Source organism: Zalophus californianus, chromosome 4 (genome assembly GCF_009762305.2).
Source record: "Zalophus californianus isolate mZalCal1 chromosome 4, mZalCal1.pri.v2, whole genome shotgun sequence".
In the NCBI taxonomy this organism is placed as follows: Eukaryota; Metazoa; Chordata; class Mammalia; order Carnivora; family Otariidae; genus Zalophus; species Zalophus californianus.
The window spans coordinates 157318336-157462514 of record NC_045598.1 but is presented as its reverse complement, the minus strand read 5'-3'; the positions used below and the strand labels follow the sequence as shown (position 1 = coordinate 157462514).

Below are 144179 nucleotides of genomic sequence, written 5' to 3'. Positions count from 1 at the left end.
TAATTTTGAAGGACAATCTTGGGTTCTTTTTCTACTTTATTTCATAGCTACTTTTAATGTTTTATTGCCTAAGTTAAATCAAGTTATAATATAAACTAAGTTATATTTTAAACATTGACATAAAGTTTGTCATAATATACACTATATCTTTTCATTCATTCAGACTTCTTAGCTAATCATTATAAGAAAAAGATAATACATGAAGGCACACTCACTGCAGGGTAAGATAAGGTTCTTTGACCAAACATGCAAGAGAAACCGTAATCTTTTCAAAAGATTTAAGTCCAAATCTTTATTTACTCATACTGAGAATAAAGTTTATGTTGAATCTTAAAAATGACTATCAGATAATGAAAATACCGCATTTGGAAACATTTCAATAACTCCTCACTACTTAATCATATGGCAAAATTACTCCTCCCTCTATAAAAATAAATCCAAGTATTAACTAAAATGACTACTTAGGAAGAGTACATACATGCTCCTTGTGTATAGAGCCTAGAATAATTCACACTGTTTGCCCCTAATCCTCCTACCCCACCTCCAGATAAGCCAAAATTTTCATTCAGGAGGAAATTGTTAAATAAATTAAAAAATGAAGAGCAGATTGTGAGTGATTTGAGGGAAATAAGGTATTATAAACCCGTGGAAAAGTGCATTATAAAATATTACTTCAGAGATATCATTTTGGAATTTGTATCATTGAAAACAAAAATATTTAAAAAAAACAATAGTAGTACAAAGTCTACTTTATAAAAAACATACATCCAAGCTTGTATCTAGTGGCACTTACTAGAAAAATGTAAGGAGAATAATGGCCTCCCAAAGATGTTCACATTCGAATTCCAAGAACATGTAAATGCATATCCTTACATAGCAAAAGGGAGTTTACAGATGTGGTTAAGATGGGAAGATTATCTGGAATATCTGCGTGGGCCCAATCTAATCACATGAGTACTTAAAAGAGAAAAATCTTTCCCTCCTATAGGCAGAGAGAGATGCAATGACAGAAGAAGGGCTAGAAATGGCATCAGGAGAAAGATTCAACACCCCATTGCTGGTTCCAAGATGTAGGAGGCTATGCGCAAGCATCAGAAAGAGGATCTAGGACATTAGAACAGCATCTGGCTGACAGCCATCAGGAAACAGGAATCTAACTCAGTCCTGTAACCTCAAGGAACTGAATTCTTTCAACAATCCAAATGAGCAAGGAAACAGCCTCCCCTCTAGCTTCCAGGAAGAAATGCAGCCAATTCCTGTCATTTTAGTGCAGTGAGACCCATGATAGACTTCTGACCTACAGAACTGTGAGATAATAAATGTGTGTTGTTTCAAGCCTCTAATTTTGTTAGTAGTAGAAAACTAATAGAAAGAATACTATTTAAACCTTGGAAGATCTAGGTCTTACTTTATTAAAGAAAGTAGCAATGTCCTTTCAGGAATTAAAAAATTGAGTGTTCATAAAAGAATTTGCTGATGATAAACTGGACTGATACCCTCTATAGTTATCAATGCTTTTCTCTTCTAGCTATTTACTTATTTAACAAACATTTGTATTTACTATCTGCTAGAAACTCTTCTAAGAGCTTTACAAATGTAAACTCAATTAATCCACATAATAACTTCTGAAGTAGGTATTATATTTTGTCCTCACTGATTTCATGTATTGTTAAAAACATATGCTTGATTGTTAGTTTAATTAATCCATGCACCATAACCAATAGCTCTCCTGTCCAAGAGAGGTAACAATGAAACTTCTTGCAAATGTGTCCACTAAACCCGAAAGATAATCACTTCTTAAGGTATCAGCAGCTATCCACTGTTAGGCAGTGCCAGGCTTAATTATTCATTCAAAAAACATTTATATCCATTCACAATGGACCACCCACTGCAAAGACAATCCCTTCTCTATAATCTATTAGAAAAGAGTTTTAAAGTAAGACAATAACTATAATATAATAAAGTGTAGTTATTAAAAGTGCAAATTCTAGAATACGACTGTTTAGGTTAAAATCCTGGCTCCCTACTGAAAACTTTGAGCATATACTTGAGTCTGCATTTTTTTCATCTATAAAAAGGAGAAAAATAATAACTATCTCATAAGATTGTGTAGGGGCTGAAATCAGATAATGCATATAGAGTGTAGCATACTAATAGCACAATAGGCATCCCGTACATGTTGGCTATTGAGTATTAGTGTTGTAAGAGTTATCACAGAGGTATGCAGTAAGGGTTACGAGAGCACAAAGGAGAGTCATCTAACCCAGTTTTCAGCTGGCTGGAAACCTGAGATGAATATGAGTTAAGAAGTAGTAGGACTGGGGCTCCTGGGTGGCTCAGTGGGTTAAGCGTCTGCCTTTGGCTCAGGTCATTGTCCTGGAGTCCCAGGATCGAGTCCCACATCGGGCTCCCTGCTCAGCAGGGAGTCTGCTTCTCCCTTTGACCCTCCACCCTCTCATGATTTCTCTCTCTCTTTCTCATTCTCTCTCTCTCTCTCTCTCTCAAATAAATAAATAAAAATCTTTAAAAAAAAAAAGTAGTAGGACTTAGGGGCACCTGGGTGACTCAGTCGGTGGAACATGGGACTCTTGATCTCAGGGTTGTGAGTTCAAGCCCCATATTGGGTGTAGAGATTACTTAAAAATAATCTTTTAAAAAAAAGAAAGAACTAGTAGGACTTAGCCAGAGCAAAGTGGGTTGCGCTTTCTAGGCACAGAGACCAGTATATGCTAAACTATAGATGGAAGATTAAAAAAACAATAGGGAACTAACTTCAGTTCAATATAACCAAAACAGGTGGAGTGCTCCCCATGAAAGACTACCAGCATATAAAGACTGATAAAACATCACAAAAGGACTTCTGTGACACACCTAGACATCTAGGCTGTATATAAATGCAGTAGAGAGGCACTGATGAATATTGACAACTTTAAAATAGATTTGTGTATTAGAGTGTTGTAGTATTATGGAAGTTGAGTTAGAGGAGGTGAGCCTGAAAGTGGAGATACCTATTTAGAAACAAATAATTAAGGAAAATATAATAAAGGCATGAAACAGTGAAGCAATAATGAAGATGGAGAGGCGACAGATTTCAAAGATCTTTGGGAGATAATAATGACAGGATTTGGTAACTGATTATATTTGAGAGCTGAGGGAGAAAAAGGAAATTAGAATGATCCCCCCACACACACACACACACACCAAGCTTTATTAACAAATGTTTATTGGCTAACAACTATGTGCCTGGTACTGCCCTGGGCATAAAAAGATGATTAAACTTGGCCCATGACTTCAAAGAAACCAATGATACCAAGGAGAAAGTAGAGATTAGTAACTAGTGTTGCATATCAGAAACATTATAAAATAGTTATATACAGAATGCTATAACAACTGAGAGAAGAGACAGCTAACAAATGTATCAAAGGACTGTATCTCTTCATGGCAATGGAGGTGGGCACAAAACTGCTCACCAGGTAAAGAGTAAGGGCATGTGCATAATCAAAGAATTAAAGGAAAAAAAGAATTAAAGAACATGACATACAGAGGGATTCATTAAAAGATTACTGTGGATATATTGAAGAAAGTAGATTGTGAATACCTCAAGTCATGGTCCATTCACATTCACAATCCCAATAAATTTTTACTGAACCACAGTGTATCCAGCAAACAGATGGCATATCCAAACTGAGTAACTAGTGTTTAATAAAGAGACTATTTTACAAAGGTGTGGGCGGGGTTTAAGGAAACCAACAAGCAGTATGGGGGGCTGGCAACAGTGAAAAGCAATTTCCAGAACCAGAAGAAAGTAGTTATACTAAGAGGGCCAGCAAATGGAACTGTTGTTTTCAGTAGAAAGACACAACCAACTGCAAAGTCCTGCTCTGAAGGAAGCCTGGGAACAAATAATATGACCTCACTGTCCTCCTTTCCCTCCAAACCACAAATATCTCACGACACAGAACCCAACTGAAAGTCAGAACCAAGAGAGCCCACTGGTGCAATCCATAGAGGTCACCCTCCCACTGTATACAGCAAAGTGAGGGAAAAGTCGTGGAGTAGGAGTAGATCTACAAGGGTGAATGAAAAAATAAGTAACACGCAGTAATAAAAGTTCAACGACATTCAACTATATCTCTTTCTGGTCTTATAAAATTCGCTTCCAATTTTATAAACCTTCCTAACCTTTAGTTCGGAAATGGAATTTAACCATTAACCTTCAACCTGCAAAACTTCTAACACGAGACTTCAGTTTATTCTAAAATATATTGGAGGATTGCAAATTTTTCTGTCTCATCATGAAGTCTGTGTCCTATATCTGCTTCCAGAGCAAGTATCTGTTTTATGATTCAGTAGATGTACCTTCTTGCACACTCAATTAACAAATCCCCAGTTGGGGTACAGTCCAGTTGTCACCAAGCAGATAGAACAGACCCTTCCTGGTAAATTCTGTATTCAAGAATCCTATGGCTGAGTTAAGACTTAAGTTAGCTTAGACCAGACAATTGTTAAAGAGAAATCAACCTGTGGTAATAAAGTTCAGTACCATGGAAGTACTTCCGGAGTCGACCAATGGAGATGGGACCTTTAAAGCTTTCCCAAAGTTGTTTTTTGGGGTTTTTTTAATTTATTTAAATTCAATTAGCCAACTTATAGGGCATCGCTAGTTTCAGATTAGTGTTCAACAATCCATCAGTTGAGTACAACACCCAGTGCTCATCACATCACGTGCCCTCCTTAATGCCCATCACCCAATTACCCCACCCACCTCCCCTCTAGCAACCCTCAGTTTGTTTCCTAGAGTTAAGAGTCTCTCATGGTTTTTCTCCCTCTCTGATGACTTCCCATTCTGTTTTCCCTCCCTTCCCCTATGGTCCTCTGCCCTGTTCCTTATGTTCCACATATGAGTGAAATCATATGATAACTGTCTTTCTCTGACTGACTTATTTCACTCAGCATAATACCCTCCAGTTCCATCCATATCGGTGTAAATGGTAAGTACTCATCCTTTCTGATGGCTGAGTAAAGCTTTCCCAGAGTTAAATAAATAACAGATAATAAGGGAACTGATATTACTTAAGATAACCACAGTTAAAGATACACCCCTAAAATCAGTGACTTAACACAGAAATGTATCTCTTATTCATATAAAGTCTAATGCAGCGGTGGGGGGAGAGGGTGGAGGCCGGGGTAGGGAGGTTAAGTCATCAGCCAGAACTTAATCACATGAACCCATTTAGAAACCAAGAAAGCTGGAAAAGGTAGTCCAGGGCTGGGCAGCTGGGCAGCAACAACTCTGTGAAAGAGGAATGTAAATCTTTGATGAAAACCTAGCTATTTCCACTACAAAATTCATTTTTTACAAAAAAAATTGTGCAAATAAAAGCATTAATTCTTTCAGCTTTTAGTCAAAAAGAATTCTGTGTGATGTGATGTATGATGAAACAGATTGTTCATATATGTGCCTGAGAAGTAAACCCTTTACCAAAACCCCCATTATGATTATTCTGTTATCTAGCTATATTGTTTAGTATAAACCTTTTTTCCCAGTTTTAGCATCTCAGAAGCCTAGTTGCAGGATGCATGAAACTGCTGAGTTATTTTCCCCTTACAGCTAAACATAAACTTAGTTGGGGAAAAAAAAAAGCTGCCTAAGTGCATAGTGAGTTCCATCTTCCTCCTGTGCCTGAAAGGGCATTTAACCAGCATCTTTGTTTAGCAGAACCTACCAAATTGTATGTGTGTGTTACATAAGAATGTTAAATGTTTACAATCTATAAACTGTATATAAGTTCTTAACTCTAAATGCCAGATAATATGCTATATGATATGGAAAATACAAATTAGAGCTTTTTGACCTGTATATATAACATAGATATAACACATGTTCATAATACATAAACTGTATAAAAGTTGTCCATTCTTAGCCTAACTTACACTATCTAGTTGCCTACAGTTTTGGTGGGTAACAACAGTTCTAGAGAGAAGTAGGTAAAATAATATTATATCATTCCTCGGTCTATAGACCTGTTCTTAACTTTTCCCTTTCTATAATCCTATTTCTAATCCTATTTCTGAAACTACCCATCACAAAATCCAACAAAACTAATCTCTCTCTCTCATAACACAACACTGTCTGAAATCTGCAATAATTCACTAATATAAAGAGGAACAGAATCTTCACCAACCACAATGTCATTCCATAGCTAATATCTTCCCTATATTTCCCTAAACTACACTCACATTTCCAAAATTCCCTAGGAGGTGATGTAGGAATACATACAAAAAAGGAAATTTGTAGGGCATCTGGGTGGCTCAGTCATTAAGCGTCTGCCTTCAGCTCAGGTCATGATCCCAGGGTCCTGGGATCAATCCCTGCAATGGGCTCCCTGCTGAGCGGGAAGCCTGCTTCTCCCTCTCCCACTCCCTCTGCTTGTGTTCCCTCTCTCGCTGTGTCTCTCTCTGTCAAATAAATAAATAAAATCTTAAAAAAAAAGAGAATTTAAAAGGACAAAATGTCTGACACCCTCTAACAATACCAAAGAGACAACACTCTCACTTGATTAGTCTGACATATTTTTTACTATGGTCATGATGTACTAAAAACACCTTTACTGTGTTTTTTCATGACACTTTATATTTCAATGTGTTCATATGATTATGGTTGGCCTCTGACTGTCTGTCTCTGGGGAGAATTGTTTCTATCCAAAACATTCTGTACATCACTTACCATTCAGCTCTGTTAAGCACATTGGAAATTTACAAACACTTCGAAATTAAAGTAATAATTTTTAAAGCAAAATATTCCTTATATTAAACAAATTAAAATTTCAAAATGACATATCACAATATTCTTCTGATTTCTAGTCAAAACAGATATGTGCTTAATCTGAAAGAAAGAGGAGCTGTAATCATACACAAATACTGTAAGTTTGCTTCGAGCAATATAAGCAAAATTGGATATATGTTTAAAAATTATAGTTGATTTCAAAAATAAGGGCACTACTACCTAAGCAAACCTTTTTCTTTTAGATTACTGAATTTCACCTTGAAAGCAATCAGTACCTAAATGAACACAGTATCTCATTCCCAATGTTTCATTCATTCACCCAACTAATATTTTTGAGTACTACTATGCATAAAGCATTGTGTTAGGTTAAAAGCAGAGACTGAAATGGTGAGCAAGACAGACAGGATGTTTGCTCTCTGGGAGTTTATAATCTAGCAGGGTAGACAGACCATAAAAAAACAAATTGTAAATTTTAATAAGCATAAGTGGGGAAACATTAAAGATGTTGTAGAAAAGAAGAAAGAGAACCTACTTAAGAAAGCGCCAAGAAGGAGCTCTCTAAGGACACAAACTTGAAGCTAAGGTCAGAAAGATGAGAAAGAGGCAGTCATAAAAAGATTGTGTGCATCTGAGAAACAATGCATAGGAGAAGAGCACTCTGAACTGTAATAATTCTTCAGAATCCATTAACATGATAAGATTCTCTGAGTTCTCACATATAATATGAATAAGACAAATAAATAAATACATATTTTTATTAGTAGAGTAAAAAATTGATCCCAGGCAAATCTAAGGACAATCACGGAGTAATCTGCACAAATTAGTTTCCTCACATTCACCCAAGACAATCAGTATCTTGCCGATAACCAATAATTTGGTGTATTATTTTCACTACTACCCCTTAGTTTTCAGACTCTTTAAGAATGGTTTTCACTGAGGAAACTGCTTCCAATTCATCACCTTCCCCGACCTTCTAGATAACTAATGAAGTCACTTAAAAATCTTCAGGTATTCTTCTAACTTCCCAGTAGACAAGGAAGAGAATGTCTCAATTAAAAAAAAAAAAAAGGTAAGATTTCACCCAGGAATGCTATAATAATATTAAGGCCTAGAAACTGTTGTCTATAATCAGTTAATAACAACTATTTGTTGCACACTTACTTATGCCAGGACATTTAGTCTATATTGATCACAACAATCCTTCAAGGTAGGCGTTATTATTCAGATAACAGAGATGAGGAAACACGGGCTCAGAGTGCTTAACAACGTAAGTAAGACCTTACAGTTATTAATTAGTCATATAAGGTTTCAAGTCAAAATCTATCTGATTCCTCACACTTGCCTCCATTACCTCTCTCTTTGTCACACAGTATGATTAGTTCCTTATCAATATATACTGTCAACAAAAAGATATTATTTAATTGTCCTAGTTACTTTAAAATACAGAATATATGTAATTTATTATGTACTATCTCATAAAATGCCAATCAATGTTTTAGAATGCATTTTAAATTCTTAGAAACTATAGGTTTTCAATTTTTGACAATGGCCATGGCTATTTACGTGTACAATAATGATTTTTATTTAGAAGTCTTCATGATTAAATTGCATCTATTATTTGACATGCCTTTTTCTTAAAATTTCATTTAGCTGTAAGAAGACAATATGGTAGTTTTTTAAATATTAGAATGAAGATCATTCTAACTACATCATAAACCCCAAGGCCATAAAAAAGTAATAAATTCAAACACATTTTTTAAAAAATCCTGACCAATAAAAAAAGGTCATAAAACAAATGACAATAAAAAGAGCTTCTACAAATCACTAAAAATGACCAACAGAAAAACAAGACTTTAAACAAATATAAAAGGCTCTCAGCCTCACTGATAAGAAAACTTCAATTAAATCTACAATGGCATATTTTTCACCAAAATATTGGCAAAGATTATCACACACTGAATTGGAAAGGATGTAGGAGTCTCCCTAGTTTATGTCACTTAGGCATACTTATTCTATGAAAGTAAATTTGGCAATATTTATTAAAATTTAAAATACAACTGACCTTTTGACCCAACAATGCATTTCTAGGAATGTATTCCAAAGATATATTCACATACATAGGAAATGATATATGTACAAAGATATTTATCGCAGTGCTGTTTCTAATGGCAAAATAATTAGAATCAACCTAAATATCCAAAAATAGAGTTCTAGTTAAAGAAATTACAGAGTATTCACAAAATGAGATATTATGCAGCCATTAAAATGACTGAGAAAACTATATATTAATGGGTGTGGAACTGATCTCCTAAAGAGTAAACCACAGTACACATTTGTGTTTTTTATATGTACACATATACATCCATATATCTGTGTGCACACACATACACATACATATGTGTGATGTATACACATATCTACTCCTACATAAAGAATATCTCTAGAATGGTATACAATAAACTGGCAAGAGTCGTTGCCTCTAGCTTGGGGAAAAACACAGCTAAGAAATTTTGTACTGTAGGTATATATTATCCATTAAATAAAGAAGCTTATAAATTGACTTTGAAAAATACTCTTAAATTATTTTTAAAAATCTAGAACTGCTCATCTATGTTTTAAATGTAAGTTAAATTGTCACTCTGATCTATCATGAAACTTTTACTCATTGTCTTCCTTTATTTGGGGAGTAAATTATCTCTTTGACATTAACAGAAAATCCAAACTAAGAATAAAAAGATAATTTACACATCAAGAAACATAATTTCTAATTTGATATAAAAAAACCCTCATCTGAAAGACTATAACATGCACTAGTAGAAACTCAATAAATATTTACTGAATGAATACTTTTCTATTGATTTCAGTGGTTTTGCTTTTCTCATGCATTTTTTTCACAATACCACAACAACAACAGCAACAAAACCACTGAAAACTACAAACTTAATAAATTATGCTTTTCTTGCAAAGAAATTATTCTTCATTTTCCCAACAAAATTGTAATCTGCCTCATTAACATTACCACAAGTCATAGCAACATTACTCATTAGGTACCTAATATGTGCAGGTGTTAAAGATGCTGCAAAACAGAAACTTCAAAGAAGAGTACATTTTTATTCTTGCCCTCAAGAAGCTTACAATCTTGAAAGACAAGGCTTAAAAATATTAATAAGTAAAAGAACATTATAGATTTTACCAGTAGATTGAGTTATCAAAACTAAAACTATAAAAGGATTTTCATGTAAGGATAAAAAAGTAATTACTGATCTATAGAGGGATCTACTGAGATATAAAAATGCTTCCAAACTTTTAGTATCTTAATCCCATGTAAAATGAAATTACTTGATGGTGACAGAAGATTTCTTGAGTATGTGGATGTTCAGCAAGGCTTTGAAGAAATTGCTAATAATTAAATATAAATAGTTCTTAATTAATCTCTTCCCAAAGAGAGAGATTACTATAGTAATGGTCTCAATAGTGGTCTCAATCACCTTTGATTGCTCACCTCTCTCATTAAAAACATCTCAGGCATGAACTTCTTAATATGTGCATATTTATTCACAAATTATATGCATCTTAATATTGTCAATCTATATATTAAATATCAGTAAAACTGAATTTCTTTTTCAAATAAAAATAGAAACAGAAATAGAAGTTTTAATATTCTCTTCCTGTACTCCAACATACCATCTTGTGATATACTTTGGTATGCACACCCCATTCTGTACGAATACTTAGTATGAAAATATTTTCATTCAATGGTTTCAGTTTTTCACACATCAAACTTATCTTCTAATATAGTTGTTACAAGCAGCAGACATGAATTTGATTTTCAGTTTCTCTCTGCCCATGACCTTCTCTCAGAATAGATGTTAATATGCAATTAAATGGACATCACTAAAGAAAAACAAAGGATAATGTAGTCTTGACCAGATGAACAGTCCCTAAAACTTAGTGAGAAATAGTAATCATTGAAGAATACTAGTATCATTTTTTCTTACATATAGTATTTATAACTTAATACCCAATATAATATTACTTAATAAATTATAAAATTCTTCAAAACTATCTTTATTATAATTCTATCATAAAGTCTATTCTTTTCCTCATTTTCCTTGCCTCACCTTACTTTATTACAAAAGCCAAAAACATTTTTAAACAACATTTAAAATTAAATGTTTTATGCTTTAACCTCCAAAAAACTTCTTGTTAAAATGAATATAAAAATAGTTCTGAAACCATGTAGGCCACTTTGAGGTATGACTCCTTCCAAGACTATTAGGTAGAAATGCAAATAGATATTTAAAATAAATATGAACAGACTTTTCATCAATGTAATTTCATAGACTGTATGAGTGTATGTTTAGAGAATGTTTTTACCTAAACTGTGCAATTATGAATGCATTAACATTATATGTATTTGCATAGTATGTGGGTTTACATAGAAATGTATGTAATATACCTACGTGAAAAACCCTTTCACAACATTTTCCTAATGGAATATACTGGTCACTCTGAGTAATTCTTAATTTAGTATTCAAAAGTTCATTTACATTTCTATATATCAGAACAAGAGTGAACTAGCCAGTAAATACTATGATTTAGCATACTACAAAGAAATAAAAACACATTGTACATTTAAATATATGGGTCAAAGAAATAAAACTACCTTTTATTTGACATCATTTTGGCACCACTAATTTTACTGCAATTATAGTAAGAAGTATAGATTCATATATCTAAATGTCACACTCTTAAGTTATCAAAAGCTTGGTATTGTCAGTATATATAGTTAAAGCAAAGTGAGTAGAATGCTCAAAAAGCTTTTAAAAGTAATGCTTTATTCCTCCATTAGTTAAAATAAGCTACTTAATCTCTTAACAGTTTTTCATTTCCCAAGGCTACTAATAAATCATATTCCCAAACAAGTCTCCAAACCCAGAAATTAGCTTTGAAAAAGTAATTCTTCTTCATTCCAGTTAATATGTCAGGAACATTTGCTCTCTTAGTGCTTCAATATTTTTTGAGAAATTGTGTTTTTCTCAGATATTTGATACATTTGTTATCACAATTTATAGTATTTTTCATTAAAATATGAAAATATATATGTATAGACAGAAATTTGTTTCTTTATAAGTGTATTAAAGAATACTGAATTGAACCTGTTTTTAAAATTTACATGACTAGAGGTCATGTATTAGTTCCTTCATAGAGGAACTCTACTCTTTCAATTGTGTGTTTCTGTGGAGAATATAGGAAAAGTGTATTTGATAACACCCAGAAGAACCATCCCACCTTTAACATATAAACTGTACAAGTTAATCTCTTAGTAAGTAATTCATTTCAAGTAAAAAGAAAAAAGTTGAGTTGGAAAAACATAAAAAGGTTACGCGTCTTCTGCACAATCTCTTTCATACAGTAACTGAGAAATCAAATGCCCATAAAACATTTAAAAGCAAACCTGTAGAAACAAATCTCTTTGCTAGACTGAAAGGAGTCTCAAAGCTGTATTTCTGTCTGGACAGTTCCCTGGTGCTGAAGTTACACAGCGCTAAACCGATGCCTGGGTGTTGCTTTTACTATCCCACCCTCGTCAAAATCCCGGCCGCCTACGCTATGAACACGAGTACTAGAACTTCGCAAGGTAGGAAGCATCCCAAACTGCAGTAATGGTAGGAAAGGGAGCCTCTTCAGAGTCTCTTCAGGATTAAACAGATTTACTAGTTGCAAACAGAAAGAGCAGCAGAGTGCAGGGTGTTAGAACCCGCCGAGGGGGAGGGGCTGGAAGATGGCGGCGGCCGCACACCCACCCGAGACGTGCCAGAGCTTAGGCCCCTCGCCTGCACCGCCGCCCTCCTGCCCGCAGCGACGGTGGGCAGCTCTGCTCGTCTCCGCGTTGGAGGCAGAGCCGCCCTGCGGAAACGCGGGACGAGACGCCCCGGCTGCGCCCGCATCCCCGGCGGCGCGCCTTCGCCCGGGTCCCGGCCGGGGAGCACCTGTGCACGGCCATATTGGATTCATTGCCCCAGTCACTGCCTCCGCACGGGGGCGGCTGGAAAGGAGAGGGGACGCGCGGAGCCTGGGTTCAGCTTCAGCCCCGTGGGGGCCCTGGAGCCCACCTGGCCCGCGGGGGAAGCCGGAAGGACGCCCGGGAAAATTACAACGTCCAAGGGCTCGCCACCCTCATCTCAACCGGCCTCGGCGCCCTCTCTCCCCGACACACACCCCCGCACTCTGACACCCAGAAAGCAGCCCCGGCGGCCGCCGGCGGCCGCAACCCTGGTGGCCCAGGCGCCGCCGGCTGGAGGGCGGGCGGCGATCCCGGGCGCGCAGGCGGCCGCAGGGCAGCGGCCGTGGGGGCGGAGGGTAGGGAGGGAGGCGGGAAGATGGAGCCGGGTCCTTACTTGAGCACCGACTGCTCCTTCTCCTCTTCTTTCTTCTGCCGATCCATGACGGCCAGGATGATTTTCCTCTCCTCCTCCGTGAGGTGGCTGAGGTCGGGCATCTCGGGCTGCAGGGGCGGCTGAGAAGCCGCCGGGGTGGGAGCCGGGCGGCCCCGCGGCCCGACAGGAGCCGACATGTTTGGTGGAGCTTAACCACCCTAGGGAAGCAGGGAGGCAACTCCACTGGCGGCGGCAGCGGCACCCGCGCGGGCGGCTGGGGCAGCCTCCGGCGCTGGGACAAATACATACAAATCAATGGCCTTCAATCCGAGGCGACAGCCCCCCTCCCCCAAGAAAGAAAGAGCCGGGGCGGGGGGGGAGGGCGAGCTCAGGGGGAGTGAGGGCTGAGGAGTGCGCTCCGGGAAATGTTTCTTCTTCCCGGGGGCGAAGGGCTGGCAAGTGAGCGGTTTGGCAGAGAGGAGCGGGAGGCCGGGCCGGGACGCGGTGTGCGCGGAGCGGCGGGGGAGGGTGGTGGAGTAAGGTGGCGGGGACCGCTAAGGGTGGGGTGACTGGAAGGAGCGGGCGGGAGGGCGGCGCGCCGGCCGGGGCGCGAGTGTGTCCGGCGGGGGCGCGCGCCGCCGCGGAGGGGAAAGGGGTTAGCTGCGAACTGGCCCCCTGGGGGAGTCCCGGGAACTCGCTCCAGGCGCTGGGAGGCAGCGTCCTGCCAGCCGGAGGGGCGCCGAGGCGGGAGCCGAGAGGGTAGGTAAGGAAACAGGGGCTAATTTTCCAGAGAAGCAGCTCAGCTGTCCCGCCGACTGACGCGTCACTGGGCTTCCAGGCGCCGCGGAGGGAGGACCCCTCCAGAAACAACCGCGAAAGGGCCGCGGGGCCGAGGACAGCCGCCGGAGACCGCTCCGGGCTAGAGCGGAGAAGCGAAAGCGAGGAAGGGATGACAAGGACTCGCGGCGGAGATTCCCGGGGCCCATCGGCTGCCAACGCCCGGATCCGAGCGAGCTCCGACGCGTAGCAGGGTCGGGTGCTGGTGTTCCCTCATCACGCGCCTGCCGGCGAACCCTCAGCCGCCGCCGCCCCTTGGGTCCCTGGAGTCGGCGCCGAGGGCCGACTCCCTACGCCGCTGCTGCCGCCGCCGCCAGCGCCTCCTCCGCCCCTCCGCCTCCCGGGCTCCTCCCGCGGGGGCCGCGTCACCTCCCGGCCGCCCAGGCCAGGGCACGGCGAGCACCCCTCCCGAGCGCGACCTGTGGGCTGGGGGCGGGCGGGGAGGGGGGGTGGGGAGCGAGTTTTCGGGGGGGAGGGGTTGGAGAACGAGAGCCTGTGAGGGGGCGCCTGAGAAGTCGAGAGTCGGGGCGAAGAGTGAGCCTTGGTAGATGGGGGCGCCCTGGGGGTCAGGTCGGGCGGTAAAGGAGTGGGAGCCTGGGGGCAGGGGAGGAGATGGGGTGTGACTGGGAAGTGGGGGCACCTATGGTTTTAGAAAGGAGGGAACTGTTCGGAATAAGGGGGAGGATGTCCAGGTGTCGGGCTTGGAGGTGTAAGAGTGAGTGCGTGGAGGGACTCCCGAGGTGTCGTGGGTGGGGTCCTGGAAGGAGGGTCCCCTTGGGTGCCAGGGGTGAGGGGTCTCGCCAGGGTTCCTTAAAAGGAGGGAGAGGGAGCTATGAGCAAGTAGGGAATGCAGGTGATGTCGAGGACCAGGAACCCTGTGCAGGAGGTGGGAGTTGGGGAGGGGAGGATGAGGAAGTTCTGGAAAACTGAAGGCTTTTGGCCAAGAATGCGTGGAGAGGTACTGAGGGGACAACGTGGGAGAGCGCGGAGAAGTGGGGAGATGAGATTGGGGGAGTTAGGGTTTGGGAGAGGTGTGAGGATGAAGAGGAGCCAGGAAGCTGTGAGGGTGCTAGGATAATCCGGAGGGTGAGAATGAGCCTGAGCTTGAGCCAAGGGCTGCGGTCTATTTGGCCCTTCCTGGGGGGGCCTAGTCTAGAGAGAAGAGGCAGAGAAGCGAGGGGATCAAGTTAGCGTCTGCGTCTGTTTTTAGAGGCACAGAGATGGATTCAGTGAAAGATACGGAGAACCAGCTGCGGGAGAATGGCAGTGGCTGCCGCCGCCTTCTCTGAACCCAGCTGAGCGCAGTCTGGACAACCCTCCGGGTGGGGCAGGACTGGGAGCGAGCTGGGAGGGGTGGAGGAGAAGCCCCATGGCCTTGACTGGGGGAGCATCACTGGTGACCATCCTCTTCTGGGCGCTCTCCACAAGAGAGTTGGGGAGTGTGTGTGTGTGTGTGTGTGTGTGTATTATGTGCACACCCCTACCTCACCTTCCACACTTGCAGTGTTTAGTACCAGGCCAGATTATGGTCAGATGAGTAGTGTAAGGCCTTTGGGGATTGTATTATATTTACCTTCTTGGTGTGTAGTAAGCACTCTCCCTCCTGCCTCTGTTCCCCAGGTACCATATGACTAACTCCCAATTTAAGAGAGCTGGGGACAGACAAAGCAGCCCTAGAAGTCTCCTGTGACTTCTAAGCTTAAATGTCTGTGTTTCTTTTCTCCTATGCCTTGTAATTGGGAAGAGGGAAGAAGGAAAAGTTTACTTAAGTGCTGTTTTTTTAACTCCCTTGCTTCAAACCAAAAGAGCATACTCCAAATGATTCCTTTTTCATCTTTTTAGAGCTAAGCAAACTAAAAGAGATCATATGTATCCCAATTTACTACATCAAAAACTAATGATGAAATGTATGATGATTAACATAACATAATAATAAAAAATTTTGTTTTAGTTGAGAGTTAGAGAATTTAATAAATCTCTAAGCCAACCTCATCATCCTGTGGGAAATTGAAGACTTAAAAATCAGCCAGCTAGTAAATGGCAGCACTACAACTAGAACCTAGATATTTTTACTCCAATGTGAAACCATGGTGGTTTTCAACCCTGGCTGCACATTAAAATTATCTGGGTCACTTTTCAAAAATACCACCTGGGTCCAACCCTAGATCAAATGAATCCATCTCTGGGGTTAGGACCCTGGCCTGGTCATGGGTATATTTTGACACTCCCTAAGTGACTAATGTACAACAAAGGTTCAGAATTACACCGTGAGCATCGCAAAATAGAAAACAGGAGGAACTGGGAAGTGGAAAACAAGAACACTTCTTTTAGTTATTTTAGGTTGAGTACGTAAAGGTAAACTTGAAAGTGGTTGTCCAAATTAAACAGTTTTGGTGTTCCTTTTACAGTAGAGCCACATCCTGGACCCTGCACTATTTTCTACCAGTAACATAGCATGCTGGGTGCCAATGGCTGTGTTTCCCTACACCCCCACTGCCTCTCACCTTCCTGGAGACACTGTGAAATACAATGCACAGGAGATGGTATCATTGGGACAGCTGACTTCTTACAGGATTGAAACAGAAGTGAGTGATCTTACTGTGTTTCATTTTTACATTTCTTTACTACAATACATGATTTTCCTATTAAAGGGAATCCTGAGGAAGTATCTTAAAATCATCTCCTACCTTGATTCATGTATCTTTCCAAGATAAAAATGTGTCAGACTATATATCATATGGATAAAATATCACATAGAGGGGCGCCTGGGTGGCTCAGTCATTAAGTGTCTGCCTTCGGCTCAGGTCATGGTCCCAGGGTCCTGGGATCGAGCCCCACATCAGGCCCTCTGCTTGGTGGGAAGCCTGCCTCTCCCTCTCCCACTCCCCCTGCTTGTGTTACCTCTCTCGCTGTGTCTCTGTCAAATAAATAAAATCTTTAAAAAATATATATATCACATAGAATTTTTAATGGGCTACTTTTCAAAGTAATAGGCCCAATTTAATGTAAGATTGCTATGCTCAGAACTAAAAGTACCTTCAAAATACCTCTATCCTTCAAAAGATCTCTATCTTTTGATCTATAGTCTGAATCTTAGAGGCATTTTGTTTTGTTTGTTCTGGTTTCGTATTTACTTAAAATGTTTATCATATCTTACCGTGTCCTATATGGCATATGTTTTGCTTGGGCATGTCCCTCCAATATATGAATTTGAGGTTGAGTTCAAACTGATTGTTCTTCTTAACCTTAGAAGTAACTGACAATCTTCATCATTGAATTCTCAAGGTCCTCTTGATAGGCTACACACCAACTCCAAAATGCAAGTCCTTTCTCCAGTTCCAATAGGGACACAAGTTTGTAAAGCCTGTAAGTCTGTGGACTTTAATTTTTACATGTGAGTAAGAGCTACTTGTAATCTACTGAATAAGTCATATGAGGCATATCTAAACTAAAATCATAAACTAATCACTAGAATTTACTGAGGACTCAGTACTCTGCTAAGATTATCTGGCTCCCTGAAATGCTTGAAATCACTGCAGCTTTCTTACTGTACATGAATGTACGTAGGTGGTTGGTATTTCTGTAGTTTCTCCTAACACATCTCCCTGCTTGTATCCTTGCAGCTCTACAGTCTTTTCTCAACACAGCATGAAGAGCAAGCCTCCTAAAACATTAATCAAATCATATCACTCCACTGGTCAAAATCTTGTGGTGGCTCTCCATATTCAGTAAGTCAAAGTTAAACTCTTTAATTGGCCTACAAGTCCCACATAATCTCTCTGACCTCATCCACTACTTTCTTTCAGGCTTTCCTCTAGCTGTTCCCTCTGCCTAGAACACTCTTCACTGAAGTATTCACTGGCTGACTTCCTCTGCTCCTTCAAACTTTTGCTCAGTTATTCATCCTATTTAATATTCCAGTCTGCCCTGCTGCTCCCTGGTTGCTCCAATCTCCATTACTGTACCCTACTTTTCTTTTTTCCATAGCACTGGCCATTCTCTGACAACTTTTACTCCACGTTCACTAATATCCCAATACTAACGTATATCATTAGTTATCAACTTCCCTCTACTGGAACATAAGCATATGCACAGAGCAAGATTTTTACTCATGTAGCCCAAACACCTAGACAGTACATAGCACATTGTAGGTGTTCCAACAAACACCTGTTGAATGAATTTCTGGAGAGAGAATTTGTCATCATTATTTGTTTAAGTTGGGCAGGAGAAAGGGGAAAAAGCATTCTCAAAAGAGGGAAATGCAGGACAGAGAAGTAAGATCTAAACTTTGTCAAGGTATATAGGTTCCTCTACAGTTCATCTCCTGCCTACCTCTAGGCTTTTCTCCAATCCAACCTACCAACATATTCCCCTCTTCATCCATGACAACCTTCGTGCACTTTACTGAAGGTGTAGTTTCTCATTTCTGTGACTCTCTACTCCCCCTCCCATAACCCTCCTCTCAGTCAGTTATCTTCTTTGTCTTCATATGCTCATCCCTCCCTTTCTCTCTTTCCAACTTTTTAGCCCAGGCTCTCTCAGCACTGCACAGACCTTGCTCACAGATAGCACTTATCACATGGCATTGTAAGCATTTACTTCCTTCCCTGTAGCCTCAACTACACCATGAATTCTTTAAGAGCAAGGAATATGCCTTTCACTCCAGTTTCCCCACGGCCTGCCGAACTGTCTTATATGTTATAGGGGCTCAATAAATATATGCTCGACAATTACATGAGTGGTCACAAAGTAATGAGAAAAATCACTGTTACTAGAGTATGCAGGGAAAGAGGCAGAGAACTGTAGCAAGAGATAAAGCCAAAGACATAGGTTGTACGAAGATTATGCTACAACCTTATATGCTGTGATGAAGAATTTGAACTTGTCCTATAGTCCTTGGACAGGCAGTGTAGGGTTTTTTTAAGCACAGGACTGACATGATCAGCTTTAATTTTGAGGAGAATATCCTGCCTTCAATTCCTCATCCACATCCAAAACAGCTGCTAATCGAGTTACGGAAAGGACACAGATGTGCAGTGGGCTTGGAGACACAGTAGCAGAGTTTTTACCTCCTGTCTCCAGAATTCATTTTTCAGGCCATTTTGCTCAGTAGATTAAAACAGCATGATAATGAGGCCAAGGTCATGGTTTAAATCCCTGGGTGAGTCAGTCAGTGCAGTGGCCACAGCTGACTGTTAATCTTGCCAGTTGTCAAATGACAACATGTTATTTCTTGACCAGGAACTCTGTGGAAGAATGACTGGTTCACCAAAAGTTAATCAGCGTTATTGGAAAAGCAACACAAAGTACTTAGCTGTGGGTATAGGACCAGACTGTCGTTTTAATTAAAAGAACAGTGTTATATTAGGGATAACAAAAGAGCACAGCATCAGAGAAAGAATACATTATTTATTCCTAGAAAAGAAGCTCAAGATTAGTACAGTTTAATTATCAGGATCTGAGGCCAAGAAGTAATGAAAAATTTAGTGGATGTTGGTGTAGCTAAGCTTTATTAATTACTTTTTGTGTATTCAGCCATGTAGGAGGTTATTTCTTAATTATTATGTCATAAAACCCATAGAGTCATTTATATTAAAAGGATCTGGGAAAATCATATTCTAATCATCTTTCATTTATGGCATTATAAAGTTATTTCTATTTTTATTCCCTCCTAGCAGTCAGGGAGCACATCTTTCAAGTGAAAAAGGACAATATTAGAGATTGGGACATAGAGGCATAACTGATGTTACTATTTTCTTAATTATACCTTCATCTTAGTTACAACTCTGACCACTTATCGAAGTAAAAAAACAAGGGAATTTTATGAGATCAGAAATAAATTAAAAATCCCTAATGAACAAATGGATCTAGGCATTAAATAGCAATTAAATAGCAACAGCTGCTAACACCATAAAAGATAATCAGCCAGGCATTATGTGCTTCCTGATGGAAGAACACAGAACACAACAGAACCTGTGAAGTTGTCTTGTAAAAAAAGGAAAAAAAAAACAAAGACACCTGAATTTGAACATCTTCTGGATCCACCTATCAATTACAGGAAACACTGAGAACAAAGGACCATATTAAACTGCACCATGTAATATGTGGAATGAAATTCAGCTTTTTCAGCAAATACATTACAAGGAAAAAATAAAGAGCTGGAGGGAGGATCTATACTTTAAATGAAACCTAAAAGACCTCATCCAAGTACAAGAATTCATGAACCTCATTTGGACCTTGATTTTTAAAAAAAGACTGGAAAAACTTTTGAGAAAACTGGAAATTCGTACAGTAACAAGGTATTTGATAATAATAGGTAATTATTGGTTTTTTAGGTTATTAATAATACTGTGATGATATTAAAAAATAAAGCTCCCTAGTGATACATATTAAAATACCTATGTATGAAATTACTGGATGCGATATCTGAGATTTGCTTCAAAATAATATGGATGGGGGTGTGAAAGGAGCAAAACTAGTCATGGAAGACAGTAAAAAATCCTTCATAATAAAAGTTTTTAGCAAAAGAATAAGAGTCTCTAGCTTCCATTCTGGCTGACTTTCATTAAACTGGAAAATCAACAAACTCAGATAACCTTTTCTCAAGCATTTATTATTTGATACATACCATGTTAGCTGCTTTCACATTTTTTACCACCTTCTCACACCATCCCATGAAGAATTAGTATCACTCCATTTCACAGGTTAGAAAACACCCTGAGAGGTTAATTGATTTGACTGGAGGAAAAGATTGAATTCTAAGGCAAATTTTCAAATTGAGGTCTCCCAGCTCCCTGTCCAATATTAATGCCACTATACACAATTGCTTAATATGGTTATATGCATATATTGCTTCCCTGACTAAAATACGAGTAACCTTTTACTGCAATGTTTAACGTATAATAGACATCATAAAATAGTTATATTTAACCCAAACTGTCATACTTAAAATGGTAAAAAAAAAAAAAAACAATTATAACAGAAATTAATGTTTAGTTAAGGTGACCATATGTTCCAGTTTGCCTGACACTATCCCAGCTTGCCCAGGACAGCCCTTGTGTAATCTGTTGATCAGGGGTAATTACTAATTACAACTCATTTCACTCTCAAAAGTACCCCAGTTTACCCATCAGATTTTGTGGTTGTGCTGCACTTGGTGCAATGTGAACTGGACTCAGATGGACAATATGTAATGGGTATAGAAAATCTATTTCAATTCAAACAGTGTATTCCAAGATAAAGGTCTATGTCATAACCATCATGTATTTACCATACATTCTAGACATTTAATAAATTTGATTGAAAGTTAATGAATTCTCCATTAGAAAAGAGTAAAATCCCTCTGATTAGATTATATTCTCCCCTAGGACAAGATTTTGACTCCTTCTGGAATCCAGAAATAGGAATACCAAGAATACTGAGCCCATCTTCTAATGCAGATTCATGGCAAAAATGGATCAAACAGCCTAGGATTTGTAAGACAAGCATAATAATGGTTATAGATGTCATCCACATAGGCTAAAATACAGTGTGAGAAGATAAAGCCATAACAATCTTCCCAACTGGAAGCAAAGATAATAGTTGTTTATTTGAAAACATGTAGGAAGTGATTGTGGAAGTCTTGGCCAAAATCTAATCACTTAGGAAATAGCCTGCAATCTAAGATTTCCAACAAAATTGTGGCTTTCGGAGACATGGGATGGGTTTATCTTCTGCAACATGAACTGGCTGCTGTATACTTCAAATGTCTCCCTCTGCCTATGAGGATCACTTTAGCCTTATCTAGATGGTGCCTGATCCAAATGCTTTCGTCCATGTCCTTTACTCTGCCAGACACTGAAATTCAAGAAACTGCATCCTAGATCTGACGAAAGGAGAGGAAAGCTTACTATCAGCTTTGTACTGATGGTACTGCATCCCTAATTACTTCACTATCTTTCTGATTAGTGTCATATAACACTAAACTGAAAGGGAGATAGAACAGAGTCCTGTCATTTCCCACAAGGGAAAGGTGAAGAAAAGATTAGCAGAAGAGATCAAGACTAATCCAAGTCTATCAGAGTCTTTACCTGAGTGATAATTTAGTTCATCCAAATACCAGAGAGAGAGTAATAGATTTATCATATGTATTGGCTGGATATTTTATAGGGTACCTCATATATACAGAGAAAATGTCACCATGCCAATAATTTTGGAGAAGTTATTCAACTTTGGGGGCTTTGGTTTTCCTTATAAAATAAAATTCTTCTACCAGGTGATCAGTAAGATTCTTTCTACCTTTCAAATGTAATGATCCTATAAAATACTACCATTATCTAAGACTCCCGAAACATATCACTCAAACAGCAAGCCTGTACCAGGAACTACTGAGAAGAACATAGCTGTTCGTAATTCTAGCATGAGGCGCAAATATTTATAATCCATTGTGGTACATGCTATAAGAGAGGTATCTATATAATTCTGTGGGAGTACAAAGACAGGATATACCCACCTTTCATGAGAAACCATAGAAAATGTTCAGATTTTGGGTGCCTGGGTGGCTCAGTTGGTTAAGCGACTGCCTTCGGCTCAGGTCATGATCCTGGAGTTCCGGGATCGAGTCCCGCATCGGGCTCCCTGCTCGGCAGGGAGTCTGCTTCTCCCTCTGACCCTCTTCCCTCTCCTGCTCTCTGTCTCTCATTCTCTCTCTCTCAAATAAATAAATAAATAAATAAATAAATAAATAAATAAATAAATAAAAATGTTCAGATTTTTTTTGTTTTGTTTTTAAAAATTTTATTTATTTGAGAGAGAGAGAGCATGAGTGGAGAGAGGGGCAGAGAGAGAGGGAGAAGCAAGCTTCCCACTGAGCAGGGAGCCTGATGCAGAACTCGATCCCAGGACCCTGGGATCATGACCTGAGCTGAAGGCAGCTGCTTAACGGACTGAGCCACCCAGGCGCCCCAAAACCATAGAAAATTTTCAAATGGGTTTTGAAAGAAAAGTTATTTAGGCAGAAAAATAAAGATGAATACATGGAATCGCAAATTATTTTGTATGACTTGGAGTGTGGGTTTTAAGAGGTTGGGAAGGGGCGGTTGCTGCAAATGAGGCTGGAAACAGAACCTCTAAGATATGGTAAGGAGTTGGACTTCATCCTGCAACAATGCTTCTCAAACTTGAATGTGCATAAAAATCACCTTTGTAGATTTCATTAAAATGCAGATTCAGATTCACTTAGTTTTGGGTAGAGCCTGAGATCTACATTTCTAGTGAGCTCCAAGTGATGCCTTGTATACCACTGATCCATGGACCACATTTTAAGTGTGAAGTGTATTCTAAAGTAGGAAAGTGATGTGGTACGATTGTTTTTAGGAAAGGTTACTCTATGAACAGAAGCAAGAGTGATGCTAAAGAGAAAAATGAGGAAGCTATTGAAATAATGAAGGTCACATAGAACCTGAACCACGGTAATGGAGATGGAAAGGAGGGGGTGTCTTTAGAATATTTTTAAGATGTAGGATGAATAGGACTTGATGACCAATCAGTTGTGACAGGTGAGGGAGAGAGAAGTCCACACAAGAATCCAGTAGTCTCACTTAATTTGATTTAAAAATAGAAAATCTCATTAAATCAGTATTGAACTACATCCCCAAAATAAGAAAAGACCATAAAAACACACTTGTTTGGCTATAGCCATCTTTGGCTATTGTTCTATTTAACCCTGTAATAGTCTCAGATTGATCTAGAACTATGTTGTGCAACATGTAGCCACTAGCCATAGCCACACTAGCCACATGTGGCTATTTAGATTTAAATCAATTTATTATTACATTAACTAAAATTAAATAACATTAGAAATTCAGTTCTTCAGTTACACTAGTCACATTCCAAGGGCTCAATAGCTATATATGTGGCTAGTGGCTACATATTGCTGAGTACCAGTATAGGACATTTTCACCTTAGAAGAAATTTCTATTCCACAGCATGATAAAGGATCAGTTCAGCATCTGTATTGCAGGGAATCAACATAAAAAGCATCCCAATGTCTTTATATTTTTATTTCTTTTAAAACATATCATTTTGTAAGATGTTTTTAATATTTTTTTTACCCAACAGTCAAGGAATTAAGAAATGGTAACACTTGAAAACCATGTTGAAGGTGAGGAAATCTTGGCAGGCTCAACAACATCATTTTCCTTTGAGAAACAACACCAGTGTTTGGAAATCCCAGAAGATGTCTCAAGATTATAACACCCTTGAGAAAATGAGCTCATTTGTAAGTAAAAGTGCATGAGAATGGTAACAGACACATTCCCCATATGTAAGCAATGGATAAATAAGGCTTCATTGTAAAGCTTCATGCAATTGCCATGAGTAGTTTAAAGATTTATTTATTTATGTGAGAGCATGAGCAGGGGGAGGGGGCAAAGAGAGAGGGAGAGGAAGAATCTCAAGCAGACTCTGTGCTGAGTGTGGAACCTTGAGATCATGACCTGATCCAAAACCAAGAGTCAGATGCTTAACTGATTGAGCCACCCAGGAGCCCCTGCCATGAGTAGTTTAGACAAGAAGGAAAAACTGAGTACAACAGTTTAAAGATGGAGTCTGGCCTACGGCTTTTCCCCATAGCAACAGACAACTTACCAATAAAGAAAGAATGCTTTACTTCAGGATGCTTTCAGTGATGTATAAAGGAAAATTCAACACAAAGTGACAAACAATAAGGACATTTATTGTCTCATTTAACTAGAAAATTCAGAAGTAGATAAATCTGCTTCCAGAATTGGTTGAATCAGCAGTCTAGTTATGTTTTATCAGGGACTTCATTTCATTCTTGATATAGTGTCCATGGTATACACTATAACAATGATTACTTTCACTGACATAATCTGGCTGACAAAAACAGGGCCCTTTCACATCTGAGCTAATCTGCTCCCATATCCATTCAACATAAGTTCTGAACTGCATTGATTGGAGAACTTTTCATTAATCCCTGTGGCCCGGGCAAGCCATGCTCTGATGACGTAGGTCCGACTAACCTGAACCCATCACTGTAGCAAGAGAATGGATTAACTGATAGACTTGGTCCACCCAAACCACGTGGTTGCCACATAATGGGGGAAGAGTGAAATAGGTATTAAAGAAATAACTTACTATGTCAACAGAAAAAGATTGTTTATTGTTCTTTAGTTTTCATTTATATCAACTTAGTTTTTAAGTCTTTACATTTCAAGTGATTTTTTTCATAAGAAAACACACTGAAAGGTGAAAGTGAGTAAATGATGTTGTTTCAGATTCACAGATGAAACTCACATTAGAGAGAGCATAAGGAAGAAAATGGTGCCATGAAGGTAGTAAAGTTTACTTTCTTAGTGCTGCCAGAAAAAGTGGGGGAAGTAGACTCAAAAAGAATTGATGTTATAAGGTTGATTGGGATATATCCAGATTTTACCCTAAAACTATAGATGAGAATCTTTGATAAAATGGAAACAGTACCAAAAGTGAAAAAGAAGGACTCTGGCCACCCCACTGTTAAAATATATACACACAGGAATTAATTACCTTATAAATAGTGTTTCTAATATACAAATGTGTATGGAGTTAATGACCATGATAAGGTACAACCATGTTTTTGCTTATCTTTTCTCCACCACTGGTTGGAGGATTTTTATCCAAATCCAGCAGAAGCATTACAAAAGTTTTTTCAAAGTAACTGAAAGTTTATTCCCCTAAAGTTTTTTTTTTAAGTAACTGAAAGGACCCCCAGATGATGCAGGAGATTAAAAAAATAATAATAATGCCCTCACTTTGTTTTACTCTTACTTTTTTTTTTAAGATTTTATTTATTTGCCAGAGAGAGAGAGAGAGCACAAGCAGGGGGAGTGGCAGGCAGAGGGAGAAGCAGGCTCCCTTGAGCCTGATGCAGGGACCCTGATGCAGGGCTCAATCCCAGGACCCTGCGATCATGACCTGAGCTGAAGTCAGAAGCTTAACTGACTGAGCCACCCAAGCATCCCTGTTTTACTCTTACTTTATGTTTAATGAGAAAATTGTGCTTTCAATGACTACCTCAATGAAACTAATATCTAAAATTGTATCTCTGGGGCGCCTGGGTGGCTCAGTTGGTTAAGCGTCTGCCTTCAGCTCAGGTCATGATCCCAGGAGCCCCCCCATCAGGCTCTCTGCTCAGCTGGGCACCAGCTTCTCCCTTCCCCTCTGCCTGCCTCTCTGCCTACTTTTGCGTGTGCTCGCTCTCGCTCTCTGTGTCAAATAAAATCTTTAAAAAATAAATAAAGGGCGCCTGGGTGGCTCAGTTGGTTAAGCGACTGCCTTCGGCTCAGGTCATGATTCTGGAGTCCCGGGATCGAGTCCCGCATCGGGCTCCCCGCTCAGCGGGGAGTCTGCTTCTCCCTCTGACCCTCTCCCCTCTCATGCTCTATCTCATTCTCTCTCTCAAATAAATAAACAAAATCTTTAAAAAAAATAAAAAATAAAAAAATAAAAATAAATAAAAATAAATAAAATTGTATCTCCAATTTCAGTCCTTCATACTCAACTGTCTGTATAGTATTTATACTTGAGGGTTCCACTACCACCTCAAACTTAATATGCCTAAAACAGAATTTATCCACTACTCCCTTCCTCAACAAAAAAATAAAATTCCTTTTCTGACTGCCACTTTTCTATCACTGGAGTCATCATTTCCCCCCAGATCTTCTGGAGCAGAAATGTCAAAAATATCTGTAATTATTCCTTATGTTTTGCTTACATCTAATCAGCCCCTACATACTATTATTTCTTTATAATATCTCAGAGATATTAAATTCTTCTCACTACCACCACTCTAACTTAGGTTATTATCACATCCCACTCAAATAATTACAGTATTCTAGGTATGTTGTAGAAGAAAAACCACTGGACTTTGAGTCAGTACCACTAGTCAGTCATGTCATCTTAGGTGTCACAATCTCTGAACCCTAAACTTCTCTATGAAATGAGTAGAACTGGACAAGATGATCACTGTGTTCTCTTCAGTTCTAAAACTTTGTGCCAGAACTATTTTCCCTTGCTTCACTCCCTTCTATTTTTCCCTCCAAATCATTCCACACACCACTATGAAGATTAACCTTTTAAAAGCATCACTTTTGGGTGCCTGGGTGGCTCAGCTGGTTAAGTGGCTGCCTTTGGCTCAAGTCATGATCTCAGGGTCCTGGGATTGCGTCCCACATCGGGTTCCCTGCTCAGCGGGGGGCCTGCTTCTCCCTCTGCCTCTGCCACTCCCCCTGCTTGTGCTCTCTCTCTCTCTCTCTCTCTCTCTGTCAAATAAATAAATAAATAATTTAAAAAGCATCACTTTTATTATTACATGAAGGAGGCACACTAAAGCAATAGTTAAGGATATCAGCCCTAACGTCAGAATGCAAGTATTCTAATCTCAGCTCTACCGATTACCAATCATGTTCCTAAGCATGTTCCTCATCTGTCAGACAGGAAAAGAGAGAGCACCTCATTAAAGATTTCAATGATTAAATGAGGTAATACATGTATAAAGCCTGGCACATTGTAAGTGCTCAATAAATATTATTCTGACATTTCCCAATCAAAACTCATTAACTGACCCTGCCTACAAAACAAGTCCAAAATCCACAGCCTGAGTTTTCAACGTTTCCTTACACTTGCCCTGACAATTATGTTCTATAGACGCTTCACCCCAAACATATGAGTCCATTCTCCATCTTCAAGGGGTTTCTGACTTATTTGCATCTCTTCAGTATCACTTATGCCCAGAACACCCCAGCCTCTTTACTTATCTGAAATGTAGCCATCTGAATCAGAAGGCTTTCAGCTGCGTGAAACAAAAGACCAACTTAGACTAGGTTAAATAATAAGGAAATATATTGGTCTAGTTTCAGATTGGCTTGATCCAGTGGCTCTACCTCTGTTTCTTTGTAGTTCTCTTGCCAGTGCCCTCCTCCATATATTTCCTTGGCCCTTAAGCTGACTGACATCTGGAAAAATGGCTGTAATGGTTCCAGGCTTCACCTTGTTGATGGAGGAAGAGAGAGATACTTTCCAGCATTCCAAACAAGATTCCTGAAACTCACCTTGTTTGAGTCATAGCCTCCTCTCCCCCATCCCCTACCCATAGCCCCAACTGAACAATGATGTGACCAGGGGAAATGGAGTGTGCTAATGATTGGATTAAACCAACCACAACTCCTCCCGAAGCTTGATGTAGGATAAGCTTCCTTCAAGTACTTGAGCTTAGAGTAGAGGATATTATCCAAGTTAAAGTCTAGATGATGTTAGTAATGGGAAAGTAGGTAATGAATATTAGTTGCGGAGCCAAGAATGTCCATTCTACCATCCCTAAAGTCCAGTTAAAGACCATCTCTTTGACAATGTCAGTTTCTATGAATACTGCCTGGCCTGCCCTATACTGTGTCTTTTATGCATACATCTCTTGAGATTAAGTAGATTATAAATTAAGTAGATTATAAGTTCCTTGAAGTCAGGGACATTATATTTCTATTCAGTACTGAGCTGCAAACAGCACTCAATGAAGGATAAAATAGTTTTATGGTGGATTCAGTGCTATATATTTGGAAAATGGAACTAGGTGGTTAAAAGGAGTGGCCTGGGTGGAAAAGAGTATCACAGCTCTCAGAACTGCCCTTTGAGAAAAGAAACAAGTTAAGCAATGGATCTCTGGGTTAAAAACAAAAACAAACACAAAAAACCTCAATTTCACTCCCTGAAACAGGAGCCCACGGAATCCCATTTCTCCTTTCAGAATGAGTTTGAAGCCAACATGATTTTATCTTTTTTTAAAGATTTATTTATTTATTTGAAAGAGAGAGAGAGAACTTGAAGGAATGGGCGGGGGGCGGGGGAGTGGAGGAGCAGGGGGAAAGGAAGAGAAAGTCTTTTTTTTTTTTTTTTAGGAAGACAAAGTCTTAATCAGACTGAATGCTGAGCACAGAGCCTGACCTGAGGCTTGATCTCACAACCCTGAGATCACGACCTGAGCCAAAATCAAATGCACCCCTGAGGCACTCCCCTAACATGATTTTATAATAAATAGCTGTGTTTGATGATTATATTTATGCCTCCACCAGTGGCTTTCTCAGGCTTGAAAATCTCAATTTAAGTTTATTTCCTTTGGATCTTCGGTCCTTTGGATCTTTTGAAGTGTTCTCCCTCAAGTGGCATCTGGGAAAACATATTCATTTATTTCATAACTGCTCTTTTGACCTCTTTATTACTTCCCTGACTATTAGAACCCGAGATGCTCTTGCAAACAGGACTTATTGACAGTTTTCATCCTTTGCAAATAGAAGTGATGACAGACCCTCTACTTTATATAAAAATATTTTGCTATTTCTATACAAAATATTTTATTAAAGGAAACTACACATTATGTATTTTACTGAAATGTTATGACTTGAAATTTGGGTATCTAATATGTCTCTAATAATAAAGGCTTCATAATGCAACTGTTGCTTGTAGATTTGCAGCTGGCTGGCATTTTAATTTTGAATTCAAATATGACTGATTTGAAATATTAAGAAAAATTCTCCTTGAATCATTGCACTTCAAAAGAAAGAAAATCCAGCTGTCTAATTATGATGCAATCTTTTTTTATACACTGAGATCATTAGCATTCACCTAATGCTTTTTTCTCTCCATTAAATGTACTCACTAATAATGCTAAATGAAGTGAAGACTCTGTAAAGTTCAACTCACCAGAGCAACATAACAAAGAATAGAGGGAAGAATTTTTAAGGAACAAACTCATTTCTAAAAACAGATTCGATATTAAATAATAAGTATGCAAATAATTACTCATTCTCAAACCTTAAAAAATGTATTCCTAGGTAATGGTTCCAATAATTGTTCTGTCTTTCCCACTGGCCTATGAACTCCTGAAGGCATGTGAAATGCTTTCTTCTTACTATTATTTACCTACCATCTAGCATAGTGCCTGTTATCCCACTGAGTATTTATTGAATTTAATTTAAAACCAATAAGCCCTACTAATGAGCCAACAACTGATAGGCAATGTTTTGACTCTAAAATCTTGACACTTGAAAGAAAAACATGGAAGCATAGCAATATTATTTTCTTTGTTTAAAATGAGAGATTGTTTTTTCCTTTTGGTTTTTATTAACAAGTATTGAAAAAAATTTTAAGATATCTGGTTAGGTGAACTGATGAAACATTACTTCACCTTTCCAAATTCTAGCTCACCTTCATTTTAGTTTTAATCTATCTTTTAATTTAATTGTCCCTCTTTTTTTTTTTGGAAAAAAATGACTAAACTCTTTTCTAACAGAGTATAGAAGGTCATAATTTTTTCCTCCAGGATTGCTCATATTTTTTCCTTCTTCATTTCCTATGTGTTTCTATGAGATTACTCTTCTGTTGTTCCTGTGTATGTGTTACAGTGATACGATTAGGGTCATTTTGTGATGATGAGGCAGAGGATGATGATGATGGTAACCTTTTAGATCACTTCCTCACAGATGCTCAAGAAGGTAGCACAATCTGTTAACCTCAGCCAGAAAGGTTTGGGTAACTCATTGTGTGAAATATAATAATTCCAATAATCTACTATGGATAAATAAGGTATATAGCTCAGGTTAGAAACCTGAACTGCATGAGAAGACCTCAGTTAGTCTGAGACATTTAAACCAGGCTCCTAAACTTTGGTCTAAGGATGAGTCAGTATGTCAGGAAAATAGCTCTTTTGTGATGGTAAATGAGATGCCCTGTCATACAGAGGAAAGAAGATGAAAGGGAAGGAAACCATGCTTGCAGAGTGGATCTAATCCTTTAAGGTTGCTGTATAGTTACAAGTATTTCATAATCAAAACTTACATCTTTTGTGTTTTTTTGTTTTTAATTTGCTATGTTCTGTAATTTTTACTCTATCTTACTATTTGGTGAAGTTTTCAAAATGACCACCTATTTCTTCTGTCCTAAGGAGACGCAAGGAAGAATATGTTGTTCACATTTGGCCAGAGTTTGGTACCCAGCATAATTCAAAGTAGGACACCACAAATCTTCCCAAAGGGAGATGAAAATGGAGGTGAAAGAATTAAGGTCATTTACTTGGCTTCTCCTTCTAGAGATTTTCCTTCCAGTATTTTCAAAGACTGAACTTTGGAAGATTTTGTGTTTTAGCCATTATTAAGAAAAGGGCATTGTTTGTCACATAGCATATAATATTTTTACAAGGTTTATAAGATCATTCTTAAACATGTCAACTCATGTAGTTTCCCTAAAAGAAGGAGGTAGAAAAATAGGAAAATCTCAGCAAAAACAAGACTGAAGATGTGGGGATATCTTTGACTATTACCATCATCATTAATTTAATTATAGATCTTCATGGTACCTGATGATTGCCTTCTACTCTACATGTTGCTATGTTGGGCTGGTACAAAGATAACTCCCTAATGACTTCAAGTATTCAGATAATTGGGAGCATGAGATTTAATGGAGTTGAAATAATACTGAGAAATAAGAAAAAAAGAAGATATAAAGATTAAGTTAGAGGAAAGCTTAGCAGATTTAAAAATAAAAGATAGATAGCGCTGAAATCAAGGGGAATTGTGGGTTGGGTCTTTACAAATATAATGGAGAAAAAAAATGACAGAAGAAATGGTTGGGGAAAACATCTTAATGTTCCTGAATTTGAAGGGAAGAGATTATATCCAGGAGGTACATAAAGAGTGGAGAAATATGGTTCTCATTAGCTTCCATCAATCAATTAACGGTGTTGCCTAGAGCATTTTAATCAGTTCTTCTAGGCTTGTAGTCTAGAGAAAATGAGAGCTACTTTTGACTCTTTCCCATAGTGCATCCCCTATATCAGCACCATTACTAAATCCTTCTATTTTAATCATTTTCTCCACTTTCACCTTTCTTCTTCTCCACTGCCATCGTCCCAGTACAGTTCACCCTACCCAGTCTATCTCATATATGACTATCAGAGGAATATTGCTAATAATTATTTTCATCACATCACTACTCATCCTCTCAAGAATCTACATTACTGGGGCACCTGGCTGGGTGCCGCAGTCCGCTAAGCGCCCGACTTTTGGTTTGAGCCCAGGTCGAGAGTCGGGACCTCAGGGTCTCTCAGGTGAGATGAGCTGGCGACAGACTGTGCGCTCAGTGCAGAGTCTGCTTAAAAGACTCTCTCTGCCTCTGCCCCTCCCCCGCTCAAATAAATAAATCTTTTAAAAAATCTACATTGCCTAGAGTATGAAAGTCAAGTTTCTCCTTGTGAGAAAAAGCTACTCATTTCAGAGAGATGAGAGCCCTCCACAATCCAACTCCACCCTACTTGTATAAAATTTATTTCCTAACACGTACTCTCATTTTAGACAGGAACATCTATCTGGGCACTTCCCTACAATGCCAAGCACATTCTTGCTTCAGTGCTTGTTCAAGAGCCAGTATATTGCTGAAATGACCTTGCTACTTCCCTCTCCTCTCAATTGTCTCATTTCCAAAGTTGAGTTCAAGTCCCACTGCCTGGCTGAGGCCATTTCTAGTTACTCTAGCACCTACAACACGGATGCCCCCTATTTCTGAAATCATTCTGTCCTTAGATTTAGTGCAGAGAAGAACTTTTTTTTAATGTTTTACTAGGAAGATTGTAAGCTACTTGAGGACATGGACCATGTTTTTAATTCTTTTTTTCCTCCAATAGTGTATAAAATGAGCTGAGCCTTTGTATATTCTTAATGGTTTGACTCAGAAAAAGTGAAATGTGAAGATAATTTAAAAGTTTATAAGACATTTGTGTGGTGAAAGTTTTTGCAATTTATATTAAATAGTTTTTTAAAAATAAACTATACTCATAGCAAAAAAAAAAACAAAACAAAACCTTTTTTTCAAAAGTTTTCCTCTTTTTGTCAGCAGCTAACCAGGTGGAGATTTATTAGCACTAAAACCAAAATTGAACAAGTTAGGCTTAAAGTTTACAGACTTTATCTGTGGCAACACTAGAAGATGAGCCATGGTGTTATTTTGGAATATTTGCTCTAAAAGGAACATATTAGTTATACCTCAGGGTGTTAATGGAGGTGGGAATAAAGAAGTGTTCACATTAGTGTTGGAGTGTACATAATAATCAGTTGTAAAGTTAATAAAATTTAGCACCGGAATAAATAAATAAATATAATTATATACATAATCTCTAAAAAACGAAAAAAATAAAAGGCCAGCCACTCTGTAGAGGTTACCATTATTAAGCTCCTTCCAAAATCATGCATGAATTTGCTATGCATATACAATATGTAATTAAGGCAAGTGGGATAATATAATACTCTTCTGCCAATTTGCACTTTTATTTTAAAATATATCTAGGAACCCTTCCCATATGAGTATTGCAGATTTACATCTGCAATGTTTTGCTTAGTTTTCCATTTATATCTGAGCACCATAGTTTACTTAACCAAACCCCTATTGATAGGGAATGAAGTTATTTCCAGTTTTATTGCTATTACAAACAATGCTACAATGAACATCTTTTTTATACATTCTTGTGGATTCATGCAAGCATATCCTAGAAGGGAAATTTGTAGGTCAAATAGTAGATGCATGTTACATTTTTTTAATGATTGTTAAATTCTGTCTTCTAACAAATTTTGCACAAACTCATACTCCCACCAACTATGTAAGAATGTTTCCTGTTTCCCTATGCCCTTACCAGCACTGGATGTTACAACTATTTTAAATCCTTGCCAGTCTAATAGATGAAAAATAGTATCTTCTTACTATTTTAATATTAATTTCTTTAACTGTGAATGACAAATGTTTATTGGCCATTTATGGAGAGTTACTGCAAAATGTCCGTTCCTCTCCTTTTTTATCTTTTACTCACTAATTTATAAAAATTCTTTGTATATGAGGGGCACCTGGGTGGCTCAGTTGGTTAAGCAATCAACTCTTGGTTTTGGCTCAGGTCATGACCTCAGGGTCATGGGATTGAGCCCTGTGTGGGGCTCTGCACTCAGTGGGGAGTCTGCTTGAGATTCTCTCCTTCTCCCTTTCTCTTTGTCCCTCCACCCACTCACATGCTCTCTCTCGCTCTCAAATATATAAACCTTTAAAAAAATTCTTTGATTATGATAGATATGTCTTTTGTCTATCATATATGTTGAGAATATATTTTCCAGTTTGCCTTTTTCCTTTTAAATATTTTTATGGTATATTTTTCTCATATAAATGTTTCAATTATTTTTAAAGATTTATTTATTTTAGCGAGAGAGCGTGCATGTGTGCTTGAGCAGGGGGAGGGACAGAGGAAGAGAGAGAATCCTTAAGCAGACTCCCTGTCAAGCACAGAGCCCATCATAGGCCCAATCCCAGGACCCTGAGTTCATGACATGAGCCGAAATCCCAAGAATCAGATGCTAAACCCACTGGGCTACCCAGGTGCCCCTAAATGTAATTTTTTATGTTGTCAACTTTATCATCATTCTTTTGTTTTATAAAGTCTGCACTTTCTGCCATACAAAAGATCTTCTCATCTCCAAAACATGTTTGAAAATTTATTCATTTTCTCATTGACATTTTCATGGTTTCATTTCTTTCTTTTTTTTTTGACTAAATATTTTATCTCTCTGAATTGGGGAGGGGGACATTATAAGAAATGAAGTACAGATACAGATTTTTTCTAAATAGCCAGTTGCCCCAAAATGATTTATTGAAAAATCCATCTTTTCCTGATGTATTTAAGACACACACAACACACACACACACACACACACATATAAACACAGTTTGTTATTAGCTATTTTACTATTGTCAAGTACAAGGTAAGGTATGACTAACAGATTTGACCAGAAAAGAAACAATAGCCCTTTTTTTTAGATTCAGACAGTTTACTACCAACATAGACAACATAAGGAAGAGTATCCAAAGTGCCAGCTCCCCGTGGCCACTTGGACATGGCAATACTAAAGCATAAAAGGCCTGATGACCACCACACAAATGATGGGACACCCTGTTGCTGAGAAGCCAATGTCATGCTGCAGCTAAGTAGTTTTATAGGCTGCAGCTGTACCCTAAGTAGGGCATGGGGGCAAGTCAGAAAGCCTCAGACCTCATCAGTACCCAGGAGATGATAAGAAACTGTTTTATGACACCCTCCATGGTAGATATAGGGGCAAGTGGGAAGGACCATGTAGCAACAACTTATAAGCCTCCCATGCGCCCATGTTCTGGGAAAATCATAAGCATTCTGCCAAATCAGCTGTTGTTCAGTCTTGCTTAACATGGCCTATGAAGATACACACAAGGTCATCAAGTGCCGGCATGAAGCTATACCTCTACAACTGCTGAAGTCTATTCTTGCTGCTGTCATGTGAAACTTGAAACCTCAATATATAGGATTAATGAACCCATAATAGCTCAAATTTGTTTGAGACAAATTTGTATCCTATGGTTGAATAAGAGTATTATCTGGCCTAAGCAGAGTGAGGGGGTGAAAGTGAAATGAATTATACTTCAAAAGTCAAATACTGGGGCACCTGGGTGGCTCAGTCAGTTGAGCGTCTGCCTTCAGCTCAGCTCATGATCCCAGGGTCCTGAGATCGAGCCCCAAGTGGGGCTCCCTGCTCAGTGGGGAGTCTGCTTCTCCCTCTCCCTCTACCCTCACCCCCACTCCTGTGCAGGCACACGTGGTCTCTCTTTCTCTCTCAAATAAATAAAATCTTCAAAAAAATTCAAAAACAAAAGAAGAAAGAAAAATCAAATATTTCCTCTAAAACTTATCTTTAAAGAAAGATTGTAAATAGAAACCTTAAAACCAGGGTGCCTGGGTGGCTCAGTTGATTAAGCACCTGCCTTTGGCTCAGGTCATGATCCCAGGATCCTAGGATGGAGCCCCATGTCAGGCTCTGTGCTCAGCGGGGAGCCTGCTTCTCCCTTTCTCTCTGCCCCTCCCCCTGCTTGTGGTCTCGCACTCTCTCTCTCTCAAACAAATAAAATCTTTAAAAATAAATAAATAAATAATGTACCAATGCATTATTATAAGTCCAGCTGAGAGTTTAATGAAAAAATTTCAACTGGCTACACTAATTGTTATTAGTATATTTCTTTCTTAAACAATATCTTCTTAGATTTTAATTAATTCATTTTACAATAAATTTTTAAATTAGATGTTATTGTACTCAAAATATTAGCATACTCTATATAACCATATTAATTAAAAATATGAATTTGTTGATGCCTTATGAATCTTAAATATACTGAACAATTTTTCAATGCTATATTTGCATACAAAAATTTCCAGGCAACGTGTTTCCAAATCGTTATATTTATGAAAGGTCACATTAAAAATAAGCATTTATCCTAGGAATAAATTTTACCAAAGAGGTGAAAGACCTGTACTCTGAAAACTATAAAACACTGATGAAAGAAATTGAAGATGACACAAATAGAAAGATATTCCATGTTCATGGATTGGGAAAACCAATATTGTTAAAATGTCCCTATTACCCAAAGCAATCTACAGATTTAAAGCAATCCCTATCAAAATACCAACAGCATTTTGCACAGAACTAGAACAAACAATCCTAAAATTTGTATAAAATAAAAAAGACCCTGAATAGTCAAATCTTGAGAAAGAACAATGATGGTAGTATCACAATCCCAGATTTCAAGATATAATACAAAGCTGTAGTAATCAAACAGTATGGTACTGGCACAAAAACAGACACACAGATCAAAAGAACAGAATAGAAAGCCCAGAAATAAACCCAGAATTACATGGTCAGTTAATGACAAAGGAGGCAAGAATATGCAATGGGGAAAGGACAGTCTCTTCAACAAATGGTGTTGGTGAAATTGGACAGCTACATGAAAAAATGAAACTGGACCACTTTTTTATACCACACACATAAATAAACTCAAAATGGATTAAAGACCTAAACGTGAAACCTGAAACCATAAAAGTCCTAGAAGAAAACATAGGAAGTAGTTTCTTTGACATTGGCCATAGCAACATTTTTCTAGATATGTCTCCTGAAGCAAGGGAAACAAAAGTAAAAATAAACTATTGGTACTACATCAAAACAAAAAGCTTCTGCAGGAAAGGAAAAGGAAACAATCAACTAAACTAAAAGACAACTACTGAATGAGAGAAGATATTTGCAAATGGTATATCCAACAAGGGGTTAGTATCCAAAATATATAAAGAACTTATAATCAACACCGAAAAACCCCCAAATAATCCAATTAAAAAATGGGTGGAAGACATGAACAGACATTTCTCCAAAGAAGACAGACATACGGATGGCCAATAGACACATGAAAAGATGCTCAACATCACTAATAATCAGAGAAATGCAAATCCAAACAACAATGAGGGATGCCTGGCTGGCTGAGTAAGAGAAGTATGACTCTTGATGGCAGGGTCATGAGTTCGGGTCCCATGTGGGGTATAGAGATTACTTAAATAAATAAAATTTATAAAAAACCACAGTGAGATATCACCTCACACTGTCAGAATGGCTAAAATAAAAAACAAGAAAAAATAGGTGTTGGTGAAGATGTGGGAAAAAAAGGAACCCTCATGCACTGTTGGTGGGAACGCAAACTGGTGCACCCACTGTGGAAGACAGTATGGAGATTCTTCAAAAAATTAAAAATTTCGGGTGCCTGGGTGGCTCAGTTGGTTAAGCGACTGCCTTCAGCTCAGGTCATGATCCTGGAGTCCCGGGATCGAGTCCCACATCGGGCTCCCTGCTCGGCAGGGAGTCTGCTTCTCCCTCTGACCCTCTTCCCTCTCGTGCTCTCTATCTCTCATTCTCTCTCTGTCAAATAAATAAATAAAATCTTTAAAAAAAAAAAAAAATTAAAAATTTCATTACTAGGTATTTACCCAAACAATACAAAAACACTAATTTGAACAGATATATGCACCTCTGTATTTACTGCAGCATTATTTATAATAGCCAAGATATGCAAGCAACACAAGTCCCAAGTGTCCATCGATAGATGAATGGATAAAGAAGATATATATATATGGGAATATATATAATGGAATATTACTCAGCCATAAAAAAGAATGAGATTTTTGCCCTTTGCAACAACATGGATGGACCTACAGGATATAATGCTAAGTGAAATAAGTCAGGGAAAGAAAATGCCATATGATTCCATTCATTTGTAGAATTTTTAAAATCTCTTTTTTAAAAAGATTTTATTTATTTATTTAGTGAGTGAGAACGTGCACATGAGTTGGGGGGGAGGGGCAGAGGGAGAGAGATAATCCCAAGCAGACTGCACACTGAGCACAGAGCCCCACACAGGGCTCAATCTCACAACCCTGAGATCATGACCTGAGCCAAAATCAAGAGTCAGACACCTAACTGACTGAGCCACCCAGGTGCCCCATGTAGAATTTAATAAACAAAACAAATGAACATACTAAGGAAAAACAAACAAAAAACCAGACTTAAAGACAGAGAACAAAATGGTGGTTGCCAGAAGGGAGGCTGGTAGGGGGGATGGGGATTAAGAATACACTTACTGTTATGAGCACTGAATAATGTATAGAATTGTGTAATCATTATATTATACACCAGAGATTAATATAACATTTTGTTAATTATACTTCAATTAAAAATGTATATATTTAAACAACAAAAAACAAACTTTTTTTTTTAAGATTTTATTTATTTATTTGACAGAGACAGAGATAGCAAGAGCAGGAACATAAGCAGGGGAAGTGGCCAAGGGAGAAGCAGGCTTCCCGCTGAGCAGGGAGCCCGATGTGAGGCTCGATCCCAGGATGCTGGGATCATGACCTGAGCCGAAGGCAGACACTTAACGACTGAGCCACCTAGGCTCCCAAAAACAAGCATTTTTTTTAAAACAAATTAATGTAAAATTTATTTGGCTTTATTATTCAGAAATGAAGATTCCTTAAAACATCTTTTTTTATAAGATAATATTTCTAAGTGAAAGAGGGGGATTTTTAAATATTAGCCTCCTTGATGCCAATTCAACATGTGAACATCGAGATTTACAGAAAAATTAGGGCATAAATATTTGCTCTCTTTCATAGGAAATTCAGATTAAGTAATATCTTTCAAATTCTTATTATATGACAATTACTATGCCTAGTATGCTTTCAGACACAGTAGCTCATGTTTTTCTCATAAGCCTATATGAAAGTCAACTTTTCTCATCTATCTTAACAACAGCCTACCCATGGTGAAGTGTGGAGAAGTGGCAACAGATTTAGCTGAGTAGATTAGGCCAAAACATAAAGTGCTTGCTGGGGGTGAAGCTGGGGGTGGGGTGGGCAGGAGGGAGGATATTAAAGAGAATGAAGCACAATTAACCCTAAAACCACTGAAAGGCTTCAACTTGAAGGCCCAAGATAAAGCAAATGACAGAGGTGAGGTTTGGGGCTGAAAGAAGGATTGACTGAAGAATCTGGACAGAAAATGATTAAACTCCCTAGACTCCTTTCTCAACCTCATAAAATCTGTGACTTCACATTCATCTACACCATCCTCTACCCAACTATGTACCCATACATTTTTGTCAAGATACCATAGATACATGGGCACCCCAAACCAAAGAGGCTCTGGACTAAGGTCCCAGGCTTGGGGGTAAGGAAGGAAGATAAAGGGCTAAAATAAGAAATTAAGAACATGTAATGGATCCTCTCCCCTACCTTGGTTCCAGGACATAGGCACCAATACCTGTTGTAGTTGATTAAAAAGTGTCTTCCAAAAATTCATGTCCACCCAGAACCTTAGCATGTGACCTTATTTGGAAATAGGATCTTTGTAGATGTAATTAAGTTAAGAAGACATCATACTGGATTAGGGTGGGCTCTAATTATCTACATGCAATGATCAGTGTCCTTAGGAGAGGCCACACAGACACACACAGAGAGAAAGTCATGTGGAGATGGAGGCAGAGCCTGGAACAATGTAGCTACAAGTCAAGAACACCAAGGATTGCTGGGAGCCATCCAAAGCAATCAAGCATTGCTGGGGTCATCAAATAAAATGGTTAATACTTGAGCCATCTTTGTTAACAATACCTTAGCTTCTCGCCTACTAATTCACTATTTGCTTTTTAATTACTTGATCAAAACAAAAATTTATTTTAAGAGCAAAAAGACTCAAGGAATAGAATATATATATTGTATCAAAATAGCAGGCAAGCAGGATTTATAAACAAAGGAGATTTAGGGGATTTATAAGTCTTACATATTCTTCTTCCTTGGTGCATATACAGCTTATTCTTTGTTTGGAAAGGGCACAGAAAAATGTAATGTATCTTGCTAACTAGCAGTAGACCGTCGTCATGGTTTGCTAATCTGAAGGCTGAGCCAAAGGCAGATGCTTAACTGACTGAGCCACCCTGACGCCCCTTGGTGAACATTTTACGAGTTAATATATACAAAGTTCTCAGAATAGGACTGGTCTAGAATGTGGACTGTGAAGCTAGACTGGGTTTACATCCCAGCTCTACCACCTCTGAGCTATGTGGCCCTGGGCAAGTTCCCTAACTTACCAGTGCCTGGGACTCCTCAACTGTACAATGAATGTGGCAAGAACACTACCTACACCTCAGAGTTTTTATGAGGATTAAATGCATTATATCTGTAAAACGCTTAAGAGTGTCTGGCAAATAAGAAGCTTCTCCCCATTCTCTCTCTTTTCCTGGGACTCCAGCTACATGTGTTAAACCTAATCACCGTGTCCCATTTGACTTTTACTCTCTTTTCTGTGTTTTCCATCCCATTTTGTTCTGAAGTTTGAATATTTTCTTCTAACTCTTCTTCCAGTTCGTCATATCAAAAATAAATCAGATACGTGCATGTACTTTATTGTTCTAAATGAAGAATTTTGTGCACTCAGAAAATAAAAGTAAGTATGTGAAAAATACTCTGTGCATAGCATATACTTGACAAATGTTAGCTGTGACGATTAACCCCTATATAACATTAGAGGAAACCAAAATCTGGGGAGAGCAAGTCACTTTTCAAGGTTACACAGCTAGTGGCTGATGCAGCTGGGATTTAAGCTCAGAGTCCCTAGCCTTAATTACTTTAATTATCACGCCACGGCTGCTACTGCCAGAAAAGAACTACCTTGTTCTTCAGGGTGGATACTGCCTTTGTTATCGAGCATATGTGTATGTGTGTGTGTATTTTAAGGGCTTTGTCAGACTGGGGTTCATTTCAACCTAATCCACCCTACCTATACCATCCTCAATTTTGCTCAAAATACCTACCTCCCAAATAGAAAGCCTAATTCTCATCTGTCATTCTGTAGATGCAATCAGTGGGAGCTCCCACCTAGAAGAGATGATCAGTGAAACAGTTCTCAAGCAAGCAGCCTGTGATTCCAGAATTAACCTCATGCTGCTGCCGTCCTGAGCCCTTGGGCTGAGATGTGGCTCTGGTGGAGGAAATGAATGAATCACCATTTGTTGTTGTTTTTTTTTTTTTTTAATTAGTCTTTAGCTATTTGGAGCAGCACCACTTTAAATAATTAAAGGAATTCAAAGGGGAAAAAAATAAAAGAAATAGTGATTACTTTCTTTGCTGATAAAGCCAGAATGTATCAGTATTGACTAGTTGAGAGAAAAAAGAGGAAAAACTTTCAGATGATTCTCTAGAAACAGGTCTGCTTAACTAAAAGGCACAGATAGCAGGAAAACAGATTAAAAACTGGAATGATAGACTACAAAGAAAGTTTAATTATTTTGTTCAACCATCCACTTCCCATCAAACACAGACATATATACATTATCTTTTTTTTCAGTAAGTTCAATGATTTCATTCTCCAACCATCAGCACTTTTTTTGCAGTTTATTTTTCCCCTAAAATATCATATTCTATCAGCTCTGATGATCACATTTGCAGATAACTCCTGAATTTTCATGTCTTTTGTCTCACATTTGTTACTACTTCTTAAAAATAGCTGCTTGCTTATCCTGCCATAAACCCAAATCAAATATAATTAAAAGTAAACACAATTCTAGTTCTATCTAGGATATAGGGAGCTGGAAATAATATTGTTTCCACCCTAACAAGAGAGAAAAAGCAGGATAATCAATATAATCATACCTTTTCTTATACCTATCAAAGAGCTGATATCACTGGACAACAAAGTACACTGAAATCCAAGGAAAGACAAAAACTTCCAAGGACAGAGAACATTGGCTCACTTGTGGCAGAACATTGGAGGAAGAAACTCCAGATGCCATACAAGCAGGTAAGAAAAGAATACAACTAATTTTTTCTTAGTAGACTCCACGCCCAATGTGGGGCTTCAACTCATGACCCCAAGACCAAGAGTCGCATATCCCACTGATTGAGCCAGCCAGGAATCCCCAGAATACAACTAATTTTTAAATGAATTGCTGAAGTGAGAGTCTGGTGAGAATGTTTCGAATCCCTGCAAACTGCAGACACAAGGGGAAATCACATCCACTTACAGGCTCTTCTTCATGAATATCCACTGGGTTGTATAATAGGTGCTTAATATATGTGTAGTGGAGAGAATATGGTGTCTGAACAGGGCCATTCCAGAGACAGGACACATTTATTTATTTATTTTTAAGATTTTATTTATTTATTTGACAGAGAGAGTGAGAGAGCACAAGCACAGGGAACAGCAGAGGCAGAGGGAGAAGCAGGCTTCCCGCTGAGCAGGGAGCCCGATGCGGGACTCGATCCCAGCACCCTGGGATCATGACCTGAGCCGAAGGCAGACGCTTAACCATCTGAGCCACCCAGGTGCCCCGACAGGACACATTTAGAGATGAACATCTGACACACCTTGACGGAAAAAAAGTCACAGAGAACTACAAAGAACCTGAATACCATGTGCACATATGTGCCTGTTTGGGAAGGAAGATGGAAGAGGCGGGAGGAGAACATGAATTCTCACTGATTTGACTTGGGGAATAAGGGTTTTAGGTATCCGCCCTAGTGTGGCGCCCCTTCCACAGTTTCCTAACATGAGACCTGACCATTGTTAACACCATGAAGGGAAGATATAGAGGAAGACGTGTGAAATCAAGACTGAGAAACAGTCAAGAAGGAAGACAAAATTTGACAGCTGTTTACATGGTTGCTACCTTCTCAAAAAAAAAAAAAAAAGCCTTTATCCATCACCCATACTCACCCCCCTGCTCCCTCGGGCTTATATGTGCAAATATCAAATTCTGCCTTCATTTCCAGCACCAAATGTATGTTTAGGAAATTCTCTTCTTATCACCTGCAATATAGATCATCTTGTTCTCCCCTTGGCCGAATGCCCACCTGAGTTTTTAACCTACTGCACTGCATGGGGGTAGGGCACTAACCAAAGAGCCAGGATAGTATCCCCAGGTTTGTCTTATCTGGGTGATGGCTGTCCCAGGTGAGCAAGATGCCATCTATTATTGACACTGGACACCGGTCTCCCATTTCTGAGATAGCACAGTGTCATATGCCCTGTTTTCCTTTTTTCACCCAATGTCTGATTCTACCACCAAGTCATTTTATTTCAGTAAACCTCCAAATTTTTTCCATATCCCCAAATCGAAATTTTGTGCTGCCTATGATGACCACCAGATTCAATTAGCAGCTTTGCTTTTAAAACAAGCCAACAACAGCAACAAAACTCTTTTAACAAAGAACTGGTCTTTGAGGGGAAGAGCTCTAAGAAAAATGTGTATGGAGTTTCATCACATCCAAAACAAAGGAATTTTTAAAGTAACCTGAATCAGAAGCAATCAAAAACTTACCATTGCTTGCCAAACCTAAATGGTAACATGAACCTCCACCTGTAGGGAAGAATAGAGCAATTGTGGTAGAAAAAGAGAGAATACAGAATTTCACCATGTGTTTCTTTGGTTTCACTTCTGATATAAGGAAAATTTGGTTTGAAGGAAAATGTATCTAAAAATATTTTACTTATGCTTTAGCTATAATTGAATTTCAGTGTGAATATATATGTATTTAAGTATTCAATAATATATATATTTAAAGTGCATTCTGACCCACCTCAGTTCATACTCAGAACTAGACATGGCAGGATTTGAAGGGTACTAGAAAGATCTCATACCCCTAAATAATCCTTTTTATACCTTGGGACAAAGATATATCATAGTAGTCCCCGAGAAAATCTTCCTAGTAGTCCATGACTGGCAAGTTTCCCCATCACCACTTACCATGCGGACGGTGGCCTTGTCCTTGTCTGATTTATTTGTCTGTTTGTTTGTTTCTGGTTTCTTCTCCTTTCTGGGTCTTGCTGTCTCAGCCCAGTTAGTCATGTAGGTTTCAACAAGGCTTTGTTCTGAAGTGAGGAGATTGCAGGATACAAATTATCCCGAGTGACAGGAATACAGTCTGGCTTCTTAAAACAGCTTGATGATTTTTAACTCACTAAACCCAATTTTAACAGACTGCTACTCAAAATTCACTGTCAGGTCAGGCGGTCATTAAGCTCAGTTCTAGCCACCATGCATTGTCCTTGGTCCCAGCTAAACACTGCTTTCTCCCTGCAACCTCCAGATACTGCTTGAGCAGTTGACTGTGGATTCCATTCTAACTCTCTTCATCAAATTCCTCATCTCAAGATCCCTTCAGTCTATTCAGAGGAAGTCATTTAAGCTGCTATTTCCTCTTTCCAAGCCTTTTCTGGATACTTATCTCTATAAGGCTAATGTACTTCTCCCACCGGACTCCACTAGCATATCCTTCCAACCTCCTATCCCTGCTCTCATTTCTCATTTTTCTGGAATTTTCCCCGAGTGTCTTTTTAAGTAACTGCTACATTTCATTTTATCCATCTTCTTCTCTCACAGTTACACCTCCAGTACTTCCAGAGACTTCATCCTTTCCCTCTTGAGACAACATAAAACCCATTTACATTTCAATTATTCTTACCTCCATATGGACAGGAGTACTATGCTCTTAAATCCATACATTCATTAGGGAAGAGTTATCTTTTTTATTTATTTATTTATTTTTATGGATTTTATTTTTTTAAGTAATCTCTACACCCAATGTGGGGTTCAAACTTACAACCGCAAGATCAAGAGTCACACGTTCTACTAACTGAACCAGCCAGGTGCCCTGGGTTCCCTTTTTTAATCACAACTGTTAATCAATGAAAACCTTGTTAGCAAAGATCACTTTACATCTGGGCACCTGACTGAGACAGGAAGGCCCTGTCACAGGTCACGGACTAGGGCCTGCATGCAGAGGTGCTGAAACATTGCATGGAACAGTGCAGTAATTTATTAAGGTTCCAAACAGGAGATAGCTCCGAAATTTAGGGATGAAGTTAAGGAAAGGTTAGCTTCTGATAATAAAACTGATGAAAAGTGAATAAGACTGCATCTGCAGAAATGACTCACTTGAAGTCATTTATAAACATGTTCAAAATCGAGCCATTGTCTCTTAGTCCAGTTAAGAAAGTCACCGGGTTTCTCAAAAACAAAAACACAACTGTAGCCTTGTCAATGATATTGCCAAATGCCTCAGATTTTTGTTGTGCTGTCATAACAGAAGGAGGGTTGGAAGTCTGCCTTAGACCTAAGAAAAGGAAGGCAGGAGACCAAGCTGATGTCAGGTGTATCCAGCCTCCCCAGATGGAAGGGCACTTTGACTTCAGAGGGCCAGTGTCAATTATTTAGTTGGAATATACCTAGAATAGAGCAGGGGCAAGCTGCACTTAATTTTATAAAACTAGCCAGTAATTACATCCAACTATTTTTGTTGTCATTATTTTCACCAAGCGTTGCAGTAGGCGGAAAGAACTAGCAAGAGGAGAGGAGAGGAATGTCATGGGTGAGGAAAATAATGTACATCTAGTGCCAGATAGGAAAATAAATTGCTAAACGGAAGGTTCAAGGGAAATACAGCTCAGGGGTGGGTGAAGAGAAAGGAAGATGAGGAGAAAGGCAAGGCTGACTTACTGATAAGAGGAAGTTGGGATGAGGCATAATCACAAGGGAGTGCATTTACAGATAAATGCTGAATCTGAATGCTTGAATGAAGAGGAAAATTGGGAGAAACGTCCATGGAGAGCTTGCCATAGTAAGCACTTTTTTTTTTCCCAAATAAAGTTGATACTTTGTAATGTCAAGCAATCGAGGGGTAAGCATTTACAACCAGTCAAAGTAGGAGATAGGGAATAGAATGTGATTAGTTGGATTTATTAAATCAGCTATCAGACATATTGCGGAAAAGCTGCTAAAACTTTGTCACTTAATGTAAGACAAATAAATTCAGTGTTTCCCAAATTTTGCTCTTTGGTTACTTACCTTTATCATCCTTGCTATATTCCTCTACCACGTATACTCGTCAATGTGATTCTTTAAAACAGCTCATGGAGTTCTTTAAAACAGTTCATTAACAATGTTTTTCATACTTTAGTTTCACCCTAAGCAATGGTATCTATGACACCATGAGTTTGATAAGCTAGTTAGATATTTTTCTAACACACATTAACATAAATGCATAACCTTAAAAATAAAATCTCTCCATCTGGGTAACAGCTGAAATCAACCTCTGCACTACTGGTGATACCCAGACCCATTTAGAGAAACCCTAAGAAATGTATTGCTTGTCCACAGTAATGTTGTGGTTTGGTGTGTGAAAAGGTAAGAGTTCAATGCACTTACTTTCTTTTAGGTTCCTTCTTGCTTTTAAAAAAGCAAGAGAAAATAAAACACCATTAACTCCCTCCCACTTGGGATGGCTCAGAGCTTAATTTTTAAGTTATTAAATTCCAGAATTACTCAAAGTGTAATTCGGCGTTTGCCTCTGGCCTTGAGATTCATGGAAGAGCAGGATGTCCCCTAATATGGAAGGAACTGTGGGTAGAGATATGTAGATAGAATGATGTTCCTGGATACTCTGAATATGCTTTTGTCCAGGCTACGACCCACCAAAGAGAAAAGCTGTACATGGGAATTAGGGGTGCACCTCTTGAAAGACAGAACCTCTTTGGGGAAGGTCAACTAATATTTATATGTGAGTACCCTCCTTCTATGAGCGGAGAGGGGCAGGTGACGATCCATACTACATGGAACCATCACATGCACTTTTACTGTATTTCTACCAAAATGCAGCACCCATTTATTCTCCCAGTGGATTTACCCCTAAGATAGAGAAGTTGAAGCAAATAGCCAATGTTGGCCTCTGGGCAGGTATAATCTCTATAAATCCTGAAACTGGCATTCTAACTGATAAAGCAACCTCTTATGAGTTGTTAGAATGAAATGAATTCCTCCTAAACTCGAACAATATCTTAGTAAGTAAAAAATAATTTCTCAACCTGCAAAGCTAAACATCTATGGAGACTAGCCATAAAAACCATTCACATCTGGGATGTAGGCTGGTCAGAAGGCTGTCTCACTGTGTTTGAAACCTTAGTAGGTACAATAGGTACAAACTTAATCTCTAGTCCAGTTTTCCAAAGGCTGGCCCTGCTTTGGATAGCATTAGGAGGGCATCCTACTACTCATTTCAAAGCTGTGTCTAACATCTTATTGGTGGAGGCCTGCCTTGATATTCAGTGAAAGGTATTAACTAGTGGAGCTCCTTAAGAAATGAAATTAATTTATGTGATAGCTAAAATATTTTGAAACACAGCAAAGATTGGTTTGTGCTGTAAGCCTTCATTTGGTAAGAAGCTTGGCATCGTGTCACAGAACCATCTGCCTATCTTCCAAAGGCTATGTTGACCTTCTTATTAAATTGTCTTTTTCTCACTTAGCTCATCAGTTAACAACCTCTGTTAATTAGATGCTAAGAGGACAATGTGACGTCTAGGTAGCAGAATCTAGGACCAACTTCTAATTATATAGTACTGAAAACAAAAAGTCTTCAGCATTAGATAAGCTCTACTCTGGAGCAGGTTAGTACATAAACTTTATTGCTTTTTACTTTTGTTTTTAGCAGTCACGCTGTGCTAACTTCACAAAAGCATTTGATGCTATAAAACTCTTAGAAGAAAACACATTGTGGTAAATCTTCATGACCTTGGATTTGGCAATGGATTCTTAGATATGAGACCAAAAACACAAGCAACGGAAGGAAAAATAAGCTGGACTTCATCAAAATTAAAAACCTTTGTGCATCAAAGGGCGTTATTTAAAAACTGAAAAGAAAACCCACATAACTGAAAAGAATATTTGCAAATCACATATCCAAGAGGGAACCTTTACCCAGAATATATAAAGAACTCTTACAACTCAACAATGCAGACAAACAACCCAGTTTAAAAATGGGCAAAGAACTTGTAAAGACATTTCTTTAAAGAAGACATGCAAAGAGCCAACAAGCACATGAAAAGATGCTAAACATCATTAATCATTAGGGAAATGCAAGTCAAAACCACGGTGAGATGCCACTTTATACCCACTAAGATGGCCATAATAAAAAAACAAAGGAAAACAAGTGTTGGTAAGGATGGGAACAAACTGGAACTTCTGTATATTGCTGGTGGGTATGTAAAATGGTGCAGCTGCTGTGGAAAACAGGGTGGCGCCCCCTCAAAATGCTAAACATAAAACTACCATCTGACCCAGCAATTTCACTCCAAGGTACATAGCCAACAGAATTTTAAAAAGATACTCAAACAAATACTTGTACATACATTTCTACAGCAGCACTACTCCCAATACCCCAAAGAGAGAAACAACACAAATGTTCATCAATAATAAATGGATAAGCAAAATGTGGTAGATCAATACAATGGAATATTATTCAGCCATAAAAATAAATAAAGTACTGATATATGCTATGATGTGGCTGGACCTCAAAAACATTATGCTAAATGAAAGAAGCCAGACACAAAAGGTCATATATTGTATGACCCCATTTATATGGATTATCCAGAATAGATAAATCCATAAAAACAAAAAGCAGATTGGTGGTTGTCCCAGGCTAGAGGGAGACAATGGTGAGTGACTGCTTAATTGGTATGGGATTTTCTTTTGGGGTGATAAAAATGTTTGGAAATTGATAGAGGTGGCGACTGCACAATATCGTGAATGCACTAAATGCCACTGAGCTGTATACTTTAAACTGGTTAATTTTATGCTTTGTGAATTTAACCTCAATTTATAACAAAAAGCAGTTGGTGATTGTTATTGAATGATCTGACATGCAAAGTTGGAGCCAGAATCAACAGAATGCAACATTGTTATTTATGCCCATGATGTTTGATGATGTATATAGCTCACTGAACTGAAATAATTTTCCAAAGAATCATAAAAGGCTATCTTTTCAGGGAACCCTTTTATAACTGTGTATGTTCAAAGTTTAGCTGCTATCTGTTAAATAGCAGTGTAAATTATTTAGCTTGGTTCCCCATGACTGATGGAGAATTGGTTCAGAACAAGTGACACTAACCTAAACATGACCGACTATCTGAAGTGACTGGGAGATCATGGGGAACTTGATAGTGTCAAATGATGATGCTGATAGATACATAGCATTGCAGCTGGCTGCTTAGAAACTACAGAAGTATGTCTGTCACTCTGGGGAATGCTAATCAGAACCAGGGGGAGTCGAAAGGAGAGGTGCTTCGGAAGACCTGTACATCTTTCCACTAAAAACAGATGAATCTGCCAAGAGAGCATGTCCGATTCCCAGAGATACAAAATTGGGGTAGAAAAAATAAGAATACTTAGAGAGAAGACATGCTTTCTACTTTATGGAAGTCAGTTTCATTTCATTAACTTGCACAGAAAATGACTTGATTTGGGCTATCTGTACCTCTGGTACAAAAAGATTTACTTTAAATTTTCTCCTTCCTGGTCTGTAACTGGCCTCATTTACCGAACTGGTTAAAAGGATGATTCTTGAACTGTGTTACATACACATCTTGATAATGTGCTAAAGTTTGCAGAACACCAAACTATCCCCTTTGGAAAGGTCCAGCTTACTTACTGAATTGAAAACAGCTTATAATGATTAGTACAGATGAAACAATCTCACTGAAAATAGACAAGAGACAAAATAGAAAGTATTAACATCCTTTAGGGTTGGGGTGGTTCTCAGACTGAAATTCAAACCAAACCTTGTATCAGTTAGGGTCTTTTCTTGGTTTTAAGTATTCAGAAAATCAAACTAACAGTGGCTTGAGTCAGTAAAGATTTATTTGTCTCATTACAATTAGAAGACAGGAAACAGGAAGTTGTATCTCCTCTCTGAATGATGTCATCAGAGACCCTGGCCCTTTCTATCTTCCATTCCATCACCTTTAGCTTAATACGTTGGACTCATGGTCACAATATGGCCACCACAGTACCAGACGTCACTTTCACATTTAAGGCATAAAGAAATTGGTGAGGGGGAGGAAAAAAAGGGTAGCACCAACCACATCTGTCCCTTTATTAAAAAAGAAAAGCTTTCCCAGAAATCTCACAGTAGACTTCTGTTTATGCCATATTCGCCAGGACAGATTCTCATGGCCACCCCCAGCCATAGGGAGGTAGAAAGGAAGTATTTCTTTCTAAAAAGCTAGCATTTCTAGCCTCTCTAGTGGAAAACTGGGAATGGAGAAGAGGGAGGGGAATCTTTAGACTAGTAAAATTTCACTGTTTGCCATGCTTTTCCTTGTACAAACATGAAAGAGATTCTTAGGTAAAGAAATAAAATAACTGATTTTATGCATAATAAAGAAGAACCTGAACAATGTATGACTCCTATTTCAACTCTCCTTATGTATAAAGTATGTAGTTGCTTAAGTTTTCACTTCATCTCAGAAAAAAAGAAAACTAGTATTCTACCATAAATGATGTGTGGCCTTCCGGAACTAAAAGATCTTCATGCATATTGATTCATTTGGTTTTACTACATCTAAGAGAAGGACACTGGGGGTGGGGGATGAAGGAAAGATGGGAAACAAGCTATATGGTCATTTACTCACTCAAATTTAGAACTTTAAGATTCCTGGTTTGAAGTTCAGGATATTGGGCAGGGTACTTTTTCTCTACTATTCTTCCTCCCCTTAAATGCCCAATTAAACATATATACTTCACACACACACACACACACACACACACACACACACACACACAATGATATAAATAGTTGCCACCAGCATAAGGTACGGAAACAATTACCTAAATGTTGGCATAAGCAAAGGAAGGTCGTGACTGAATCCCCAATGCCCAGGAAAAGAGGGAAATCATTATTTTCCTAGGGAATACAAATCTCTTCCAAGTTACCAGATCTGAAAAATGAATTTATACAGCAATATTTCAGGGAACAGTAGTCAGATTTATGATGACATAAAATTCATTCAATTTTAGAGGAAAAAAATCCAGCCTCTTTGTTATCCACAGAACCTATCTTACCCAACCAGGCAAAATAAGCTTAACCTTGACAAATTTTCTTCCTGCAGCAAATGCTCACATTGACTGGCAGATTTTCCTGGCTGTGGATTTGTAATTACTTTCTGAATTTTGAAGAACAGATGAAATGACTACATAAGGATCTAAATATTATCATCCACAAATCTTTCTGCTAACTGATTACTATGAGTTATTAAATGAGTTTTCCACGTTTCATAAGCATTTCCTGTGCTGGTCCATCCTTCGCAATACTACATATTGCCTCTGACAAATAATTCAAAAATAAAATATGAGCTTCAAAGAAAATAAAGCCTACTGTATGATAGAATAGACTTCAAGGAAGATTTTTATAATATCTTTGGGGGAAGAACTTTAAACATACGTTTTCCAAAGCAAAAAGATAGCAGCCTTTAAGGGTTGCACATAAATGTTAAAATAAATTTTATCAAAAGAACAAAAGTCTTTATAAGTTGCTGTGTTTATAGGTTTAGCATTTGAACTTTAATAACTTGGGCTGCAACTGTGATAAAAATAATCTGTAAAGATCACTTAGAGGCAGAATGCATTCTCTTTTCCTAGGTTGAAATGGACTTCTAATCTGCTAGCCAAAGGGCATAGTTTAACTATCTCTATGGCAACCTTTTTTTTTTTCCTTTATTGCAGCATCTGAAGAAAGAACACACTGTGTACAGCTGGGTAATGCAGTTGTCCTAGACTTTAATAAATTTGCTTTTCTAAGCTATTTACAGATTTCTATCATATCCACAATCTTAGACATTAAGGTTCAGAGATACACAGAGTCTTCATAAAGTTCTACAGATATCTGGTTATATTAATCCCCCTTGGTAAACTCCTATAGTACAATGTTTTATATTTGGAAAGTACATTCTAATCATTTCTGTTTATCTTCTCAATATCCGTAAGGATGGAGTAAGTTCTGGACAGGGGAAGTGTTAGCTAATATTGAAGGCAGAGGAGTCTGCTGGGCTTTCACAGAGATTTTATAACAGTGAGCAGAAGTTGAGAAGATAGAAGATCATCTTGTTGGAAATGCCTTAATAAAGTCAGACAGACAAGGAGGCAGAACTGAGAACCTAATGCTGGAACTGAGAGAAAGAAAGTCACCTACTAGACCTACTAGCTTCCAAGCCTGGAGGTTAACAATAGCCCATAATTGTTGAGCTTAGTGTGCTGGGCATTGAGATAAGCATTTTACATCATTTATTATCACTCAAATCTCACAACAGTCCTCTGAGAAAGATATTACCACCATTTTCAGGTAAGGAGAGGAGGTTTGTGGAAATTGCTCAATAAAATTTAGGTCCCTTCTGGCGTGCCTGGCCGGTTCAGTGGGTAGAGCATGTGACTCTTATTTCAGGATCCTGAATTCAAGCCCCACATTGGGTGTAGAGCTTACTTGGAAAAAAAAAAAAAAAAGGTCCCTTCTCTGCTATTCTCCATTATGATGATACCTAACAAATGATGACTATTCATTCAGTCATCCTTGATTTCAAGCTACAAGTATTTAATGTACAACTAGTTAGTGCTAAGATAAAGTGCTAATCATTGAGAATACCAAAATAAAGAAGGCAGACCCAAACCCTACCCTCACAGGGTTAACTTTGTTAGTCTAATGTAGCACAGAGTCCATGTTCAAGAAATGATAATAGCTAATATTTGCCTAACATATATTACATACCAGGCACTGTTCTAAGTGTTTGACATATATTAATTTATTTAATTCTCCCAACAACCCTATAATGTATTACCACTACTTCACAGATGAGGAAACTCAGTCAAGGCTAGAGATTAAGTAATTTACCTAGACTTACATTCCTTGTGATTGACAAAGTCAGGATTTGAACCCAAGTGGTCTACCTTGAGGGACCACGATCTTAACTAATCTACCACTCTTTCTCTCTAAAATTTCTTATTGAAAGAAATAGTTTGATTAGAGCCCTCTCTCATTGATTCCCAGGGATGTAGAATTTTAAATGAGGGATATATTTCTCTAAGAGAGTTCAAAATGAGAAAAAGAAGACAGAAGTAACATCTACTCCTTAGAGTATAGGACAAAGGGGACTTGTGGAAGATATAATAAAGCAGAGAGGTCAGGGAGTTGAGAACACACCCAAGGATAACAGACATGGTCCATGACTTCCTAAGGCTCAGAGTTGGCAGAGCAGTTCTCTGGGATGACATAAGGGACCTACCTGACCTATAGGGACAGGAAAGTGTTCTCTGAGGAAATGATGCTTGAGGTGACCTGAAGAATTTGGGACAAGTCCCCTAAGGGCAGAGGGAACAATCTGTGGAAGTCTTGGGGCAGAAGAAAGCCAGCATAACTAAAGAAACTGAGAGAAATCCAGTTGGCTGAACATAGAGATGGAAGAGGAGTGTGGCATCAGAAAGAAATGTGATGTTGATAAAGAGAGCAGACCATGGAGAGCCTTGTAAGCCATGTTGATACTTTGGACTTTATTCTAATGGCAAGAATAAGCTATTGAAAGGCTTTTAAACACAGGAGAGTCATCGTGGTGATTTTACTTTTTGAAATGATTACTTTGCCAAAGGGTAGAGAACAAATTAAAAAGGGGAGAAATTTAAAAAGACCCATTAAGGAGGCACCTGGGTGGCTCAGTCATTAAGCGTCTGCCTTCAGCTCAGGTCATGGTCCCAGGGTCCTGGGATCGAGCCCCACATCGGGCTCCCTGCTCGGCGGGAAGCCTGCTTCTCCCTCTCCCACTCCCCCTGCTTGTGTTCCCTCTCTCACTGTGTCTCTCTCTGTCAAATAAATAAATAAAATCTTACAAAAATAAAAAGACCCATTGGGGGAAGAACTAAGATGGCAGAGTAGTAGGAGGACCCTAGGCTTGCCCCATCCCTGGAACACAGCTAGATAAGTATCAAATCATTCTGAATATCCAAGAAATTGATCTGAGAACTAACAAAACAAAATGCATGAGAGGGAGAGAAGAAGCCACATCTTGGAAGGTAGGAGTTGCAGAGATATACTGGAGGAGAAAAGGAATGCAGGTGCTGCAGAGGGGAGGGAGCCCTGGTCACAGAGCGAAGTGGGGGGGAGAGAGAGAGAGAGAGAGAGGAGTGCACAGGGGATCGCACAAGGAGAACACTTCCCCAAAGATAATGACTGGAAAAATGAGAGGGGTTGATTTTTGTGAGTTTCTACAACCAGCAGGGCTCAAAGGCTGGAGTTTTAGAGGTCCACGTGTGGTTGGAGTAGAGCCCAGAGGGCACTGCGGTGTTCCTGTGGAGAAGGAGGGCAGATGGCCCTGTACCGGACGGAAGGATCTAAGGATCCCCTGAGATGCACTGGGAGAGATGGTTCCCCCTTCTTGGAGTGCATCTGGGAGAGGTGGCATTGCCTCTTCAGGGACAAAAGAGCTAGTGGGCACCATTACCATCCCCCACACCTCAACACAGGCACAGAGACACCTGCTGAGGGTGGCTAACTTGGGCAATGGCTCTTTGCTGAGCTTTACTCCAAATTCCATGCCCCTGCACTTCAGAGCCATTGCTCTTCTGGGACAAACTGGTACCAGTCCCAGTGCCACAAAACCCTCCCCCAGAGGACCAGCACAGATCCACGCCACACCAGGTCCCTAAAGTTTGGAGTTTTAAAACTCAGCCAGCCTGCCTGGGATAGAACACGGGTGCACCGCACTGCCAGGTGGACAGATGGCCTGGACACAGACAGGGGTGAAGGCAGAGATCTGAGGGATGCTAGGGACACATGAGGGGAGACTGTTCGCTCTTCTGGGAGGGCTTCCCGGAAAGTGGTAGGCATGATGTCTCCTCTCCAAGGACAAGGGAGGGGGCTGGTGCCATTTCTCCCCCAGGCTCTCAGCATAAACTAACTTCAGTAAACAGCACAGTGGCAACAGAGGTGGCCTAAACTGCTTACACCAAGCCCCACATACCTGTGCTCTGCAGGTGCTGCTTTTCTAGAGCAAGCACGCCTGAGAACCAGAGCAGTACCCACCACCACCCCCCAAGATCAGCACAAACCCTCTGCGTGCACCACGCCTACTGATCATAGAGTTCTGCAAAGCTTCAGTTCTAGTGGAAATAGTATCAGTTATCATTTAACAAGCAGACCAGAGCACACCTACTTAAAACTCACCACACTCTGGCCAAGGTCCAAACACTCCCCACCGCAGGTAAGGAGAAACTCAGCAGATGACTGGCCTGAGGGATAGAGCAGCCAAAACACAACAGCAGACTGCAAGCAGCACACACCAGAGACACTTCCTAAAGTGGCAGGCCCTGGACACTATCTGACCTCTTCTTCATAAAGCCATTACTCTCAGGAGCAGGAAACACAACAGGTGTTCCTAACACAGAGAAGACAGAGACCTAGACAAAATGCTAAGATGGGGGAATTCATCCCAGAAGAAAGAACAAGAAAAGGTCACAGCCAGGGATCTAATTAAAACAGATATAAGTAATATGCCTGATCCAGAATATAAAACAACAATCATAAGGATACTAGCTGGACTTCAGAAAAGCATGGAAAATACCATAGAGTCCCTCACCTCAGAGATAAAAGAGCTAAAAACTAGTCAGGCCAAAATATAAAAATGTTATGACTGAGATGTGAAACTGGAGGTAATGACCGCAAGGATGGAAGAAGTAGAGGAACAAAATGGGGTATAGAAGATAGAATCACGGAAAGGGACACCTGGGTGGCTCAGTCAGTTAAGCGTCTGCCTGTGGCTCAGGTCACGGTCCCAGGGCCTGGGACTGAGTCCCATGTCAGGCTCCTTGCTCAATGGGGAGCCTGCTTCTCCCTCTCCCTGCTGCTTCCTCTGCTTGGGCTCTCTCTCTCTCTGTCAAATAAATAAATAAAATCTTTTTTTAAAAAGGTAGAATAATGGAAAATAATGAAGCTGAAAAAAAGAGAGGAAAATTTGGGATCACGAAAGTAGACTTAGGGAACTCAGTGCCCGCATAAAGCATAATAATGTTCGTATTATAACAGAAGAAGGGAAATAATAAAGATTAGAGCAGAAATAAATGATATAGAAACAACAACAACAAAAAACAGAATGGATCAAAGAAAGCAGAAGTGGCTTCTTTGGAAAAATTAATAAAATTGATAAACCCCTAGCCAGACTTACCAAAAAGAGAAAGGACCCAAATAAATAAAATCATGAATGAGAGGGGAGAGATCACAACCAACACTACAGAAATACAAACAATTTTAAGAGAATTTTTTTAAAGATTTTATTTAGTCATTTGAGAGAGAGAGAGAGAGAGAGAGAGAGCATAAGCAGGGGAGGGGCAGAGGGAGAAGGAGAAGCAAACACCCGGCCCAAGCTGGGACCCCCAAAAGGGGCTCTATCCCAGGACCTGGAGATCATGACCTGAGCTGAAGGTAGACACTTCTGACTGAGCCACCCAGGCACCCCCAATTATAAGAGAATATTATGAAAAATTATATGACAACGAATTGGGCAAGGTGGAAGAAATGGATGAATTCCTAGAAACATATAAACTACCAAAACTGAAACAAGAAGAAATAGAAAACTTGAACAGACTAATAACCAGCAAAGAAACTGAATCAGTCATCAAGAATCTCCCAAGAAACAAAAGTCCAGGGACAGATGGCTTCCCAGGGGAATTCTACCAAACATTTAAAGAAGAGGAGCGCCTGGGTGGCTCAGTCGGTTAAGACTCTACTTCAGATCAGGTCATGATCCCAGGGTCCTGGGATGGAGTCCTTCCTGGGGCTCCCTGCTCAGCGGGGAGTCTGTTTCTCCCTCTCCCTCTGTCATTTCCCCCTCCCCTCCCCACCCCCGTGCTCTCTCTTTTTCTCTCTCAAATAAATAAAATCTTTAAAAAAAATTAAAGAAGAGTTAATCCATAGTCTTCTCAAACTGTTCCAAAAAATAGAAATAGAAGAAAAACTTCCAAACTCATTCTACAGGACCAGCATTACCTTGATTCCAAAACCAAAGACCCCACTTAAAAGGAGAATTACAGACCAATATCCCAGATGAAACCGGATACAAAAATTCTCAACAAGATTCTAGCAAATTGAATCCAAGAGTACATTAAAAGAACCTTTCACCACGATCAAGTGGGATTTATTCCTGGGTTGCAAGGTGGTTCAATATTTGCAAATCAATCAACATGATACACCACATTAATAAAACAAAAGATAAGAACCATATGATTCTTTCAATAGAGCAGAAAAAGCATCTGACAAAGTACAGCATCCATTCTTGACAAAAACCCTCAACAAAGTAGGGATACAGGGAACATATCTCAACATCATAAAGCCCATATACAAAAGACCCACAGCTAATATAATCCCGAATGGGGAAAACCTGAGAGCTCTTCCTCTATGGTCAGGAACAAGACAGGATGTCCACTCTCACCACTGTTAATTTAACACAGCACTAGAGTCCTAGCCTCAGCAATCAGACAACACAAAGAAATAAAAGGCATCCAAATCAGCAAGGATGAAATCAAACTTTCACTATTCACAAATGACATGATACTCTTTATAGAAAACCCAAATGACTCCACCAAAAAATTGCTACAAGTGATACACAAATTCAGTAAAGTTGCAGGATCAACATACAGAAATCTGTTGCATTTCTACACACCAATTATGAAGCAGCAGACAGAGAAATCAAGGAATCAGTCCCATTTACAACTGCACCAAAAACCATAAGATACCTAGGAATAAACCTAACCAAAGAGGTAAAAGATCTGCACTCTGAAAACTACGGAACACTGATGAAAGAAATTGAAGAGGACACAAAGAATAGGAAAGACATTCCATGCACATAGATTGAAAGAACAAATATTGTTAAAATGTCTCTACTACTCAAAGCAATCTACACATTCAATGAAATCCCTATCAAAATACCACCAGTATTTTTCACAGAGCTAGAACAAACATCCAAAAATTTGTATGGAACCACAAAAGACCCCAAATAGCCAAAGCAATCTTTGGAGGCATCAGAATTCAAGTTATATTACAAAGCTGTAGTGATCAAGACAGTATGGTACTGGCATAAAAATAGACACATAGATCAACGGAACAGAATTGAAAACTCAGAAATGAACCCATACTGTATGGTCAACTAATCTTTGACAAAACAGGAAAGAATATCCAATGGAAAAACGAGAGTCTCTTCAATAAATGGTGTTGGGAAAACTGGACAGCAACATGCAAAAGAATGAAGCTGGACCACTTTCTTTTACCATACACAAAAATAAATTCCAAATGGATGAAAGACCTAAATGTGAGGCAGAAAACCATCAAACTCCTACAGGAGAACACAGGCAGCATCAGCTGTAGCAACCTCTTACTAGACATGTCTTCTTAGGCAAGGAAAACAAAGGCAAAAATGAAGTATTGGGACTTCATCAAGATAAAAAGCTTTTGTACAGCGAAGGAAACAATCAAGGAAACTAAAAGGCAACCTCTGGAATGAGGGAAGATATTTGCAAATGACAGATCTGGTAAAGGGCTAGTATCCAAAACCTATAAAGAACTTATCAAACTCAACACCCAGAACCCAAATAATCCAGTTCATGGGCAGAAGACATGAACAGACATTTTGCCAAAGAAGACATACAGATGGGTAACAGACACACGAAAAGATGCTCAACATCACTGATGATGAGGGAAATACAAATCAAAACTACAATGAGATATCACCTTACACCAGTCAGAATGGCTAAAATTAATGACATAGGAAACAATAGGTGTTAGCGAGGATGTGGAGAAAGGAAATCCTCTTACACTGATTGTGGGAATGCAAACTGAGGCAGCCACTGTGGAAAACAGCATGGGGGTTCCTCAAAGAGTTAAAAATAGCTACCCTATGATCCAGCAATTGTACTACTAGGTATTTACCCAAAGGACATAAAAATACTGATTGGAAGGGACACATGCACCCTGATGTTTATAGCAGCATTATCAACAATAGCCAAATTATGGAAAGAGCCCAAATGTCCATTGACTGATGAATGGATAAAAAAGTGGTGTATATATATACAATGGAATATTACTCAGGGATAACAAAGAATGAAATCTTGAAATTTGCAAAAACATGGATGGAGCTAGCATGTATTTTGCTAATTGAAATAGAGAAAGACAAATACCACGTGATCTCACTTTTATGTGGAATTTAAGAAATGAAGCAGATGAACAAAGGGGAAAAAAGAGAAAGGCAAACCATAAAATAGACTCTTAACCATAGAGAACAGACTGAGGGTTGCTGGAGGGGACATGGGTGGGGAGTTGGGTTGAAGGGGTGACGGGTTTTGAGGAGGGCACTTGTTGTGATGAGCATTGGGTATTGTATGTAAGCGATGAATCACTGAATTCAACTCCTGAAACTAATATTATATGATATGTAAACTAACTGAAATTTAAATAAAAACTTGAAAAAAAAAAGAGGCCATTGCTATGGTCTGAGTGATGTTTGATGGTGGGCTAGATTAGGGTATTGGCAGTAGGGATGAAGAGAAGAGGGAATATTCGAAGATAATTAGGAAGTATGTAAGACTTGATGACTGATGGAAAGACAGAACAGAGCCAAGAACATCCAGAAGTAGAAGTCTAGTGCCTGGGTAATTATCAAATGAATTAATGGAGCAGTGTTAGCATGTTGCAGGGCAGATAGAAGGAGCCGAGGGGTGGGATATAGGATGATGGTATGGCAGCTGGAAGAGAAAACAGGCATTGATGCCTAAGATGACAGTAGGAGAAGTGTCCGTGGGTAGGGGCAGTCTTCAAGCTGCGGAGGGTGGCTCCTGAAGCTTCTTTGGCATTTTCAAAAACAATTTTTTTTTTTTTTTTTACTAATTTGCTTTAGTTATCTGGTGCAGATTTACTGCTGAAAGAAAAATTTGAGCAAACATTTTAAAATGGGGAACAGTTACTAGTGAGTTCATATATTAAATATTTTCTTTATTAACTCAAATCGACTTTGGGCAGAAGTCTCTTGTATTAAAGTCATCTCTGGCGACATTAGTTCTCTTCCTAGGAAGGGCAGTCCCCAACCAACCTGAAATTGCCTTACAAAAGCTTATTTGTAAGACCATTATATGATTCTTTTTGTTTTTTAAGATTTCATTTACTTGAGAGAGGGAGAGAGCACAAGCAGGAGGAGGGGCAGAGGGAGAGGGAGAAGCAGACTCCCCGCTGAGCAGGGAGCCCAATGTGGGGCTTGATCCCAGGACCCCGAGGATCATGATCTGACCCGAAGGCAGACGCTTAACTGACTGAGCCACATAGGCGCCCTGACCATTCTCTGACTTTGCAATATAATTTCTAATATAACAAGTTACAAATTGTGGCTAAGTTCCCAAAGTAACTCATAAGAAGTTATTTTAAGCCTTAATATAGTTAGACTAAGACTTTATATAAATCATGTTGAAGAGATTCACCACATTTATTCAACAAACTCAATCAAGTATCTATGATTCCATAGACTCTGTTTATATGCTGAGAAGTCAACAATAAACAACACAAAATCCCTTGCAGTCCAGTTGGAAATAAAAGGCTGAGGATCAAAAGTAGTGACAAGATTTTCTTTCTTCTTCTACCTTGACCCCTGTCTCATTTCTCTACTACAGGAGTGGAAAGCAGAAACTGCAGGGAATGTAGGAGAGTGAAGTTTACTAAAGTAAAAATGTGATAAGCTTCCTTCTTCTTCTACCCGTCCCAGATGCTGACCACAGTTTTTCCTTCCTTTGTGCTCCTTCTCCCTATGGAATCCCCCTTCTGTGAAAAACTGGAGCTAACCAATAAATCAGTGAATGTGGAGTGGGGCAGGGATTGAGAGATGAGGGAAAAAAATCATCTTGAGAAGAGCAAGACAGGGTTACAAGGAAGAGAGAGAGGAAAATGTGCAGTTCCAACAAGAGGAAACATGTCCCCATCAAAACCAGGTGCAGTTCATATGCAAGATACCCAGGTCAACAGATTGTACAGGGTTTACTCTTCTTTGTAGGGTGTCCACTCAACTGTTTTTTTTAAAGAAAAATGATTCTCAGAAAGGCAAGATTGACTTAAGAAAAGCTAGTAGAGGGATGCCTGGGTGGCTTAGCTGGTTAAGCAGCTGCCTTCCACTCAGGTCATGATCTCAGGGTCCTGGGATCAAGTCCCGCATCGGGCTCCTTGCTCAGCAGGGAGCCTGCTTCTCCCTCTGCCTGCTCTGCCTGCCGCTCCCCCCTGCTTGTGCTCTCTGACAAATAAATAAATAAAATCTTAAAAAAAAAAAAAGAATGAAAAAGAAAAGCTAGTAAATTAGACTCTTTTCTAATGCAAACACCAAAAGGTAATTTCCTAATGAATTAGTTGGCCAAGAGCTATACACTTGTTCTTGAAAACAGACAGAAACTGACTGTTGCTAACTTCAGCAGAAAAGGAATTTGTTGGAAAGGTATAGGGTAGATCACAGATTGGATATGAAGGCTGGAGTTCAAGGCTAGAAATTTGATAGGAGCCAGGGAAGGTTACAGAACTGGAAGCAGGCCAAAGTCCCACTGCAGGAATGGTCTGTTTGGGGTTTCTCGATGGACAGGTCCTCCACTGCTGCTGGATGCACCTCTATATGTCAGTTCAGAACTGGCCCTACATATAGTTTCACTTACCCCAGATTCAAAGCACTGGGCAGAAGCATCTAATTGGCTTTGCCCATAAGGGAATAGGGAGAGGGAGTGTCTGGCTCCATAACTTCCAAGAATCACACAGTGCAGATTCCATCAAAGTAGATACTAGGCAACCACAAAAGGGACAAATGCCCACTGCATACTGCTTATGATAATTTACTAAAGTGTTATTTTAATGAAGGGGTAGAATTTCTGCCAAGAATTTCAGACATGTTTGTAAGGGTAGCAAAGAAACTGCTCGAGTAACCTCCACTAGTTGATTCACTTGACAGATCCCTTCTAGGTCTATCCTTGACTTTGATTTTAAGATCTTTAAGCAAGCATCTTTGTCAAGATTGCTATTTGGCTAGGGTGTGGCATTGTCTCACTAGAAACCCTCAGCCCTGTGAAGGTGTGCATAGAACCACCTTATTATACCCATTTTTTTTTTTGACATGGCTGAGTCTCAGACAGGATTTTGGCCTATAGTCACACGCTATCAGCATAATTGGTTATTATGTAATACAAACAGATTTGGAGTAATTAATTTCTTCTACCTTATTTATACCAATTTAAGCAAAACATGATTAGTAAAATTATTTTAAAATATGTATTTCCTCTAGGAAATTGTTCACATTTTTTTCCTCATAAAATGAATGACGGTGATTTGAAAATCCCTGATGGATGAATAGGAAATTTTGTTACAACAGAAATTGAGTTCATTAATTATAAATTGGAATGGATAATGCTATTCAAAGCTTCACATTTCACCTGGAAAGAATCTAATTAACAAGATTGCTTTTTATAAATTAATTTTCTGACCTATTTCCTTATAGAATTGAAACTAGACCCAAATATATTTGTTCTAGTTACTTGTTATATTTGAGCTTGAAATTTTTGTATTTGGGATTCTATGTACTGTTATAACACATGTTAAGTTCAAATGAATTTTTAAATTAAAATTACAAATATTGAGAACAATAGCTTTGAGGAGCATGTATTATCATCACACCAAACTCAATATTTGGGCTTATATTCCCTACCAATTCTAATGGCTTAAGGGAACTTTCTCACAAATCTAATGTTGTAATGTTTTGATTAAGGAATCTTTGGGGAAATAAGTTTCTTCATGAGGAAGTTAAGGTGTTAAAGCCAATAAAAAGCTTCATAAAGCATGCAAAGCAAGGCTTCCTGAGCGTGTTAGCAGGACAACAACACCTCTGTACACAGCCTCTATTTTTCCCTGCTAAGGTGATGATCAAATTCCCTTTGAGGTAATAATGAAGTCTGCAAAGTTTGTGTTTTTCTCAGATGCAAGGCATGTTGGAACCTCAGCAGCAAGAGAGAAGCTCAGGCTTGGCAAAATGGGGGCTACAGCTGCTGGTCCTGGCTGTGGCTTTGTGAGCTTGGCAGAATTCTGGGGCTCATGGTTGTTGGCCAGGGCATGGAGGGACGGTTTCTGAGTGCTGAAGTTTAGGAGCCAAAGAACTTACTACCCTCCATTAGGCCAGTAAGCAGGGCATGGGCTCTCAGGATCCAGCGATGGGGAAGTCCATTTGGCAGGAGCTAGGTAGGGTTCCATGGCATTACTCACTGCAGGGACTCAGGGTGGAGCCACATGGAGGAAGGATGGCAACTGAGATCTACACCCAGGTCCAGGGAGGCACTGAGGGTGTAGGGGACAGTAACGGAATTCCAAGACCCCCTTACAGTTCCCACCTCAAGAGGAACAGAGGCAAGACTGAGCCTGCTCCCACATATTTGGGGGTGACCAGCAGGAGACACAGGGTTGAGAAGCTAGGAAAACGGAGGCAGTCAAAGTGAGTTAAGGTTGAAATCAGCCTCCCCTTTCTCTGCCCTTTTATCAACTCAGAGTGACCTACCCCCCAGTTTAGACTCCCAAGTCCCTGTTTCCTTCTATTCCTTGCCCATATCAAAACATTGATAGGATGTTGCTATTTCTTTTGATCATTAACTGAAATGTACTAAACATTTTAGTGGCTTGGTACCGACAGCTCATCTTGAAAACTCCCACCTCTAGCTCATGCAACGTAAGAGGTCAAGGGCAGACCTGTTAACCAGGGCCTCCAAGTGATTCTGATGCAAGGGACATTGCCCTCAAGTAGCTGATCCCAACGAAGGGGTTTTCGTCTCTGGGAAACTGAAATTGAAAGACACAGAGGTAAGCAGCCAAATGATGGGGCACTGGACCTGAAAAGTCATGTCTGGTCAGGCTGGGGCAGTTGTTTGGGTACAGGAAGAGCTGAAGTTATAAGAAATTATGAGCAAGGGGAAGAGGCCAATTGGTAGAGAACATATAGAGCAGATGCAGAAGGAGTCTCATCTCCTTGTGGCTCTCCAATGCCCAGCTCCAGATCCCTGAATGTCTGGCTCAGTGGTGGTTCTGGGGTTCTCGTCCCTGGACTTCCATGACGTTTCTTCCCCACATATTTCTTGAGCTGCCTTGAGGAAAACAGTGTTCCTTGCAACAAAATGATCCCTAATCTACAACAAAGCTAGAGTGTGTTTAAATCAATGTATTAACTCAACCAATCATTATACATTAATCTTTGTGTTTCATTGCAGTAAAGAGAGATTTTATTTAGCAGGGGCAAGAGAGAGGAAGTCACAAAATCATTCAGGCCTATTTTTAAAGCTGGTCCTAAAAGTATATCTAACTTCTTCATTCGGTTGGGTGAATTATGGGGGTAAAGATCAGAAGAGATGCCTTCTCTTTTTGTTGCTGTCCGTCCTCTCCGGTCCCTCACGCGAACATAGGCATGTGTGTGTGCACTTGCTGTAAGCTTCCTTCCTGTCACTGTTGACTGATCTTGTCATGGGCCTGTCCACCAGGATCTGCCGCACATCCTGTTCTGCCTCGGTGCCTCCAATTCTCACACCAACCTTCATCTTTACCTAACAGTCATTCTTTCTGCCCCATGTCCTAGACCCCTAAATATGTTTTTTGTGTTTTCCGATCCATTCATCTTTAATACCTATTAAGACTTCTATCCCATAACTCTCTTACCTCTCTGGAGAACATGAGCCCAAACCTTATATATCATTTGCCCTCGGGTAATCGATTTCTGATAATATAGCATTGCTGCAACAGATTCTTTCATTAATAGTGACATATCTGAATGACGGGATCACAGATTTATTTTGAAAACAGCCCTGCTATATTTCTACTCGTCCATGCAATATACCAGAACTAGCTGGCATTTATAAACATCATTCACTTCTGGAGGGCTTCTTCCTTTCCCAGCAGGAAGCTAAGGTTTTCCTCATGGGTGCTGCTATGGTATCCTGCTGAGGCATCACAATGGACTGCAATGACTTGTTTTCAACTACTTGTCTATCTCCTTTGAGACTGAGCTCCTTTCAGAATCTTTTATAGATTGAGTGCCAAGTACAGAGACTAAATATGGATTATAACAGGGCCTATAAAGGTTCTATTATAATAGAACCTTTTGGGGTTCTTAAGAGAATTAAAAGTAAATTAGTTTAAATTAAGTGCATGTAAAACATTGGCTGTATTATGAGTGTTCAATAAACATTAGCAGCTATTGTTATTAACACTATTATTAATAATAAAATTTGCTTCCTTATACCCAGGTTTCTGTCTGGGTATCTTTGTGTGTGACACACCATTCAGAAAAAGGTAATGCAGAAGGAGATGAAATTTGGCAGATGGAACAGAATAATGAGTTCATTCCTGGACATTACCTTTACTGCTTGTGAAGAGACCCAGGCATAAAGCTGACTTAAGACACACACCCATAGCTGGGACTCAAATATCAACTAAATGAAAGAACGTTCACTCAATCTAGAGGGGCGGGGGGTGGGGGGATGGGTTAGCCTGGTGATGGGTATTAAAGAGGGCATATACTGCATGGAGCACTGGGTGTTATACGCAAACAATGAATCATGGAACACTACATCAAAAACTAATGATGTATGGTGATTAACATAACATAATAATAAAAAATAAATAAATATAAATAAATAATTAATTAATTAATTAATTAATTCACTCCCACTCATTCATTCATTCATTTGGTGAAAAGAGTTCTTGGCCCTGACTTAATCCTAGTTATTTAATAACTTTGAAAGGAGGGATCAAAGCAAACTTACATTTAACTTTAAAATGTATGCACCATTAGCACTATTACATGTCATAATACTAAAAATCTGGAAAACACTGATCAATTTTATGTTTTAAAACCTCCTTCACCAAATAATCAAATGCTTATTTATTACCTTCTATTATGCAGCTTTAAGGCCCTGTATAAATCACCAATATTCACTAGGCTGCAACCAATTTTGGATTCACTGCTCAAGCATCCAAGCTGACCATGAATGTTCTCTAAAGACTTAAGATGCCAGATTTCCTGCGTATCTCTTTTTTCCCATGACACAGTCCCTAAGTCTCTGTAGTACTAAGATGTCACACCAATTTTTTAAAAATCTCTGTAATCTATTCTGCAATTGTAAAAATGTAGAAAATAAAGAAGTGGAGGAGATGGAGGAGGAAGGAATGAAAGGAAGAGGAAGAAGAAGAAGAGGAAAGGGAGGCAGGGGAGGGAGGGAGGGAGGGAGGGAGGGAGGGAGGGAGGGAAGAAGGACGGACAGGACAGAAAGACTGCTCTATGTCCACATCACTAAATGGGTAGCAAGCAGGGCGCCTGGGTGGCTCAGATGGTTAAGCGTCTGCCTTCAGCTCAGGTCATGATCCCAGGGTCCTGGGATCGGGTCCCACATCGGGCTCCCTGCTCCTTGGGAGCCTGCTTCTCCCTCTGCCTCTCTCTCTGTCTCTCATGAATAAATAAATAAAATCTTTAAAAAAAAAAATAAAAAAATAAATGGGTAGCAAGCAGAGGGAAATCAATTCCTCTTTCCCTTCTTTTTCTCTTAAAAAACTTTTTTTAAATTTTTATTTTAATTCCAGTAGAGTTAATATACAGTGTTACCTTAGTTACAGGTGTACTCCCTTCCTCTTTTTTTTTTAAAGATTTTATTTAAGTAATCTCTACACCCAACGTGGGGCTTAAACTTAAAACCCTGAGATAAAGAGTTGCGTGCTCTACCGACTTAGCCAACCAGGCAACCCCCTTTCTTTTTTCTTAAAATAAGAAGATGAGTGGGAATCATAAATTAAAAAAAAAAAAAATTGTCGGATAACAACCTGCTTTCTCTGGTTCCATCAAAGATAAGGCCTAGGGGCGCCTGGGTGGCTCAGTGGGTTGAGCGTCCGACTCTTGATTTCAGCTCAGGTCGTGATCTCAGGGTCATGGGATCAAGCCCTGCGTCAATCTCCACACTCAGCGTGGAGTCTGCTTGTCCCTCTCCCTCTGCTCCTCCCCCTCCCTCTCTGTCTCTCTCGGTCTTCTCTCTCTCTCAAATAAATAAATAAATAAAATCTTTAAAAAAAATAACGATAAGGCCGATAGCAGTGACCAAGTGGCAAGACTTAATAACAAGGTATTTGATGAAACTTTTCTTTCCTGAAGGTTACTATCAATCTTTTGTGTTCACTAGCATTTCTCTACCTCCTTAAGCAACTCTTTCATATCACCTCCATCCTTATTTCCTTCCTTTCCTGTTAGGGTTTCACCCTAACAACCACACTCTTAAAACATATCTGTGCATTTTATTCCAAAAGATTTTGACTGATAAAGTTAAATTTGAAAATGGTCAAAATCATGTTCCCATTTCTAGATTAATAGAAAGCTTGAATTACAGGAAATTGCTCATGTCTTTCACCAGTCAGGTTCTGTTGAGTGCAATTCACTGAGACATCACTATGGAAACCACAGGGTGTAGCAGAAGGTAGTACCAGTGACTCAGCAGGTGTTACTTCCAAGTCAGTAGGACCCAATGCCCTGACAAGAAGCCAGGCAAACAACATACTATGCCTGTTTCATTTTTTTAGTGGTATATACGTTGACACTGGGCTAAGGTGCAAATCAGACTTCAGATCAGTCAAAATAGGACGAGGAAAAATAGCAAGAGAAAGATCAGAGTCAAATGATGAAAGAGAAAGAAAAAAATAATAAATTTCCATTCTAGTCAACTTTGTAAATCAGTGAATGTTGGCCTCAGTGACTGGAACTGATTACTCAGAGGAAGCTGTAAAGGAAGGATGCACTTTCCTGCTAGGCTCATTCTTATTACCTGTAAGATATTGCTAGATAATGAAACAGCCTTCCTACCTGTTTTTTTCTTTCTTAATGAATTATAAACTACTTAAAATTTGCAGTTTTGAATTTTGATTTAAAAAAAGAAGGATCCCTGTTGTTATTTCTGTAGTGGCTTGGCTAAATTTGACCAAAGCAAGGTTTCTCAACAATGTCACAATTGAGATTTTGTGCCAGATAATTCTTTGTTGTGGGGGTGTTGTCTTATGCATTAGAGGATATTTAGCAGCATCTCTCCCTGGCTTCTACCTACTAGATGCTAGCAACAACCCTTTCCCCACCAGGTATAACAATAAAAAAAAGTCTGAGACATTGTCAAATGTCCCCAAAGGTACAAAACTGGCCCCAGTTGAGAACCACAGGCCTAAAAGCAAAAAGCCCTGCTCTAAGGTAACTGAGAGCTATAAAGCCAGACTCTTCTTAAACATTTTTAAGAAAAAAAAGGTAAGTTTTTTATTAAACACCTAAACTTCAATGACAGAGGATTAAGACTCATTTCAGAAGTGACTCCCCCTTCCTGGGGCACCTGGGTGGCTCAGTTGGTTAAGCATCTGCCTTCAGCTCAGGTCATGCTCTCAGGGTCCTGGGATCAAGTCCCATATCGGGCTCCCTGCTCAGTGGGGAGCCTGCTTCTCCCTCTCCCTCTGCCCTTCCCCTCCTGCTTGTGCTCTCTCTCTCTCAAATAAATAAATAAAATGTAAAAAAAAATAAGTGATTCCCCTTCCTGAATATTTGCAATATGTGCCAAGTGTTTGGGTTTTTTTTTTAAAACATCATTTTATACTGCTTTTTAAAAAAGCCTATATGACATGATATTAGTAAAAGCTCCACCAAAAAACTATCAGAATAAACAAATTCAGTAAAGTTGTAGGAAAAATCAACATAAAAAAATCTGTTATGTTTCTATACACTAATAATAAACTATTAGAGAAATTAGGGGCACCTGGGTGCTCATACAAGCTCAGCTGTTAAGCATCTGCCTTCGGCTCAGGTCATGATCCCAGTGTCCTGGGATGGAGTCCCACATCAGGCTCCCTGCTTGATGGGGAGCCTGCTTCTCCCTCTCCCACTCTCCCTGCTTGTGTTCCCTCTCTCGCTGTCTCTCTCTCTGTCAAATAAATAAATAAAATCTTAAAAAAAAAAGAAAGAAATATTAGAAAACAATCTCATTTACAATTACATCAAAAAGAATAAAATACCTAGGAATAAACTTAACCATGGTGGTGAAAGACCTGTACACTGAAAACTATAAGACCTTGATGAAAGAAATTGAAGATGACACAAAAGAGTGGAAAAATATGCCATGCTCATGGATTGGAAGAACCAATATTGTTAAAATGTCCATACTTCTCAGAGCAATCTATAGATTCAATGCAATTTCCATTAAACTTTCAATGGCATTTTTCACAGAACTAGAACAAATAATTCTCAAATTTGTATGGAACCACAAAAACTCCTAAATCGCCAAAGTAGGATGAGAAAGAAGGATGAAGCCAGAGGCACACTTCCTGATTTCAAACCATATTATAGAGCTATAGTAATTAAATTATAGTGTAGTATTGGCATAAAAAAAGATGCATAGAGCAGAACAGAGAACTCAGAAATAAGCCCACACATACATAATTTAGTACTGATGACAAAGGAGCCAAGAATATACAATGGAGAAAGAACCATCTCTTCAGTAAATGGTGTTGGGAAAACTGGACAGCCACATGCAAAAGAATGAAAATAAACCACTGTCTTAAATCATACACAATAATTAACTCAACTGCGCCTGGGTGGCTCAGTTGGTTAAGCGACTGCCTTCGGCTCAGGTCATGATCCTGGAGTCCCGGGATCGAGTCCCACAGCGGGCTCCCTGCTCAGCAGGGAGTCTGCTTCTCCCTCTGACCCTCTTCCCTCTCGTGCTCTCTATCTCTCATTCTCTCTCTCTCAAATAAATAAAAATCTTTATTAAAAAAAAAGGAAAGGAAAGGAAAGGAAAGGAAGGAAAGAAAGAAAGAAAAAGAAAGAAAGAAAGAAAGAAAGAAAGAAAGAAAGAAAGAAAGAAAGAAAGAAAGAAAGAAAGAAAGAAAGAAAGAAAGAAAGAAAGAAAGAAAGAAAGAAAAAGAAAGAAAGAAAGAAAGAAAGAAAGAAAGAAAGAAAGAAAGAAGGAAGAGAAAGAAAGAAAACAAGTGTTGGCAAGGATGTGGAGAAAAGGAGAACCTTTGTACACCTTTGGTGGGTATGTAAATTGGTATGACCATTATGGAAAACCATATAGAGGTTCCACAAAAAACTAAAAACAGAACCACCATGTGATCGAGCAATCCCACTTTTGGATATATACTTCAAAGCACTGAAATCAGGATCTCAAAGAGATATCTGCACTCTCATGTTCACTGCAGCGTTATTCACAATAGCCAAGACATGGAAGCAACTTCATTATCCATCAACACATGAAAGGATAAAAAACCACATACACATACACAGTGTAATATTATTCAGCCATAAAAAAGAAGGAAATCTTGCCATCTACAACAAAAAGGATGGACCTTGAGGGCATGTTGTGTGCCAATCTCAGCCTATCAATAACCAATGCTGTGGCTGAACCAGCCCTTGTGTTTCTTATTATAATTGCAAGACGCCCTCAGCAATAACCATCAGAAAACTTCAAAAGAAAGAAGGTTAATTACTTAACGTACCTAGAAATTACATGGCACATCTGTGGCTACACAGGGAGGTTGTGGGTAGAGAGAAAAAGAGAGAGGGCATGCGTGGCCCTGGGGTTCTGATTTTATTAGGGTTGAAGATGAGGGCCTAGGGTTCAGGCTCACTTTTTATTGGTGAATTATTTAAAGCAGAATAGAAGGAATTTAAAGTGTGGAAAGAGAAAAAAAAAAACAAAAACAAAAAAAACAAGTAGCCCAAGTGGTCACTTAACAAAACCAAGATCTCTAAAATAAAGGAGACTGGTATGGGAGGGAGGGCTTGTGGCCTGACTATTTAGTCCTACGGCAGGCAAGTGTTTTTTCAAGATAGCCATCTTTGAAGTAGATGCCTCTTTGAAGTAGATGGCTCAGCAGTCAAAACTTAAGTCAGGCACTTGCATTACAAAAAAGAAAAGCCAAAGGTCTTATGCTACAGGGGAATTATGCTAAGTGAAATAAATCAGACAGATAAAGATAAATATATGATCTTACTTATATGTGAAATCTAAAACAAGAACAAACACGAACTCAGAGATACAGACAACAGATTGTTGGTTGCCACAGGCAGGTTGGGCAGAGTGGCAAGTAAGCGAAATGGGTGACGGGGGTCAAAAGGTACAAAAACTTCAGTTATAAAATAAAAAGTCCTTGGGCATGTAATGTACAGCATGGTTACTATAGCTAATACTGTACTGTGTATTTTGAAGTTGCTAAAAGAACAGAACTTAAGACTTCTCATTACAAGAAAAAGAACTATAATAATGTATGGTGATCATTTCACAGTAGGCACAAATATTGAATCATATGTTGTACATTTGAAACTAATGTTACATGGCTATTACATCTCAAAAAAAGGTTTATCCTATACATTCATTTCATCAACATCTTTGAGTTGAGAACTCAGTGGCTATAAGTGATAATAAGCTCTGTGACCATTCATCTTTCATCTCTCCCCTCTGCACTCCCTTCAAGTAAAAATGAAAAAGAATGAGGGCAAATATCTAAACTTTCAAAAGTGGTCAGATGGTTTGTGGATAGGCCAGAACCCTGAAATAGTGTTTTTCCATCACTGAAAACCCTTGTCCATCCCCTTCAATAAGTAGAAAAATCTTTGGTCCTCCTTTGTGTTTTATAAAGTTGAAGAAAAAACATAAAAAGAAATCAAGCAAAGGGGAAAACTGGGGCTTTGTTTCTTTTTTTTTTTTTTTTTTCATTTATTTGTTTTAGAGAGATTGAGAATCCAAGCAGGGGGAGGAGCAGAGGGAAAGGGAGTATTTCAAACAGACACCACGCGGAGCGCAGAGCCCAAGGTGAGGCTTGATTCCAGGACCCTGAGATCATGACCTGAGTCAAAAACAAGAGTTGGATGCTTAACTAACTGAGCCACCTAGGCACTCCTGGAGCTTTGTTTCTTGACAGCATGATTTGATATATGCAGTCCCATCCCCCATCCCTTAAGAATCATGGTTGGGTCCTGCTTCAGTTATAGGGATTACTCTTCAACGAAACCATAAAATCAGAAAGGTATTTTGTAATATTCATTTGGCCTAACTTTAAATATTTGACTGCATTTTTGGGTATGGATATATTTTCATGATTTGAATCAATTATTTCAATTAGTTGATTCAAACTGAGGTGTGGTATGAATGACAAAAATAGCTTGCGTCTCTTCGTAAAGGTAAATTTAAGCAGTTATGCGGCAGAGTTCAATGGCTTGAATTTAGTCAACTTTTTATTTTATCAAATAAATTTTTTGATGTTAGCACCATCAAAAATTGAGTTACATGGGTTTTTTTGGGGTTTTTTTAGATTTTATTTATTTATTCATGAGAGACAGAGAGAGAGAGAGGCAGAGGGAGAAGCAGGCCCCCCGCAGAGCAGGGAGCCCGACGTGGGACTCGATCCCAGGACCTGGGATCATGACCTGAGCTGAAGGCAGACACCTAACCATCTGAGCCACCCAGGCGCCCCGAGTTACATGTTTTTATTCATGCATGTGAACAATACACTTTTTAATATTTCAGAACAAAATATACTTTAAAAAGGCACTCTCCGTAAATAAGAGACATTCTGCATTCTCAGTCTTACGAAGGACAAGGGAATTAGGAGAAAACTGTTAAGTCATGAAAATACATAACTAGAATCAGTAAATATTCCACTAGGAATGCAAGTCAGGTTTTATTTTATGTCAACAAACATTTAACAAGCACCCACTACGTGCCAAGAGCTAAATGTTGAACTCGGCTTCTTTCTTGCCATTGGTCACCTCCAATTCCATGACAGTTAACATTACTTAAGACCAATATTTAAATAACACTTTGCAAATGAATTACACTTTCACTTACATTAAGTTCAAGTAAAAAACTACTGTGTATTTATTGAATGGATCTATATGTAGAAATATAAACAGATCCTAACATAATGACATGGGTATGAAAACAGGTAGCTGTGGCAGCCACGGAAATGTGTCCCTCAGATCTCCTTCAAGAGATCTGGCAGCAAGGAGCACAGTCTACTAAGAACCCCAGCGGCAGCCCCACCACCAGGCTCCTGCCAAGGCTACACTTTCCTCTGCTGTTCCTAGCCAAAGACTGAGCACAGTAGGGGTCTTAGTTCTGGCCCATCCCTGAGGGATTAAGAATTCTCTAGTAGGCAACTCTGGCTCAAGGACTCCTCATTGGCTTGGCTAAAGCTTTCTTAGAAATGCACTGCCCCCTGAGGCTCTCCTGTCATAGGTGTCAAGCCTACAGAACGGACAGAAGTCTCTCCCTGCCTTTTTTTTTTTTTTAAGATTTTATTTATTTATTCATGAAAGACACACAGAGAGAGAGAGAGAGAGGCAGAGGGAGAAGCAGGCTCCCAAGGAGCAGGGAGCCCAACGCGGGACTCAATCCCAGGACTCTGGGATCATGACCTGAGCCGAAGGCAGACGCTTAACCATCTGAGCCACCCAGGCACCCTCTCCCTGCCTTTTTTATTTATTTTTTGGCTCCCTGCCCTTTCACCTTCACAGACACTTCCCTCTAATAAATCTCTCGCTTGCTTAACCCTGTCTTGGCGTCTGTTTCTCAGAGAACCTAACTAGAACCTGGTACTAGGAATAGAGCAAGAAAATAAGAGGTAAGATGGATTTTGGAGACAGGTTCACTCACTGCCTGGCTGATAAAAACATCTCCAGTCTGAGTGGCTCAACTGCTGAAGATGTCCTGATGGGAGGAACCACCCTTGCAGGTGTGATGATTCAAGCATGTGAAAGAGACGAGGGCACAATGTCTCCAAGGACAGCAGAGTTGCTGGTTATTAAGTTGTACTGGTGACTGGCAGAGGAATAATGAGAAACTGAGGGTCATTAATTAAAGGCTTACTGTGAGAATCAGAGACCAGACTCTGCTAGTTTACAAAGCAGCCCTTCCCTCCTGCAGTGAAGGTGCAGACAAAGCTGAGGAGCAGACAAAGGATCTGATCATGAGAGTTGCACACCTCTGTAAACATTTAAATGCTCAGCGAGTGTAGTCTGTTTTGCTAAGGACAGGGCTCTGGTAGGTAAAACCTAGAGCTCTGAAATAGGAGGTGGGAGAACTCCAAGGATATTCTGATGATGTGGGCACTGCAAACCTCCCTGAACCCCTAGAGCTTGGAGAGGAGGTCCACCCTTTCCTAGTAAGAGCTGGCATTCTCCTGTATGGGAAGTTACCACACAGGCTTCTTCCCAGCAAGGTTAACACATTTGGAGCACTCCCTGTCTACACTTTGGACTGCTGGGCCAATAACTACAGTTAAATTCCAGCATTTCCTGGCTAGGGATATGTTGAGCCTGACAAGAAAAGAAATAGATTACACACCAAAAGAGCTGCAAGAATTGGTGTATCCTGGCAAGAGCCAAGGGAATACTGCTGGGATTGAATTTCAAGGGGGGAGGGGCATAACACTGAAAAAGGAAGAATCATGTCTTTTGTCATGGGATTTGGCACCCTGGCAAGGACCCTAGGGAAAGGGGGACACTCACTGTTAGGATGGCTCCTGGAAGCCTGAAGAAAGTAATGGCCAATGTTGAGCAAAGTGGAAACACCTTGTTGCCCTGGCAGCCTGTAGAGGAAGAAATAGAGATGAGGGAAGTTGGCATGATGGATGGATATATTATGTAAGGCAGAGACCATCAGATTATGTGCAAGGGAAAGCCTAGGAGACACACCATTCATCAAGGTCAATAGGAATGTGCTGGTGAGAGGGGCAGTAACATCACCAAAAAGTTCAGTGCTAGTTCTCCTCTACAGCCCAGAACCGATGGTAGAAAAGGGAATCCGAGAGCTGAGCTCATTAAAATCCATGGCGATCATGCCCTTGGCCCCAAACACATACCAGTAAGAGAGGTCAAGTGGTGGTGCTTAACCATTAGAAGCCAGGAGGCAGTCATGACCAGCAAGGTTGGAGGGGCGGCCAAATAGCCTTAATCTGCAGGGAGTTTGGGAAATCACTAAAGCATCGTGTCCTTGAGGCAATTAGATGGATATCCAATAATGGTACTCCGACATCTACAGATAAAAAGACAAGAATGAAGGAGGCCAAGTGTAATCACAGTAAAAAGGCACAATCTCTTGCTCAGTTACCAGACTTGAGCTGGAACTGCTGATTGCAGAGGTGATTGGATCCTTAGGGGGAGGGACCTTGCAAAACCACAAGTATATGATATAATGGTTTCTCAAATGGACCTATGGCCATTTACTTACTGTAACTGTGCATGGGGAAAAGAGGAATATGCAGATATTGCAAGGATTATTTGGCCCAAGATCTGATTTGACATTTTATTCCCAAGACCTGAGGAGTCATTATGACCCTGTTAGAATGACAACCTATGGGGATCTTATAAATGGAGATCTAAAGTCTAACTTATAGTAGGGTCTACTGAGTCCATGGACCTACCCTGTTGTCATTTCCTCAGTTCCCAAGTGTATAATTGGAAATGATATAGTTGGAATAACTACCGCATTGGGTCCTTGACCCATGAAATAAGAGCTATGACAGGAAAAACAAGTAAAAAGCCTCTTAAATCCCACCTCTTCCCCCAGGACAGTAAATCAAAATCGGTATTGCATTGGGGGTGGGAAGGATAGGGGAGATTCGTGTCACCATTAAGGACCTAAAAAATATTGGGGGTGGGTGGGCAGGAAAGGAGCAGGTACAGTCCCTTTCGTATCTCCATTGAATCTGCCAGTCTGACCTCTGCACAAACCAGATGGATTGTGGAGAACGACTAACATATGCCACTGCAAGCAGTGAAGAGGAGCAGCGCTGATCCCCACTGCTGTGTGGACACAGTACTGTTGCTAGGGCAGGTATGCTGGTAGGCCTCAGGGACACGGTATGCAGCTACTGATGTGGCCAATGTGTTTTCTATTCCGGCTGGAAAAGAGGATCAGAAAGTTCAGGCTCACATGGAATGAACAATATTCACTTAATTTTGCCCTTGGGCTATGAACTCTCCTGTACTCTCTCACAGTCCAGAGGTCGAGGCTGACTGGACCGCCCACAGAGCATTTACACATTACATTGATTACTTCCTGCTGAATGGACAAGGAAGAGATGGTCGACATGCGAGAAGCCCTGGTTAAGATACATGTGGTCAAAAGGGTGAGAAATTAATCCTATCAAGGTTCAGCAATCTGCCACATTAGTGACTTTTTAGGAGTCCAGTGATCAGGGGGCATACAAGATCTCTTCCAAAGTGTAACTGCTGCATTGGAAGGAAGCACTGGGCTTGGCAGACCCATTTGAGTTTTGTAGGCAACACATTTCACACCTAAGAATACTTACTGCTTTGGCTCATCTGCTGGGTAATACAGAAGGCTACAAGCTTTGAGTGGAGCCCAGATCAGGAAATATTTCTGGGGATGCCTGGGTGGCTCAGCCAGTTAAGCATCTGCCTTTGGCTCAGGTCATGATCCCAGGATCCTGGGATTGAGTCCCGCTTCGGTCTCCTTGCTCAGTGGGGAGCCTCCTTCTCCCTCTGCCTGCCACTCCCCCTCCTTGTGCTCGTTCTCTCTCTGACAAATAAAATCTTAAAAAAATAAAAATAAAAAAGGAAATAGTTTTATATCAGGTCTAGGCTATGGTACAAGCAGCCCTGATGCTTGGGCCACAAGATCCAGTAGACCTTACAGTATAGGAAGCATTACTGGTAGAAAAAAACACAGTGTGAAGTTTACGGTAAGCCCCAGTGGGAGAATCACAAGACCCTGGGATTCCGCTGGAGCAAGGCCATGCTACCTGCAGTGGAAAATTAGAGCTTTCGAGAAGTGGCTTCTGGAATGTGACTGACCTCTGGTAAACACAGAATGCTTGATGAGCACCAAATCACCATGTGTCCACAACTGCCCATTTTGAGATGAATTTAGTCAGAACTACCAATATATAAAGTTGTATGAACTCAGCAGCAGTCCATCAGAAGACAAGAATGGTACATCTGAGACAGAGCGTAAGCAAGGTGTGAGTAGGTAACACAGACTTCCACATCACCCACCACAGTGGCATCGGTGTCATTCCTCCCATTTGCACCAACAGCCTTGCGGGGTAAACCAGCTGAAGGAAGTGGATAATGCCCAAGCTTAGTTTACTGAAGGGTTGGCTTGGCTCAATATGTGGGCACAAGGCACAAATGGACCATGGCTGCCTTAAAAACACATCAAGGGATGGCCTTGAAAGACAGCAGTGAGGGAAAATCTTCCCAGTGGGTAGATGTATGAGCAATGTACCTGGTTATCATTTTATGTAAAGGCGGCCTTAGATGAGATTCCTGGGCAGGGTATGGAAGGAAAAGGGCTAGAAGATCTGACAAGAAAGTCTGGAGTAGAGGCATATGGATGGATATGAGGGAGTCAAGAGTAAATATTTTGTATAACATTTTGTATAACATTAACGTCCACCAAAAAAATCCACCATGGAAGAGGCACTGAAGCACCAAGTAGACAGAATAACTCCACTAGTTGACATTAGCCAATCTGGAAGAGGCACAGGGGGACATGGATGGAATGGCTTGTGGCAGAACAGAAGCTATGAATGAGCTCAGCAAATGAACTCCCACTTACCAAAGCTGATCTAGCTATTGTGCCTCTGACTGTCCAAACTGTTAGTGACAGAGACCAATGCTGTGTTGATATAGCACTATTTATTCCCCGAGGAGAACAAAAGACCATTTGGTGTCAACATGACTATACTGATCCCTTTGATCCTAGAAGGGCCAGCAATTCATTTTCACGGAGATATCTATGCCAGTATCCCCAGGTATCAGTCACAAAGTCTCAGCCAGCACCACTATCTGGGCACTACCAGAATGCCTAATTCACAGGCATGAATCCCACTCAACACAGTATTCATCCAGGGAGCCGACTTCAAAGCAAAGGAGGTAAGAGACTGGGCCCAACCAAAGGGCCCCACTGGTCATAGCACATACACAGTGCAGAAATACACAGTCTCACAGATTACTGGAATGGCCTGCTAATGACATAATGTAAGCACCAACCCAGATACAATACAGTAAAAGGATGGAGTACCATCCTTCTGAATGCATTAAATCCATCAAATCACAAACCTTTGTGTCCAAGGACTAAGAAAGAAAAGGAATGGCTCCACCATTCCTAGTGACCCACAGCTTCCCATTCCTAAAACTCTGGGCTCTGCAGGGTTGGAAGAATTGTTGCCAAAGGGGTACATACTCTTGCTAGGGAACACTGCAAAAGTCCTACTCCTAAGTTATAACTTTTAAGTTATGACTATCACCAAGGTACTTTGAACTTATGTCCAGGGACCAGCAGGCTACAAGAGTGGTCAGCCTCCTGGCAGGAGTACTGACTTTGACCAGAGGCAGTTTGGGGGGAGATGGGAGAAACACGTGCAGAACACAGGCAATCTCTTTGGTGTCTGCCGATATTCCCTTGCTCCACTGCAACTGTTAATGGATATGTGTAGCAACCCCTATCTGAGGTTATGATTACCAAAGGTTCAGACCTCTCAGGAATGAAGGTTTGGGTCATGCTATTAGGTAAGCCACCAAAACTTGCTAATAAGGTGATAGCTGTGGATGAGGAAAATTTTAAAAAGATGACAGAAGACAGAAAAGATGAGTACTAGTTGTGGCCCATCAGAGACAGGAGTTCCTGACCATCCAACCAAACTCCCTCTTCTAAAAGAGGTGCACGGAAATCATGGAAGAGTTGTTCCCCAAACCTGTAAGAAGTGGATCTGTGTGGCACAGGAGCTGCAGCCATAGAATGCTCTGCTCAGAATTCCTTCACGAACTGGCTGCAGGGAATACAGCTGATGGAGTCCTAGCTGAGGGGTTCTACCTGCCCCTACTGCATTCACTACAAGGGCATGCTTCCCCACGGCTGCTCCCTGCCACCTACTGAGCACAGTGAGGGTACTAGTGCTGGCCCATTCTTGAATATGGGACTCCTCTGACAAGCAACTTTGGTTCCAGGACACCCCATCAGCCTGGCCCGACCTTTCTTAGAACCACACTGCAGCCTGAGGCTCCTCCTACTCAGTCCTTTCTTCCTGCTCTCCTGTCACAGGTGTCAAGCCTACAGTCCAGACAGAAGGCTCTCCCTGTGTGCTCCTGCTCCCGCCTCTTAATCCTTTACAGACAGTTCCGGCCAATAAATCTTGCCCATCTAATCTCATTTAGGTATCTGCTTCTTGTAGGACTTAAACTACACCAAAGCTCTTATTTTTGGATCAGTTTTTGCATACTTCTTTGAAACCACACCCGAACTAATAGCAGTATAGGTGCAAAACACAACTTGGTTCATCTTGCAAATCAAGTAAGGTCTACAATAGATCATATGAATTAAAAAGGTAGATAGATGATCTCTTCTCAGCCTTAAGAAAAATATGGTGAAATATCCAAGATATCCAAGAAAGCATAAATAATACGATGATCACACAGCTTAAGAAACTGAACATCAGTAAGAGTTGAAGTCTCCCGTGTATCCCACCCTATCTTCCTCTCTCTCTCTCCAGATTTTGATCTTTATCATCCCTGTGCATTTCTTTATATTTTTAATACAAATATATGCATTCTTAACATATATATTTGTGTTTTAAAAAATCTCTTCTTTCAGTTTTTTGTCTTTTTAAGTAGGCTCCACAACCAGCATGGAGCTCAGTGCAGGGCTTGACCCCATGACTTTGAGATGACGACCTGAGCTGCAATCAAGAGTCAGATGCTTAACCAACTGAGCCACCCAGGTGCCCCTAACAAACTATTCTTCACTTAAAATTTCCTAAAATTTGGGTTATATATACTCATAGTAAAGTTTACTAAACTACAATTTAAAAAAAAAACAACACCATATGTCACAGAGAAGTATTTATGATTTACTGAGATTGAGAAATTAGCAGAAATGGATCAAAGTTACAAAGTTGAGAAAAGGAGGTTTTATTATCTTAACTTGACCATAAATTATAATTTTTATAAAAGTTATATAAATGCAAGCTGATCTTTAAAGTCTCAAAGAGCCAAATACAAATAAAGCACAGAAAATTAACTGAATTTAAAAAGTCTGACATAATTCTTCCACGTTATATGTAATCACGAGAAGAATCATTGCAATAATTACCCAAAGTAATATTAAAGGTAACAAAAGAGATGTTCGGTCTTAAATGTAAATTCAAATGTATAGTATCTATAATAATAGATCAAAGTGAAAGTATATCTGCAATTTCTAACAGTAATAAACATGTTAGCTTGCAAATACTGTATTCTTCAATGAAATAAGAAAGCAGATCAAGAATAAAATGTTGGATAGTCTTATCAACCAGGCCACCTTTCAGGACAGTTTTTCAGGGTAATGTTCTACACATGTAACTGAACTGTTTGTTATTATTCTAAAGCCAGTACTTTATTTGCAGAGTCTGTACATCAAAATGTAACAAATAATTATTCATCAGGATTGGAAGGAATACCAAGTATTATTTCACAACTGCCACTATGTGTTTCTTCTTCTCTGACACAACTGATACAGATCCAGGCTTGCTATGTTTGAGACGATTCACCTCCCTAGAAATAAACAAAATATACAAAACATAAGCAAATTTATGAGCAATCACCTTAACCAAAGAAAGCTTTCTTAGAAAAACCACAGTATTTTCTTTCACTAGAAATCTCCTTATTAAAAAATAAGTTTTCACAAGGAGATTGAGTAAAAAGTAGCTAGAAATCAACTTTGGTTAACTTATTTAATTGCTTCTTCTCTTATCACATAACAATGTCCTATTACAAAGAGAAGAACATTCTACTGGGAAAATGTTAGTGAGAGCTCTGTTTTAGATCCAAAATTCTATGATGAATAAAAATTTTCTAACATGTTTCAAGAAATGGAAGCTATGAGTTCTTTGCATTCTTTAACTTGGAAAATATACAATACCTCTTAATTCTAACTTCATTAGAAATCATTTTTTAAAACATTATTTACAATAGTTTTTTTTAGTATGAGCAGAAATGTTTTCTTATTTTGATGGAATTCATTTTTACTGGTTGCCCTTTAAACATAATCTCAAAAAACAGGTAATGGAAATTCCCAGATAATCACTGCTTCCCCTTCAGGGGAGTATTCAAAAACATCTCTACTGCATAACAGCACATAAACTATTCCCTCGAAAGGCAGGTTTTTGTTTATTTCCAGTGAGCTGAGAGGATAAGTTAGAAAAGGGCACTCAGAGAGAATCAAATGCCCCAAATCATACTTTCGTCGGCGAGCTTCCTTCATGATGCGCTGTTCCTGGATCTGGCTGTAGATAGATTTTGGTAGATGCCGGTGACGAGCAATGCGTTTTATATGAGGATGATGTTGAAATTTCTCCTTCAACTTCTGGTTATAATCTTTGGCTGCTTTTTCTCGTGATGTAAGCTGGAAAAATGCATTTTGATATTTCAGTGAATGGTGTGTTCTTTTTCTTCATATAACAAAGCTAGGAAGCACCGTTTCTCCCAAAAACTAAACTTCTAGGACATACAACCAAAATTGCCAATGTAATTCTACCCTTTACAAGGTTATGTGAGTCATCTCTCTGCAAACACTGAATTTCCTTTTAGGCTGTATGCCTCCAATGTAGATAGATGCCACCAAGCTAAAATATCAGTGCTGAGGGAGTAGGGCTATGTGGACCACTGAATCGGACCTACTCTGGGCATAAATAACAGAGAAAAAGCTCCTAAAATAATCCCTCAACATTTTTCCATAAAAATAACTACTGAAACAGAAAAGAAAAAGTGTTCAATTCTGTAAAGACAAGGTCTTGTTTAACAAATGCTAAGGATGGTAAGATTTAGAGGAACTTGTAATAACGAACTGAAACCGAGGCATAGTGTAATACTTACCAATCATTAAGCCTAAAATAAAATTGTCTTTAATTACTGTTTATCATATCTTGATTTTCTTACTGGGATTAAGTAGAAAATAACTCACATTTAACCTTTCCTTTTCAAACTCAGTATTTGTTGCTGATATAAACACTCATATTTGATGTCTCATGTTTCTGCTATGTTTTTGATGTTTTTCTAAATGTCTCATATTTCTGCTATGAAACATGAGACATTTAGAAAAACACCAAAACAAAAGAAAAACCAACCATAACCCAACCCAGAGGTAGCCAGCCAATGATAATGTGTTATATCTTCACTGAATCTTTTTTATAGCCTGAAGCTTTCCGTAATTTTTTTTAAGTTAGTGTTTCACCGTTTTTGAAATTAAAAGACCTCCCAGGTACTTGCAGCCTTTGATGTGCCGGATTACTATTCCTTTAACAGAAAAAACAGGTATTCTCAGTTCTAACCTTCTAGTCTCTACACCTTCTCTCCTTATCTCAAGAAAAACACAAAGACTCAAGAAGGCTCAAATATTATCAAACATTTTAATTAACAAAGGCCCCTGCAGGTGCCTGTGACATGAAAAAAGTAAATCTCAATATAGACTTGTCTATTTTGTTGCTAACTTATTTCTTTTTATCAAAACTATGCCAGTTTGATCAAAATACTTAAAGAACTTCAAATAAATTTTTTACAATATAATGATGCCCACTAAATTTGAAGCTAGTTTTATGATAATGAAAGAAAACAAGTTCTTACCACACCCAATTTTTCAGAAGCATTAGCTTTCCATAGACGAATGTTCATTTCATCAGATCCACACATAATATATTTGCTGTCAGAAGTCCATTTTACACAGATAACATGTTGCATTCTCTTTGTGTGATAGACTTCCCTAAAGAAGAGGAATTAAGTTAAAATTAGGATTTTGATATCGATTTTCTTTAGCCATTGCCCATCAAGTATCAGGATAGCACTTCTGAGTCTGAAGAGAGTATAAAAGGGAAATTCAAATTAATTTTAACATACTTTTATTGAACTAAACAAGGTTCTATGCTAAGCCCTGGGGAGTTAAAAAAATTCCTGCCCTCAGAGAAATTACAATTCAATAAGAAAAATAAATTAAGCAAAACCAGATGCCCAGGATAAAGTTCACAAAATCACTGAAGGCATATAACACAAATAAAATATGTTAAAGCTAGAGTAATTTTTTTAACAATAAGAAAGAGATCGTCTCCTCCCTCCAAATCAATACAGGTCAATAATCACTTTTTTTTTTTCATTTTATTGGAGAATAAAATAAATGTAATAGCATTCAAAGAGCACATCCTGATATGTTGATCCTGTCTGATTTTTGTTTTGGTCAAATTGTTTTAAAAAGCTTGCTTAATTAAAGTGAGAGTTGATGATTTACATGTGTGAACAGCACGGGAAGGCTGTAGAAGTGTCTGATGAGTTAAGAATCATTTAATAAATGGAGATGTAAAATACCGTACCTACTTGGAAAGGCTGTGAAACATGCTAAGTGAATTCACAGAAGATACTATATTGGGAAAGTGTTAAGAAGAGCATTAAAAAACAAGTAAAAGACAGGGTCAGGAAAAATCGAGACTTTTGGAGAAATGAATTTTCCATATCTGGGTTAGATGATTCAAAATGCAGACTCAAGAGAAAGGAAATGAGCCTAGCCACTCAGCATAGTAAAAGAAAACCCACACATGATGACCACCAGATCAAAAAGAATTTGGATTTATAAAAAATATCTGAGATACACTCACGAAACTAGTCTTTTACACTGTTTCCAACGGATATGTTTTGAGCTCTTGAGTGAACACGTAGAGAAACCCTAAGAAATATATTTCTAAAAGGTGAAGGATGGTTAGAAAAAACATCAACTATTAAAATAAAAATACGACAGACTGCATTTTTCCCCCTCTCAATGGCTCTGCTTTTTTACAAGATTCATTTCTCATAGTCTCTACCTATTTAAGTGGCCCTTCTTTTCTTTAGCAATATAATGTATGTATGTATTTATTTAAAAAGATTTTATTTATTTGTCAGAGAGAGAGAGAAAGAGAGAGAGCATAAGCAGGGGGAAGAGCAGGCAGAGGGAGAAGCAGGCTCCTCACCAAGCAAGGAGCCTGATGCAGGACTTGATCACAGGACCCTGGGATCATGACCTAGGCCAAAGGCAAACCCTTAACCAACTTAGCCACCCAGGCATCCCATAATGAATTTAAATGACAGGAAATTCAGGGTGCCTGGATGGCTCTGCTGGTTAAGCGTCTGCCTTTCACTCAGGTCATAATCTCAGGGTCCCGGGATGGAGTCCTGTGGCAGGCTCCCTGCTCAGTGGGTAGCCTGCTTTTCCCTCTCCCTCTGCAGCTCCCCCTGCTTGTGCTTGCTTGCGCTCTCTCTCAAATAACTAAAATCTTAAAAAAAAAATAAATAAATGATAGGAAATTCATCAGGCTTTAACTATTAAAAATAATCTGTTGATATATGAAACCAGTCAAATCCAATGGTTAGTTCCTTAACCAAAATAGATCCTCCTTAATGGTAAACTATGCAGAGTTCTTAACTTCTAGATAAGTTTATATGTGTTAAAGATTTACAAAAGCTCACTAAAAGTTCTACTATTAGGAGATACCTTTTAAAAACTTAAATTCTTTACTACACAATCAAATTATTCCATGTGAATGCAAGTAATTTACTAGTTTGCTTAGTAAATATTGAATGAAATAGCAATTAAAGTCTAATTTCATTTTTTAAGCTCTCAAATTAGTAACTTTATTATTTTTTTATTATGTTCAGTTAGCCACCATATAGTACACATCATTAGCTTTTGATGTAGTGTTCAACAATTCATTGTGTTTAACACCCAGTGTCATCACAATACGTGCCCTCAATACCCATCACCCGGCTACCCCATCCCCTCTCCCCCTCCCCTCTGAAACCCTTGGTTTGTTTCCCGGAGTCCACAGTCTCTCATGGTTCGTCACCCCCTCTGATTTCCCCCCTCCCTTCCCCTGTGGTCCTCTGTGCTACTTCTTACGTTCCACATATGAGTGGAACCACATGATAACTGTCTTTCTCTGCTTGACTTAGTTCACTTAGCATAATTCCCTCCAGTTCCATCCATGTCAATGCAAATGGTGTGTATTCATCCTTTCTGATGGCTGAGTAATATTCCATTGTATATATGGACCACTTCTTTATCCATTCGTCTGTTGAAGGGCATCTCGGCTCCTTCCACAGTTTGGCTATTGCGGACATTGCTGCTATGAACACTGGGGTGCATGTGGCCCTTCTTTTCACTACATCTGTGTCTTTGGGGTAAATACCCAGGAGTGCAATTGCTGGGTCATAGGGTAGCTCTATTTTTAACTTTCTGAGGAACCTCCATACTGTTTTCCTAATTTCAAATACTGACTTATGGTAGTTTTTAATAATCCATTAAAAATTTACTTTAAAAATACATTTTACCATTTTAAAGTCTTTCAAAGAAAAACAGTTTAAAAATAAAGATCATTCGGGGCGCCTGGGTGGCTCAGTCAGTTAAGTGACTGCCTTCAGCTCAGGTCATGATCCCAGGGTCCTGGGATCGAGCCCCACATCGGGCTCCCTGCTCGGCGGGAAGCCTGCTTCTCCCTCTGCCACTTGTGTTCCCTCTCTCGCTGTCTCTCTCTCTGTCAATTAAATAAATAAAATCTTAAAAAAAAAAGCAGCAATGTGATATATTTAAAAAAATAAATAAATAAAGATTATTCAAAGCACTGGCTGTGCTATTTGATGTTTGTAATGAACTAGAGCAGACCACAGAACAAACCAGAACTACCTGTTAAGCAGATGAAGGCAAAGATTAGAGGAAATACCACTTGTATCTAAACCCAATCACAAGTACCATATACCACCGCTGTGATTACAAAATCTCTAAATGACATCAGAAGACAACTCCCTGGAAATGGGGCTTAAGAACTCCTTACTTCATACAACTTTGGAATTACTTGAGCTTTTTAGATAGACCTGCATTTGGATGCCCACAATAGCTTTGGAATAATTCATTTTGAACTCAGATGCAGGGCCCTTAAGATCATAAGTGCCCAAACGTTCTCAATTCTCTTACTTTTTCTTTGTTCTGTTCCCATTCTTTCTGTCTGCTCATGCATCATATTAGAAAAGTTTTGTCCTACTATGGCAGTTGTGATGCAAAGAAAATAATGGAGGGCCACATTCCCCTAATTCTTAGTGTCTTCCATGGATGTGAGAAGAATGCAAACTACCAACCCTGTTGTGGGCCTGACTGAATAATCCCAACAAACCATTCATGACAGTTTGGAGAATATCAAGTGAGTTGTAAAGGAGGCAACTGCCATATGAGAACCAACACGAGGAGTTCTACATGGAGAAGATGGAATGAAGATCAAAGTCATCAGAACACTCCAGTCAGTATGCTTTTGATTCAAGTACCTTTTATCAGCATACCGTTGCTGATAAAAGACGGGTTAGGAATCAGTATGGCTCCCTCAAACTACAGGGTAGAAAGATGCAACTACCATAAGTAAAAATACCAAAGAGTTAAACTAAAGCAGGCTGGCTATGACCAAAAAAGGTATGGATGAGATGCCTGACTCTCAGGAGGCACTGTTTGAAAGATCTTTTGTTTCTGAAACAGGGCTGGGACAAGGGTGAAGAAACTGAGATATAGACACAGGGCTGGCACCTGTACAACTCTAACAATGAGGAACTCCTTGAGTGAGGGCCCCTGACTTAGATGCACCCTAGTTCTGACCCTGCTAGAAGAGAACGACAGTGAGTCAGGAGAAGGACACGATATGCCTTTGAAAATGAACATCACTCTTTGAAAAGACTCAAAAAGCTTCAGCACTATAGAAGCTAAGCTAGTTATCAGTAAAAGTAGTGATCAAAATTCTCATCACTGGACTAAAATGGTGAGATTTCCCCAGCTTGTTGTAGTTACAACACCAAGTGAATATTCTTTAGATTTTTTTTCTTTTAAGTGAAGGAAGGGTCCCAGAACAAACTCTCTGCTACCATCAAACTTTATGAACCTAGGTACACTGCTTTACCAGCTCCACACTGTTGTCCTCTAGCACAGATCACCTCCCACCCTCATAATTGTTTTCTGTTCTTTCCTCTCCCAGATTCCACTCACTCCTCTCCTTTCCTTTCCTACCTCCAATCACTCTGTTATCTTTCACCAAGTCCATCTTCTCCCCACCGAGCCTTAATTCCACCAAGCAAGAAGAGTAGGACACTCAAATATATGTATTTATGTATATGCATACATGTACTGTGTATATATATTTATATGGTACTTTAGAGAGAATACTCATTTAGATTATTCTTCTTAAATTTTAATGTCAATACTATTACTGTATTAAAATGAAGTTAGTCATATCTTCAAGTGTGAACAATACCACTATAGTACTTTATCATTTAAAAAAAATTTAAGTAATTTCTACACCCAACGTGGCAGTTGAACTCATGACCCTGAGATCAAGGGTCACATGCTCTACTGACAGAGCCAGCCGGGTGCCCTAATTATCACTATTTTTTAGGGGGAAATTTCCTCCAACTTACTAGGTTTTGCTCTGAATATGCTTCCAGGAACAATATAAAGCATTACTAAGGAACAACAAGAATGTGCATAAAAGTGCTCTATAAACCATAGCACACTATACAAGCAGCGATTATCTTACACAGAAGTTAGGTTTTATAGTCAGCCCATAAAGCAAAAAACCAAGCACAGTCAAAACTATCCTTAAAACCTTAAAATGCCACAGTTCTCTATAAACTAACTCAATACAGCAATAAATAATACAGTAGAGATATATAAATATACACTACATTCAATAACACGTAATATGTAGTAAAGGGCCAAGCTCTACAAAATAACACGTATCTTAACACTAGAATTACACTCGACGTGCTTATAGAACAAGAGACAAATGGAGGAGAGGACAGCTGAGTATCACGGCTCCCACCTCTTGGTCATTCCAGGGCATATACCTACTAAGTGGAATGGAGGAAGAATGGTCCTAACAATTTAAACTGCTTTTTTTCTCTTTTTTATTTTTGCTTGAGGGTATAAGAGCTGAATTTGAATAAAAAAAAAAGGTATTGTTATTAATTGCTCTTAAACTATAGGAGGGAAAACTTGCCTAAGTTCTTAACAAATTAAAATTTTTAAAAAGTTTATTATATTTTAGAGCAATGAAAATATTATCATGATGAAAATATATCATTATACATTTGTTCAACCTATAGGATGCAGAACACAAAGAGTGAACCCTAAAGGTAAATTATGGATTTAAGGTGATTAAGATGTGTCAATGCACGTTTATCCTTACTAACAACCATACTATTCCGGTTAATGATGTTGATAATGGGTGGAGGGGTGGTGGTTCTCCATGTGTTGGGCCAGAGAACATATAACAAATCTCTGGGGGCGCCTGGGTGATTCAGTTGGTTAAGCAGATGCTTAACCTGAGCCTTCGGCTCAGGTCATGATCCCAGGGTGGGATCAGGCTCCACATCAGGCTCCCTGCTCAGTGAGGAGCCTGCTTCTCCCTCTCCCTCTGCTGCTCCCGCTCCTTGTGCTCTCTTGCTCTCTCTCAAATAAAAATCTTAAAAAAAAAAAAAAACTCTGAATTCCTCTCAATTTCGTTGTAAACCTAGAAATGCTCTAAAAAAAATGAAGTCTTAAAAAAAGGGTACTATAAAACACTTAAAAACAACTCTGAAATAAAGGTTTTCACCTTAACCCAAACCCTAAGATTTCATATCAAGAAATTATATAAAGGTAATATCCTATTCAATGAAGGAAACTGCCCAGTAGGCTCATGTTTTGCCCATAGATGATATATTGGAAGTTGATATCCTAAGTCACAATACCTGGATGTGAGTCCCACCATATACACATAAGCAAACAACCTTTCAAAAAAGGTAAATGATGATCAAGACAAGAAAACATCAAATAAGAAAAAATAGTTTACTGGTAGTCACATACCTGCTTCTACTTTTGTCCACAGGAAAGATACGAACAGATTTATCAAAACTAGCAGACACAAACTCTTTCCCAGTGGGAGAATAATCCACATCAAGCACCGCAGATACATGATCCATATGTACCATTACGGGAGTGTCCAGTGCACGCATATCAAAAGTATACAAGCTGTAAATGAAATTTTGATTATTCCATACAAATTTCTATAAAGAAACATATGCAGTATTAAGAGACACTAGGGAAATTAAGACCATTAGCTAAATAATGCACACCTAAATATATAGCTTTTTTTACAAAGCAGCAAGGGATAGGGAAAAATATTACCAGCTTTTATTATTCCTTAAGATTACACTTACACACTTTCATCCTCATTGTAGAAAATGTGAAACTTTCAAAAAAGTACAGAGTACAAAACTTACCTTCAATTCCACCACCCAGAGGAACAACAGTTAGTGCAGTATAATTACTTCTAATCTTTTCACTATGCTAGTATTTAAATGTATACTTTTAACAAAATTTGTAACATTGTATAAAGTTCTGTATTCTGATATCTCATGTAGCATATTATAAACACTTATGGTTGCATATTTAAATGAATTAAAGTAACTTATAAATTCTTTAAAAATTTAAATATATTTATCTATAATTTATTGATAAAAAATTTCCAACTTTCAATTTTAAATAATTCTTAAAGTCCAGTATTTGAATTTTTGAAATTGAATCTTTAACTGAATGGGACAAATTCCTGCAAGTAAATTACTAAGTCCAAAAGCATGAGAACTTTTAAGGGTTTTGAGTTGACAAGTCATTTCCAACAAAGTTCCACTCCTGTCGGTGATATATAAAAGTGACTATGGCTTTTCAAAGGGTGTATTAAAATTAGAAAACTATATTTTTGTGCACAGCTGGTAAAAAAAAAAAAAGTTCATGATTTTCAAGATTTAAAAAAAATTTTTTTTTAAGATTTTATTTATTTGACAGAGAGATATAGAGAAAGCACAAGTAGGTAGAAAGGCAGGCAGAGGGAGAGGGAGAAGCAGGCTCTTCGCTGAGCAGGGAGCCCTATGCGGCACTCGATCCCAGGACCCTGGGATCATGACCTGAGCAGAAGGCAGCCACTTAACCAACTAAGCCACCCAGGCACCCCAAGATTTAAAAATTCTTAATCAACAGCTAAAATAATAATGCTTCAAATGAACCAATGTGCACAACTGACAACAGTAACACAGCATTACTGTAATCAAGTTCCTAACATTACAACACTTCAAAATGCTATTACTGAGCAAAAGTTTGAGGAGAAATCAGGTATCTACATAATTTCAAGGTATCTCTCCATTTTCTTTTTTTAAAGATTTTATTTATTTATTTGAGAGAGAGAGAGCAGAAGGAGGGGGAGCAGCAGGCAGGGGAGAGGGAGAAGCAGGCTCCCCACTGAGCAGGGAGCCCGATGTGGAGCTCGATCCCAGGACCCTGGGATCATGACCTGAGCCGAAGGCAGACGCTTAATGACTGAGCCACCCAGGCGCCCCATCAAGGTATCTCTCCAAAGATTAGTGTTAATTACAAAAGGAAAAAAAAATTGTAACTTTATAGTGCAGAAACTTGGCAGATACCACCTTAACTAAGTGATCAAGATTACCACCACCAGTAATAAGACAAAGTGACATCATGTAACCCTGAAGTGATGAGCCAAGAAGGGCACATCTGTATTGTGGTATTCTTGCAAAAATTGTATAATCTCATCTAATAATGAGAAAACATCAGTTTAGCCCAAATTAAGGGCAGTCTACAAGATAAACTAACAAGTAAATCCTTTTCAAAAGTACTAAGGTTGGGGCGCCTGGGTGGCTCAGTCGTTAAGCGTCTGCCTTCGGCTCAGGTCATGATCCCAGGGTCCTGGGATCGAGCCCCACATCGGGCTCCCTGCTCCGCAGGAAGCCTGCTTCTCCGTCTCCCTCTCCCCCTGCTTGTGTTCCCTCTCTCGCTGTGTCGCTCTCTATCAAATAAATAAAAATCTTTAAAAAAAAAAAAAGTACTAAGGTCATCAAAAACAAGGGAAGATTGAGGAACAGTCACAGACTGAGCAGACTAAGGAGACATGACAATTAAATGCAACGTGGAATCCTGTGTTGGATTCTAGAATGGACAAAAAACATTAATGGAAAGATTGGTGATGGAGTAAAGTCTGTAGTTTAGTTAATCAATGTCAAATGTATTTTACCAATGTTAATCTCTTGTTTTTGCTAATTGAACTATGGTAACATAAGATGTTAGTTAACCTTAGGGGAAGCTGGCTGACAGATACTATTTTTGCATCTTTTCAATAAGCCTAAAAAAATGTTTAAAAAATTGACCTAACACTTAAAGAATACTTTTTAACATCATTACTATGAAAAATCACTCATGGTATTGGTAAAATATCCCAAATAACACAAAATTCTCAAGAGACAAGTCACTGTTGTTGTTTACATCTCCCAACACACCACAGGATGTTCAGCCAATGTCATACTGAGCTTTGAGGTTAAATTTCTGAGTTGACAACTACTTTATATTCATTGTCTAGAGCAGTGGTCCTCAACCAGGTTTTCTTTGTTTTAGCACATTCTGATTTGTTAGTAAATTCTGTTAATCTCTACACAAAAAAAAGGTTAAGAACTTATTCAAAATCTAAGCAAATCAACCCATTTGAATAGAAAATGTTTACATAAACAAAGTTTCAAGTTATAGGAGTCTTTAGGGATTATCTATTTCAACCCTATTATCTTACTGATGATGAAACTATGGCATGGAGTTAGTTTCCATGACCAAATCCAAATTTTTACAGCGGTTACTGGGTGGGTTTTAAATTCAGAATGATTAGATTATTTGGTGGGCAATAAAAGAAAATATAAAAAACCATAGACTACCAAAGCAAGATCACTTTCAAGTAAGAGCAATAACGATAGTCTAACAGCCTTCTTACAAAGGATGTGCTTTTTGTTTCAGGTGCCGTATGAAATTCTTCCCAAGGCAAGAACTGAGAAATCCCAGAGATACTCTGTAAAAAGGTATCTTGCCAAAAGAGCTAATTAGAACAAACTTTAGAAACCGTAATAAGGTTGGTCAGCAAAACACTATTTTATTACCTTTAACTGGAATAAGGCCATTTAATTTCTAACCGTTGATAAAGACTTAAAGGCCTTCAACTAATTTGGTTGGATATTACCACCTAATGAGAATCCAACTGAGCATAAGTAAAGAAAGTCATAATAGAGGTTTTTAGTTGGTACCACTAAAACATCATGTAATAAATCCTATTTCTGAGCTAATTTTTTTCATAAATAATGACAGTGGAAAGAACAAAGAATTTAAATGCAGAAGATCTAAAGTTTAGTCCAGTGACAAACTTTCACCTTCTCAAAAAAACATGTATTAAGAATCTACCATACGCATTGTACTATAACAAATGCTTTGGATTAAAGAAAAGGTAAGACACTCTTTCCTCCCCAGGGGATTAAACTCCCAGCTTTAACACCCTCATGTCTAAAAAGGGGATAACATACACGTCCCATCTACCTTACAGGGATACTGAGAAGATAAGATAAGACAGCCAATGTGAAATGCCTCAACAAGTTTTAAGGCAATATATAAGGGATCATAAAATTCCATCTAGGTCAAAAATGTAAGGCTGCTAAGTCACTGTATATGGAGTCTACAAACGTTAAGGTGAAAATTGAAACTATATTTTTCCTTTTGTCTTACTGAAGTTAATAGTGATACTGATAATATGACTATATGATTATCAACTATGTGAAGAACTACACATGTGGTAGGCAAATATTTTTAGTTTCTATTAAAACATGTATGGTTCAGTCATTATTTATATGGTACAGAGATCAGCCAACTTCTTCTGTGAAGGGCCACATAATAAATATTTTTAGCTTTGTGGGCCATGTGGTCTCTGTTGCAACTACTCAACTCAGGCATGACAGCACAAAAGCAGCCATATTCAACATATAAATGAGTATCATTATATTCCAATAACTATGTACAAAAACAGGCAGCAGAGAGGATTTGGTCCATGGGTCGAAGATTACTGTCTCTGGTCTATATCACTTTGAAAACTGAGAATATTTCTCTAAGAAGCTCTTCTCCAATTTGGTAAATACATTTACTTTAGCAAAACAAGTGACAATTTTCTAATATTTGAGGACTATTATCTAGGAAAACATATTAGTAAGATTTATACAACTGAGCCACTTCACATAGAAACAAGTAAGTTTTAAAAAGAAGAAAACTTACTTGTAATCTTCATTTGCTGCAGTAAAAATGAAAGCTTCCATAGGGTTCCAACAAATTGTATTTGTTCTCATATCTAAGATGACCTGAGAAAGGAAGAATACACTAACCCATCACCATGAAATCAATTCCCTCTCAAATGGATAAGTCACCCACTTCATTTCCTTTCCTTTTTTTTTTAACTGATTTAAGCAAATATTTAGTAAACACCTATTATATGCACAGTACTCAGCTCAGTGCAACAGGAAAAGAAATCAATCAATAATTGTTTCCAGAGTACACGGGCTAAATAGTAAATACTGAAAAGTACAAAAATGCTTAATAAATGGTCCTTCAACCTCGAGTAACTTAGAGTTTAGTCAGAAAAACGAGGTATGTGTAAGAAAAGTTAAAATACAAACAAACAGTAAATGATTTAAGTATCAAACGGGGGGCAAAACTAACAGTGACTTTAGGGTTAAAGAAGAGAAAAAAGGTTTCAAAAAAGACAAGCATGATTTGAGCTGACCTGGGAAGGACCAGCATATAGTGTTCTCAGCAAGAACACTACTGGCATTTTGAGAATAATCTTTTGTTTTGTGTAACTGTAACTGTAGATGTTTAGCCTCTCAGGCACATGTCCACTAAAGGCTAATCTCTAAAATTTCTACAAATATACCCCTTGTTGAGAACTAGTAAGTGTAGGAGAGAAAAGATAGAAGACACAACGACAGCCTACTATATAGAGTAAAGAAATGAGAGAAAATAGAATCTCTACCTCCAACACGGCGACTTGCATGTGACAAACCCTATTTAAATTGTGTCTTACTGACTGAAACAAATATATCAATGGAATGCAAACTGGGACCAGATTTGGAGGGCCTTGAAAGCCAGGCTATAGTTCTTTTCTTCAACTAAAAGTAATGGAGCACCATTAAAAACAGAAAATGTAAGGGCAGAGGGGGTAGAAACTACTATTTGTTAAACTAGATTTCATCTCAGCATTCTGCTAAGTGGTTAAAATATCATGTTTTATTCTCACCAATGTGCGGGAAAGTAATTATTAATATCATCATTTTACAGGAGAAACACAGATTAAGTTACCTGCTTAAGGTCTAACACCAAAGTTCATGCAAGATTTGCCCACTATACCATGTGAATGAGTGAAATGATTAAAATGGTACTTTGGAAAGATCATCATTTTTATGTAGTTCAAACCTCAATGAATATACACTACTTCTAATATTTCCGTATTTACTACAGGTAGTAAAAATGTAGTAAAAATTTACTACATGTAGTAAAAAAAACAACAAAAATATTAAAAGCATTTCTTTCACATGTGGTCTATCACAATGGACTCGTGGCACATGAGTGGTGTCTAGGCCCTTCTGCACTCTGAGTTGGAGCACTTGAAATCAACTTTATATCCTTCAACGTCAGAGGGGCACTCCTCTCTTTACTGACAATATGTCTGTCCCTCTTGAGAGTCAGCTTAAGGTTGTTTCAGCTTTGGTATCTAAGTCCTGGAATGACTGCCTTAAAACTGCTGGGAAATGTGTCACCTTGAACAAGACAGTGCTTATCTAAACAAAACGTCAACTAGTATTCATTAGCATGTAATTAAACAAAAAAGCTGGTTATGTGAATCCATTACAAAACATTCTGGAACAGAATACTTTATGTGTCTTTTGAAAACCATGGGGTGTGTAGTAATGGGATGCAATACTTAAGAACTTTGAGCTCAATAAGTACCAATTTTGTTGCCTAAAATTTACTGGCATTATGGAAGATATGAAGTTGACTAGGATACAGAACTTAGTGAAGATTTAAGGGTCTCGAAAAAGCAACAAGGAGATGAGAGAATGCCATTATAATCACTTTGGCTTCTGAGAACAAGCCTATGAAAATATTTAATTCTGAAAAAACATTTGCTCCATATTTTTTTGTCACTCACTTCAGAGAGGAATGCATTAACAATTGTACAAAGCAAGAAACAAATTGAAACTCACCTTTTTCAGGGGAGTAGCTTGCCTCATATCATATAGTACTATATTCCTGTCAGAAGCGCAACTTCCCAAGAGAAATGTCTAAAAATAACAATTGTCGGTTAAAAGCCAGGCTTGGCAGCAAACCTTGTCCATTCAAAGAACAAATGATTCAATTGCCCTTATTGTTTATGTTTAAGATACAAAGTTATAATAATATCAAAGTCCATTTTTAAGATAGAACAATGAATCACTCATAATCTCAGCAACCTAAGTCAAGTATTTTCATTGCTAAATGCCCATGAGTGTATTTTACATGTCAGTGATGGCAGTGTTCAGATAATTCAGTGTTCTTTTTATAACAGAACATATTCTATTTATCCATTCTTTTTTTTTTTTTTAAGATTTTATTTATTTGAGAGAGAGGGAAAGAGAGAGAGTGAGAGAGCACAAGCAGGGTCAGGGACAGAGGGAGAAGCAGACTCCCCACTGACCGGGGAGCCAGACATGGGCAGGACACCAGGATCATGACCTGAGCCAACGGCTGACGCTCAACTGCTGAGCCACCCAGGTGCCCCTATTTATCCATTCCTCTACTTAAACAATCCTAATTTTCAGTATTATCATTAACATTTCAACAAACATTTTCATAAATTCAAATCTTCTTTTTCTAAGGATAAAATTTCAGAAATGGATTACTGAGTCAAAAGTATGAACAATTTTATGGCTTTTGATATTTAGGACCAATTGTTTTCCAAGGAGCTGTATCAATACACACTGCAGTGTGGAAATATGTCAGTTTTACTGCAACTGGGAAGCACTGAGTAGTGGCATTTAAAAGTTCATATCTGTAGAGAAATATTTTCTAATCATATAAACTATTGATTTTTCATAGTTAAAACATTTCCTCATGTTAACTTTGTATAAACTAAGCCTGTTCTTTGTCCAACTGTTTAATTGCTGCATGTATAAACTAATTTTTAGTTACCAAGAGATTATCATGTTAGATGGTATAAGAAAATATCCTGATATGTAAGTTTTACACTCTCAGAGACCCAAAGCTGGTAAAAGAGAAAAAAGATTAAGTCAAAGTAGCAGGGTATAAAATTGTTTGTATGAACTATTGGAACAGGAGGTGCTGAAGTTTGACATGAGTTTGGCCTTGTGGTGCTGCTGAGAGGTCAGCCAGCCAGACGGCACCCTTCCTGCCCCCAGCACATACCTACTTACAAGTATTTAATTTACTTTTAAGTCAGTTAGAGTGTCCAAGAGGCTGATATAACTAACCCCTGGCTTTATGTTAGAACAAGCCCTCTACCTACCAGCAGGACCTGAGTTCCCCCATGCCTCCTCACTCACGGTTCCTGACACTTAGAACTGCTGGCTTCTGCCTATCACTTCCTACTGCAAGTGTAGGAAGAAGAGTTACCTACTACACAGCTGTATGGCCAACTAACTACTATTGTATGTGTGTACACAGTTCAAATAAAACATCATAAAGCTAATGCTACAATCATGACCTCTTCTCCAGTCCTTTCCAAAACCTTCCTTTTTGGGGCACCTGGGTGGTTCAGTCAGTTTAAGCAACTGCCTTCAGCTCAAGTCATGACCCCAGGTCCTGGGATTGAGCCCCGCATTGGGCTTCCTGCTCGCATACGGCAGGCTCCTGCTCGGCAGGAAGTCTGCTTCTCTCTCTCTCCCTCTTCTTCTGCCCCGCCCTCCCACAATGCTCGTTCTCTCTCCCCCAAATAATATATTCTTTAGAAAAAACAAAAACAAAACAAAACCCAAAACCTTCATTTTTAAATCACTTCCTCTGAGACTTTCCCCTAGTTAGTGACTCCTCTCAATCTTTCTTGGTTTCTCATTATGCCACCTCAAAGTCTGACTAGGTTCCATTTCTAAAAATAAAGACTTTAATCTGAGCAAAGTAAAAGATTCTGCGTAGACTGAAAGCCGACTTTTACACTATAAAATGTGGCAATGCTCAGCATAAAACTTTTGGCTTTAGCAAAATTGTAGGCTTCAATATTTTAACAGAAAATTAATTATTAATGATTAGAGGAAACAAATACACTCCATTTGTTCACAGCAACATGCCCTTCCCATTAAGTTTAATATAGGATAAGAGACATGCACACCATTTGCTTTTACCACTCAGTTCATAAGGGTAATAATAATAATAAAAAAAAACCCATACAGCTTAACAAATATAGTTGTTATACAGGCAAGTTTGAAAAACATGGTCACTAGGTCATGACTAATAACTAGTTATGATTTTTGGAATTAACCATCAGCTCTTCTGACAAAGGTGTTCACCAAAATACAGAAGCAAAATACTGCTTATCCCTCAGAGAAGTAGGAATCAATTTCTCTGTTCTGTTTATTTTTTTAATAGTAATAACATCATCCTAAATTTGGGTAGCATCTTTAAAAAATATTCACATAGAATTTATCACGTTTTACCCTCATGACAAACGTATAAAGTACACTGGAAGATTTATTTAATCTCATTTTAAAAATAAAGAAGCAAATATAGAGAAGTGTGACTTGTATAAGGTCACTGCCAAGGTACACTGGCAGAAAATACAGTTCCAGTTTAGCTCCACACCAAGTAGGACACAAAATGTTCCTACAATTGCTTGTGTTTGTAGCCTGCTTCTTCCTAGGGTCACCTTGGCCTGGCTCTGCTTAGCTGGCTTGCCGCCCCCCATGCCATATCTCACGTCTACAATCAAAAGGTGATGGAGGATGGAGTGAGGAAGATACAGTACAGATACTCTAGACCAAGGGTCAGCAAACTTTTTCTGTAAAGGACCAAAGAGTAAATATTTTAGACTTTGTGGGCCACTGTGCTGTCATAGTACAAAGGCAGCTGCAAACAGTATATAAATGAAAGGGCATGGCTGTGTTCTAGTAAAAATGTGATTTACAAAAACAGGCAGTGGGCTCACGAACCAGTTTGCCAACCCCTGCTCTTGACCTATAGCCCCTCCCAGAAGTGTGCAGGTAGGTATGTGCTGGGGGCAGGAAGGGTGCCGTCTGACCTTTCAGCAGCAGCACAAGGCCAAACTCACGTCGAACTGCAGCACCTCATGTTCCAATACTTCATATAAACAATTTTATACCCTGTTACTTTGACTTAACTTTTTTCCTCTTTTATCAGCTTGGGTCTCTGAGAGTGCAAAACTTACACATCAGGATATTCTCTTATACCATCTAACATCATAATGTCTCGATAACTTTGGAAGATTAGTTTATATATGCAGCAATTTCCTTTTCTTTCTGCAGGAAAAGGCATCTCTACTGAGTCTTTTGGACAGAGTTCACCTATTGTTATGTATTCAGAAATAGCTCAGGGAAAGGTCTTAAGTAAGGGCTAGCTTAGCCTTTAGGGCAGCCTCCTTTCCTAAATTCAGACCTCAATAAACAATAAGTAGAGTTTAATCTCCAACTCTTCCCTCAGACCTTGAAGGACTTAGGAATCACCATATCAGACATCTGAGCAAAGAAAAATATAACTATCATCATGCAGTATAGTAGTAATCGTACATATTATTATAGATCTTTAGTGTCCTTGTCACAAATAATTAAAGAAAACAATGCTCAATGCCTCTTCTGACCTCGAAAAGAGTTAAGAAATGAACAATTTCCCCAAATATACAATGATGTAATCTGTGGAACATGAGCACTGAAGGCATGAGTAAAACTGTTCACAGTACAGTATCTGCTTGAATTCTACTCCTAAGAGCACATGCACACACCTTCCTCTAATTGTGCATTTTAACACTCGTATATGGGACTAAACTGTGGGCAAACATGTCAAGATTGACCAAAGGTATCAGAACTCAGATATACTCTAGAAAACTAACCAAATGTCAGAAGCCCACTAAAATTTAAACAAATTCTTATATCATACACTCAAAAGTTTCCTAAACAGAGCTGAAATTATTAAAGAAACAACAAGCAGAAGTATTTCAAAAAGCAGCATTACCTCAATTGGGTTAAATTTAACACTACTTATACTGTCGAATCCCCAGGTCATTGAACATACAGGACTTGTTCTTTGTTCATCCCAAATGTCCACTTGCTGTCCACATGTAGCAAAAACAGCTTCTTTCCAGTGATGATCAATTCCCGTATACACTGTCTTTAAGAGCAAAGATGTTTTAGATGGGTCTTTCTATCGTTAATATTTCAGTCTGCATATTTTAAATATATTTACTCACACTCTAATTTTTTTAAGAAAATCCCTGTTTACAAAGAAACTCTTTTGAAGACTTTACTTAAAGATTTAGTAGAGCATATGACTCGAGCTCAGGGTCGTGAGTTCAAGGCCCACACTGGGCATGGAACCTACTTAAAAAATGAAAAAAAGAATAAAGGAGAGATGAACCATGAGAGACTATGGACTCTGAAAAACAAACTGAGGGTTCTAGAGGGGAGTGGGCTGGGAGGATGGGTTAGCCTGGTGATGGGTTATTAAAGAGAGCATGTTCTGCGTGGAGCACTGGGTGTTACACGCAAACAATGAATCATGGAACACTACATCAAAAACTAATGATGTAATGTATGGGGATTAACATAACAATAAAAAATATACTTATAAAAAAATAAATAAAGGAGAAAACAATATGATAAAAAGTAATGATTCCTATCACACATTCCAGGAATAAAGAAAACTGTTAACACTGGATGTATTTAAGTTTGAATACACACCTGAAGTAATCCCTAAATCATCACTGGGTATTCAAGGATCTTGCAAACAATTAATGAAATGCAAAAGTAAGGTCTAAAACACTCAGTTCCACATGTAACATATGAAGTACTGATTTAATCCAACAATTGGATTAAAATTTAGGGGGAGAAATAAACCTGGCAAGGATGGATGCTAATACTGTTAAAATCAGTAAAATCTCATAAATTTGGTATTATCCACTTAAAAGATGTGACTGATCTATTCAGGGCCAGATTAAAATCTGTCTTTATACTATGTGGTAAAAAATGTTTGCAAATTAAAGGGAAATATTTAGCCAACACTTTAGGCTTTTAAGAACTCTTAGCAGCATCTGCAGGCTTCCAATTATATTTTCTATTCATGAAAGCAAGTCTGACAAACTTTTCCACAGTAAGAATTAATCCCCATTACCACAGATATGGGGGTGAGACGAAATATTTCAAAAATACTTGGAGCTCCTAGAGAGAAGACATTTTCAGGAATGAAGCCAATTTTGTTTTCGGAATTACTAATTTTTTTACGACCTACAAATTATTTCCATCTTATACTCATGCCCCACCTCCATGTGCCTTTAAAAACATTTACAATTTCTTGAAATCTGAAAAGCAGAACTTAAATATATACCAACATAATACTAAAATGATAAACTGATTTTAAAAATGTATTTATTTAAAGATTAAATCTAACCTTAGAAGTTCACTTAATATCAAAATGTAAGCATTATGAAACATGGGTAGGCCATATGATCTGAATTATACTTAAGCTATAATTAACCATATCATCTGATTTGCAGAATAATGTTCTAAGAAATGTAAATGAGATTTATACAAATAGCATCATATTATAATACCTCTTCGTTGCCTAAAGGGTTCTTTCAAGTAAGAAGTTCTAAGCTTTGTGTAAGATCTATGATAATATAAATCAGAGAGAAGCCGAAGCATTATTTTTCTTATAGATTTCCTCCTATGGACTTACCATAGGAAATGTTTCATTGCATCCTCCAGCTAAACACAGAAACTGAACCCAGTAAAATGAACACCAAAGACCCGTTCAAATTCTTTAGCTGCAAAACATCTTAACTGCATTAAATATTGCTTAAAACAGGACAATTATTGCAGCCTAAAGTCTCATTTACATCTTTTTTTTAATTAAATAATTTTAAGAGAAGAATTTTAACAAAGTACAGGTCAATTTATTTCTGTACCTTTCCTAATATTGTATGCAATGGTTCCTCCACTTCTCCACAGCCCGGTCCATCCATTTTCCACTGCTTCACAGTTTTGTCATCACCAACCTCGAAACATTAATGATTCAAATGATAATGAACTACTGTTATTAGCTGCAAACTTGATAACATATACATCAAATTATAAATATCTCTAATTTAAAAAATACACATCCCATATCCTTCCAGTACTGTATTTGTTGATGCATTTATGTCCCACACTGTTATACTATGGTATAGTATAGATTTGTGACAAATACACAGAGTAAATAAAATTAAAAATAAGATAGTGTAAGTCAAGCAAAAGGAGAGTAGAAACAAAGGTCATAAATATTGCAAAACATTGCATACTGTGATAAGGATGGCATTTCAAATTAGGGAAAAAAGTGGATTATAATAAAATGGTATTATGATATCAAGTTAGTCATTTAAAAAGTTTGAAGCAATCTGATACCTGACATAAATATAAAATTCCACATAATTTTAAATGTAAAAAATTAAATACAAAACATAAGAATAGTACACAGAAGTCATTGTTATTGCTATGGGTAAAGCCCTTCTTTGCATGACATAAGACTCCAAAACTATTAAGTCAGTGTTTTCAAACTGTGAAATGCAGACCTCTGAAGGACCCTGAGAATTTTCCAGGGGTCCATGAGGTCAAAACTATTTTCATAATGTTGTAAAGACATCATCTGCCTTTTCACTGAACTGACAGTTGCAGCAGATGGTGAAAAAGCCATGGTGGGTAGGGCTGTTGGCACTTGAGCCCAAATCAAGGCAAGGTAAGGTAACAAACAATGGTAACTTAGACTTGGGCATGTGGCAGATACATTCAAGATATTAGGTGAAATAAGCTGCAAAACAGAATGTACAATATAACTTAGTTTAGGGTTAAAAACATAAAATAATCATATACGGGGTACGAACAATTGTATATATATACCAAACCACTAGTTTTACCTGAAAGTAGAAATACAGGGTATGTTAACTTTCTAGTTTACATTAAATTATATACAATCTACATCTACTTTCTAAATAAAAATATTAACAAAGATATATATTTATCTAGGAGAGGAGTGTAAATTTAGTTCCCACAGCAAATTCAAAAAGGGAAACACTTTCTGCAAAACAATTCATAGTGCCCATGATATTAGAACAGGTAAGTAATTAGGAAAGAAGTTTTAGTACTAAGGTCAGACAGGAATTTCTTTTGTTGGGGATGCTAACAGAATCCTTAAAAACATCCTTATAATAGACAAAAAGTATTTAATAAGGCTATATCTTTTATTTTAAAGATTTTATTTATTTATTTGAGAGAGACAGAGAGAGAGAGAGAGAGAGCATGAGAGGGGAAATGGTCAAAGGGAAAAGCAGACTCCCCGCCGAGCAGGGAGCCCAATGTGGGACTCGATCCCAGGACTCCAGGATCATGACCTGAGTCAAAGGCAGTCACTTAACCACTGAGCCACCCGGACGCCCAATAGGGCTATATCTTAATAACAACCTGAACCTGAGCTATTGGCATCATAACAAAAACTGAATTTTGGAAACCCATTACTGGCAGCGAGTAAGATGTAATTTAGGTACTGAGGTCTTCGCTAATCTGGCTTGACCCACTGGAATTTTAGCATTTATGAAAGACTACCCTAAAGACTGCTTTTTTCGATCAAGCTTCTGATAGTTATCTGCAAGCCCAAGACTGAATTCCCTTGTAATCAACTAAGCTACACTATATGTTGAGTATAAGCCTTAGCAGACCCATCAATCCTGAGAAAGCATTAACATTTTGTAGAAATGAGGAGCCAAGCAATATATGCCTGGCCAGAATATCTTATCTCAAGGCTGAGTAGGCTGAAGAAAGACCTGTTGGTGCCACAAATTGAGATACAGATGTTATTTTGCAACATTGTATATTGAACATTTTTTGAAACATTAAGTGCTAAAATTTGGCCAACAAGTAGTTTTCACATGTCTTACCTGAAGAAAGGAAGTGAATAGTTAATATGAAATATTTTTCAGCCTTTATTCATTTTAAGCATTAAAAAACAACAACAACAACAAACTAGCCAGGAAATCCTCTGGCTGGGATATTAAACTAATCAATATATCCAAAATAACCAACTGGAAGTGCAGTTACAGTCAGTCTGCTCCAACTTCCCACCCAATTCCTTCTACAACATACTGTTATACAGGGTCATGAAGCTTGTTTAAACCCCTTTAGTGAAAAATACCTGAATTCCCTACCAAGTAGCCTATTTCGGTTTTTGACAGCAAGTAAGTCTGTCCCTACACCGAAACCAAATCTTTTTAATATTAACAACTATTCCTAATGCTGCTATACAGAAAAGTCCATTTCTTCTTTCACACGACAATCTTTCAAATATTTAAAGGTTTCCCAGAAGTCATCTCTTCCCTTTGCTATTCCTTTTCAATCTACCTTGGCACCCAGCATGCTACCCAAGATTTACATGGTTGATTAGTGTGTACGTATACACAAACTGCTATATATATAAGTCAAAACATATGAAAGGATAGACACCAAACTGCCAACAGTGGTAAAACTGAAAGATTAGAATCACAGGACCTTTAACTTTCTATTTTTCACAGGTCTATATTCCTAAAATATTTCTTTCAGTCTTCATCCTCATCATCCTTTCTAGGAGTTCACACAACCAATGATCCTTTCCTCCTGGGACATTAAGCTCATTTACAGGCTCTTCTAACTCTGGCTACTCCCAGAGTTTTCCTACTTCCTAGGAGCAGGTACTCCCCAAGGCTATTTCTTTGACATTTCTGGAATTCTACATTTTCCCTGTCGCTTTCCCCCAATGATGCCATATCATGGCTTCAATCATTATTCCTGTACTGATGATACCAAGTTTAGTTCTGACTTCCTTCCTCAACTCCAGACCTATATCTGTAAGGGTCTGATAGACCTCTTCACTCAGATAGCCCACTGTACTCCAGTTCATCATACCATATCCTTCCCATTCCCTCTCTCCCCTAAAATTTGACACTCTTGACTTGCCCATTTCTGGAAGGAAAAGGAATCTTCCTATACATCCCCCAGTTGCCACGCCTGTCACACCTCCAAAATGTTTCTAAACCTAATAACTACTTTCCACGGTTTTCCCTCCCTAGCACAGATTCGTTATTGCTTACCCAGATTATTAAAACAGCCTCCAAACTGATCAATTACTGCTGTCAAACTAATTACCCCAAAGCACAGCTTAGATTCTTTCATTCCTGTTACAAAACTTTCAATGAACTTGAACAGATATTTGCACACCAATGTTTATAGCAGCATTATTCATAAAAGCAGAAAGGTGGAGACAAATGTCCACTGATGGATGAACGGATAAACAAAACATATGTATGTACAATTAGAGTATGATTCAACCATAAAAAGGAAAGAAATTCTGACACCAGCTACAACATGGCAGCTAGAAAAAGAAAGTGAAACAGTGGTTACAAAGGGTTGGGGGCAGAGGGGAATAAGGAGTATTCGTTTAATGGACATGAGTTTCAGTTGGGAAGATGAAAAAGTGGTGACAGTCACACAATAATATGAATGTGCTTAATGCCACTGAAATGTACACTTAAAAATTATTAGAATGGTAAATTGTACATTCTGTATACCTTACCACACACACAAATACTTCAAAAATTTACTACTATCTGACAAAGTACAAATTACTCATCTCCAGCACTGAAAATCTTCCAGAGTAAATAACCTTTCTAGCCTTGCCTTGCATTAATCCCACTTCTCAGTGTTCTACAGAATATTAATTCAATAACACGTTGAGGTAATTATTTATTTAAAAAAATCAAGAACTATGAAGAAGGCTGGAGTATATAAAGAAAACCAGGACTTTTCAGGACTTTAAGAAGTGATTTTGGGTTGTGAAACTCAAAAACTTGGAACAAATAAATGAATTCAGAAAATATTAGCTCAGTCTTACACATGTTTTAAAGAGTTAATGACTTAATTGCATTATACTTACAGTAAAAAAAGAAGTCCCACAAAAGCGAGTACATATTCCTCGTACAAAACCTTCATGTGCTTGTATTGTACGGATACATTTTCGTTTAGTCAAGTTCCAAATTCTAACCTATGGTAAAGCATACCAGGAAATTTTAGTGAACTATAAACACAAAACGTTCAGGCGCAGGAGTAGTACTACGTTCCAAGAAAAATAAATTCAAACTGAAAGGGCTATGACTCATTCTACCAGACTGCTAAAAACAAAATCCTCTAGTTTAAAATACTGTGGTGCATATGGATAGTGTATCAACAAGCAAAAAATTCAATCTGTTAAGTACTCTGTTGATACTAGTTTAAAGTGTTTCAAAGCTTTTTCTTGCCAGAGTGGAAATAAGTGTTGAATCATTAATAACATCCTCTGTGGGGAAAAAAAAAAAAAAAATTTCACCAATACCTTTACTACTGTAAACATGCTTGAGCCTTCAGCTCAATTGAGCCTTCAGCTGCTATGTTTCTAATTTCTGAGGCTTAGATGAGAAACTACTATAGTCTGTAATTCAAACAGAATTCATTCTTGAGAATAGAAAACAGGACATAGAAAAATGAAATCAAATCAATTAAAATCCACAGTAACGCAAAACTAAAGAACATTTGCCACACAACTATTTTTAGTTTAAAATAGCAATGTTTAGAATGACACTTGCCTCTCCATCACATGCCCCAGACAGGACAGTAGCCAGGCTCTTTGGATGCTTTGCCAAGCAATTGACTCCATCTCGGTGACCATCCAGAGAAGCAAGGAATGGTTTTGCAAATACCCGTTCCAGTTTGGTAGCATTTAAAGCTCTTACGTATTCTCGTGGGACCTCAAAAGGATGTAAGGTAGGATCATAGTTTCTTGGAACTGAAATAAAAACGTCTCCTCTTAATAAAATAATTAGCTTTTAATATTTCCTGTGGTCTTCTTCAGCTAATTATTCAATTTGTTACTCAATAAGCCTTTGTTAGGAACACTGTTCTATGCCTAGCACTGTGAAAAATACAAAAGCAGATGACATTTTACGCAGAAACCTTTCCAAAACTACCGGAAAATCATGGAATGCATACATCTTGCAAAACAATAGACCCTACGTATAACCTCAGCTTTTCCTTTTATATGTCTGACTACATTCTTTAAATGGATTGTAAAGCTTTCATGGGCAGGGATTTCACCACTTTCTTCACTTTACTACTTATGCCTAGCACAGTGCTTGGTACAAAACAAATATATGACAAATGTTTACTCAACCGAACTCTAAGCTCCTTTTGAGGCAGGGAACACTTAATCTCCAGCGCTAGTCACTATACTGACAGGCATACACTGTTGTGATTATGATTACAGTTACTTTTTATTGAGCATTTCACACATTTGTTTACTTATTTAAAAAAGTTTACCATGTCCCAGGCACTGTTCCAAATACTGTATATTAACTCATTTAATCTCCACAGCATCCTATGGGGTAAGTTCTATTACTATTTCCCATTTTATAGCTGAGAAATTGAGGCACGGAGAGGTAACATGCCTATGAAGTGATAAAGCCAGGATTCAAACCAAAGCAGTCTGGTTTCAGAATCCATGTTCTACTAACTATTATGCTATGCTCCCAAACATGTTGTCTCAGTTAACAGTTGGGCTTAGGAAATATTTCTAAGCACACATGTCTAAAAAACCCTTAATGTTTAAAAGGAAATGCATTTTCTTACCCCACATCTTCACCTTGCTGTCTTTGAATCTCTAACTCCCTATTAATGGTACTATATCCAACATTCAATCAAAATTTACAAGGAAATAACACCTAAACAAGAATGAACGAATAAAAAAAGGTAACAAATGGGGCGCCTGGGTGGCTTATTTGGTTAAGCAGCTGACTACTGATTTCGGTTCAGGTCATGATCTTGGGGTCCTGGGATTGAGGCCTGCGGTGGGCTCTCCACTCAGAGGGGAGTCAGCTTGAGATTCTTTCTCTCTCTCAAATTAAATAAATAAAATTTTAAAAAAGGGGGTAACAAATGTCTTCCTCGATTTACGTTTTACAGAGCTCCTAAACTTCTATTTTTCCATTTTGCTATTAAAACTTCCATCAAAGGTGCCTGGGTGGCTCAGTCAGCTAAACATCTGCCTTCAGCTCAGGTCATGATCTCAGGGTCCTGGGACTGAGCTCTGGGGCAGGCTCCCTGCTCAGCAGGGAGTCTGCTTCTCCTTCTCCCTCTGCCCTCCCCCTCTCGTGCTTGCTCTCTCTCAAATAAATAAATAAAATCTTTTAAAAAAAAAACCCACTTCCATCAGAAACTATAAAGAAATAGGAAAATATAGAAAATAAGACACTCAATAACATCAGATGACTAATAATCTCCTAACATGGAGAGTCTATGACCAGCCAGTCACTCACTCATTCCTTCCTTCAGACATTTATAAAGCAACCACTATGTGCCAGGTGTTGTCTAGACACAGTGGATATAGAAACAAATAAGATTCTTCCCTTCTATGCAAGCTCAGTCTGATGGAAAGGACTAATAACCAAAATAATCATGAGACAATGTGATACACACTCTGATGTTAGTACAAAAATGTGATCAAAGCACAGAGGAAGGGTGCTTTAAATGGGCTGGGGGGGGGAGGCAACTCCAGGGAATAAGTATGCAAAGATTATTGTTCAGAGGAAGGAGCTAAATTGAGTAAGGGTGTGTGCACAGGACATCTGAAAGAGAAATGTCTGAAATGCACTCAGATCTCCAAGGGTAAATGTAAGCTACTTGCAAGGAAAGTAACTAAGTGAAATTAGAGAGGAAGATGGGACCAGAGGTTCAAGGAGCAGGGATGATGTCAGGTCCAAATGACATAAACTAATTTGCATTTTAGAAACATTACTATCTTGTTACCTAACCTGTAAACGTCTTGTGAACAGAGACCACATATTTACTTCTCAGCATTACTCATATATATGTGGATAATCTCTACTACTCAGTCAAAATACTGAAATATCATCCGAGCCTCATCTTCTATGGCTTATCCCCCTTACTCAAACTCCGAAGACATGGCCCTTCTCTTATGCTTTATCTTTATTCCTGCCTTAAGGCCTTTGTTATTCTCTTTTCAGACATGGGTTGTCCCTCGTCATTTAGATATTATGATCTATAAATGATAAGCAATCAGGATGCTAATGGGAGAACAGACGAATAAATAAGAATAAGACCAATAAGTAAGACTTATTAATTTCATTTTAGCCATTTTCCCCATCAGACTTCTGCACAAGGGTTTAGAAAATCGATGGCTTTACGTTTCACTTTTGTCTCCTTCCACATTTAGAAGGACGTAACTTTAAGAAGTAAAGTGGCCAAAAGTTCGAGAGGTTTAAAGAAGCCTGTCAAATCCTTGAATTCCCGAGTTTGGCTTTCACGTTCCACTTCTCAACAACTGGAATCTGAGAAAAATCAGAGAGCAGCAGCTGGAAAGGGGAAGGCGGAAGCATTCCAGGTATGACCAACTTTACCCCTTACCACTAGAAAAAGCTCTTCAAAAACGGCCTTGAAGAGAAGTTACCTGCTACCCAGTCCCGCAACGTCCTTATCTGTACAAAGTCGGCCTCGGCAAAAGGGAACAGGAAAAGAACCAGACCGGAGCGCCAGTGTGCCCCCCGCTTTGCTCCGTGGAAGCTGAGGCCAGACTCTAGGCGGGCAGACTCCCTAATAACTTGTCTCACCTCTTTGTAAGTCCAGCTTGGTTTCGCGGACATAGTTGTCCGGGTTCCGGCTCAGCATCTTCACCTTCATTTTGGCGGCTAGTTGTCCCAGACCCCCTAAGCCTTTCCTCCGCGTTCGGGTTACCCCCGCCTCCTCAGCCACATGCTACTTCCGCTTCAATACTACTTCCTGTCATGTGACTTCCACTGTGTGGAAGCCAGCTGCCTCAGCAGGACCCTGCAGCGCTCCGTAGTTCTGCTGACCGAGGTTGGCCGAGGTGGTTCTTAGCAGTGCTGTCGGTTCCGTTTCCCTCGGCCCGAAACGCCCGCAGCTGGGGGCGGGGCGGGGAGGGAAGGGCGGGGACTTGGCAGAGGCCGGCGCCCCGCCTCCTTCGCGCTCTCTGCTGGCGTGACGTACTACCTCGCGCCTCTCACGCTGGCTCTGCGCTGGGGTCTCTCCGCTTAGTTACCGCGTCCTAGCGCTGGTCCCGGAAGTGGGCTCGCCCCCCCCGCGGTTTTTGCTCCTGGGCGGCGACGGTCGCCACGGTGGCGGCCACTGCATCTCCTACCACCTCCGCGTCCCTGGGCGTGGTATCAGCGGGCCCTGGGACTATGACGGCCCAGGGCCAGTCGGCGTCAGGGTCGTCGGCGTGGAGCACGATATTCCGCCACGTCCGGTACGAGAACCTGGTGGCGGGCGTGAGCGGCGGGGTCCTGTCCAACCTCGCGCTGCACCCGCTGGACCTCGTGAAGATCCGCTTCGCCGGTAAGAGCCCACTCGTACCCTGGGCTCCTTCTCCTCGCTGGTACCCGAACTGGGTGATAAAGAAGCAAAAGGAGGCCTTGCTCTCCCCTGCCCCTTGCATACTACAAGGCGAGCGTTGAAGCAAATGCTGCTTATCCGGCCTCACCTGGAACTAGTTGAGGAACGGGAGCCTAGGAAAGGGATCCGGCCGCCCTCGTCCCAGTTCCCCAAGTCTAAGGAATGGAGAACAGGGATAGAAAAGTCTGAGAAAAGTTCAAATTGGCGTAGGATGGGGGACTCAACGCCGTATTTGTAAAGTGAGAAAGGGATTGGCACATTTTAGGGTTTAGCCCTCGCATGTGCTAATCATTCACCAACCTCTGGAGGTACTTTGAAATCTTACGGTAGCCACATGTTTGGCAGCTGAGCTGAGGAAAAAGTGGGCTACCGCGTAATCCTCAGCGGGTGGCTGGGAATAGGTTTGGGATAGGATTCTCTTGAAGGCTTGTTTTTTGGTGTTTATAGTGTGGTACAAAGTCCTATGAAGGAATAGATAGCTACCATCCAAATGCTATTTTTTTAAATTGACGTTTATTGAATTAAGTGCAGGGAGTTAAGTGAAATTTACAAAGCACCTTAGAAGTTAAACCCAACAGTGAATTCCGGAAAAGATAGTTTCAAAGAAGGTCTTGATAACTTTACTGGGAAACTATTTTCTGGCATTTGGTTTTCTTACTACTACAAGTTCTGCCTTGAGAATTAGATCTGCAGAAGTGGTTCATCTTCAAGAGTCAGAATGATTCTATCCGCCTAAAATATATTGTTTTCTTAATATTTGTAGACTGCTGTATAGGATACAGACGTACCTAAACAAAGTTCTTATCCTCAAGGGATTTACGGTCTAATTGTAGGCTTGAGTGTTAGTCACATAAAAGATAATTCTAAGACAACATAAAATCGAGGGCAAAATCCAAATATCAAAATATGAGTAGAGACAGACTATCAGGAGAATTATAGATTGCTGACGGCCATATGTAGCTGTATCTGTAAGATTCCGTTAGATCTTGAGGTTCCCCACAGAAGGACTGATATTTTGACAGCTGGAAAGGAGTCAAGAAGCCATTCTACAGAGGAAAATCAGTGAAAATTACGCAGAATACTTCTTAAAAGAAAACCCAGAAAGGCATATAGTCTCCATGGAGTTTGTGACACATGCACAGATAAAAATTATGATGACAAGTAACACTGAGCATTTACTAAGAGCAAGGCAATGAACTAAGAGTTTTACATGCATTATCTATCTCATTTACTACCCTGAACAACCCTGTGAATGTATTATCTCCATTATACAAATGAAAATAATAGAAGTTGACCAACTTGCTCAAGTCTCAAGTTTATAACGGCATAGATGTGGGATTTGAACCCAGGCAGTCTAATTCTAGAATGCTTTGACTCTTAACCACTCACCATTCTACCTCTAGGACTCCCTAGTATATGGTGGCTTGAACATGAAGAAAAGAATTTTGGATTTGGCTACAGGTACAGGCTTGTATGATTTGGTGTCTCCAATGTTTTGTCTAGGAGAAGAGGTGACAGTTGGGATGATCATTGAGGAATAGTGTTGGCTTGGTGAGTTTAAGAGTGTGCTAGGAAGCAGATTGTGCCTGAAAAAAGGGAATTCTTGGTACCTGAGAAGATTGGTAACCTTGATGAAATGGGGAGTCTCAGGAAACCAGTATGGCCAAGGTAATATGTAAGATGATTGAGCCTGGATGGGAGGACAAAATTAAAGATCTAGGAATCAAAGTAGGACTTTGTAATGATAAAGTGTGGCTGTGAAATGGTGATAGAAAAGAGGAAAATTTAGGAAGATGAATAACTGAAATCAAAATAGTTGATTGGCCATCAGCATTAATGCTGTAGTTTTTAGGCTTCATGAAACTTACACCCTTGTAATGAAATTTTAATTACCTAGTGATGGGGGTATTAGTCTTGAATGTCCCATTAAACCAAACCTGGAATAGTTCAATGAGTTCAGGTGCAAATTGGAACTCAGAAGTGTCCAGAGTGGTAGAAAGATTAGAAATCACTTGTGAGAAATGACTGATGAACTAGTTTGGCTGCAGGTGGGTGGAGGGCAGAGACAGGTGTTTGAAGAGCTGCCATGTGTGAAAGGGATTTATCTTATGAGTTCATCTAAAGACCAGGTGGAGGTTGAGTGGAAATGACAGGTAAGCAGATTGTGGCCTGCCCCAAGTGGGGGTGCTCAGAAATGAAACTGGTGATACCTGGAAGTGGTTCAGGGCTAGATGACAGTAGGTAGAAGATACTCTTCGTTGAGTGGAAAGGTCAGTCGGATGAGGTGATTGTTGAGGACCCTTCTAACTTTAAGATACAATTTTAAATCATCCAAGAATGATGAGAGAGAGGTGTGCCTGGCTGGCTCAGTTGGAGGAGGGTGTGACTCGACCTTGGGGTCGTAAGTTCAAGCCCCATGTGGGATGTAGAGATTACTTAAATAAAACTTAAAAAAAGACTGATGAGAGTGAGAATGCAAGCCCCAACAAAGAATGAGGTATAAAAATAGTTTCTAAAATAACCTGAAAGCCTAATAATCCATAAGTTAATCGAGGAACCAGAATGTAAAATCAAGTAACAAGAATATCATACAGTCCAGTTTTGTATATATAGGGTAATACTGCAAGACCCTGTAGCTTAAATAAACTAATACTTAATGCTTGCCGTGTGCCATACATGATTTTAAGGGCTGTATATGTATTAATTCATTTAGCCCTTTGTAATTTTTATAGTTAGGTTCTATTATCTTTCCCATTCTGTGGATGAGATAACCACAGAGTAATCAGGTAAGTGACACAGGGTCACACATTAAGTGTTGGAGTGGAAGGGGGCTGCAAACGAAATTTAGTGGCTAGCGAAGAAAGAGGAAAATCAGGAGAGTGTGGTGTAAAAATAGCCCAAAGAAGAGTGTTTAGGAGGCAGACAGTCTTAGGTGCTGCTAAATGGTTGGTGAGAAAGAGGATTCCCAAAGTTCACTTCGGGGGCTTTGGAGCACTTGCAGTAATGGGTGGAGGACCAAATCACAGGGCAGTGGGCAGTTCATACTATCACACCGTTGTCCTACTCCCTAGCCTAATTTCCTACCATCCCTTCTCTCCATCAACTGTACACTTTTCACCAAAGCCCTCATGTTCTCCCAGACGGTGCCAGGCACTGGGATGCTTGCATGTTATCTACACCAGCTAGTGCACTTGTCTAGAGACAAACCTTCTCTCCTTTCCCCAAAGACAAGTTTCTAATCAATCTTCAAGGCTCTACCCAAGCATTTCTCTCACGTTCCCTGTCACTCTACTGCATCTCCCCCCTTCCTTCTATACAAAACATTTTTTGTGTGTTTCTTCTGTAATCCTATAGCACTCCATTCACCACAGTGCTTGTAACTTTGCAACGTGATTGTTGCTGTTTGGCCTTGAAGATTATGTCTTCCTCAGGGTCAGGGTTTGTGTCCTACTTACGTTTAGATTCCCCCTTTGCCTGGCAATAATAAGGAGTCAATAAATAGTTTTTCAATTTTTTTCTAAATTGATAGGTGTACAAATGAATATTTTTCAGATTTAAAGATTTGATCCTAACTATATAGTGGAGACAAGATTATAGTTTCAGGGAAGTATAGGGTATAGAATGTTGTTGCCTGTTACTGAGATACTTAATACTCTACTTTTATAATCAAGTGACCCGTCAAAACAATAAAGAAATCATTGGTTCATACCCATGAAAAGCAGATGGTGTTTTTGTGGTTTTGTTTTTTACCTCAAGAGAGAAACTGTGTTGTGAGCTTATTATTGAAAGGAAAATGGAAAGAAATTTATCAGGAGAATAAGAGATGTGAAATTCAAATTCTGATGCTTATCCGAAAGATTATGAAATAAACACAGCAAAATATTTCTTGAGAGCCAGTCCCTCTATTACTTGCTTTTTTAAACTTGGTATCTTGTATAAACTTGTCAGCAACCTGTGAGGTAGGTCATATTTATCCCCATTTTATAAATGAGGATGCTAAAGCTCAGAAAGATTAAGATCATGTAGCTAATTAGGGAAATTAGATATCAAACCCAGGTCTTCTGACAAAGCCTCATGTACTTTAATCTCATTTCATGGTGTAACATTGTCAGGTTAATGATGAAAGAAATTGACTTTCTCCCTTTCCCTGGCAATGTTAAACAGTGATTCTTTGCCAGGCTGCGTTATGTGGTGGAGTAGTGGCAAAGGGGACAATGAACTGGGCATGCTTTTATATGGCCAGAGGACTGTAATTTTGTATAAACTAGAGGGCAGATTCAGTATGTACTTAAAACCTTTGACCCATATTAATTCCCATTCTAATAGTTAATTCTAAGGATGTAAGAATTTGAATGTTGCACAGAATATTCTCTAGAAACCTCTTAATAATAGCAAAAAAAAAAAAAACTTACATGTCAACTAGGGGAATGATTGTACAAATGATGGGATATCTGTGAGAGGGAAAACCATCATACCATTTTAAAAAATCTTTTGATAGTCTATTTAATTACAAATAAGTTTATAATAACAAAGAGGAATTCTCACAGTATACTCTCAAGTGAAGAAAAAAGCAGTATACAAAACTATATGTAGTAAAATTCCAACTTTAAAAAATCTAGATTATAAATTTGACATTCTTTCATTCCATTTCCCCATAGGAAACAGAAGGCACATTCAAAATAAGATAATTCAGGGCGTGGGAGGGGAGTGGTTGCTTAACAGGACCGTTTACAAAGATAGGAGATTATAGCAAAACCACAAGGAATACTGCAGTATTCTGGAGTTAGAAACCGTTTGGGCTGTTGCCACCTGAAGGGCCAAATGTCAGGGGGAAGGAGGTCACTGAGGGAGGGCCACTTTGAGAGGAGCTGTGACTGGCAATAGAAAAGTGCAGCCCGCCTAAGGCAACCCCATAGGAAGGGAGGTAAAAGAGTAAATACCTGCATCTACTCTCTTGCATCCCTCTGATCTCTTGTCAGGCCTCCCCACTAGCCCAACTCAACTAGAAACTAGAACACAAGGTCAGGCTGCTAGGCAGAACGTGGTAGAAAGGGATAGACGGCGGATCTGGAAAAGAAACAATATTCAGGATATAATAATTGAGCAAATATATATTGAGCACCTACAGTGTACAAAGCACTAAGATAGGAGTAGAAATATTGCATCGAAGAAGTAGTAGTCTCTGCCCTCAGAGAGCATCTTCCTACTGGGCAGCCAGAATAATTGAACAATAATGATTGCAATGAAGAGTGTTTTTATTATGGTAGGGAAAGTATGGTATGCCATGGGTGCAAAGAAACTTGAGCTCATCTAGGGGATAGGAAAAGGATCACCAAAGGAAATTATTAAACAGACCTGAAAGAGGAATCAAAGTTAGCTGTGTAAAGGAGTTAGGTGACTGAGAAGACAGAGTGTTCATGGCAGACAGAATAGCCTGTGTAAAAGCTTTAAGGTTCAGAGACCGTAAGAACTGAAAGTTGTTGAACATTCTAGCAATATGCATCAGATGTTTTAAAGAGAAATTAATAAAGAGTAAATAATTCCAAAAAATAAAGAGAAATATTTTTCTGTATCTAAAAAGGGTTTTCTTCTGAATTTATCTCTGTACTATGACTATGTGATGTCTGTGTTTATATGTGATTCAGAGCTAGAACTTTCCTGTCACCTAATTTTGTGCCTTTACTGCAGTGAGTGATGGATTGGAACTGAGACCAAAATATAAAGGAATTGTGCATTGCTTGACTACCATTTGGAAACTTGATGGACTACGGGGACTTTACCAAGGAGTAACCCCAAATGTGTGGGGTGCAGGTTTATCCTGGGGACTCTACTTTTTCTTGTGAGTAAATCTGGGAGATTTTACAGTATTAAATAAAAGGAGTTTTTGTTTTCAGTGATCTGTACATTTCAGTTGATGAACCAAGATGAGTCATTTCATCAGTTTCTCTGAATAGGAAAGGTCAGAAAGAGCAAAAGGCTTATTACTTTCCTTCTCTGTCAGCTATTATCAGAGGCATTTGGTCTGGAAGAAAGTTCTAAATAGGAAGAAGGTGAAGGATGAGTTGGAGAAACGCTCTTAGAGAAGCCACCTCTGTGAGGTGAATTCGGGAAGATGCCTTATCAAAGTACTCCTGATTCGTAAGGAAGTTGGAAAGCCGAAGAGGACGTGTCTTGGGGTTCTCATAAGAACACATATAATGGGAGCCCTTCTTGGGAACAGAAAGTAAAAGCCAATGCGCGGCTAAAAGAGCTTGAGGCACATCCCTTCTTGCCACCTATTTGACCTGCTCCATCATCTTCCTAGCTCGTTCATTTCCTTCCTCCTTCCCCTGTCAGGTATGGTCACCGTGTGAAATAGCTGCAATTCTGTGAGCAGTGAAGAAGCTGCAGAAGGTGCCTGTGACAGGCACACTGAGCTTACTGACTGTGCAAGAACGTGGGAACAGAGCACTGCATTGCAGGAGCGCTTGCTGCCTTTGATATTTGAACCTGAATCCAGGATGGGGAGGCTTGTCTTTGTTTTATAGATGGCATTTTTAGGAGAACATCAGGACCTGGTCTATCTGCCTTTTTCTCTTTTGTGTTGTATATTTTACTTTATCTGCCATAATTTTATGGCAGTATCCAAACCACAGTCATCTTGGCGGTGGGGAGGAGCAGAGGGGGAGAGAGAATCTTAAGCAGGATCCCCACCCAGCGCACAGCCAGGTGTGTGGCTCGATCTCACAACCCTGATATCATGACCTGAGCCAAAGTCAAGAGTTGGAAGCTTAACCAACTGAGCCACCCAGGTGCCCCCAAACCACAATCTTAAAATATTTTTTAAGTGAATGCAAAACAGATTCAAACTTAGTATTGTTTAAAAATGTATTTTTCTTCTTTTTGGTTCTGAAACACACTTAGATGGGTGAAACTATAGGTATAAAATGGATTCTATTATGAATTTTAAGTTGTGTAGGTTCTCTAAAGAGAGTTTCTAAGGACATGCTGTATGAATGTAAGGTTTATGTGATGAGAATTTCTTTAAAAAGTGTACTTGTTTCATGTTAGAATAGTATTGGTAAAGTTTGGAAGGATTTATGTAGCTGAACTCTTCTTCCAAGAGGAAAATGGAAATTGGAGTTAGAAGAGGCTGATCGGACTCCTCTGCTGAGAAACATTGAGTGGCTCTCAATTTTCTGCCAGATAAAGCCCAAGTGTCAGTCTGCCACTCAAGTGTGTCTCAGTTTTCTCTGTCTTCCCCGGCCGCCCTTATTATAATCTTTGCTCATGCTCACCTGTTTCCCCATTGAAACTGTACCTGTCTCCACGCCCCACCAGTGCCACCTCCTACACAAGCCTTCTGTGATCTCAGCCCTAGTTTCTCTAGCTCTTATGACACCATCTCTGTTGTCTTTATTATGATTACTTGTGTGCTGCCTGTGGTCCTTGTTAATCCACCAGGAAGGACCCACGGAGTGTTTTAGGTGGTAGAATTGCCAACCACAGTACCTGAACATGGTGCTCAGCACTTCTTTGTTAGGGGCCCCCTTTTGTCCTTCTGCCTCGTCTGCCCCATTGCTGCACCACTGCTACGGCCCTCCGCCTCCCAGTTTTCCTGTTGTCGCTATTAATTGGTTAAAAATATTTTGCGTATGTAGTGGTAGCTGTATACATTTCCGGGGGCGGGATGGGTAAACTCTTAGAGTAAACCATTTCCAGCAAATCCATTCTTGGTTGCCTCATGCATTGACTTCTGGGGTGCTGCTGTTAAGTTACACACATTTTAAAACAGACTTTACTGCTCTATGACACCTATCAAATATTTATCAAACTGCTTATGTTTAATTCTCTTAGTTACAATGCCATCAAATCATATAAGACAGAAGGAAGAGCGGAACGTTTAGAGGCAACAGAGTACCTCGTCTCCGCTGCTGAAGCTGGTAAGGCAGTGTGTGAAATCTAAAACAGCAACTACCAACTTGATTTTCACTTTTGTTTTTTGTTTTGTTTGCTTTTTCCCCCCATTGAACAATAGAGTTTGAGTATGCTTATGTAACCAGTTATCACATGGAATTTCTTAGAAAGCAGCTATTCTTATCAGTTAATCTGGACAGATTTCAAGAATTCTAGTTATCACAAAGGAAGTAAAATTTAGAAAAGTTATGAATTCCTGATAGTTTAAGATGATTTGGTATGGTGTTTTCTTCAATTAAAGTATGATTTCGGTTTTCAAATTAGACAGTTTAGTAGCCTTCTTTAATTGTCTCATGTATGTGTAATATTCTGAAGAGAAAAGCAGAACAGGACCCATAAATCTTTGTAACTCATACTTTGACACTTTGTTTACTGATAGCTCTTGTCTTAAAAAATCTACTCAGTTTTGAACACCTAGCTGCTAGCACAGGCCTGAATCACAATGGGACTTAGTAAATGTTTGTTGAATGAAAGACTACTTAGGAAACTCAGCAAATGAGAAACTTAACCAGATGAAATTCTTCATATACAAAATTGTCACTTTCTGTAAAGAATGTAAAATACTATTTATCATGTAGTTCAGTTTTGAGATGCATTAGCCACTTGGGATTTGAGGAGGATTGTGGTAAAGTTGGGGTGGATATATATATAGGCACATGTAGGAATTATTGAGGTGTTGGCTGCCTGATCCTTTTCCCCTAATATCCAACCCCTCTGGGTTACACTTTGTCCTGCTCCCAAATATTTATATCTTATCAGAGTCTGCTTCCTAGGACTCCCATCTGTTCTCTACACCAAACCATACTGTTTAGGAGCCAGGACATCTTTGCTGTCCTCACACCTCAAAGGGAAAGTGTTTCACATTTCCATTTCTCTTTTAATTTACCTCCCACTAACCGAGTGAGGAACTTTTTATGACCACCAAAAACTGTGGCTACCCTTTAACCCTCAGACTTCCTCAGATACTGTATCTCACTGTTTCAGGTACAACCCCTGGGCAACCCATTGTTTATATTAAAGGACTGTTTTCAATCTGGATTGTCGTAAGTGACAAAGTACCTGTATGCTGAGTAATCTTATTTAAATTTGATTTTAGGAGCCATGACCCTCTGCATTACAAACCCATTATGGGTAACAAAAACTCGCCTTATGTTACAGTACAATGGTGTTGTTAACTCCTCACAACGACAATATAAAGGAATGTTTGATACACTTCTGAAAATATATAAGTATGAAGGTGTGCGTGGATTGTATAAGGTAATGAATTATCAGTATTTCTTGAATAACTGACCATTGTAACTTCCCTTGACTCTGTTGTCTGAGTTCTGAGTGACCTCTGGTCAGTCCTGAAAAGAAGCCAGACTCAGGCAAGAAACAGTTTAGTGAAAACCGAAGTTCTAGTTTATAAACAGAAATTGTGCTTTAATCTGTTTATCCTGATTACCATAAGGTACATCACCATGACACTGGTGGGTGTGAGAAGGCCTGTCTAAAATTTTGTACAGTAACCATTTCTCTAAGTCACACATCGAGGTCACCCATTCCTTACTCCCGTCCCTGGAAACTGTGGTCCTTTGGGAACTGGCTTAGTTTTTGTTTTGTTTAATTGTTCCCTTTTAGGGATTTATTCCTGGGCTGTTTGGAACATCACATGGTGCCCTTCAATTTATGGCATATGAATTGTTGAAGTTGAAATACAACCAGCATATCAACAGATTACCAGAAGCCCAGTTGGTAAGATGGTTCTTTATTAAAAAAAGAAAAAAAAAAAAAAGGATATCATTTACGTTTATGAGCATTTAATAGATGGAAGTTTTGTTATGTTTACTTTGGTAATATTGCTATGATGACAGCTGCCACTAATTTAATTTACAGTTAAATATTTTATAGGCAAATGACACATGTTAAAAATAGAACCCCTTATTTGCTAGAGCTTGTGTTAAATGGGGAAACCATATTTTTCACTCTCAGATCCATTTAAACGTTTTCCTATATAATGTTAACTTTTATATTTGTAGAGGAATCCCGTCTAAAGAAAAATAAATGTTTTGTTTTGTCATTTTAGAGCACGATAGAATACATATCTGTTGCAGCACTCTCCAAAATATTTGCTGTGGCAGCCACGTACCCGTATCAGGTCGTGAGAGCCCGTCTTCAGGACCAGCACATGTTTTACAAGGGCGTGCTGGACGTGATCACAAAGACATGGAGGTGAGAGCATGTGGCGTCTCAAAACAGCTTTCAGGAGCTGCCCTGCATGCCTCCAAGTATCCGGTTGCTGTTAGTTGGGTAGCAAAGGCCACTTTGCTGTGGGGAAAACATGGCTGGTGGCCCCTGCTTTTCTGTTTCCCACTGACTACCTGTCCCTCTGGGACTATTAAGTCCCACAGACTTAATCTCTGAGGCTTGATTCCTTCATTTGTAAAATCAGAAAATCTAGGCTGACAAGGTTGTTAAAAAAATCAAATGAGATTAGGGCTCCTGGGTGGCTCCGTCAGTTAAGCATCCGACTCTTGATTTTTGGCTCAGGTGATGATCTCAGGGTTGTGAGATCAAGCACTGTGTCAGGCACTGCACTGGGCGTGGAGCCTGCTTGTAATTCTCTCTCTCTCCCTCCCTCCCTCCCTCTCCACCCACCCCCACCTGCTCACACTCTCTTTCAAAAAAAAAAAAAAACTGTGCTTCAGCAAATTAATATACCAAAATTTAGGTGTCATAAGGTAGTTGAATGGCATTGAATATAGGAAGTCATAAAAACCCTAGTTTAATATAATTAAACTGCTACTTGCACGATAACTTGTAAACAGTTGTCTCCATATATAGAAGAGATGCTCGCTCTTCAGCCTGTGGATAAACTGTTATAGGTAGACATCCCCATATTTTTCTGTAATTCTGAAAGGCCAGAGCAGAATATTTAGGATGTTTACATTGAGTTCAGTAAATATTTATTGAGAACCCAAGTGATAAGTTCGAAGGCCATATTTCCATTCTAGGCATTAAGGAAATAAAGTTTTGTTTTTGTATGTGCTAGATTTAGTGTCGCCTTGCATTTATATAAGCTATAAGACTTTTAATGCGTACATTAGTTAATCAGTTAATGCTCCTGTGTGCTTGTATGTTTAGAGACATTTGAAAGATGGTTGTCATTATAGCACTTTTCAGTTTTGGAGTGCCTCTGCCCTCTCTTCCTGAGTCAGTCACAGAAGGAATGGAAGCCCCTACAAATAGCTCGTAAACTACATTACTTCAGCATGTCGAAAACATGGACTTAAAGCACGGGGAGGCTTGAATGCTGATTCCATGCCCTGTGCCAATTAAACTTTTGTATCGTCAGGTTAGCTGTGTAGGCAATTAAGCATATATCTATTTTTCCCTCTAAAGGAAAGAAGGCATCGGTGGATTTTACAAAGGAATTGCCCCCAATTTGATTAGAGTGACTCCAGCCTGCTGTATCACTTTTGTGGTATATGAGAATGTCTCACATTTTCTACTTGACCTTAGAGAAAAAAAAAAAGTAAGCTAGAAGAAGATAATTCCAATACATCTGCTTAAGGGAGCAACTGTTCCTTTCTTTGTGTTTGAGATGTAAACCTCGGAAGAAGACTGCACAGCAACATGGTTCACAATGGAAATTGGTCTGTAATCATTAGAAGTCAAAGAACTGCTAAGACTTTGCAATGTTTTTCTGCTTTTTGCCTTCCCCATATGTATGGGACTTGGCTACCTCTGCCAGAAATGGCTCCCATCAACACAATAGTATAACTGACATCAAGTGGAGAGTTTCACAAATTTCTGTATTTCACTGTTCACATAGAAGCTGATTACAGCATTTGCTAAATGGATTAGATAAATGTGCTTTTTCTGAATTCATTTGCCTGGATTGGCTTTAAAATCAGTCTCTGTGCAATAGAAAGAAAATGGCTTCTGAAAAGAATTATCATTGCTGTTTCAAGGGCAAATTAAACTTTAAGGATTTGCTGGGAAAAGTACTGCTTAAATCCAGACCATTTTTGAATTGGGAAATTTTGGTAAGAAAAAAAAATACTGTAAATGTGCTTTAGTTTTAATTCAACTGGAATGTGCTAACTAGGGAAATTAGAGAAGTTATATACTTAATTTGAGAAATATCTGATATTTGTTGTCATTCTGTCATTAATTTTTTTCTCCAGTGGCTCTTCCATAATTTAAAACGTAATTGTGGATCCAGTTATTATATTTTTTGACATAGGTACTTAGTTTCTCTTAAACTTATAAAATCTGAATTAGAATCTAGCTTTGTCAGCCCTAACTTAGCATATTTGGCTATAAATCACTAATTGGCTGTAGATGACTAGTAGATCACCTCATACAGATACTGGAATGATTGGAATGTGTTTTTTGAGAAAGTGTGAAAATAAGAAACTAACTTCCTACTTCAGCTATCAGATATATGGGTTCAGATCCCAAATAATGAATAATCTCCATTGGTTGTTCATATTCAGGTTTAAATACAAATTACATTGATGGCCATTATTGATTTTACTTCTTTAAGCCATTGTAAATATCTATAAAAGCCTGCCCCAAAAGGATGCCAGAATAATATTTCTATTTATCATAAACCTTTATGAATGCTGTTGCACTTCCATCTATTTGTTGTAAATAAAACATTGTGGTTTTCAAAGCCATATTTAAATGGTTCTTTGAAAATAGGTCTATTTTTTATATTTTGAAAATGGCATTGTTTTAAAAATATGAAACAGTAAGTATCTAATTGTATTTAATCTCTTGTAACATGCACAGGAATACTTTATAAATTAAATGCGATGTATTTTTCCATGCTTCTGGATTTACTATAATTAATATGAAATTACTGTTTGGAGTTTTAGAGGTAGTGTCATTGTTTGAATGCCTCCTGTGTACCCCCAAATTACTAAAACATAATTTCTGTCTTCTAAGAGCATTCAAGCTTGCAGAAAAAATAAATAAGCATTAAGTAACTAATAATTCTAGACTAACAGGCAAGAAGATTTCTACAAAGCTCTGTCAGAGTTCTGTGAAAAGAGAACTCATTCCACTCATGCAACAACAAATTGTTACTGAGCTCTTGCTCTGTGCCATGCCAGCACTGGAGATACAGCAGAAAATAGGCCAGACAACATTCCTGCCCTCACTCGCATTTTAGTGCGAGTGACAAAAAACATCAATTATGCATAATACAATCTCGGATATTAAATGCTATGAATAGAACTAAAACAGAGTTGGAAATAGTGCTGCTATCTTAGGATGGTTAGGGTAAGGAAAGACCTCTTGGAAGAGGTAATATTTGAAACATTTTGAAAGAAATGAGGAAGCAAGCCACAATGAGATAAGGAAACGTTCTAGACAGAGAAAATATGAAGTACAAAGGCCCTGAGGCAGGAATTAATTTAGCTGAAGGGGATGAGTGAGGAGAGGGTGACCAGGGAGGAGGAGGTTGGAGAAATGGCCCTTATAGTATGGTAGGAAAGAGTACAGGATTGTCTTTAAATTTCAGCTTTCCCATTTGCTATTTGGCCTCAGGCCAACCAAGTTTTCTCATATGTAACATGTGTCTTAGATTTGTTCCCTTGTGGGGCGCCTGGGTGGCTCAGTTGGTTAAGCGACTTCCTTCAGCTCAGGTCATGATCCTGGAGTCCTGGGATCCAGTCCCACATCGGGCTCCCTGCTCAGCAGGGAGTCTGCTTCTCCCTCTGACCCTCTTCCCTCTCATGCTGTCTATCTCTCATTCTCTCTCTCTCAAATAAATAAATAAAATTAAAAAAAAAAAATAGAAGATAAAAGATTTGTTCCCTTGTGGATGAGGATGATATGAGGATTCTTGGGCAAGTGATTATTGAGGGAGTGCTCTTATGAGAATCTGTAATGGAGTGAAGAAAACAGAAGTTTCAGCCTGACCCTACAGGACACTCTGCATTATGAATTAGACCACAGAGATTGTCCTGCCCTGAGGTGAGAGGCTGGGCTATTGTGTTCTCACATCAGGCAGTCATTGACAACCTGTCACGGGGAGGAGGGGAAGCGGGGAGGCTAGGTCCCTCTCAGTCAAGAGCAATCCTCCAAATAAGGTGGAGGTGACAGCCCTTAGCAGCTGGGATATGGGTGTACCAGCCCTGTAAGAAAAAAGGGATTTGGTGGGTCATCAACAGCGTCTGCCAATGAGGATATTAAAAAGTAGGTAGCTCATAGGATCATTGATCGGATTAAATGGATCAGTCCATGTAAAGTGCTTAGCATTTTACAAACATTAGCATGGGCCAGATCTTATAGGCTGGTCAGGGGTTTAGATTGTGGGAGAGATCATTCTAGCGATTGTATGAGGAAACAATTAGGAGACAAGAAACAAGAGTTACTAGTTACGAAGCTTACCTAGTGAAGAGCTGGTGATAGCATGGACCTGGTTGATGGAGTTGGAGATAGTTTATAGCTTGGGGGGAACTAGAGCAGGGTTCATGGAAGGGAAAACTTGAAGCTTGGCCTTGATGGTAGAGATTTAAAAGGGAACCATGGAAAAAAGCACAGGTGACATGTCTTGAGCAGTGTGTTGTCAATGCGGTAATAGAAGGAAGAAATAGAAGAGAAAGCTGAAAGACCAGGACCAGAATGTGAAAACTCTGCCTCTTCCTAAATGTGTTTGGGTTTTATTTGATGAGTAAAAGAGAAATGAGAGTCATTAACAGAACAGAGAGACATGGTTCCATCTTAAGGGTGACAGAAGACAACCAATCAGATAAGAGGAGCAAACTCAAAGGGAAGGGGTTATCAACCATGTAAATATTTCAGTAAGATGAAGATGAATGTCACTGATAACTTTAGGCAGATTCAAATTATAGAGGCTGAAGACAGATTGCAAGCAGCTAAGCAGGTGGGGCAAAGAGCAAGTATTCATTTCACTCTAGGCTCTTTCTTGGATTTCAGCAGATAAAGGAAAGGTAGAGAACTTTAGCTTGAAAAAGGTACAGGGAGTCTAGGAAAGGGTGCAAGTGGGGAGGTTGGCCAAGGGAAAACCAGAACACGATCGTAAAAATGCTCGAAGATTAAGATCTAGGCCAAAACAAAACTTGGAGCTCAGCATCAGAGAACGAACCATACGGTAGAATGTGAACCAAGACAACGTTGGGTGCCACGCCTTGTGAAAAGAAGGTTGTTATGTTGTCAGTATGTGCTTTTGTAGTGTGGCAATTTTCGAAGGTTGTGTTGTTTAAAGCCATACTGGAGAAGGGATATCAACTAAAAAGTACGTTTGAGTTCAGGAGTCATCAGAGCAAGGTCTGTCTTTTGAATGTAGACACATTACTGAACATAAAATCCTCCAGAGTGTTATTACTTTAATAGCAAGGCCTCTTTAGTGATTGTAGAATTACAGAAATAAAATACCGTGAAATGATTTAACTGTTTCTTTTCTTAAAATGTATTATTTAACATGCAGAAAGTATGTGAAGTTTTGGGTTACTTTGGGTGAGGTCTTAAATTTCTTTCGGAGTGAGTGAGTAAGAAATGGCCTCTGGAAGTATCTGTAGTGAATACCTTGTTACTGGCTGCTTGGCATCTGTTTCTCCTATGAGACTAGTAGCTGGAATTCCTTTTCAGAACCTCTCCCTCCAGTCTCACCTTTGTGGTTTAGATGGAATTGGCCTCACCTGCCCCAGAGTGGCCCTGATTAGCAGAGCCAATCTACATGTGCCATCTCTGTTCATAATGAATGTTTGGAATTGACACAGTTGCCTAAGCTGGCCCAGTTGGATGACTCTGAAAAAGACATTTTTTTTTCTGTGTATCCTGACGTAAATTCTTTGTTGTGTCATCCGTTAGGATTTGTGTCCTAATTCGCAAAGCTCCTCAAAGCCAATTCAGATTATGAAATGGGAAGTGGGAGTTTGGAGTCAAAACCAGGGAAATGACAATGAAAATTGAAAGAAACTAGGACCTAAATCATGTCATACGAGATTCTGGATCAGTTCTGACCCCCAGCTACATGTACCTCTATAGTTTTCATTTGAGTGAACCAATAACTTTATTTCTTAAGCCACTCTCGTTGGATCTTTCTATTACTCGCTGTGACTGGAAGCCTCCCAGATGACACAGAATCTGTGATACAGACCCTTAAGTCTGTGTGTCATTTTCCCATCAACTGTCTTGATGTTGAACTCTCGTTTCTATGGAAATTGATGTTATCTTTAGGAAAAAGGAGCACTTTGTGACCCTTCCATAGGTTGTATAGGTTTTTGAAAATATTTTTACCTTAACTGAAAAACATGTTATTTAATATTTACAAAGAATTAAAGGGGTTATTCACCTCACCATGAAAAGCATGAAAGAAGAAGACGGACCAGTAACCTTAGAAAAATAACTAAAATCTGCTGTTGGAGAAGGTCCAACTGTACAAGTATTGGATGATTTGAAAGTTGTCCCCAACGTATTTTCTGACATCAAATATTACAAAATTGTGTGTTTATATTAAATTTCAGTATATATTAATTGTGATGCCAGGCAAGGCTAGAAAGTGATAAAACCAATTCATACTCAACATGTCAAAAAGCAACAAGATGCTTTTGTTAAGTGATTCACCTTAACCTCTTTCTCATCCAGGCTTTAAACGATTTCATAAATAGGGGGCGCCCGGGTGGCTCAGTTGGCTGAGCATCTAACTCTTGATTTCAGCTCAGGTCATGATCTCAGGGTCCTGGGATTGAGCCAGCATCAGGCTCCCGGCTCAGCAGGGAGTCTACTTGTCTCCCTCTGCCCTTCCCCCTGCTTACGAGCTCTCTCTCTCTCTCTCAAATAAATCCTTTTAAAAAAAACTAATTAATTCATAAATTGACAAGGTAAGTGAAGCATGAAATATTATCCTTAGTAGTAGTAAGGCTGAAATTAGAGAATGAGGCTTGTATCTGTGTAAAAGAGGGCTTCCTTATACTAAGGCTGAATCATACAGACCTACCCATCCAGCCACAGAGAGCACTGGACCAACACTCTTACAGCCTGTCCTTGAAAACACAGTAAGGAGGGGGTGCTTGGGTGGCTCAGTCATCAGTTGGGTGTCTGCTTTGGCTCAGGTCATGCTCCCAGAGTCCCAGAACTGAGCCCCATGGCGGGCCCCCTGCTCAGTGGGGAGTCTGCTTCTCCCTCTCCCTTTGCCCCTCCCCCCCCGCTCCTTCTCTCTCACACACTCACTTGCTCACTCTCACTCAAATAAAATCTAAAAAAAAAAAAAAAAGGAGATACAGGGCTGAACTCATGCTGTGAGGAGCTTGTTCCCAAAGAGGAGGGAGAGAAAGCACCACTCATGCTCACTTCCTTGTCCCCAACTCTTACCAACTGATCACACTCTATCAAAGTCCAACCAGGAGACAACACATAGCAAATTTAACCAGGAGAAGATTAAGGAATTGCTAAGCTATGATAAATATATTACAGGAACTCTAAACAGTACCTTAAAGCTGAGAAAGAGTAGCCATGGAAGGACAAGCTTGGAAGAGGGGTCCCCCTTTGAAATTCAGACCTCTTTAAGGAAGTGCCATTGCAGACCACTGGATGATGAGAAAGTCTGCTGGGTTTACTGGATCAGAGCTGGTTTAGAATTACATAATAGGGGGCAGGAAAAGATCCCTTAGGACACAAAGCCAAGGCTAGTTGAGCAGGTGGCCAAGGGGGAGTTGGGACATTTTTGCAGGTGCAAAACCAGGGCAGACTTTGTCCACGTTGGAAAGGCTTCAGGAACAACTCTGGGACAGGCAAGCCGAGACTTGTGGATGGGCATGCTGGGGAATTGGGGGCGCTGCTGCAGCAGAGGCCAGGAGTATGTGGCGTCCCTCTCAAGTGCAGCAAGATAATCAGACCACCGGGGCTGGGGCTGCAAGTCCTAGTTAAAGGACTGTGCATTCTGGGTGTGCAACTGGAGCAAAGTACCACCAGATAGACACACACATCACTGATAGGAGCAAGAAAAAGCACACTGCAGCACACTGAAACTAGGAAGACAAGCTTCTTTCGTCTGCAATGTCCCTCCAGTAGTCTCTTAGCAGGCTCCTTCTAAAGGAGAAATAGAGGCCAGTTCATTATCACAGCTGTAGGTACTGAAGATAGAATTTAGAGCTCAGAAGCAATAAATTGATGAGTAGTTTGACCCTTTGGAATACTTAGCTTCATTTGCAACCTTCTACACACATTCCAATGCCTGCACAAGGATGGAGAAACTAACTATTTTAGCCCTAGCATGAGACAGCTCTCCCGATAAGTGAAGTGCCTGCCCTTCCCCCATATGAGAAAACAAAGCCCAACAGTCATGGAATCCATTGCTGGCTATATTAAATACTCCTCAAATTCAGTCATGATCCCAATGAATGTTTTGTTAACTAAAGACTACGTACATTGTAAAGTTGACCTCCACCAACTTTTATACAAAATAAAAATGGGAAGGAGAGAAAGGAAGAAAAGGGTTAGCAGGTATAAACAGGCATATAACAAAGAGAAAATATCCAAAATTACCACAGTCCTGGTTTCTGTCCTTGTTCACAAGGTCGTAGTTGGTATCTATAGCTTCCACCTTTAACTACCCATTCCACATTTTCCTTGCCCACAGCCACAACCCACAGCTTTGGGTGAAGTCGATCCAAATCCTCCTTTCTGAAAGGTCTGGATCCCCAGTCACTGTCTTTTCTGGTTCCTGCAGTTCTCCATTAATCTTTGACATGGAAGTACTAAAAAGAACCTCAGAAAATATTCTGGGTTCCAAACACTTCCACCATAGTAGCAACCAATTCCCCTTGGTAATTGGGATCCATCAGCAAAGCCGATAGATTAACCTCCTGTTTTTCACCTGTTGATTCAGTGGTATAAAGAGTGCAAAATGGCCAGGTGGCCGTCTGTGGTGGGTACCTACCATATTCTAACACATATGCCCCCTGATGTAAACAACCTATTTCTACTTGAGCATAGTTGGTCATTAAGTCCATGATTATGTTATATGCCAGAAGGAATTCTGCAAGTGTAATTAGGGTCCCTAATCAGTTGGCTATAATCCAGAAGGAGATTATCCTGGGTGGGTCCAACCTACCTAATCAGGCAAGCCTTAAAAGCAGACGATTTCTCTTGCTGGTCTGGAAGAAAAACAGCCATGTTGTAAGAGGAGGGGCCACATAGCACGCACCTGGGAGCGACCTCCAAGAGTTAAAAGCAGTCCTCACCTGACATCAAGAAAACAAGCTATCAACACAGCTGCAAGGAATTGGATGCTGCTCACAATCACGTGAGCTGACAAGAGAATCCTGAGTGTCAGATGAGATAACTGAGCCAATATTTTTATTTCAGCCTAGTGACACCACGAGCAGAAGACTCGACTAACCTGTACCTAGACTCTTGGCCCACAGAAACCATGAGATAAATTTGTGTTGTCTTACTCTACTAAATTAGTTATGCAGTCAATAAAAAACTAGAACAGTCCCATCTTCCAATTCAGTGGAACTACTTTTGTGTCCCCTGGTGGAAGCAGTCCCCTCTTGGATACCAAGATCTCCAAACCAGCCATTCAAGGTTGCCAGGACAGGAAGCAAAAAGTCTACAAATGAGTTATTAGGTATAATAATGAGAGAACACACTCTCACTTCCACTGCTTCTATTCTGGCTACAGGAGGGATAACAGCATATAATGATTTCTGATCCAAGCACATAGTGTATCTTGTAAGACAAAGCCCCATTCTTCTAGGATGTTGTCTACTGACTGGTACCATAATGAGTCCTCAATAAGCCATTTCACCCTTCCTTTAGACTAGCCACTCCTAGGTGATGGGGTATGTAGTAAGACGAGTTAATTCCATGGGGTGAACCCCATTGCTGCGCTTCTCTGTTGTAAAATGAGGTTTCTGGATCTGAAGCAGTGTGGAGTAGAATGCCATGACAGTGGTTAAGGCATTCTGTGGGTCCATGCATAGTAGTGCCGGCGGAAGTATTATGGGCATGGAGGGCAAATCTATATCCAGAATATATGTCTATTTGCATGAGAATGAATCTCTGCCCCTCCATGGTAGAAGAGGTCCACTAGGTGTCTGGCTTGTCCTCTCAGGGAATGGTGCCAATGTTACATACTCAATGCTGGTCTCTACTCAGTAACACTAGCCAGGCCAACCTTTTAAGGGAAATAACATGTTGTTGAACAGCCTCCATCCTTGCCACCATGGCCTCTTTGTTCATGGGTCCATTGAACTAGCACTGGCATGTCTGGGGAAAGGAGCTGACATCAATAGTGTGTTATTTTGTCTATCTTATTATTAAGAGCCTCCTCTGCAATGGATGTTCTTTGGTAGACATTCACATGGAACCCAAGTATCTTCACAGTCTGTGCCAATTTAAAGAGGTCTGAACTAACGTTCTTGTCCCCACACAAAATGTCCTTAATCCCAGTCCCATTTCTCAAAATTTTTACCCATCTTGGTTAACTTCTCTTTTCAACATTATTTCATCTAGACTCCTTTTCACCCAATTTTCCTTTCCAGATATTCTGAAGCAAATTCCAGACATCATACCACTTTACCTTAAATATTGCAGTACCTCTAAAAGATAAACATTATTCAAAAATAACCACAATATGGGGCACCTGGCTGGCTCAGTCAGTAGAGCATATGACTCTTGATCTCGGGTTTGTGAATCCGAGCCCCATGTTGGGTGTAGAGATTACTTAAAAATAAAATCTTTTTTAAAAAACATTCTATTTATTTAAATAGCAAATGAGAGAGAGAGAGAGCATGAATGGGAGGGGGGCAGAGGGAGAGGGAGAAGCAGACTCCCCACTGAGCAGGGAGCCCTATGCAGGGCTTGATCCCAGGACCCTGGGATCATGACCTGAGCTGAAGGCAGATGCTTAGCCAGCTGAGCCACCCAGGTGCCCCTTAAAAATAAAATCTTTTTTTAATAAAGATTTTATTTATTTGATAGAGATAGAGAGAGGGAGAGCACAAGCAGGGGGAGCATCAGGCAGAGGGAGAGGGAGAAGCAGTCTCCCTGAGCCTAACGTGGAGCTCAATCCCAGGACCCTGGGATCATGACCTGAGCCGAAGGCAGCCACTTAACCGACTGAGCCACCCAGGCGCCCAAAAATAAAATCTTAAAAAATAAATAAATAAATAAAAGTTAAAAAAAATACCATTATTCATACCTAAAAAATAAGCAATTATTTGATATCAAATATCCAGTTAATGTTCAAATGTCCTCAACTATTTCAAGCATCCAATTAAAGTTCAAACATTGAGATGGACTGATATGATAGTAAATCTTTTAATCCATGTTTTTTCTTTCTCTTGTTTTGCAATTTATTTTTTGTTGAAGAAACCAAGTTGTCTTTCAAGTTTCCCACAGTCTAGATTTGCTGATTATGATTGTTATGTCAATTAACATGTTCTTCTATCCCCTAAAAATATTCCTAAAATTTAAGGGTTATATCTGGAAGCTATATCAAATTTAAGTTAGATTGTTTCTTGGCAAAACTACTTGGGTGGTGGTACTTTCATTAAGAGGTACATAGTCTGGTCCCTTCCTTTTTGGAATGTTACCAGTCATTGATGGTCATTGCTAGATCCCTTAATTCATGAGGGGTTGAAAATTGATATTCTAATTCCATCACTCTTTGTTTGTTATCTATACCAATACACACTACAAAATACATACACACTTCTATAAGGACAAATTTCCCTTCATCAACAGTTTGGTCACCCAGAAATGTGGTTCATATTGAGAAAGTAGAATAAATGCTTGGTTTTTTCTATTTACCAATTTTCAAAGTAACAAGTTGGTTTGCTGGCATCCTCCAAGTTGACCAATGAATTTTATGTTAATATCATTATGAACTTCTGCATTAAAACATATTTGATGTGTTGCAAACCATTGCAAGTTGTTATCCTTATTGATGCTTACATTGTACCATCTTTGCCAGTGGGAACCAATTCAAGCTGGATCTTGGATCCTTTTCAGTTGTCTTTCAGAGCTGCCTTGTTTTCCAGTATGCCATGATGTTCCAGACTCACACTGTACATTTTCTGCCCCCGAGCTGAAATAACCCATTTCTTCAAGGAGGCTTAGTTCCTTTTAGTAGGAAATGGAATGTGGAGATCACAATCTGGGTGTTACCTGACTGGTCATCATTTCTAAGCCTTTTCTAGGTCATTGTTTGCAGGCCAAAAACTAGGAGGCTTTGTTGTTATTGTTTTATAGGCTTCTTTAAGATAAAGTACTTCAGGTAAGTAGTGTAGGGATGCCATCATGTGACTGGTCAGGTTTCCCATTTGGTAGATTGGTACATTCCAACTGAGCCTCGGGGATGTAGTCCTGAAGCAATCTTCTTCCTTGAGCTGACACTTCAATGAATCTAAGGTAAGTCCTTCAGAATCCAGACTTGACTGGTTCAGGACCCTTTTAAAGGGGCCTGATACTTCCAATTCAAGGCCAAGATTCACCTAACTTTATCAGTCTGACACCTGTACTTCCTTCATCATGAATTCTTTCTGATCACCTCAGCCAGAGGTAATAGAACGTCCTTTGAATTGTACCACCCCTCGAACAACTTCTATGTCAATCAACATATTGATCTTTGATTTATTGTTATTTTTGTATATATCTTCCCTACCAAGTGGCAAGCAATTTGAGGACAGAATTCCTCTTTTCTTTGTTAAAAATAATGATCTTTTTGGGCGCCTGGGTGGCTCAGTCATTAAGCATCTGCCTTCGGCTCAGGTCATGATCCCAGGGTCCTGGGATCGAGCCCCGCATCGGGCCCCCTGCTCCACGGGAAGCCTGCTTCTTTCTCTCCCACTCCCCCTGCTTGTGTTCCCTCTCTCTCTGTGCATCTCTCTCTGTCACATAAATAAGTAAAATCTTAAAAAAAAATAACGATCTTTTTATTCTTTGTTAAAGATAAAATTCCTAAAATGCTAATGTATTTCCTGACAGGTAAATATCCTTTTTTTCTTTATATTTTTCAAAATATGGAACTCTAATTTTACTTGCAATTAGGTTAACATATTGAAGTTGTTTGAAATAACTTTTATTTCACAGATATAAAACAGTTCTGAATATTTACAACTTGTACAAAGACTGGTATGGTAGCGTTTCTGTTTTAAAAATTGCTATCCTAAGAGAATAGAAAAGTTCAAGACCACAATGACATTCCAAATTATAGGTACAGGAAATGGGGACTATGAAGAAGGTATTCTAATCAACTACAAAATCCTGAAACCATTTTTGATGGAAGGAAAATGAATAATACTGGATTTTCAAACAGTGTGAAATCACACTTTGGTCTGAAACACGTTTAGCTTTGCTTTTTATTCAGATGTATACATAAAAATTATATAAAAATGCCACTAAAATGAACCCTTCAAAGGTTTAATAAAAAAGAGGTAGGGAATGAAAATTAAAGGACTTATTTTGGCAGTTCTTCAATAATGATGCGAGATACTGAATTCCATCCAGTAGAGGCGTCTCCTTTCGGGTAATCCGAACAAGTCCCAACCCAGATGGCAATATCCACTAATCCAGCTCCAATGCCTTCACAAAGCCCTTCCACTGCAGAACAGAGATGAAAGTTAGACCTTCCTTTAAAACAAAAAGCAAAAATCTTCACCTAAATGTTATTACTTTAGCAAAGTAGGTGACAAATCTATTGAATGCACAATTAAAAATTCTAATACTTAATAAGGATTTCATAAAGATAAGTTCTCTTTCTTACCACATAAATATTTTTTAAAAACCTATACCTATCCATCTGATGATATAAGCTGAACAGGCAGTTTTCTTACAGGTTTCAGCCATAAAACCAGAATCTGTTTAGTTACTGAAAGTTACCGTTTAGGTGACTGAAAACAAAAAAGCAATTTATTTGACTAAACAAAGGAAGCCAAGACTTTTACTTGCTTTGCAGGCCTTTTTTAAAGAAAGCCTTTTCCAACATTTACCTATACACTTGATGCATAGAAGAAAGGACTTCTGTAACATTAAGAGAAATTCTAGCATAATCATTATACCAGTCCTTCGATCTGGGAATCCCATTTTACATGGACTTTCCTCACCGTGAACAAACAAACAATCTTGCATTTCCTCTATGTTCTTATGCTTTATAAATATACAACTTTTCTTAGGGTCTCTGGACTTTCACATACTAATACTAATATACGACTTGCAGTCCATCTTACCAAGATCCTTCTATATTAAAAAAAAAAAAAATCCCCCACTGGTCATTTTAACAGACAAAAAGATATGTATGTCTGTGGAAGGGGGGAAAGGAACCAGAGGTTGCCACATTCTTTCAGAAAATGAGTCCTGACATATATAAGTAGTGTAGGGATGCCATCATGTGACTGGTCAGGTTTCCCATTTGGTAGATTAGTACATTCCAACTGAGCCTCAGGGATGTAGTCCTGAAGCAATCTTCTTCCTTGAGCTGACACTTCAATGAATCTAGCATAAGTCCCTCAGAATCCAGACTTGACTGGTTCAGGCCCCTTACAAAGATGGGAGAATGAAGCAGTGTGGCCACAATCCTATTTAATCTAGCACCACACCGAGTGAGAATGGCCAGAAATACTCATGTTCTCCCAAGTTCTGCACGTCCATGGCCTAGAAACTCGTTCACCTCACGCTATAGGACGTAAGGCAAATTTGGGTCTAGCATCAGTCTCACATGAGGAGAATCAAATGGTCACTTCATGGTCTTGAACCTGTGAAGTAATGTTTTTTGAATGAATGAACATTTTTGCTCTACGGTAATATTGCAACTTATTAAGCACCTAAAATATGTTGGATTAGGGGGTTCTAGACCTGTTTTCTTTCCTCTTGGCCCTAGGTAACAAGGTGACATTCAAATGTTTTTCAAACTCCCCATGGGCATATCCAAGGCTTTAAGTCATCCTCAACGTGCTAAGTATAAGTGTGTCTCCTTTCTCTCAAGAAAGAGTTTCAGTGTATGAGGGAAACTGATTTTATTACAGAGGTAAACTTCTATCATCTTAATACAAAAACTGCTATAAATAACAAATAACTTCTGACATTCCACCCAAGTGATCACACCAAATAAATTTCTACACCATGGTCGGGAACTGCTATGTTAAGTAATTTATAAAGCATATGCATGTATAGGTCACAGTTCCTGGGCCTGAGGGCTTATATTACAGCAAGATATTAGCACAAACACCTTAAAGGTAATACAGTAGAAAGTAAGTTGCTTATACCAACTGTATCTATCACATACATACTATATAGTATGTAATGTTTAATATATATACTTATATATATAATTTAATAACATATATACTAAACATTTATATAATTTAATAACATATATACTACACATACGTCACTTCCTAATTGAATTTTGATGTTAATCCAGATTTTTCTTATTGTAGAGACTGCTTCTCAGATGGAAAACATATCATCCCTTCCAGCACAAGTATCTAAGGACTTAGCGATGAAGCTTTTTAACCTGATCAAAGAGAGGGCTGGGGAGCCAAGAGGGCAGGCAAGGGGCTGGTTTCTGCTTTCCTGAACACTGATTCCACTGTCCTGCATAACACACTTTTATTTCCCTGGACTTTCTCTATATGCCAAGAGAGGGGGTTCAAATATCTTCTTTATAACTCAAGGACAGTGTGGGGATTTGAGGAAGAATGCAGAAGGGATGCCCTTGATTTCTCAGGAATAAACGTGCTATGTTAATTTTGGGGTTCAGTATCTGACTTGGATCCCCAAAGCATGCTGAAATAGAATTTCCTCTGATTAACAGTGGAGGGATCTCTTCTCTTCCCTCTGCCATTTTTTAAGTACAAGGTTAGTGAGAAATCCCTGCAAGACATCAGGGGAATGAAGCTAGTGATACATACATCTTGTGATTCTCCCAGTAGGGACCATCATGATGTACACTCCCACTGCAACTCAAGAAAGCCAAATATTGATAGAGGTGTGTCTGGGTGATGACATTAACAGACACCCCCACCCCTTCTATTTCTTTGGTATCTTCCAAGCTTTCTTTAATGAACCTTAAAATAGAATAAAACAAACCAATAACTTTTTTTCTTACAGCTTAAGTGACCACTGGTTTAAATGAATGTCTTTTCTCTTATACTAGGCAGAAACAAAGAATGCACTATAGAAATGTCCTCTTTTACAAATTCAGCAGACAACATCTATCCTTTTAAAGGACAAGGTGGAGAAATAATCTCCTTATCAAGTGGATCTCAACCTTGGCTGAGCATTAGACTACCTGGAAACGATTCTGAAATCCCAGGGCCTTGGCTGCATCTAGACCCATTAAGTCAGACTCCCTGGAAGGGTGGTACCCAGGTATGGGGATTTTTTTAAGTTCCCTAGTTGAGCCTAATGTGTAGCCAGGGTTGAAAACCCCTGTTCTGTGGCATCATGGGCTGTTTTGCCATTTCATCTAACTCAGTGATTTTCAACCTTGGGGAACTTAAAAAAAAAAACAAAAACACGGTATTATCCCCAGAGATTTTGATTCAGTCCGTCAGAGACGGGGCCCAGTTATCTGTGTATTTTTTTTTAAAGATCCATTTCAGGGAATTCTGAATGCAACCAGAATGAGTAGTTCGGTACTGAAAATTTGCTATAGGTCTTTATCACAGGCTGGTGAACCAGCATGATAGTGGGTTCAAAACCAAACTTTGGTGTCTAAAGCCATCAGGCACACCCTGCAGTCACTATTCCACATACCAGAAGAAGTGCGATGAATATTAATTGTTGAATTGAGTTCAGGGCTTCCTTGGTCCAAATAAATGATGGCTTCAATGGGAAGAGGTCCTGAACATTCAGCTCCATTGAACGTGAAATACCAACGCTGACAGCATGCATTTCTGCATTTTAACCGAAGGGAGCCACTGAACAAAACTCTCAGAGCGCTGTTTGAGCGCATCTTTGTAAATGTACACTCCTATCACAAACACAGAAATAGGGTTCAATTAGCATTTTCAATTTTCATTCAAAAGATGCTTTCAAGTTGTAGTGTGAATGTTATTCAATTTTCCTTTTCCTCCAACTACATTTTAAAAAGCTTAACTTTTACAGAGGGAGAGAGATTCTCTGCAAGGCAGAGAAAAGACTCATATTGGTATTAGGCACTCTAAGAAAATCAAATCATGGCATTCTTAGAATTCTTCACACCACGGAAGGTATCTTTTAGTCTTACTCAAAACAGCTTGTCTTCAGTATTTTAAGCCAAACCAGCCTATATATTTACTTTTTTTTTCATTCCAAAAATATTTCCTGAGCCCTACATGCTGGATGCTACAGTTAACGACAGTAAATGAAACAGAATCTCTGCCCTCATGGAACTTATATTCTAGACTATATATTTATCCTTGACCAGTTTCTTTTTGAGCAACAGCAAACAGTATCAGGGGTAAAGCAGAGGTGGAGGTTTTAGGCTTTACCTATAATGACACAATTAGAAGGCCCCGGGTTTTTTCTCTAATTACTCTTTGCAAAATTTGTCTCTCTACTGGCTCATGGTCTACTATCTTTTACTTTCAGAAAGCTCCCAAACTCATTCTGACCGCTCCTAAAAGAATCTTAAAAACATATTAATAATTCAGAGTCCACAGGGATAGTTTCAGAGAGAACTCAGCAACTTTTGATGAACTATACATAAGTAACCAGTCTATCAATGTCAGGAGTTTAAAGAAGCAGGCAACATTTTAACACATTTAAACACAATGCTTTCTAAGAAGTAACATAGGAAAATAAAAATGGTCACGGTCACCAAAACTCTGGAAGCTCTATGGAAATTCTAGTACAAAAAAATCAAATCAAGACAGCCTCAAACATTTTTATAGATAATGGAACAGACAGTAAAGAGCTGAGGTGAGGAGCATCTCAGAGTTCTGTGAAAGTAAGATCTCTTCTACTTGCATTTGCCTGGTGGTAGGAGTGGCTGATATCAAGGAATAACGTACTGTTGAAGAATAATAATATACACACGGAACCATGTACAGAGTTGGTCAACAAAAGAAAGAGTCTTAGGAATAGCACCAGTTTCTTCAATTCTGTGCCTTCCTGGTCCTCTGGCCAGTTACTTTTGAAGCAAACCCTAATTTAAGTGACTGAATCATTAATCAAAATGCATTGCTAGACAGGCTCTTCCGAGTACTTTTCCTCCCTAAATGTTGCAAAAAAATTTTAAATGCTTACTGTTGTACAATCTCTGGTCTGTTCCACTTCTCCTAAGCTTAGTAATTTTAAGCCACATCTGCTACCCAGAATAAGGACAAATACTGATGGACTTCCCACTTGGGAGATCATTCCTATCACATGGTTAGTTTCTTGGAAATTTCTTCCCACCCTTATGGTGTCTGGAGCCACAGCAGAATTTCTTATACTAATTTATTTATTTTTTATTTTTTTTAAAGATTTTATTTATTTATTTGACAGAGAGACACAGCGAGAGGGGGAACACAAGCAGGGGGAGTGGGAGAGGGAGAAGCAGGCTTCCCCGCCGAACAGGGAGCCCGATGTGGGGCTCGATCCCAGGACCCTGGGATCACGACCTGAGCCGAAGGCAGAGGCTTAACGACTGAGCCACCCAGGCGCCCCTTTCTTGTACTAATTTAAAGTTAAGTTCACTTTCGAACAAGATTGGAAAGTTGCTTACTGTCCAGCACAGATACTTATGCTCTCCCTTTTTGTTTGCGTTTTTAAAAAAGGAGTGTCATTTTAGACATTATTAGGGTTAAAATACCATGGTGATTTATTTGTCTTAGAAATACCTTTATAAAATTAACTCTGAAATGTTATCTTTTTTATTCATTAATTCTAACTTAGCCACAGGGTCCCTACTCCCTAATTTTGTAAAAAGTCTTTTAGCAAAAATAAAATAAAATCTTAAATTCACACTCAACTATGAAAACTCTTAAGTTTTGCTTCAAATTTAAAATAATTCAGACTTTACTTACCGCAATTTTTCCAAGATCTATGCCATAATTGAGCGAACTCCATGAACACTGCTTGTAGTTAGGTGTCCAGGACTCCTCAAAGCTTTCCCTCAAGCATTCCCCCTTTTCTCCTTTGAATCCATCCCGACCTGGGATCCCAGGGGTACCGGGAATGCCATTGGCCCCAGGGCTTCCATCTCGCCCAGGCACCCCTGCAGGTCCTTGTAAGCACATTCCATTATACTAGAGCAGAAAAAGGAAAAGGGGACAAACCCCCATCATTCAAGATTCAAAGATTCTTTCTGATTAGAATTGCATTCTTAAAAGGTTTATTTTATTTATTTTAGAGAGGGAGAGAGAGCAGGAGAAGGGGCAGAGAGAGAGATAAGCAGACACCCCGCTGATCATGGAGCCCAACATGGGGCTTCGCTCGGGGCTCAATGGGGCTTGACTGGGGGCTCAGCTGGGAATTCAATGAGGGGGGCTTGATCCCAGGACCCTGAGATCATGACATGAGCTAAAACCAAGAGTTGGTTGCTTAACCAAGTGAGCCACCCAGGGGCCCCTAGAATTGCATTTATTTTGAGCCCTTGGAGTCAAGAATCCCTTCATACCACTTGCATGTGTTCTAGATGAGTTATTATAGAGAGAACTGATTTTAAAGTTATTTCCAAAATATTGAGATTTCTTTCCCATTCTTTTTTTTTTGCACAGACTGCTCACACACACACACACAATCAAAAAAGACAAAATGTTTTCATTTGTCTGCTTTTTTTCTACTGCTTATTAAAAGTAAACATAATTTTTAAATTGCTGTATTCCAGGGTGAACATAATTAGATATACTACTTTTTTCTTCTGACCCTATATGTTGTAAAGCACTGTAAAGTATCCTAATGATACTTTAAAAATTTTATGCAAACATTGCACCATTTTGGGATACTTAGGTTATTTCTATTTTTTCTATCATCAGTATTATTGTAACGAAAATTTTCACCCATATAGCTTTTTTTGTCTTTTGAATTATTTCCCTAAGACATAGTCCTAGGGATATAATTATCAAAAGATCTTAGTTAATAATTGTCTTACACCAGCAATATCTTTGAATTGGATTGCACATCTCCCGCTTCTCTCTATTTTTATGTGAAGGAAGTGTCATTAGATTAAAACTTCTGGCCTCCAACCTCACGTCTCCTCAGGAGCAAATGGCCTGGTGACAGGTGACCACACGCCTTCAGTAGGGTGGCAGTAATCTCTCAAACCTCTTAAGTGCCAGGATTCTCTCTGGTTTTCTTGGTGGGCAGACAGCAAGAGTATCAGCTAGAAATTAAGAGCATGGATTCTCTGGATTTTTAATACTGGTTCCACTGCTTATTAGCTATGTGAGATAAGGCAACTTGCTCAACATTTCAGTGCCTGTTCCCTTCGCTGTATAAGAGGGAAAATAATAAAGATTCTTACTTTACAGGGTTTGTGTGAGATTTAAGTGAGATCCTATATAAAACTGTGCTTAGACCCATGCAGGGCACACAGTACACACTGCGTACATCAGCCATGATGATTCTTATTACCCCCCAAGACCATGTTGAGGCAGTGACACTGGGCAGCTGTGTCTACTCCCTTGGGTGGACCTTACCAGGGTCTAGACCCAGGAAAGGCAGCATTAGCAAACCGGTCGGCCAGCACACACACATAAGCCACACACACCAACATAGTTGGGTATGTGGTAAAGGTAACATTTTATCTCCATCTGTCTAATTCCCCTGTCTTTTTTGGAATTGGTCCATTTATTAGGACCCCAACCTCAAATGCAATCCACTTAAATTTTTACTTTAACATTCCCCTATTGGTGTAAATTGTACTATCATTCTGTATAACGACACTATCCAGTGAGAACAACAACAACAAAAAACAAGATTCCTTATATATTAAAATAACTTCTGGACTTAGACATGGTCATATCATAAAATCCAGTAATGCCGCTGCCTAGGAAAGATCCTCATGTAAATAATGTTTCCCAATCAATTTCTTCTCACATCACCAATTTCATCTATCAAATCACTGATAAATGATTTTTGTCATGACTTTGGCCACTACCATTTTCCTGATGTAAGAAAAGGCACTATTTATTACCAAAGAAACAGTAAAAGTATGTAACAAAAGTACAAATGTATTTAACACAATTTGAAGACAAGTTAAAGTATAAAATATTCTAAAACAGTTTGGTTTATTTTAGACTTACTTTTCGTTTTAGTAATCTCATCCACTTTCACTAGCAGATACATGTTTAGACATAGATTTCAAGTGAGAAGGGAGAAACAAGACTTCTGATTTTTTTTCACTATTATCCTCCCTGAGGCAAGATGGTACACAAAGTTTTATTTTCCTATATATCACTAGTTCTCAATCAGGAATGATTTTGTCCCCCAGGGTGTACTTGGCAAATGTCTGGAGGCATTTTCGGTTGTCACAACTTGGGAGGGGAGGGTACTACTGGCATCTAGTGGAGATAGGGACCACAGGTGCTGCTAAACATCCTACAATGTGCAGGATGGTCCCCACAACAAAGAATTATCTAGCCCCAAATGTCAGTAGTGCCAAGGTTGAGAATGTTTATTCAGATTTTTATCTAAAACCTGCATTTCAGTGGCCACATAATTTTATTGAATTTGGTTCCACGGGTATTACATCTGTCTTCTTTCACTTTAAAATGTTAACCCAGCATAGGCTTAGTACTAGGCGGGCGTTCTGTAAATGTCTGTAGAATGAACCCCTGTTTTTCCACTGGCCACCAGGGGGCAGAGCTTGCTGGAAGCTTGAAAGGAACGCTTTGAAAGCTCCTGTACAAAGAAGTTGCTTTATAGAATCTGTTAAAACCTTCTCAGTGACCACATGAACATTTTTTTTTTCTCCAGCAAAACCAAACCCAATCTACAGGATGCACCTGAGCTTGGTTGCACAATAAGCTTTTCCAAGTTGGGCGAGAGTTGTGGGAAACCGCAGGTACTGTAAATCCGTGAAGGAAAAGAAAAAATTGCTAGCTTTATGGAGAAAAGGGGTATTTTGTGTATCATAATTACAAATTCATAAAATGCAAACTGCACATGAACCCCAGCCATTTGGTACAGTTTTAGGCAATTTAGACACTTAAAATAGAACCGAAGCCCTGAAAACATTGTCTGCTTTGTGGAGCAAAATTACATAGCACATCACCAAAAAGTGCAGTGTGCAATGGCAGGAATTTTTTTCCAGAGGTTTTGAATCTGGCATAGAACTAGCTGCCAGGGAGCTCAGTTTATAATGGCAGCTTAAAAAAACAGGAAGTTTTTTTTTTTTTTTAATCAAAACAATGCCCCCCCCTTAGGTCCTGCAATGCCTCTAAACGACATTTGTCTGCAAATAAGATTGGCCTAAGGACTGAAGTTTATTATGTGCCAAGGAATATTGTAGTTGTGAAAGGACAGCTCTTGACACAGGGCAGAGGACTGCTCTGCTCTCCATTGGGTTTGTTGACTTTTGGAGGGAAAGAGCTTTAAGAAAACAGACCTTCCCATAGATTAGCCCCTCAGAAAACACTTGGGCTATTTGTTTTCTCTTCTGAAAACTGTCTTCTCCCTTAGCTCCACTGTGATGCTCCTGTTTGGTGGCCACAGGCTGAGGACCCAGGGTATCTGGAAGGATTGACCGCCCATCTGTCTATAAACAGAACAATGACCCGGGTCCTGGGAGGGTTAGTGCGGGGTCCCTTCATTTTCCCCTTCTGGCCTTAATCCCTCTGAACCATTCCTGTCCTGAGCTGTGGTAGCCCGACAAAGTAAATTGCAGCCCACACTCCCTAGGAAGATGACCCAACATGACTCATAGTGTTCAAGTTACAAAGAGTTGGACAGATACTTTGTGAGGGTTGTTATTCTCTCCTGCAGGCAGACGTGGCCACCAGCCCCAACACAGGACACGTCGCAGAGCTCTGGCCCAGGCCCACCCAGGGGATCAGCGAGTCCAGGGTCTCCCAGACATCTCCCAGGCCCACCTTCTAACCTACTCAAGCTTCTCAATCTCCCGCCTTGCCGCCCTAACCCTCTCCGTCTTCCCGGGGTGTTGGGGGTGGGCGGGGGGAAGCCCTCAGAGGCCAGAAATGTATTTTGGGACGTCCCACACGACCCACGTCGCATCTCCGCTCCACCATTTGGGTCTCCCGTGCGAGTTCCATGTCCCCATGTTGGGGGGGGGGGGGGAGACGGGCGCGTTGCTCGCATTGCCCAGGTCCTACCTTACACGTGGACTCAGACAAAGCGGGACACCCAGGCGCACGCACGACCCACAGACGCAGCTGTACAGACCACCCCCACCCCACCAGCCGGACTCCCGTCGCCCCCGTGCGGCCCGCGTCTCTGTCCCCGCCGCCGGACTCACCACGTCCACCACCTCCCTCTGCCGCAGCAGCGCCTTTTGCTTCCCCTTGGGGCTCTCGGAGGCGCTCGACGGCGCCCGCAGCTGCAGCAGCAAGAGCAGCAGGAAGCCGAGGAGCCGCTGCGGGGAGGCGGCGGCGGGGCCGTGGGGGCGCATGGCGCGCGGCGGGGAACTATACACCAAGCGCGGAGCAGGAGGACGAGGCGGCGGAGACGCGGCGCCGGGACGTGATCAGAGTCTGGCCCCGCAGCGCTGCAAGGCCGCCGCAGGCTGCATCAATGTCCCTTTCACCCGCGCACCTCCCTCCCTGCCTCCCTCCCGCCCCCCTCCCGCCCCACTGGACACCGAGTTTCCATCCAGTAATAGGCGGGAGCCCCCACCCCGAGCCCGACCCTGGGCGGGCCGACAGCCGGGCCCGCCCCCTCCTGCGCGGCCGCCGGGACCCTGGCGGAGAAGCCTCCTGCGGAGCCGGGCCAGGGGGCAGGGCACAGGGGGCGGCGGTGGGGGGGGGGGGCACAGGTGAAGGCTTCCGGGGGGGGGGTGGAGATGGCACCGCCTAAATGAACATTGAGAGGCACGTGCCCTTACCGGGGTCTGGAAACCACCTTCATGGGGTTGTCAAACTGTCAGAGTAGGCAAGCTCTTCTTCGGAGACGACATTTGGGAGCGGAGCAGGGATGGGGGAGTAACCATAGGTATCATCGGGTGCTCCCAGGGGCCCCTGACCTAACTGATTAAGAGCCAATGTTTCATAAACCAAAAAGCAGACTCTTAAATACAGAGAACAAACTGGTGGTTGCCAAAGGGGAGGCGGGGGGGGGGGGGATGGGTGAAATAGATGAAGGGGATTAGGAGATACAAACTTCCAGTTATAAAAC

General features: G+C 39.4%; 5 protein-coding genes across 29 annotated transcripts in view; 2 read left to right on the top strand and 3 right to left on the bottom strand.

Annotated features, from left to right (window-relative positions):
* Positions 1 to 13505, bottom strand: part of RIMS2 (regulating synaptic membrane exocytosis 2) — a 583419-nt gene extending 569914 nt beyond the window's left edge. For 14 of the 25 annotated variants that reach the window (XM_027597419.2, XM_027597342.2, XM_027597396.2 and 11 more), the window contains exon 1: positions 13189 to 13364. In XM_027597419.2, coding sequence (XP_027453220.1) covers positions 13189 to 13364 — 176 coding nt within the window. Of the gene's footprint in view, positions 1 to 13188 lie in introns of all 25 variants that reach the window. The other 11 variants (XM_027597538.2, XM_027597289.2, XM_027597533.2 and 8 more) reach the window with 1 other exon arrangement.
* Positions 13506 to 13592: 87 nt separating this feature from the next.
* LOC113925555 (translation initiation factor IF-2-like) lies at positions 13593 to 14586 on the top strand. Its single transcript, XM_027600099.1, has 2 exons — positions 13593 to 13626; positions 14006 to 14586. Exons 1-2 carry the CDS (start codon positions 13593 to 13595, stop codon positions 14584 to 14586), a joined length of 615 nt encoding a protein of 204 aa, XP_027455900.1.
* Positions 14587 to 80230: 65644 nt separating this feature from the next.
* DCAF13 (DDB1 and CUL4 associated factor 13) lies at positions 80231 to 109422 on the bottom strand. Its single transcript, XM_027606909.2, has 11 exons — positions 109199 to 109422; positions 106163 to 106362; positions 105478 to 105585; positions 101450 to 101539; positions 99502 to 99657; positions 95532 to 95609; positions 93547 to 93629; positions 89269 to 89433; positions 82995 to 83130; positions 81614 to 81777; positions 80231 to 80927 (listed from the first exon to the last, which is right to left on the bottom strand). Exons 1-11 carry the CDS (start codon positions 109266 to 109268, stop codon positions 80840 to 80842), a joined length of 1338 nt encoding a protein of 445 aa, XP_027462710.1. The 5' UTR covers positions 109269 to 109422; the 3' UTR covers positions 80231 to 80839.
* A 286-nt stretch (positions 109423 to 109708) lies between these two features.
* On the top strand, positions 109709 to 122774 carry SLC25A32 (solute carrier family 25 member 32). Its single transcript, XM_027606918.1, has 7 exons — positions 109709 to 109943; positions 115689 to 115839; positions 117837 to 117922; positions 119053 to 119213; positions 119577 to 119690; positions 120022 to 120167; positions 121338 to 122774. Exons 1-7 carry the CDS (start codon positions 109790 to 109792, stop codon positions 121477 to 121479), a joined length of 954 nt encoding a protein of 317 aa, XP_027462719.1. The 5' UTR covers positions 109709 to 109789; the 3' UTR covers positions 121480 to 122774.
* A 10218-nt stretch (positions 122775 to 132992) lies between these two features.
* On the bottom strand, positions 132993 to 143620 carry CTHRC1 (collagen triple helix repeat containing 1). Its single transcript, XM_027625393.1, has 4 exons — positions 143305 to 143620; positions 138914 to 139135; positions 136680 to 136896; positions 132993 to 133523 (listed from the first exon to the last, which is right to left on the bottom strand). The coding sequence occupies exons 1-4, from the start codon at positions 143455 to 143457 to the stop codon at positions 133381 to 133383; spliced, it is 735 nt and encodes a 244-aa protein (XP_027481194.1). The 5' UTR covers positions 143458 to 143620; the 3' UTR covers positions 132993 to 133380.
* Between the last annotated feature and the right edge of the window lie 559 nt (positions 143621 to 144179).

Bases quoted from the DNA above. Each gene is read 5' to 3' on its own strand.
- LOC113925555 (XM_027600099.1), top strand. From the start codon at position 13,593: ATGTTTCTTCTTCCCGGGGGCGAAGGGCTGGCAA. The intron at 13,627-14,005 runs GTGAGCGGTTTG...CTGGGCTTCCAG, and splicing joins CGGGGGCGAAGGGCTGGCAA to GCGCCGCGGAGGGAGGACCC.
- DCAF13 (XM_027606909.2), bottom strand. From the start codon at position 109,268: ATGAAGGTGAAGATGCTGAGCCGGAACCCGGACAACTATGTCCGCGAA. The intron at 105,586-106,162 runs GCAAGTGTCATT...GCTTTACCATAG, and splicing joins CTGGGGCATGTGATGGAGAG to GTTAGAATTTGGAACTTGAC. The intron at 81,778-82,994 runs GTAAGAACTTGT...GCATTTTTCCAG, and splicing joins CTTCTGAAAAATTGGGTGTG to CTTACATCACGAGAAAAAGC.
- SLC25A32 (XM_027606918.1), top strand. From the start codon at position 109,790: ATGACGGCCCAGGGCCAGTCGGCGTCAGGGTCGTCGGCGTGGAGCACG. The intron at 109,944-115,688 runs GTAAGAGCCCAC...CCTTTACTGCAG, and splicing joins CGTGAAGATCCGCTTCGCCG to TGAGTGATGGATTGGAACTG. The intron at 120,168-121,337 runs GTGAGAGCATGT...TTCCCTCTAAAG, and splicing joins GTGATCACAAAGACATGGAG to GAAAGAAGGCATCGGTGGAT.
- CTHRC1 (XM_027625393.1), bottom strand. From the start codon at position 143,457: ATGCGCCCCCACGGCCCCGCCGCCGCCTCCCCGCAGCGGCTCCTCGGC. The intron at 139,136-143,304 runs GTGAGTCCGGCG...TTTCTGCTCTAG, and splicing joins AGAGGGAGGTGGTGGACGTG to TATAATGGAATGTGCTTACA. The intron at 136,897-138,913 runs GTAAGTAAAGTC...TGTTTGTGATAG, and splicing joins TAGATCTTGGAAAAATTGCG to GAGTGTACATTTACAAAGAT.